General features: G+C 35.1%; 2 pseudogenes; both read right to left on the bottom strand.

The window, feature by feature from the left end:
• Positions 1 to 33,728: 33,728 nt before the first annotated feature.
• On the bottom strand, positions 33,729 to 37,374 carry LOC137763532 (cofilin-2 pseudogene; annotated as a pseudogene).
• Positions 37,375 to 72,183: 34,809 nt separating this feature from the next.
• LOC137763531 (hepatitis A virus cellular receptor 1 homolog) lies at positions 72,184 to 108,256 on the bottom strand (annotated as a pseudogene).
• Positions 108,257 to 144,179: the final 35,923 nt, after the last annotated feature.

Genomic DNA, 144,179 nt, shown 5'->3' with positions numbered 1-144,179 from the left:
CACTTTAGTCAAGGGTATTTCTGCAAATTACTACCAATGCTTAAGAATACTGACTTTAATATTACAAATATTTAGGAGTAGGAAAATTTGCAAATATAGAATATGTGAATAATGAGCATCAACTCTATATATGAATTTATTTAGAAAGATAGATGTGTTTTATTCAGTGGTTTACTAACATTGTAATTTTTGATAACTTCTATTATGAGTTGAATTGAGTTCCTCCAAAATTTAAATGTTAAAGTCCTAACCTGCAGTACCTAAGAATGTGACCTTATTTGGAAATAGGGTCACACAGATGTAATTAGTTAAGATGAGGTCATACTAGATTTTGGTAGTCCCTAATCCAATATGACTGGTGCCCTGTTAAAAAGAAAATATGGACACACACACAAACACACACACACACACACACACACACACAATGTCATGTGAAGATGAAGGCAGAGATAGAGCTGATGTGGCAGAAGCTAAGGAACACCAAAGACTGCTAGCAAACTCTTAGAAGCCAGGAGAGAGAGATGGGACACATTCTCCCTCAGAGCCTTCAGAAGGAACCAACCCTGTGAACACCTTCATGTTGGACTTCTAGCTCCAAAACTGTGACACAATACATTTCTGTTTAAGCCACCTGGTTTGTGATACTTTGTTATGGCATCTCTAGCAAAGTAATACAGCAGGGTTTGGAGAAAATAGGATTGCTAAGCATATACGGTCTGTAGTAGAAAAATGTAACTTTCTCAATATAAATTGTCAATGGCAATCGTATTCGTCTGCCCATAAAGGACTCTTGCCTCAATGAAGATGTCTGAGAATGTCCTTATAAAGATATTGGAGATTGGGTTACTTTCTTCCTTTGCAGACAACAGGCTTAATTTTATCAATTTAGTAATGAAATCACTTATTTATTATTTATCACTTCTTGTCCATTATGAAATAATGTGATATTGGCATGCTTCTTTCACTTCTGATATTGAAGAGAGTGCTTCTAAGATTTGCTATTGCACACTACTTTTGATTTAACACTAATATTCATTAAAAGCCCACAGAGTTTGTTAGGTAAATATGAGGAATATACTGTCATCTTGCATATAAACAGTTGGAAATAGACCCTATAAATTGTCCATATATAAATATGGACAATTTCTAACAAATAAAAGGATGATACAGTGGTCTTATTCAAAGAGGCAGAGAACAAAAACAAGAGACTTGGAGAAAAATGAATTAGGTTCTCAAAATCAGAAGTAAGAATACAGCCCTACTAAAGGAACATTCTTTGTGCACAGATTTGGGAAAACTGGCAACACGAGCCTGGCTGGATTTCAGAAATGCTAGCAACTAGTGACGCTATGAGCTTCCTTTTGTTTCTTCTTTAAAATGAGAGCATCCAATTTAGTTTTCATGTCCTCAGTTCATCATTGCATGTAGGGTGGATGGGAAGTGGGGAGATAATTTAGTCTTAATTCACAGGTCTCCAGCCCAAGAGTTTCTGAAGAGGTTTATCCATATATGTGTCTGATTTAGATGATGAGATCCTGCTACCATATTTAGATGATACTTTGTAGGTCTTGGAAGAAAGTGGGTAAATTTTGCCTCTGGCATACCTGTAAATTATGGTAGACAGGTAACTGTGGTAGAATTTTTCTGAAGTTGACCACCAGCAATTTATCCTATTATCATCCATGTGTGATCATATGGTCTTATTGATCCAACAGAGAGAATTCTAAGACACACTAGCTGCTGAATGAAAATTTTAGTCCCATAATTCATTAAAACTATCCATATATATATCATTTAAGAAAAGTGAGCTGCATTAAAACATGGATTGAGTCATTTCCCCCTTTCCTGTCCAAGAGCAAACTGATTCCAGTTAAAACCAAAGATATTATCTTACTTAAGTCACCATAGACAAAAATTCTAAAACTTAACCTGCCAATATATGATGATAGGTAATCTTTGTTTTCACTAGATAGTTAACAGCTTCATCCCATTGTTTTCTTTAAGTATGCTTTTATGTTTTATCAACTGACACTCTATTCCTGCTTGAGAAGGTTACTAATACCTGAGGACTACCAGATCAGCCCCATTAACTTTCTTAATCTTTTTTGGAACAGTCTTGGACTTAAAGTATAAGTTAAAAAGATGAGAATTCACATATACCCTGCATGCAGTTTCCCCTATTAACATACCATATAAATGATATATTTGTTATAATTAATGAATCAATGTTGATCACTATTTTCAACTAAAGTCCATACTGCATTCAGATTTCTGTTCCAGGATACCACCTTACATTTAGTTCTCAGGTCTCCGAAGCTTCTTATGGGTGTGACAGTTTCTCAGATTTTCCTTGCTTTTGATGACCTTAAGCATTTTGAGAAGTACTGTTCAGGTATATTGTAGGATTCCCTTCTATTAGAGTTAGTGTAATGTGTTTGTCATGATTAGATGCTATGAGCTTTGGGGAGGAAGATCATGGGGTAAAGTACCATTTTTATCTTATATCAAGAGTAATCCTGATATCAACATGATTTATTGATGTTAATGTTGACCTTTATTACCTGGTTGGACTGTGTTTGTCAGGTTTCTGTACTGTAAAGTTTCTCTTTTTCCCCCATTTCCATAGTGCATTCTTTGATAGAAGGTCTATATGCACAGCCAGCACTTAAGGACTGGGGAGTTATGAGTCCACTCTCTGAGGGTGGAGTATTTGCACATATTATTTGGAATTCTTCAGCATGAGAGATCGATCTTTTCTCCATTTAATTAAACATTTATATGAATAAAGCAAGTCCTTCTGGAAATATTAAAACATTAATTCCATTGAAATCAAAGATTTTTAGGGCTACCCTAGGTAGAACGTCATGGATCTAATCTTTGCAAAGGAAAGATAGAAAAAAAAAAAGTTTAAGGAAAACAGTTTCAGCAACATATTCCAAACACATTATGGGTCAAATCGCAAAGCTTAATCATACTTTCAACATCTCACGTGTTTCAACTTAATTGAAATCTTCAAACAATTTTAATATGTGCTTAGCAGAATTTCTTTCCCAAGACACTGATATCCAAAGAATTAAATATCATTTGAAGTTCTTATATCTGGTTGCTTTCCTTCAAGCCATGATGATTTGCACTTAAAACTTTCAAAGTACAGACTTTTGCTTGCCTTATATAAACCAAAACAAACATTAACTTTTAAAACTAATTGTCAGATAACACATATCATATTAATGAATAAAATGCCATTGGTTTCTTTTAGGAAATTTATGAGACTAATATGATCATATTTTACCGAGAACTGTGACTGGTGAGAGCTTTAAGTACATTACTAGAAAAGAATTTTAAAAGCCATATGGTAAACATGTGTCTTCAATGAACATCTGCTGAAAACTCAGAACTGAGCAGATTTAAGGGAAGAAATGAAGGGAAAGAGCCTAGAGGAATGAAAGACAACAGACATGAGAAAATCACCCTGCATAGATGTAGGTCTTTCTTTTCAAGGCACTACTTCTGCCCCAAACCATGTATCACAACACACTCTACATATACTTATTTTTTCAGGGATTTTCAATTGAGGAAGAATTGATTAATAAAAGAGAAAATTAAAATAAAAACAAAAATATGTAACATCAATAATAACCTAGAGATACACAGTATTGCATAAGATTCTCAAAATTTTACCTAAAGACATATAATTTACTAAATGTGAAAGATGTACGAATAATTTATAAACAAAATTTGTTAAGCATGATGTGTTTCATCTCTCTTTAGAGTAATTTACAGTAAGTCTCACATAAAATGTTGGCAGTAGGGTATAGTGTATACTATATATAGTATAGATTTATATTTTATAGATAGTACATTGTATATGTATATAGCTTTTTTCTTGCCATAGCACATATTACTTAGATAAACATAGAAGCTGATACATCTATTCTTAACATTTGGTATTGTTTCAAAGATTAATTGCCCTATGTTAATTGTTGAGACATATGCTAAGAAAATAAGCATTGAATACGACTTTACTTTGCATGCAAAATTAGGAATGCATTTAGAGAGTAAAACCTGAATGAATTTTTTTTTTAATGACATTAATACAGTTACATTTTTCCTTGAGGAAGGCATTAGTCACAGTGTTTCTTCCTAGTAAACTAGTATTGACATTGACCATTCTGTTTTAGGCATGTCTTCTGTAGATGGAGAGGAAGATTTAGGATGTGTTCTAGTCAAACAGCTCAGAAATTACTCTCACAGGTGAATGAGCACCAATACAGGTATCATAGTGACTAACCTTATATTTCCATTGTGGTAATTTGCCACGGAGACAGTCCCACATATTCTTTTACTTCTCTGTATCTAGAAAAACTAAGTGTCAGTTTTTATCAACAGGACTCATTCTTTTCGCAATGACTTAAATTTTTAAAAATCTGAATATCTTGGCAAAAGTCAGCCCTTGGGATTATAAACATATTGGTTCACAATGGGAAAACAGGATTTGGTTTCAGCCTGACATATTTTGATTCACATGTGTTAACCTTAGATTTGGCTTATTTCAATTGTGTGTGGGTATGTATGTAATACAATACACACAGACATTCATTTATTCATGTACTATGTTTAAGTCACTGTTCTCACTGTCAGTGTATAGACCAATCAGATAAGTGATCTCCTTGAAGGATATTTTCGTTTTATAAGAGAGATGCTATAGCTATGGCCTGTTCAGCAATCAGAAAAGTTACATTTGAGGACATGACAGTGAAGAGATTTTAGTGGAGTGACTGTGGGTAGAAATTAGAGAAGCACTGGAACATAATAGATATTATTAGAATAAAGGTGATAAATAACATGGCAGAGATGGATGGAAAGATTGAAAGTTTGAGGAAAGCCCTGAGAGCCAAGGTAAGAATGGGGAAGCATGAGATACTTCACTATGTATTATATGTTGAGAAATTATGTATGTATATTTATTTCTTACAAAATATGCATGTAGAAATTTGTTCAAATGATGTATATAAACTATCAAGACTAGTGTGATACTTATCTGGTAGTTGGGTATTTATAGTAAGATCAAAGGAACCATATTTATCAAGTAAATTATTGCAAAGTTAGTAAAATCAGTAAACATGAAAAGATTTATATAAATTCATATTAATTTATATTTGATTCCACTTAGCCTAATTTAGACATCTTGCCCCACTCTTAAGTCTTTTAAGTGGACTTGAGTACTTTCCACCTACAACACAATTTTGAGTTGAGTTATTAGTGTCCTTATTTGAAAGTTAAGAACTGAAATAAGATATTAACTGAGTTAGCAACCTACTAACAGATTTTCAAAATCCTTGTCTTAGACTTTTAGGAATACCATGTTTCAGTTTAGAGAAGCAGAGAACTGAAAAGAGTATTACTCCCATCTTTACAAAAAAGAAAAACAATCTGGATTAACTACAGATTAATGACTTCTGTGTACCCATTCCAAAACTGAGGCCACAGGGCAAATAACTATCCCCAAATCCAAAGGGAGATAGAGACCTGCAAGGTGAAAATAGAGCTGAGTGTTTACGTTAATTCAAACAATCCGTGGATATCAAATGCAAAGCTGGGGAAAATATTAAACTCTTAATGAACAGCTAAAGACTGTGTGTGGTCTGGGTAGGAGAGTGAAGCCTCTGGGACCACAGATACGAGGTCTCACACCTTCTTTTCCTCAGGAAACTCAGTAAGTATTAAGAATAAAGATTCAGGGGAATCCTGAGAAAGCTCCCTCATGGCTCTGCCTGGGAAAAGAGATTGGTGGCTACTGTCTAAATTAGACACATCTTCCTTATGTCCCCTTCAGAACAAAAGCCTCAAACTATAGGGGGAAAGAACATCAAAAGTGTAGCCTCAGTGCACAGGTGGAAATACACTGCAGCAGGGAGAGGCTTCAGAGGAGTGAAGAAAAGAAGCCCTTCTACTGGGGAAGAGCCACAATACATGCAAGGCCAAGCACTACATCACAGAAATCCTGGTGAGGGCCACAGACCAAGACCCAGTCATACTGACTGGCTGAGCTTTGGTCACAGCAGCCAGCTCTGCCTTCTCCAGTACATGCCCATGATGACAAGCTTAAGCAAAGTAACAGTGGAATACAGCTGGGAGACTATGAGGGACAGGGTTCCCGGAGAACAGCACTGAGTGAAGACCCAAAGCTAAACAGGGAGACAAGAAAAAGGTATCACTAGAGAAACTCGTAGCTTCTGAACCACTGAGGGTAACCAGACCAACAACAAACTTTAAATACACTCTTTCTAGATGAATATAAAACCCCATACCAAAGACCTAACAGAAGGAAGAGATGCCTATGTCCTATTATTAAATAATGGTTTCAAAAATGTACCACAATGTACCCTCACAGAGAATATGTCCACATATATATATATATATGTGTGTGTGTGTGTGTATGTGTGTGTGTGTGTGTATGTGTGTATTTGGCACATAAAAGGCAACACATCTGCACACACACAGTTGAAGAGAAAAAGCAAGTACTCTTCATCCAGAGGGCAACTGGGATTAGGGAAAGCATTGCCTACAGAGGAACAAGAATAAAACTCAGAACACACTTTTCAGAAACCATGTAATCAAGGAGGCAGTCTAAACATGACTCACCTTGCTCAGTCATTTATTTGCAAAATCTTTGACTTAACTCGATCTGGGGTCCCTCTGATTCTATATGTAATCTCATGTCTTTCCCAAAAGGTACATTAGCTATAGTGGAACTCAGAATCAACTTATAGTCTGAGTAGAAATGAAAATATCAGCCAACTGGTGGCTAGGAATGTGTAATGTTATGCTCCTAAGGTACTTGGGGATGATCTTCAACTATGAGGTGTTAATCAGAAGCAAATTATGCTTTCTATGGAAGAGATAAATACTTTTCAGTTACTTTTGGGCCTAATGGTAGTTCCAGTTCTCCACTTATGGAAACCAGTCAAAGCTGTAGTATCATTAAGGGTTTTATTTCACAGACAAGTGATTGTACCAGACAATTAAGCACCTGCAGTATGCTGTGTGCAGAGAACTTGACTGCCAAATGTCTTCACCATGCAAACAACGTGGTGAGAGATGAAAGCAGAAGAGTCTCCTGCAGGGGATCAGTTTCCAATCTAGTTTGTAGATGTTAAAGGCTTTTGATTTCACTTCAGATTTTTCTTGTGCATAGAGAATGACAGCTATTTCTAAAAATGTTCAGGATCTTTTTTAAAAAGAAAAGTTAAGCTTTTATGCCAGATCACAGTTTCTAAATTTTTCAATTTTTCTAGAAAGTTTGAGAAATATACAAGTGTCTCATGATTTTAATTTGACAAATATGTGGACTTTTTAATATTTTGAATGATATTTTGAAATAAAGATGTAATAGTATTTATACTTTGTGAAATACTGTATTACGGGAATCTTTGAAAGTAGAAAAATGGAAATAAAACATGAACCAAGTAGATCATTTTGTCCACATAATTACAAGCATTTCATATCATAAAAATAAACTTAGGTATACTAATTCAGTTTTGCACAGATTTCTTATAACTGACCTGGACATACATAGACAAATGTTCCTTACTATTTTGTCTCGATTGTGGGTATCGAACTTTACTGACACAGGTTATGCTTCAATTCAAAAGATGTTTTAATGGCTCATTTCCTTAATGTTTTCAAATAACCTTTTTTAGTTTTTCTTTAGAGTTCTATTTAGGATTTCTAGTTCTTTGTGTGTCTTTTTTCTATTTCTGTTATTGAAGATGCTTTTCCAGTTCATATTTAATGTAATAATTTGCTTATACAATTGATTTTGTAAAGTATATTTGCATATCCATTAGAAATTTTCTTTCATGCTTTTATTAATAATCCTGGTTATGTAGTCCATGTATGTTAAGTAACAAGAGATAACATTTGTGAGGTGCTCATTATATACTATTTGTGAAGTGTTTTAAGTGTGTGATGTTATTTCATCCTCACAGTCGTCCAGTGGGGATAGGTATTACTATTTTTTTGCATTTACAGAAGAAGAGAGACACAAGGCATAGAATAACAACTTATTTCTAAGATCACCCACTTAGCAACAGGTGGAGATATGGTTTGATATCAGATGGTGGCCAGACTTCAAAGCCCTTGTAATATTACACCACACATAAGCCAAATTCAGTCAGAAAAGGGTCTTTGGTTCATAATATATTCCTGTATAGATTTCCATAATTATAATACAGCACATTCATATAATGTCACAAGTGACATTCATATAATGAAAACCCTTTTTATCATATATACCAATAACAGTGTAAGTCTACATTTGACATATACACACATTTCCTAATGACTTAATTTTTCATTTTTCTTCCAGGTGTTTCATTTGGTTGTAACTAACACATAATTCAAGAAAATTCAAGAATAGTAATGTATTGAGGAAATAGGGTAAAATATCTCTTAATATATTCTTCTGGGGCCAAAAAAAAAAATAAAAGTACAGTTCCCCTTCCCATTCATTTGGGAGAGTTTATGTGCTGGGTTGATTTTACAATGTTTATTAAGTGGACCACAGTTTTAGTAATTATAATATTAACTTCATTTTCTTAAGAAAAATCCTGCTAAATATAGTTTAGTATATATGCTTCATTATCTTAAATTATCTTTAATGCCACACCTTTTAATTAGGGTTCTTATGAAGTTGCTGACAGTTAAAATTCTGTGCCTATTACAGGCATTTTAATGTGACTTAGATAATTTTATTTATGCTCATGTCACCATCTATTAGAGAAATTATTAATTACTTCTTCAAGTGCAGCTTTGATAATGGCATTTATAAGCAGCGACATATTTCATGCATTTATTGACTATTTACCTAAGCCATTTTCCTCATGAAATAAATATTTAATGCATGGTTCAAACAATATTTATTTGCTCTATTTTAAGTTGTATTTCCATGAAAATACTACTTAACAAAATTTTTTGAAAATAGAATCACTTAACCTTGAATTTAAAAAAACTGGCAGTAAGTATAATTAAACGCATGGAAAAATTCACAAATCATGCTTTTAGTTCAAAGTATTTTTCATAACATGACGTACTCTTGTTTCAAGCCCATATATCTGGAAATACAGCATTGCCAGTACCACGTGTAAGATTTCCTCTTTTAAGTACCTCCCTTTCCACCAAGTCAATACTTTCTTTGGAAAGTGTTTACTGGAGTTTTTTATGTTTTGTTTTTTTTTTTATTTTTATTTATTTATTTATTTATGGCTGTGTTGGGTCTTCGTTTCTGTGCGAGGGCTTTCTCTACTTGCGGCAAGTGGGGGCCACTCTTCATCGCGGTGCGCAGGCCTCTCATTATCGCGGCCTCTCTTGTTGCGGAGCACAGGCTCCAGATGCGCAGGCTCAGTAATTGTGGCTCACGGCCTAGTTGCTCCGCGGCATGTGGGATCCTCCCGGACCAGGGCTCGAACCCGTGTCCCCTGCATTGGCAGGCAGATTCTCAACCACTGCGCCACCAGGGAAGCCCCTTTACTGGAGTTTTAATATCATAGATTATTTTCTTGTTTTTTGAAATCTACTTAGATAAAATCATATATACATATATGTTTTAAAATATTTATGATTTTATGTATATTATGTGTATATAATTTTGTGTGTGCAAACACATTCTCCTATGCCTGGTTTATTTCACTTAATATTCATGAATTCATTCATGCTGTTGTGTATAGTACTAACTTAATTATGCATAACTCTATAGTGTTCCAGTGTATGAATGTATCACAATTATTGATCCATTGAACTGTTGGTGGTGATTCTATTACAAATACTCTTGGGATTTTGGGGGGTAGACACATGAACAAATAGGTAGGTTAAATATCTATGAGTGTAATGATTGAGTTATAGGGTTTGCTATGTTTAGGTTTTTTTAACTGAAGTGTAGTTGATTTACAATATTACTTTCAGGTGTACAACATAGTGATTCAGTATTTTTATAGATTATACTCCATTTAAAGTTATTACAAATTAATGGCTATATTTCTCTGTGCTGTACAATATATCCTTGTTGCTTATCAATTTTATACGTAGTAGATTCTCAATTTCATGCTCCTATTTTGCCCCTTTCCCCTACCTGCTCCCTACTGGTAATCACTAGTTCTCTATATCTGTGAATCTGTTTGTTTTGTTAATACGTTTGTTTTTTTTTGTTTTGGGTTTTTTAGGTTTATTTTGTTTTTGTTTTTTTTTTTACTTTTCAGAGTCCACTGTTATATAAGTGATAACAGTATTTGTCTTTCTCTGACTTATTGCGCTAAACATGATACTCTCTAGGTCCATCCACATTGTTGCAGATGGCAGAATTTCATTCTTTCTATGGCTGAGGAGTATTCCATTATGTATATATATCACATCTTTATCCATTCATCTGTTGATGGGCTCTTAGATTGCTACCACATCTTGGCTATTGTAAATAATGCTGCTATGAACATTGGGATGCATGTAACTTTTAAATTACTTTTTAAATTTTCTTTGCACATATACCAGCAGAAGAATTACTGGATCATGTGGTAGCTCTAGTTTTAGTTTTTTGAGGAACCTCAATACTGTTTTCCACAGTGGCTGCACCGATTTACAACCCCACCAACAGTGTGCTAGGGTTCCATTTTCTCCACATCCACTCCAACATTTGTTATTTGTAGACTTCTTTTTTATAATTAATTTTTATTGGAGTATAGTTGCTTTACAATGTTGTGTTAGTTTGTACTGTACAACAAACTGAATCAGCTATACTATACACGTATCCCCTCTTTTTTGGATTTCCTTCCCATTTAGGTCACCACAGAGCACTGAGTAGAGTTCTCTGTGCTGTATAGTAGGTTCTCATTAGTTATTTATTTTATACATAGTATCAATGGTATATGTATGTCAATCCCAATCTCCCAATTCATCCCACCCCACCCTTCCCCGCTTGGTGTTCATATGTTTTTTTCTCTACGTCTGTGTCTCTATTTGCAAATAAGATCATCTATACCATTTTTCTAGATTCCATATATATGCGTTAATATATGATATTTTTCTCTTTTGACTTACTTCACTCTGTATGACAGTCTCTAGGTCCACCCACGTCTCTACAAATGACCCAATTTCATTCTTTTTTAGGGCTGAGTAATATTCCATTGTGTATATATGTAGCACATCATCTTTATCCATTCCTCTGTTGATGGGAATTTAGGTTGCTTCCATGTCCTGGCGATTGTAAATAGTGCTGCAATGAATATTGGGGTGCATGTGTGTGTTCAGAATTCTGGTTTTCTCAGGGTATATGCCCAGTAGTGGGATTGCTGGGTCATATGGTAGTTCTATTTTTAGTTTTTTAAGGAACCTCCATACTGTTCTCCATAGTAGCTGTATCAATTTACATTCCCACCAACAGTGCAAGAGGGTTCCCTTTTCTCCACACCCTCTCCAGCATTTATTGTTTGTAGATTTTTTAATAATGGCCATTCTGACCCATGTGAGGTGGTACCTCATTGTAGTTTTGATTAGCATTTCTCTAATAATTAGTGATGTTGAGCATCTTTTCATGTGTTTGTTGGCCGTCTGCATATCTTCTTTGGAGAAATGTCTGTTTAGGTCTTCCGCCCATTTTTGGATTAAGTTGTTTGTTTGTTTGATATTGAGCTTCATGAGCTGTTTATATATTTTGGAGATTAATCCATTGTCAGTTGCTTCATTTGCAAATATTTTCTACCAATCTGAGGTTGTATTTTTGTCTTGTTTATGGTTTCCTTTGCTGTGCAAAAGCTTTTAAGTTTCATCAGGTCCCATTTGCTTATTTTTGTTTTTATTTCCATTTCTTTAGGAGGTGGGTCAAAAAGGATCTTGCTGTCATTTATGTCATAAAGTGTTCTGCCTATGTTTTCCTCTAAGAGTTTGATAGTGCCTGGCCTTACATTCAGGTCTTTAATCCATTTTGAGTTTATTTTTGTGTATGGTGTTAGGGAGTGTTCTAATTTCATTCTTTTACATGTAGCTGTCCAGTTTTCCCAGCACCACTTGTTGAAGAGGCTGCCTTTTCTCCATTGTGTATTCTTGCCTCCTTTGTCATAGACTAGGAGACCATATGTACATGGGTTCATCTCTGGGCTTTCTATCCTGTTCCATTGGACTATGTTTCTGATTTTGTGCCAGTACCATACTGATTTGATGAATGTACTTTGTAGTATAGTCTGAAATTAGGGAGCCTGACTCCACCAGCTCCATTTTTCTTTCTTAAGATTGCTTTGGCAATTCAGGGTCATTGTGTTTCCATACAAATTGTAAAATTTTCTGTTCTAGTTCTCTGAAAAATGCCATTGGTAATTTGATAGGGATTGCATTGAATATGTAGATTGCTTTAAGTAGTATAGTCATTTCCACAATATTGATTCTTCCAATCCAAGAAGATGGTATCTCTCTCCAACTGTTTGTGTCATCTTTGATTTCTTTCATCAGCATCTTATACTTTTCTGCATATAGGTCTTTTGCCTCCTTAGGTAGGTTTATTCCTAGGTATTTTATTCTTCTTGTTGCAATGGTAATCGGATTGTTTCCTTAATTTCTCTTTCTGATCTTTCATTGTTAGTGTATAGGGATGCAAGAAATTTATGTGCATTAATTTTGTATCCTGTGACTTTACTAAATTCGTTGATTAGCTCTAGTAGTTTTCTGGTGGCATCTTTAAGATTTTCTGTGTATAGTATCATGTCAACTGCAAACAGTGACAGTTTTACTTCTTCTTTTCCAATTTGGATTCCTTTTATTTCTTTTTCTTCTCTGATTGCCATGGCTAGGACTTCCAAAACGATGTTGAATAATAGTAGTGAGAGTGGACATCCTGGTCTTGTTCCTGATCTTAGAGGAAATGTTTTCAGTTTTTCACCAATGAGAATAATGTTTGCCGTGGGTTTGTCATATATGGCTTTTATTATGTTGAGGTAGGTTCGCTTTATGCCCACTTTCTGGAGAGTTTTTATCATAAATGGGTGTTGAATTTTGTCGAAAGCTTTTTCTGCCTCTATTGAGATGATCATATTTTTTTTTTAAACATCTTTATTGGAGTATAATTGTTTTACAATGGTGTGTTAGTTTCTGCTTTATAAGAAAGTGAATCAGTTTTACATATACATATGTCCCCATATCTCTTCCCTCTTGCCTCTCCCTTCCTCCTACCCTCCCTATCCTACCACTCTAGGTGGTCACAAAGCACCAAACTGATCTTCCTGTGCTATGTGGCTGCTTCCCACTAGCTATTTTACATTTGGTAGTGTATATATGTCCATGCCACTCTCTCACTTTGTCACAGCTTACCCTTCCCCCTCCCCGTATCCTCAAGTCCATTCTCTAGTATATCCGTGTCTTTATTCCCATCTTGCCCCTAGGTTCTTCATGACCTTTTATTTATTTATTTTTTACATACCATATATATGTGTTAGCATACGGTATTTGTTTTTCTCTTTCTGACTTACTTCACTCTGTATGACAGACTCTAGGTCCCTCCACCTCACTACAAATAACTGAATTTCATTTCTTTTTATGGCAGAGTAATAGTCCATTGTATGTATGTGCCACATCTTCTTTATCCATTCATCTGTTGATGGACACTTAGGTTGCTTCCATGACCTGGCTATTGTAAATAGAGCTGCAATGAACATTTTGGTACATGACTCTTTTTGAATTATGGTTTTCTCAGGGTATATGCCCAGTAGTGGGATTGCTGGGTCATATGGTAGTTCTATTTTTAGTTTTTTAAGGAACCTCCATACTGTTCTCCACAGTGGCTGTATCAATTTACATTCCCACCAACAGTGCAAGAGCGTTCCTTTTTCTCCACACCCTCTCCAGAATTTATTGTTTGTCGATTTTTTGATGATGTCCATTTGGACCGGTGTGAGGTGATATCTCAATGTAGTTTTGATTTGCATTTCTCTAATGATTAATGATGTTGAGCCTTCTTTCATGTGTCTGTTGGCAAGCTGTATATCTTCTTTGGAGAAATTTCTATTTAGGTCTTCTGCCCATTTTTGGGTTGGGTTGTTTGTTTTTTTGATATTGAGCTGCATGAGCTGCTTGTAAATTTTGGAGATTAATCCTTTGTCAGTTCCTTCATTTGCAAATATTTTCTCCCATTTTGGGTGTTGTCTTCTCATCTTGTTTATGGTTTCCTTTGCTGTGCAAAAACTTTTAAGTTCCATTAGGTCCCATTTGTTTATTTTTGTTTTTATTTCCATTTCTCTAGGAGCTGGGTCAAAAAGGATCTTGCTGTGATTTATGTCATAGAGTGTTCTGCCTATGTTTTCCTCTAAGAGTTTGATAGTGTGTGGCCTTACATTTAGGTCTTTAATCCATTTTGAGTTTATTTTTTTGTATGGTGTTAGGGAGTGTTCTAATTTCATACTTTTACATGTACCTGTCCAGTTTTCCCAGCACCACTTATTGAAGAGGCTGTCTTTTCTCCACTGTATATTCTTGCCTACTTTATCAAAGAGAAGGTGACCATATGTGTGTGGGTTTATCTCTGGGCTTTCTATCCTGTTCCACAGATCTATATTTCTGTTTTTGTGCCAGTACCATACTGTCTTGATTACTGTAGCTTTGTAGTCTAGTCTGAAGTCTGGGAGCCTGATTCCTCCAGCTCCATTTTTCGTTCTCAAGATTGCTTTGGCTATTCGGGGTCTTTTGTGTTTCCATACAAATTGTGAAATTTTTTGTTGTAGTTCTGTGAAAAATGCCAGTGGTAGTTTGATAGGGATTGCATTGAATCTGTAGATTGCTTTGGGTAGTAGAGTCATTTTCACAATGTTGATTCTTCCAATCCAAGAACATGGTATATCTCTCCATCTATTTGTATCATCTTTAATTTCTTTCATCAGTGTCTTATAATTTTCTGCATAGAGGTCTTTTTTCTCCTTAGGTAGGTTTATTCCTAGATATTTTATTCTTTTTGTTGCAATGGTAAATGGGAGTGTTTTCTTAATTTAACTTTCAGATTTTTCATCATTAGTGTATAGGTATGCAAGAGATTTCTGTGCATTAATTTTGTATCCTGCTAGTTTACCAAATTCACTGATTAGCTCTAGTAGTTTTCTGGTAGCATCTTTAGGATTCTGTATGTATAGTATCATGTCATCAGCAAACAGTGACAGCTTTACATCTTCTTTTCCGATTTGGATTCCTTTTTATTTCTTCTCTGATTGCTGTGGCTAAAACTTCCGAAACTATGTTGAATAATAGTGGTGAGAGTGGGCAACCTTGTCTTGTTCCTGATTTTAGTGGAAATGTTTTCAGTTTTTCACCATCAGGATGATGTTGGCTGTTGGTTTGTCATATATGGCCTTTATTATGTTGAGGAAACTTCGCTCTATCCCTACTTTCTGGAGGGTTTTTTATCATAAATGGGTGTTGAATTTTGTCGAAAGCTTTCTCTGCATCTATTGAGATGATCATATGGTTTTTCTCCTTCAATTTGTTAATATGGTGTATCACATTGATTGATTTGCGTATATTGAAGAAACCTTGCATTCCTGGGATAAACCCCACTTGATCATGGTGTATGATCCTTTTAATGGGCTGTTGGATTCTGTTTGCTAGTATTTTGTTGAGGATTTCTGCATCTCTGTTCATCAGTGATATTGGCCTGTAGTTGTATTTCTTTGTGACATCTTTGTCTGGTTTTGGTATCAGGGTGATGGTGGCCTCGTAGAATGAGTTTGGGAGTGTTCCTCCCTCTGCTATATTTTGGAAGAGTTTGAGAAGGATAGGTGTTTGTTTATCTCTAAATGTTTGAAAGAATTCGCCTGTGAAGCCATCTGGTCCTGGGCTTTTGTTTGTTGGAGGATTTTTAATCACAGTTTCAATTTCAGTGCTTGTGATTGGTCTGTTCATATTTTCTTCTTCCTGGTTCAGGCTCGGATGGTTGGGCATTTCTAAGGATTTGTCCATTTCTTCCAGGTTGTCTATTTTATTGGCATAGAGTTGCTTGTAGTACTCTCTCATGATCCTTTGTATTTCTGCAGTGTCAGTTGTTACTTCTCCTTTTTCATTTCTAATTCTATTGATTTGAGTCTTCTCCCTTTTTTTCTTGATGAGTCTGGCTAAATGGTTTATCAATTTTGTTTATCTTTTCAAAGAACCAGTTTTTAGTTTTGTTGATCTTTGCTATTGTTTCCTTCATTTCTTTTTCATTTATTTCTGATATGATCTTTATGATTTCTTTCCTTCTGCTAACTTTTGGGGGTTTTTTTGTTCTTCTTTCTCTAATTGCTTTAGGTGCAAGGTTAGGTTGTTTATTTGAGATGTTTCCTCGTTTCTTAAGGTAGGATTGTATTGCTATAAACGTCCCTCTTAGAACTGCTTTTGCTGCATCCCATAGGTTTTGGGTCGTCTTGTCTCCATTGTCATTTTTTGATTTCCTCTTTGATTTCTTTAGTGATCTCTTGGTTATTAAGTAGTGTATTGTTTAGCCTCCATGTGTTTGTATTTTTTACAAATTTTTTCCTGTAATTGATGTCTAGTCTCATAGCATTGTGGTCGGAAAAGATACTTGATACGATTTCAACTTTCTTAAATTTACCAAGGCTTGACTTGTGACCCAAGATATGATCTGTCCTGGAGAATGTTCCATGAGCACTTGAGAAGAATGTGTATTCTGTTGTTTTTGGATGGAGTGTCTTATAAATATCAATTAAGTCCATCTTGTTGAATGTATCATTTAAAGCTTGTGTTTCCTTATTTACTTTCATTTTGGATGATCTGTCCATTGGTGAAAGTGGGGTGTTAAAGTCCCCTACTATGATTGTGTTACTGTCGATTTCCCCTTTTATGGCTGTTAGCATTTGCCTTATGTATTGAGGTGCTCCTATGTTGGGTACATAAATATTTACAATTGTTATATCTTCTTCTTGGATTGATCCCTTGATCATTATGTAGTGTCCTTCTTTGTCTCTTGTAATAGTCTTTGTTTTAAAGTCTGTTTTGTCTGATGTGAGAATTGCTACTCCAGCTTTCTTTTGATTTCCATTTGCATGGAATATCTTTTTCCATCCCCTCACTTTCAGTCTGTATGTGTCCCTAGGTCTGAAGTGGGTGTCTTGTAGACAGCATATATATGGGTCTTGTTTTTGTATCCATTTAGCAAGTCTGTGTCTTTTGGTTGGAACATTTAATCCATTTACATTTAAGGTAATTATCGATATGTATGTTCCTATTACCATTTTCTTAATTGTTTTGGGTTTGTTATTGTAGGTCTTTTTCTTCTCTTGTGTTTCCCACTTAGAGAAGTTCCTTTAGCATTTGTTGTAAAGCTGGTTTGGTGGTGCTTAATTCTCTTAGCTTTTGCTTCTCTGTAAAGGTTTTAATTTCTCTGTCAAATCTGAATGAGATCCTTGCTGGGTAGAGTAATCTTGTTTGTAGCTTTTTCTCCTTCATCGCTTTAAGTATGTCCTGCCACTCCCTTGTGGTTTGCAGAGTTTCTGCTGAAAGATCAGCTGTTAACCTTATGGGGATTCCCTTGTGTGTTATTTGTTGTTTTTCCCTTGCTGCTTTTAATTTTTTTTTTGTATTTAATTTTTGATAGTTTAATATGTGTGTTGATGTGTTTCTCCTTCGATTTATCCTTTATGGGACTCTCTGTGCTTCCTGGACTTGATTAACTATTTCCATTCCCATATTAGGGAATTTTTCAACTATAATCTCTCGAAATATTTTCTCAGTCCCTTTCTTTTTCTCTTATTCTTCTGGGACCCCTCTAATTCGAATGTTGGTGCATTTAATGTTGTCCCAGAGGTTTCTGAGACTGTCCTCAATTCTTTTCATTCTTTTTTCTTTAGTCTGCTCTGCAGTAGTTATTTCCACTATTTTATCTTCCAGGTCACTTACCCTTTCTTCTGCCTCAGTTATTCTGCTATTGATCCCTTCTAGAGAATTTTAAATTTCATTTATTATGCTGCTCATCTTTGTTTGTTTGCTCTTTATTTCTTCTAGGTCCTTGTTAAACGTTTCTTGTATTTTCTCCATTCTATTTCCAAGATTTTGGATCATCTTTACTATCATTATTATGAATTCATTTTCAGGTAGACTGCTTATTTCCTCTTCATTTGTTAGATCTAGTGGGTTTTTGCCTTGCTCCTTCATCTGCTTTGTGTTTCTCTGTCTTCTCATTTTGCTCAACTTACTGTACTTTGGGTCTCCTTTTCACAGGCTGCTGGTTCATAGTCCCCGTTGTTTTTGGTGTCTGTCCCCAGTGGCCAAGGTTGGTTCAGTGGGTTGTGTAGGCTTCCTGGTGGAGGGGACTAGTGCCTGTGTTCTGGTGGATGAGGCTGGATCTTGTCTTTCTGGTGGGCAGGTCCATGTCTGTTGGTGTGTTTTGGGGTGTCTGTGGCCTTATTATGATTTTAGGCAGCGTCTCTGCTAATGGATGGGGTTGTGTTCCTGTCTTTGTAGTTGTTTGGCATAGGATGTCCTGCACTGTAGCTTGCTGGTCATTGAGTGAAGCTGTGTCTTGGCATTGAGATGGAGATCTCTGGGAGATTTTCTCCGTTTGATATTACGTGGAGCTGGGAGGTCTCTTGTGGACCAGTGTCCTGAACTTGGCTCTCCCACCTCAGAGGCACAGCCCTGACACCTGGCTGGAGCACCAAGAGCCTGTCATCGACATGGCTCAGAATAAAAGGGAGAAAAAAAAGAAAGAAAGAAGATAAAATAAAATGAAGTTATTAAAATAAAAACTAATTGTGAAAAAAACATTTTTTTAAGTAATAAAAAAAAGAAAGAAAGAAAGAAGAGAGCAACCAAACCAAAAAACAAATCCACCAATGATAACAAGTGCTAAAAGCTATACTACAAAAACAAAAACGGACAGACAGAACCCTAGGACAAATGGTAAAAGCAAAGCTATACAGACAAAATCACACACAGAAGCATACACATACACACTCACAAAAAGAGAAAAAGGGAAAAAAATATATATATCGTTGCTCCCAATGTCCACTGCCTCAATTTGGGATGATTCGTTGTCTATTCAGGTATTTCACAGATGCAGGGTACATCAACTTGTTTGTGGAGATTTAATCCACTGCTCCTGAGGCTTCTGGGAGAAATTTCCCTTTCTCTTCTTTGTTCGTACAGCTCCTGGGGTTCAGCTTTGGATTTGGATCCACCTCTGTGTGTAGGTCGCCTGAAGGTATCTGTTCTTTGCTCAGACAGGACGGGGTTAAAGGAGCAGCTGATTTGCGGGCTCTTGCTCACTCAGGCCGGGGGGAGGGACGGGTACGGAGTGCGGGGAAAGCCTATGGCAGCAGAGACTGGCATGACGTTGCACCAGCCTGAGGCGCCCCGTGTTTTCTCCCGGGGAAGTTGTCCCTCGATCATGGAACCCTGGCAGTGGCGGGCTGCACAGGGTCCCAGGATGGGAGGTGTGGATAGTGACCTGTGCTTGCACTCAGGCTTCTTGGTGCCGGCAGCAGCAGCCTTAGCATCTCATGCCCATCTCTGGGGTCCGCGTTGATAGCCGCAGCTTGCGCCTGTCTCTGGAGCTCCTTTAAGCAGCGCTCTTAATCCCCTCTCCTCGTGCACCAGGAAACAAAGAGGCAAGAAAAAGTCTCTTCTCTCTTCGGCAGCTCCAGACTTTTTCCTGGACTCCCTCCCAGGTAGCCATGGCGCATTAGCCCCCTTCAGGCTGTGTTCACGCAGCCAGTCCCAGTCATTTCCCTGGGGTCTGAACTCCAAAGCCCGAGCCTAAGCTCCCAGCTCCCACCCGTACCGGCGGTTGAGCAGACAAGCCTCTCGGGCTGGTGAGTGCTGGTCAGCACCGATCCTCCGTGTGGGAATCTTTCTGCTTTGCCCTCCGCACCCCTGTGGCTGCGCTCTCCTCTGTGGCTCCTAAGCTTCCCCCCTCCGCCACCCGCAGTCTCTGCCCGCAAAGGGGCTTCCTAGTGTGTGGAAACCTTTCCTCCTTCACAGCTCCCTCCCACTGGTGCAGGTCCCGTCCCTATTCTTTGTCTCTGTTTTTTCTTCTTTCTTTTGCCCTACCCAGATACGTGGGGAGTTTCTTGCCTTTTGGGAGGTCTGAGGTCTTCTGCCAGTGTTCAGTAGGTGTTCTGTAGGAGTTGTTCCACATGTAGATGTATTTCTGATGTAGTTGTGGAGAGGAAGGTGATCTCCACATCTTACTCTTCCGCCACCTTGAAGCCTCCTTCGACTTGTATGTATCTTCCTTACGTGCACTTCTTCCTAATGGGATATTCCACCTAAAACTTATAGGAAGCTGGACTGCATCATGGAGCACACCAATCTTTACTACAGATTCAACCAGAAAGTTCAGATGAAAATGACAGGTATTATCAAGTTTGACATAAATGTGTATAATCCTTGAATCTCATTCACTTTCACGTGGCTGTAGGTAGGAGGCCTCAGTTTGTTGCCACATGGATATCTCTTTAGGGCTGCTTGAGTGTCCTCATGACATGGCAGCTGGCTTACTGCAGGATGAGTGATCCAGCCCACTGTCCCCAGGACTGTCATGGCTTTGGCTGCTGGAGCCCCTCCAGAGCCGGCAGCCTCAGTGAGGCCGCCCTCCCCTCAGGCTCCGGGGCAGTTTAGCAACGGTGGAGGGAAGAGACCCCGAGCCAGGAGTTCCAGCTCTGCGGAAACGTGAGCTCCATTCTGGGCACAGGGGGTCGATCATATGGTTTTTATTCTTCAATTTGTTAATATGGTGTATCACATTCATTGATTTGTGTAAATTGAAGAATCCCTGCATCCCTGGAATAAATCCCACTTGATCATGGTGTATGATGCTTTTAATGTGTTGTTGGATTTGGTGTGCTAGTATTTTGTTGAGGCTTTTCGTGTCTGTGTTCATCAGTGATATTGGCTTGTAATTTTTTTTGTGATATCTTTGTCTGGTTTTGGTATCAGGGTGATGGTGGCTTTGTAGAATGAGTTTAGGAGTGTTCCTCTCCTTGCGGTTTTTTGGAAGAGCTTGAGAAGGATAGGTGTTATCCCTTCTCTAAATGTTTTTTAGAATTTGCCTGTGAAGCCATCTGGTCCTGAATTTTTGTTTGTTGGAACATTTTAAATCACAGTTTCAATTTCAGTGCTTGTGATTGGTCTGTTCATATTTTCTATTTCTTCCTGGTTCAGTCTTGGAATGTTGTACCTTTCTAAGAATTTGTCCATTTCTTCTAGGTGGTCCATTTTATTGACATATTGTTGCTTGTAGTAGTCTCTTATGATCATTTGTATTTCTGCGGTGTCCATTGTAAGTTCTCCTTTTTCATTTCTAATTTTATTGATTTGAGTCCTCTCCCATTTTTCTTGATTGGTCTGGCTAAAGGTTTATCATTTTTTTTAATCTTTTCAAAGAACCAACCTTTAGTTTTATTGATCTTTTCTATTTTCTTCATTTCTATTCCATTTATTTCTGCTCTGATCTTTATGATTTCTTTCCTTCTACTAGCTTTGGGTTTTGCTTGTTGTTCTTTCTCTAATTGCTTTAGGTGTAAGATTAGGTTGTTTATTTGAGATATTTCTTGTTCCTTGAGGTAGGATTGTATCGCTGTAAATTTCCCTCTTAGTACTGATTTTGCTGCAACCCATAGGTTTTGGGTAGTTGTGTTTTCGTCATTTTTTTTCTAGGTATTTTTTGATTTCCTGTTTGGTTTCTTCAGTGATCTCTTGGTTATTTAGAAGCATTTTTTTTAGCCTCCATGTGTTTGTGGTTTTATTCAGATTTTTTTTCTGTAATTGATTTCTAATCTCATAGCATTGTGGACAGAAAAGATTCTTGATACAATTTAAAGTTTCATAAATTTACCGAGGCTTGATCTGTGGCCCAAGATGTGATCTATCCTGGAGAATGCTCCATGTGCATTTGAGAAGAAAATGTATTCTACTGCTTTCTGGTGGAATGTCCTATAAATATCAATTAAGTCCACCTGGTCTAATGTATCATTTGAGGTTTGTGTTTCCTTATTAATTTTCCATCTGGATGATCTATCCATTGGTGTAAGTGGGGTGTTAAAAGTCCCCCCCTGTTATTGAGTTATGTCGATTTCCCCTTTTATGGCTGTTAGCATTTGCCTTATGTATTGTGGTGCTCCTATGCTGGGTGCATAAATATTTACAATTGTTATATCTTCTTCTTGGATTGATCCCTTGATCATTATGTAGTGTCCTTCCCTGTCTCTTGTAACAGTCTTTATTTAAATCTATTTTGTCTCATATGCGTATTGTTACTCCAGCTTTCTTTTGATTTCCATTTGCATGGAATACCTTTTTCCATCCCCTCACTTTCAGTCTGTATGTGTCTCTATGTCTGATGCGGGTCTCTTGCAGACAGCATATATATGGGTCTTGTTTTTGTATCCATTCAGCCAGTCTGTGTCTTTTGGTTGGAGCATTTAATCCACTTACATTTAAAGTAATTATAGATATGTATGTTCCTAGCACCATTTTCTTAATTGTTTTGGGTTTGTTTTTGTAGGTCTTTTTTCTTCTCTTGTGTTGCTTGCTTAGAGAAATTCCTTCAGCATTTGTTGTAAAGCTGGTTTTGTGGTGCTGAAATTCTCTTACCTTTTGCTTGTCTGTAAAGCTTTTGACTTCTCTAGAAAAATGGTGCAGATGAACCGGTTTGCAAGGCAGAAAGAGACACAGATGTAGCGAACAAACGTATGGACACCAAGGAGGGAAAGCGGGGGGTGGTGGTGGTGGGATGAATTGGGAGATTGGGATTGACATATATACACTAACATGTATAAAATAGATAACTACTAAGAACCTGCTGTATTAAAAAAAATAAATAAAAATTTTTTAAAAAACCTTTGATTTCTTTGTCAAATCTGAATGAGATCCTTGCTGGTTAAAGTAATCTTTGTTGAAGGTTTTTCCCTTTCATCACTTAAAATATATCCTGCCACTCTCTTCTGGCCTGCATAGTTTCTGCTGAAAAATCAGCTGATAACTTTATGGGGATTCCCTTGTAAGTCATTTGTTGCTTTTCTCTTGCTGCTTTTAATATTTTTTACTTGTATTTAATTTTTGTTAGTTTGATTAATATGTGTCTCGGCGTGTTTCTCCTTGGGTTGATCCTGTATGGGAGTCTTTGTGCTCCCTGGACTTGGGTGGCTATATCCTTTACCATTTTAAGGAAGTTTTCAACTATAATCTCTTCAAATATTTTCTTAGACCCTTTCTCTTCTTCTTCTGGGACCCGTATAATTTGAATGTTGGTGCATTAACTGTTGTCCCCAAGGTCTCTGAGACTGTCCTCATTTTTTTCATTTTTTTTTTCTTTATTCTGCTCTGCAGCAGTTATTTCCACCATTCTGTCTTCCAGCTCACTTATCTGTTCTTCTGCCTCAGTTATTCTGCTATTTATTCCTTTCAGTGTGTTTTTAATTTCAGTTATTGTATTGTCCATCATTGTTTGTTTTTTAGTTTTTCTCGGTTCTTGTTAAACATTTCTTGTACCTTCTCGATCTGTGCCTCCATTCTATTTCCAAGATATTGGATCATCTTTACTATCATTACTCTGAATTCTTTTTCACATAGAATGCCTAGTTCCTCTTCATTTATTTGGTCTTAATTCTTTTTCACATAGAATGCCTAGTTCCTCTTCATTTATTTGGTCTTGTGGGTTTTACCTTGCTCCTTCATCTGCAACATATTCTGTCTTCTCATTTTGTCTCACTTACTGTGTTTGAGGTCTCCTTCCCACAGGCTGCAGGGTCATTGTTCCTCTTTCATCTGGTGTCTGTCCCCGGTGGGTGAGATTGGTCCAGTGGCTTGTGTAGGCATCCTGGTGGGAGGTACTGGTGCCTGCGCTCTGGTGGGTGGAGTTGGAACTTGTCCTTCTGATGGGCAGGGCCATGTCAGGTGGTGTGTTTTAAGGTGTCTGTGAGCTTAGTATGACTTTAGGCAGCCTGTCTCTGATGGGTGCATTTGTGTTCCTGTCTTGCTTGTTGTTTGGTGTAAGGCATCCAGCACTGGAGCCTGCAGGCAGTTGGGTGGCGCTGAGTCTTGGAGTCGAGATGGAGACTTCCTGGAGAGCTCTTGCTGATTAGTATTCTCTGGGCCCAGGAATTCTCTGGCAGTCCAGCATCCTGGACTTGGCACTCCCACCCCAGAGGCTCAGGCCCGACCCCAAGCTGGGGAACCAAGACCCTGCAAGCCACACGGTGAGACAAAAAAAAAAAAAAATAAGGTGGGGGGAAGAGGACAAACAGACTAACAGAACCCAAGACAAATAGTGAAGACACAAACAGTAACAACAACAGCTTAAAACAAAAGAAGAAAATGAACAAATAAATTAAAGACAAATGGTAAAAGCAAAACTAAACAAAAACAAACTAACAAAGAAACACACACACATACAAACAAAAGAAAGAAAAACAAGGAAAACAAAAAACAAGAGAACAACCAAATAAAAGAACCCCAAAATGAAATTGAACAATTAAAAACAAAACAAAAACAAAAAAGAAACAACAAAAGCAGAATGTGAACTAAAAAAAAAAAGCAAAAAATAAAAAAGAAATAGAAGAAATGCACAAAAACGATCAAAAAAGATTAAAAACAAAACATAACAAGGAAAAACAGAAATCACTGAAAAAGTAAAGTAAAAATAGAAAAATTAAAAGAATAAATAAAAATTTTTTAAAAATTAAAAAAATAGAAAAATAACAAACAGAACAAAACAAAACATAAAAAAAAAGTAGTAATAATATTTTTCTGGGGTCTCAGTTTTGAGTGGCCTTGCCCCCATTGTGAGTCACAGCTAACCTCCGCTTCCCTAGGAGGCCCTCCAATACCTCTAGGTACGTCTCTGGACCCACTGTGGGCACTGTGGGGGCAGCTCAGACTCTGACCTGGCCCAACTCTCACATGTACTTGCCCTCACAGACCAGTTTCAGTTGTGGGAACACTCGTTGTCCATTCAGATATTCCATATATGCAGAGTTTTCCAAGCCGATCACGGGGATTTAATCTGCGGCTTGTGCAGCTGCATGGAAAGATTTTTGTTCCTCTTCCTTAGTTGCCCCACCCCTGGGGCTCAGCTGTGGTTTTAGCCCCACCTCTGCATGTGGGCCACCTACAGGGGTCTGCTCCCAAAGCTGCCCTGGAGTACTCAGGTCTGCCCCAGTAAGGACAGGGTGTGGAGGTGGCATGGCTGTGGGGTCATGGGAGCCCCAGTGGTGACAGGGGTTGGGGGGGTGGTCAGCCGCTGCGAGAGATCCAGTCCCACTGTTGAGGAGGTGCATGGGGAAGCCAGTGGCCACAGGCACGAGAGACCTGGCCCCAGTGGGAGCCTTTCCTAGTGCCCAGCAGCCATTGTGAGAGGATCAATCCTAGCAGTAGCCTTTCTTAGTGCCGGCAGCAGACGTGCGAGGGCCAGCCTTGGTGGGGACCTTACTTAGTGCCAGTGGCAGGCACGAGAAGGCCAGCCCCGGTAGGGACTTTTCTTAGTGCCTGGCAGCAGGCACGTGTGTGCCAGCCTTGGTGGGGACCTTTCTTAGTCTGTTTGTAGACTTTTTGATGATAGCCATTTTTACAGGTGTGAGGCGATTTCTCATTGCAGCTTTGATTTGCTTTTCTCTGATTGGTGATTTGAACACCTTTTCATGTACCTGTTAGCCATCTATATGTCTTCTTTAGAAAAATGTCTATTCAAACCTCTGCCCATTTTTAAATTGGGGTTTTTTGCTGTTGAATTGTATGAGCTCTTTATATAGTTTAGATGTTAATCCCTTTTGAGACACATGATTTGAAACTATTTTCTACCATTTGGTAGGTTGCCTTTTCATTTTGTTGATGGTTTCCTTTGCTGTGCAGAAGCTTTTTAGTTTTAGTTTTGTGTAGTCCCATATGTTTGTTTTTGCTTTTGTTGCATTTGGTTTTGGTGTTAGACCTGAAAAAAATCTTTGCCAAGACTGATGTCAAGGAGATTACCACCTGGGTTTCTTCTCCTAGGGATTTCATGGTTTCAGGTTTTACATTCAAGTCTTTAATCAATTTTGAGTGAATGTGGTGTAAGATAGTTTTCCAGTTTCATTCTTTCATATGTGGTTGTCCAGTTTTCCCAACAATATTGAAGAGACTGTCCTCTTCCTATTGTTTATTCTTGGTTCCTTTGATATATGCATATCATATATGCATATGATATATGCATAAGTTTATTTATGGGATTTATGGGATCTCTATACTGTTGATTTCTGTGTTTGTTTTAGGGCATTCCATACTGTTTTGATTACTATAGCTTTGTAATACTGTTTGCAATCAAGGCATGTGATACCTCCAGCTTTGTTCTTTTTCTCATAATTGCTTTGGCTATTCAGGGTTGCAATTTATTTTTTATATTGATCTTGTATGAAACAATCTTGTCAGATTCACTTATGATTAACGGCTTTTCTGAAATTCTTTTACACTTTCTATGTAAAAATTATGTTCTCTGTTAATAATGACTTTTTATACATTTAAATTCTTATAAAACTCTCTCTCCATTATACCTTGTTTCAATAACTAGGACATCCAGAGCAGGTTGACTAGAACTGATAATAATGGTCATTCTATTTTTTCATTAAGGGGAAGAATTTTAGTAATCCACAATTAGTTATCAGTAATGATAATGGTAGATGTAGGTATTTTTGAAGGTATTTTTTTGGCCACTAATTATCTTTTTTCTCTTTACTTTGCTAAGTGTTTTTATTTTATTCCATTAACAAATGATGACATTTTACCAAATGCTTTTTCTGCATCTGCTGTGAAAACCATGTTTTTTCTTTTTTCTGTTCCTTTTATTAATTATGTATTTTCACATTAACCATTCTCATAGCTCTTCTTTTTTTTTTTTTTTTTTTAACTCAGATGTGTTTGATTTCTTTATCTCATGTATTGGCTTCCTTGGAATTGATTGTTATTTTATTGGTTTTCCTTTTATGAAATTTAGTTTATATGGTTGTATTTGTTTTTTATTGCTTCCATAACAAATTACCCTAAATTTAGTACCTAGACAAATAAATTTATTATCTTATAGTTCTGCAGGTCTAGTTCAACACAAGTCTCACTGGGCTAAAATCAAGGTTTTGGCTGTGTTCTGTTTACTTTAGGAGAGATTCTGTTTCTTTACCTTTTCCAGCTTCTAGAGGCCTCTGCATTTCTTGATTCATTATTCCCTCCACTCCCATTAAAGCCAGCATCAGCTGGTAGAGTCCTTTACACATCACATATGTCTGATCAGCAGAGATGTGATTGCATCTTTTTGACTCTGACCTGACCTGGCTTACCTGGGGAAAGTCCTCCACTTTTAAGGACTCTCTGATTAGGTTGAACCTACCCAGATTATCAGGGATAATCTCCCCATCACAAAATCTTTTACCTTGACATCTTCAAAGTTTCTTTCTTAACTTAAGGTAAAATATTCACAATTTTCCAGGTATTAGGATGTGGACAACTTTGGGAGTGGAGGGAATTATTCTTCCTACTATGTGGTTAATCTACAGTTCTCTCTGAACATTATTGCCATAAAGTAGTCTAAAACCAATTATTACTTATATATTTCCCCAGGAGTGCTAGAAACTTAGAACACTTTAGATGCACTTACTCCTCCAGACTTTTAAGTTTTCAGTACTGTGAATTTTAATTCTCCCCTGGATATTACCAGCTTATTTGTTTTCATTTGTTTATAATCAATATTAATTTATATTTATTTATATATTTCCATTTCATTCATACCTTCCTATATTTCCTGCTTCCCTCTGAAATCATTCATATTCTTTTTGAAATTTCCTTTTATATTTTATATAATGCAGTTTTGCTGGCCCCAACTTATTTCAGCTTTCATTTTTATGAAAACAGCTTTGCTTCTGTGTGTTTTGTTGTATTTGTGATGTATTTTTTATTTGGGGTTACTTATTATGCAGCAGCAGTAACTGGAACACACTCTGGTGTTTCATTTATTCCTTTAATAAAGAAGCTGTTTTCTACATCCAGAGATAGCAAACTATTGCTGCTGGTCAAATCTAGCCTGCCATCTGTATGTTGTTTTTTAAATATACTTTAGAGAAGTTTTAGGTTAACAGCAAAACTGAGCGGAGGCAGAAACATTTCCCATATCATATACTCCCTCTCCACACATATGCCAAGCCTCCCACACTATCGAAATGTCTTACATTTATTAAAATAAATGAACACACATAGATAACATCATTATCACCCAACATCCATAGTTTACATTAGGGTTCACTCTTGGTGTTGTACATTCTGTGGTTTTTGACACATGTATGACATGCATCTATCACTAAAGCATCATACAGAGTAGTTTCAGTGCCCTAAAAATCCTCTGTATGCCACCTATTTATCCTTTCTTCCCCCCTCCCCCTGGCAAACACTGATCCTTTTACTATCTCCATAGTTTTGCTTTTCCCAGAATGTCATGTAATTGGAATCATACAGCTTGTAGCCTTTCGGATTGGTTTATTTCACTTAGTAATATGCATTTAAGATTTCTCCATGTCTTTTCATGGCTTGATAGCTCCTTGCTTATTAGTGCTGAATGCTGTCCCATTGTCTGGATGTACCACAGTTTATTTGTCCACTCACTTACTGAAGGGCATCTTGCTCCCAAGATTTATCAATTATGAATAAAGCTGCTATAAACATCCATGTGCAAGTTTTGTGTGAATATAACTTTCCAACTCATTTGAATAAATACCAAGTGAAATTGCCACATCCTATAGTTAGTTTTGTTAAGAAATTGTCAAATTGTCTTCCAAAGTAGCTGCACCATTTTGCATTCCCACCAACAGTAAATGAGTGTTTCTGTTGTTTCACATCCTCACCAGCATTTGGTGTTGTCATTGCTCTGGATTTTGACCATTCTAATAAGTGAGTATATCAACATCGTGTTAACTTCTATTTCCCCAATGATATATGATGTTGAGCATGTGCTTATTTTCATATGCTTATTTTCTATCTATACATCATCTTTGGTGAGATGTCTGTTCAGGTCTTTTGCTTATTTTTAATCAACTGTTTTCTTATTGAGTTTTAAGTGTTCTTTGTATATTTTGGATAACAGTCCTGTATCAAGTATGTATTTTGCAAATATTTCTACTCTAGTCTATGGTTTGTATTTTATAGAGAAGTTATTAATTTTAATGAATTCCAGCTCATCAGTTCTCTAATGGATTATGTCTTCCATGCTGTATCTAAAGAGTCATCATATGCAAAGTCATCTAGGGTTTCTCCTATGTTATCTTCTGGGAGGTTTATAATTTTGTGTTTTACATTTAGGTCTGTGATCCATGCTGAGTTAAAATTTTAAAGGGTTACAAGTTCTACATCTAGATTTTTTTTTTGTTTTTGGCATGTGGATGTCTAGTTATTTCAGCACCATTTGTCGAATATTACTAGGGATGTAATGTACAACATGGTAAATATAGACACCTTATCTCTGTTCTTCAGGCAGTAGAGGCTGCAGAGTAATCAGCAAGTACAGAGGCACACAGTTTCTCCTAATTTTTACGGCTAATCCTTTTGTGATAATAGCCTGAATAATTTCCTTCATTTATGCTGCTCTGAGTGCTTAGGAGCCTAATGCTTCTCAGCTGAATACTATACAGAGAAAACAATGCCTGAAACTTCAGAAAAAATAAAACTGCCACCTCAAATTTGCTTTTATGTCCCTTAAACTCATTTTCCCTATAGTATTTGAACTATGTAATATAGGTGATAAAGTAGTCAAAGAGTTAGTTTATACAGTAAATGGAAAATTCTTAAAAAGGTCAATATTTTTAAAAATTATGTATAAGGGTAGAATGAGGACATGAATAGCTTTGTGCCTGAGGGGGAGATGAGCTTGACCATAGACGTCTACAGGCTAGACCAGGAGTTCGAGTTAAGGCATGGACTTTCTGCAGACCATTTTATTTTTTTATACAACATTATCAAAACTCCCCCTAAAACACAACAACAACAAAAGTCCTGAAATATCAGTATTCACATACTTCAAAATCAGAGGATTTCCTTTTGTACAAAGCATAAAATACCTATGGAATAACAGTTTCAAAAAGAAGCTCAGATTTTAATCACAAAACCTAAACTGAAAACAAAACGTTACTTTGCTGGTTAGTCATAATGAAATTAGTATGTCTAGTATGAAAATTCTGTAGCAGGGCATTATTTTCACTAAAAATTCATAGCTTAGTAGAGGTTTAGTTATATAACATTAGGTTGTTTATCCAGAAAAATAATTTTTACATAATAACAATGAGAAATAGTAGTTTGGGTTTTTTGGGGTTGCTTTGTTTTCGTCCCCTGAAAGCTTTGTTTTACTTTTTTATTCCCATTTTATATCCTCAGTGTGAATGGGTTTTTAACCTACTGTAAAGAATTATCTTCTGTTTAGTAAATCAAGCTGAATTTTGGTTGTCCAGTGTAGCAGGCAAAATATCAAGAATGTAAAAGATTACCTAATTTATTTATTTGTTTATTCAGATGTTTAAAACATTATGTGCTGGCACTGTATTAAATAGTATGGCTATTACATAATAAATAATATGGTCTGCATACCTGCTCTCACAAAACATACTGTATCTCATATCTAGATATTTTAGCCATCCATCTACCTAGGAAATAAGTTTTTTTTAAATTTATATACACATATTTTTGATGCTATTGTTGTGACCTCAAAGATTAACATGCTTATTCTACACAGTAATGATTTCTGAGTACATTATATTTCCTTCAAACTCTGCTTTTTTTCCTGTAAGGATTAAGGTTATATTTCAAAAGCATGCTTCTAAAAGACAATGCAATCATACATATATACAAAATAAATCACTGATTTTTATAAAATTTTATTTATCCAGCATGTTAGGGTATCTCTGCCAGCTTTTATAGCCAACAGTCCCGCATCTCACAGCGCACACAACGCAGGGTTATTTCTTGCTCACATAACAATCTGACGTACATCAGATTTCTCTTGAGGACTTTCTTCTACATAATTTGGTCATCCAAGATCATTCCAGTTTGTGACTCTCCATCCTTCAGGCCTTCCTCAGGGTCCTCCCCAGGGCCTTCCTCAGGGTCCTGCACAGGGTCCTCTGTATTGAGGGCGCTGAAACAACAGTCTGTGCAGGGATTTTAAGGCATGTGTAGACTCGGCCACATAGCCCCCACTGAACTGTAAGGAAACCGGACGCTGACATTTATTGTGTGTCCAGGAATGATGAATCAGTCTCTGTCATACCTGAGACACTCTGTGGCAAGAATTAAGTATGGACATCTTTATAAATCAACCCCTTTGTGAAAAAAAATTGTTAGGAATTTGAAATTCAATGTATAAATCAAATATTTTGTGACAAGATTTTATTTTGAAATACTTGTAACTGTCTCATAGAATTTTTGTAATATTTTCATGTATTTTATTTTTTAAAACACTTATAATTTTGCAAGCTAGCAGTAAAATATTGTCAATATTTTACTGATTAGCACTGTATGCCTTTAAAGCTAACTGGAACATTGTTTCATTGTAAATGATTGTAAAGTAAAATGATCATTTCAAATGCCAAATTAGTCTCAAGTAACATATGAACCATTAATTATTATCTTTGGCTTTATGCACAAAGATGTATTTCAAAGATGACCTTAATATTAGTATGTTTTGTCAATCTAACACATCAAAGTACCACATTTTAAAGCAATTTTTACTCTCTGAAATTATTATATAATTTAAAGAGGCATATCAGAAAGTTGAGAAATCAGCTATAAAAACAAAAGATACTGCATAACTTAGAGTCTCTTATTTTTTAGAAGAATGAGGAAAATAATGAAAAATTTCATGGTGCAAGTATCAGTACACATATGGTTTAGTGTATGCCAGTATTCTCATGCTTTACTTATGAGTTTGACCTTACCAAAAAGCCATCAAAATGTCCAGGATAATTCACAGGGACAGCTAGAAGCCTGAAATAAAATTTCTCAGTGCAAAAGATTCCAAGCCATTCATATAATTTTAAATGGAAACCTAGACATTTAACTCCTATTTTTGTTTTCATCTGAAAAACCTTTTGAAAATATGGAAAAATATGTAAACCCAATTTTCCCCATACATTAAAAAAAAAGGGGGATTTTTCATTTCCTGTTTTCAAATAAGAGCATTCTTCAGAGCTATGGGGTAAGTTCTAAGCTACAATCCACCGCTTATTAGCATGCCTGTTTTGTATACCAGTAGAATCAAGTCCAGTTTTGCCATTTGTAGCTAACTATGACAAGAAACAAGAGCATGTGTTTGCCATAAACAGCTCTGCTAACAGCAAACTGCTCATATTGAACAGATCAAATTCTCTATAAGGACCACAGCCAAATCCCACTACTAATGTTTGACTGCTATATCATTTTTTTCCAATTTGTGAAATATATTAAAAAATAGTAGCCGAAATGAAAGTTCCTAAACATGAGAAATATTATTACACTTTTTAAGGACAACATTTTACAAATTATTTTCATTATGACCAAATACACAATAAGAGGTTCCTACTTCTTCTACTACTCAACTACTTAGAAATGTAACATGAATTAAAAAATAACTACCCTAATTTATCCAGAGAACAAATCAGATATTGAAGAGGATTTATGTCAAAGTGCAAAAAAATAATTCCTGATCATCATAGTAACATAAGGAAATAAAGTAAAGCTTGTAAAAGTACCCTCTATAACAATAATGTTTTATATTAGTTGGCTTCAGTATAGAATATTTTTTAAACCAAATTAACCCAACAAACTGGAAAATATCATGCATGAATGTTGTACAAAAAAATTCTTAAATGACCAGTGCAGAGACTAATATTAGCTGTTCACTCTAGGAGTTGCTTCACATGGTATTTTGCAAAATATCCAAGGAAAACAAGGCAACGTTCGTTCTATAATATGCCACAATTTTTATTGCAACGTGTCCATTTTTGCGAGGGTGGGGAGTTTGTTTTCGAGATCAGTGTTCCATTCAAGGCTCTTTTATACAGAAATTGCCATCATGACATATTCAAAATATCTTCAGTGTTGCAAGACTTACATGGTAAACATAAAACTCCTACACTTATTCAGCGGTGTACACTCAATGGAAAACGAAAAGGCCTCGACAACAGGTATTTTAAGAAGATACAAAGGTAACAGGAATGAACACAGGGGCACTAGGATAAATTGATGACACAGTTAACACAACTGGAATTCCTTTTGGGTTGGGGGATTAAACTCATTACAAAAAAAGTGCTTTCCATGCATAGTGTTATATCCGTGCTGCCATGTCACCAAAAGTAGGCTTGCCAAGGCAAGTGAGGTGTACGAATGCTCCAGTCTCACAAAACTGCAATGAAGTGCAACTATAAATAATATTGAATAAAGTTTACCATCTCACCAGTGAATAATACTTTCAAGGCATTCAATTAGCCTAACCCTTTGCAGTATTCTAAGCTATTCACATTGACAATCACCTTCATTGTAGTGCTTGCTACAAGGGAGACATATAACTAGTTGTTTGGGCTAAAATATAACGGGAAGGCATTCCTTGGGTTCTACATAAAAGTAACAGTTTAATGGCAATCTCTGATAGGCTGCTTATATGAATGATATTTCCTTCATTCATTGTGTTGTTAGGACCCAGTGGGAAGAGAAAGGAAAAAAAAAAAGCCCAAAACCTAATACTATTCCAGTTGACTGAGCTGGAGAAACGGAAGCTCCTCAAGATCCAGATGGCACTTGACTTTGATTTTACAGGGTTTTCCTTCAAGTGAAACTACTACGTTGCCTCTCAATTTCTCTCCAAGTGTCAAACGGTCCTTTATTATCATCTAAGCCATTTACTTGCCTCTCATGTTATTACCTCTAATTTCTTTTTAGTGGCATCTATAGAGCTAGCGTAAATCATCTTTTTAAAGGTGCACTTTCAGAAGCCCAGAATGTAAATACTAGGTCTTCTTTCTTAGACTCTTTTGTCTTCTATGTGGCATCTTATTATCAGCAATCATTCATAGGTAGCAACTTCACAAAAGGTGCACAGGGGTCCTCTACAATATCACCAGTGTCACCCACCAAGATCTGATTTGCCTCCTCTACAATTGTCTTCTGTCATCGCTTAAACAGAAGACAACAGCTTTCTTTCTTTTTTTGCTGTCTTGTGTAGACATTACCTTACTTTCCTATCATTAAAAACTTCGATGACTTCATCATTCACTAACTCCAGAAGCCAGTTTCAGAGCGCGCACGTGGAGTAAAATCAGGAAGCAGAGGGCAAAGGCGGCGTTCCGGCCAGGGGGGGAGCTCCGAGGTCCCTTTCGCGCCCCTGGCCACGCCCCGACACCAGACCCCCAGCCAGTGCCCGAGCCCTCCCTGCGCCGCGGGAGGGCCGGCGGGCAGGTGGGGGGAGAGCAGAGGGGCCGCAGCGCCCACCTTGGAGGCCACATTCCGGTTAAAATGGCCGTCTCCGGGGCTTCCCTGGTGGCGCAGTGGTTGAGAGTCTGCCCGCTAATGCGGGGGACACGGGTTCGAGCCCTGGTCTGGGAAGATCCCACATGCCACGGAGCAGCTGGGCCCGTGAGCCACAACTACTGAGCATGCGCATCTGGAGCCTGTGCCCCGCAACGGGAGGGGCCGCGATAGTGAAAGGCCCGCGCACCGCGATGAAGAGCGGTCCCCACTTGCCGCAACTAGAGAAAGCCCTCGCACGAACCGAAGACCCAACACAGCCAAAAATAAATAAATAAAGTAGCTATAAAATTAAAAAAAAAAAAAAGTGACTAATACAAAAATGTCTGATATTCCATTTATTAAAAAAAAAAAAAAAAAAAAAATCGCCGTCTCCGGCCCGGGGCCGTCTTCCCACCTCGGGAGCCCGCAGGCTGCGCGCCTGCCTTACCGCAGGGCTGTCGGCTGAGGCTGCAGCGGCGACCCGGGCTCCCCCTCGGTGGCGCCGCGGGGAGAAGGAGGGGCGGGCGGGCTGCAGCGAGCGCGGGGCACGCCCTCGAAGAATGTTTACAGCGTCATGGACCTCTGGACACTTAAGATAAAGCGCACGTTTTTAATAAACTCCGGTGTTTATTTATTGATTTGACTGAAAAAACAACTCCAAGAAGGCATTTATGTCTGTGGCACCCCGGGCTCTTAAATGTATATTGAAAGAACAAATTTTGCTTTTTAAAATATCTTAGAAGCAGTAACAGCAATACCAAGCATAAAACAATTTAATGCTTAAAATATACAAGGGTCCAACTCAAACACTTTATTCCTTAAAAATTAGAATGAATATAATCTCTTTTAATAACAACCAAAGAGCTGTTTGTTATTCAAACCAGAATAAATAGATATATTTTCCATGTTTTTATCCATATTCTAACAAAAAAGAAAAGCTATTTTTTATTCGTATTCTTTGTAATATTTAGTTTGTTAAAATCATCAATGAAGCAGGAAAATATTGTAGTTAGATAGGAGATACCACAACACAAAGTATGGGTTAACATTTCTTCATTTCTAATAGTCCTCAATATTTCAGAAGATGTAGAAAATTAACATTTTCATGCTGTGGTTGATGGTCATATGTATGCAGTACACTATTTCAGAAGAACAATTTTTAATTCTTTCTGTTTATGAAGAATTAGAAAGTTAAACTTGAAAATGTATGTAATAGGCTCGTTGGGTCTTATAAATGTTTATATGGTTAATGGCACTATTCTTGCACAATATGGAAATGCATCTTATTGTCATGCATTCAGATAAATATGGGATTCTCTGAACATGAACTATAAAACTATATAGAATATTCAACTGTAAGCGGTGAAAAATAAGTAAACTAAAGTCAATTTATTTTTTAAATATAATCTTGTTAAACTCTTGTATACCTAGTTTTTCTTTTGATGTTTTATTGATTGTAAGCTTCAATAATTAGAATGTATCTTCTATCAAATTTTTAAATTTATATGAAACATGGAGAAAATGAGATAACTAACCACTGAGTAACTTATTGATCCCTAGACATTCTTGTTTCAACTATATCTCTCATTCCCCTGCCTCCAGAAGTCTTAGAAAGTGAATTTGCTTTTTGGATGACAAGATGTTCCAGGTGTTTCTTGTGTTTTCCTACCCCGTCCTGAATTTAACCATTTCTCCAAGAATCCCTAAGACATTTTAATGTTTAAATACATTCAGATACCATCATCTAGGTGCTGGTGAACATCTTCATTGCTACTAGGTCATTGTTCCTAGGCCCTTTAGGTGGACCGATGAAAGTTTTAAGGTGAAAAAAACATGAATTCTAACTGGTATTTCCAAAATAAATTTAGAAACACGGAATTTTTATTTATTCCTTTTCATTTAAAAATTTCTGCTACTTCTAATGTTGAAAATATTGGTTCCCAATAACATCAGCAAAATGTTTTTATACTTTACATATAATTTTTGAATACCAATATCGTTAATAAGAATAGACCTACTGAATCAGTATTTTACAATTTAGATTATATATTAGAATATTCTAATATAGTACATATATGAGTATATTTATGTATATATGTATAAATATTTTATCTTTATATACATCTAATTATGATTGTAGAGTCAAATTACTGTAACTTCAAATCACTTGAAATGTGCATTGCTGATTAGTATTTTTGCATTAAAAAATTGCTAATTTTTACACTTAATTTTATTATCATGTTAAACTACTTATAAGTTCTATAGTAAAAACTTACAAGAGTTGCCTCATGGAAGTTTTATTACTCTTATGTCCTCTCTATTCTGCTTCTTCCCTCATTGCATAGAGTGATATTCTATTGTTTTTACTATTTCGTTTCATTTTTATAAACTGTAAATCATTGCGTTTCTACATTGTATTCCTTCTTCATTAGGTACACTGAAATATACATACATGCTGATTTACACATTAATCTTAGCTAAATACATCCTAGAACTAACTTTATAGAAATAAAGAGAAATATTTTCTATTGCTCTATACAGCTATTATGTAATAATAATGCAACCTCTGAAAAGGGTCTTCTTTAAAACTGTAGTGTAATTGACTTAAACTGTTATATTAGTTTCATGTGTAGGACATAATAATTTGATACTTGTATACATTGTGAAGTGATCAACACAATAACTCTGGTTAATATATCTGTCACCATACATGGTTCAAAAAGAATTGTTTCTTCTTGTCATGAGAAATTTTAAGATTGATTCTCTTAGCAATTTTCATATATGCGAGTGTTATTAATTATAGTCCCCATGCTGTACATTACATCTCCATAACTTATTTATTTTATAACTGGAAGTCTGTACCTTTTGATCCCATTCAACCATTTTGCCCATCTCCCACCCCCCACCCTCCACCACTGGCAACCACCAACCTGTTCTCTGTATCTGAGTGTAGTTATTTAGGTTTTTTTTAACTCTTTTTTTTGTTTGTTTCTCATTTAAGTGAGATCATACATAAAGTATTTCCTTTCTCTGTCTGATTTATTTCATTTAACATCATGCCCTCAAAGTCCATCTGTGATATCAATATAGTTATATTTCCTTCTTTTTTATGGCTGAATAATATTCCCTTGTATATGTGTGTGTATGTAAACACACACACCACATCTTAGTCCATTCATCCATCTATGGACACTTAGATTGTTTCCACATCTTGACTATTGTAACTAATGATGCAATGAACTTGGGGTTCATATACCTTTTTGCATTAGTGTTTTTGTTTTCTTTGAATAAATACCCAGGGGATTGCTGTATCACATAGTAGTTCTATTTTTAATTTTTTAAGGAACCACCATGGTTTTTTTTCATAGTGGCTGCGCCAGTTTACATTGCCATCAACCATGCACAAGGGTTCCCTTTTCTCCATATCCTCACTAACACTCGTTACTTCTAGTCTTTTTGATAATAGCCATTTTAACATGTGTGAGGTGATATATCATTCTGGTTTTGATTTGTATTTCCCTGATGTTTAGCAAAGTTGAGCATGTTTTCTTTGAAAAAAAAAAATGTTCAGATCCTCTGCCCATTTTCAATTGGATTTTTTTAATTGGGTTTTTTGCTGTTGAGTTGTATGAGTTCTTTATATAGTTTGGATGTTAACCCCTTATCACATATGATTTCCAACTAGTTTTTCCCATTCAGTAGATTACCTTTTCATTTTGTTGATGATTCCTTTGCTGTGCAGAAGGTTTTTAGTTTGATGTAGTCCCACTCCTTTATTTTTGCTTTTGGTGTGAGATTCAAAAAATCATTGCCAAGACCAATGTCAAGAATAATACCACCTAGTTTTCTTGTAGGAGTTTTATGATTTCAGGTATTACATTCAAGTCTTTATTCCATTTTGAGTTAATTTTTGTGTTTAATGTAAAATGGTCCAGTTTCCTTTTTTTTTTTGGATTTGCTGTCCAGTTTCTCAAAACCATGTGTTGAAGAGTCTGTCTTTTTCCATCATATTTATTTCCCCCCCTTGTGCCTTTGTCATAAATTAACTGACCATAGATGTGGGGGTTTATTTCTGGACTCTATTCTGTCCATTATCTAAGTGTCTGTTTTTATGCCAATACTGTAGCTTTGTAGTGAAGTCTGAAGTCAGGGAGTATGATACTTCCAGCTTTGTTCTTTCTCAAGATTGTTTTACCTATTCACAGTCTTTGTGAATTCATACAAATTTCAGAATTGTTTTTTCTATTTCTATAATAAAATTCCACTGAAATTTTATTATGGATTGCATTAAATCTGTAGATTGCTTGGGTGATATGAATGTTTTAACAATATTAATTATTCCAATCCTTGAGCATAGGGTGTCTTTCCATTTATTTGTGTCTTCAGTTTCTTTCATGAATGTCTTACAATAATCTGTGTACAAGTCTTTCACCTCCTTGGTTAAATTTATTCCTAGGTATTTTATTCTTTTTTGATGTAGTTATAAATGGGATTGTTTTCTTAATTTCTCTTTCTGATAGTTCATTTATTAGTGTGTAGAAATGCAACAGATTTCTATACATTGATTTTGTATCCTGCAACTTGACTGACTTTATTATTTCTGACAGTTTGTGGTGGAGTCTCCAGGGTTTTCTATATATGATATCATGTCATCGGAAAATACTCTTCCTTTGCAACTGGGATGCCTTTTATTTCTTATTGTTGCCTATTTGCTCTGTCTAGGACTTCAATAATATTTTGAATAAAAGTGGTGAGAGTGGGTGTCCTTGTCTTGTTCCTAATTTTGAGGAAAAGTTTTTAGCTTTTCTCCATTTAGTGTGATGATAGCTGTGGGCTTGTCATATATGGCCTTTATTATGTAGAGGTATGTAAGCTGGCTATCCACTTTGTTGAGTGTTATTTTATCATAAATAGATACTGAATTTGTCTGTTTTTTTGGCATCTATTGAGATAATTTTTATTCTTCATTTTCTTAACGTGGGATATCACATTGATAGATTTGCAGATGTTGAACCAACCTTGCACCCTTGGAATAAATCTCACTTGATGATGATGTATGATACTTTTACTATATTGTTGAATTCAGTTTGCAAATATTTTGTTGAGGATTTTTGCATGTATGTTCTTCAGGGATACTGGCTTTTAATTATCACCAACCTGATAAGCTTAGTTTCTTGTTGTGATTGGTTTATTGGGAAAGTGGAATAGAAGTTGGGGAGCTAAAAAAAAAAAAAAAGAAGTTGGGGAGCTAACAAGTAGACTGCTAGGAATAGAAATCAGTGATTCTGAGGTAATAGTCTTCCTTTTTAAATTAATTATTGTGGAACAGTTTAATGCCTTCTGGATATAATGATGTGATTTTTATAGCTCCCCTTAACTATGAATAAAGTGTATTATCATTGATTAAAAACAACTCTCATTGCCATTAATTCCAAGTATGTTTGATTGGTTATAATTCATTGAATTTCTATGTGTGTCTATTTGAGTTTTAGTTTTGGAAATAAATAGAGAATAACCCTTGATGTCTTTACTTTGGGCACATGGGTGAAAATAACTCATTTTTTTCAATTCAGGTGAGAAGTCCAACACTATTATTACTTATTATTGTACTACAAGTAACAGCGTTCTTACTTACATAAGTATACTTATTTATTTCTTAGTGAATGGTGTGGCAGTCACTGCATGTACACTCTGATCTTTATCACAATCACACTGAGACAAAATTGAAATCAACAGCAGTGCTTCCCTCTTTCAAGAAATCTTAGTTGTCTCTGAAAGGACGATTAAGAACCATGAAAAGAATGTAGAAGACAGAATCAAAATGTAGATACAGATTCAGTAAACATATTACAATAAAAAGATAAGTATCTTGAAATTATAAACCAAGCAGTAACAACTAAGAATAGAAAAAAATGAAGAGGCAAGGAAAAAAACTATATAATAACATTAAAATTAACTATTTTTCAATGATATTGAAGTATACTGTGAGCAAACATAAAAGGAAATTTAATTCATGTTCAAGATTTGCTTTTTATCACAAACTGATTGCTTTAAAAAAAATAAAACATCACCAAGCCATTAATGTATTGCTTCATTTGATTTCAGATATTTCAATGAAAAAGTAATCCTATGACTGTATTTTAAGATCTTAGTTTTGCTAAGGCTTTCAGTTCTTTACTATATCTTGTTGCTGATCAAGAGAATTAAATTACACCTTCATGTCATAGCACTCTAAGTCTACATTCAAAAAGGTCTAACTGATTCTGACTATAACATTCAAGTTAATTAGAGTTTGTTTAGTAGTTGCAAAATGTTGGGCAGTTAACCAAACTAGAAAAGACAAGGGTACTTCAAGCTGAGCAGAAATGTAATTTATCCTGACTGATTCTATTACCTATTTAGGATATGTTATTCAAACTAGCACCCGAAGTAATCAAATGCAAGGTTATAAACTAATGAAGTATATACTCTGATTTGAGAAAGGGACAAATAATTTTATGTCTAGAAATTATGCTGGACAGCAGGACAACAAATGTATAATGTTCAAAGAGAGAAGGGGCAACGGTGAGAAAGAGGCTGTGTCTGACTGTTACAGCAGTGAAAAAGACTCCAGGACTGTTTTTACTATGGCAATAATTTATATTATTGGTTAGTTTCTGGCTACCTGGTCATCTAATAAAATAAATACATGTAGGTATTATTCCTTGTTTCTACCATCATGTCAAATAATTTTTATCATTTTTATATTATTGTTATATGGAACATGGATATGAATATATTGTTGATACTTTTGTAATGTTTATTTCATATAACATGTTCAAATACATAACAGAAAAATAAGCTAGTTTGTTGAAAAAGTTTTATGTCACATATGGGTCACTTTTCAAAAGTCCAGTGCAATCAAAATAGGTAATTACTTTCAAGAAACAAAATTAAATCAAGGGTCAAAACCTCCAAAATCTAGCCTCACTGTAATTTAAATGCACAGGATTCTGCTTTTATTTTATTTTTTTCCTTTCACTTATACCTATGCTCAAAAGAATGTGGCCAATATTTTTAACATGCTTAAGTTAATATTTATACTTATATTGTATTTATTTAGTAATAATCTTTATGAAGGAGTAAAAGGTTTTTTTAATTGGGTCAAACAAAGATTTGAAATAAAACTACACATGAATGGAGAATGGAAGGAAAATGTTTTCACAAAAATGCAATCCTGAAAGTCTGTAAGACCTCTGTGCAATGTTGGATAATATGTGTATTTTACGTAAGACCTAGTGTTCTTATATGTAAAAGGGAAACATTACAAATATTACAGAACATTAAAAACAGGGCTGCATTAGTAGTCCTTGCCTTATATAGTTATTTCAAGGAGCAAATGAAATCACATAAATCCTTAAGCATTGTATCTGACAAATAGTAAATATGTAAAAGGTAATCGGTGCTGCAGTATTACAGAAGAGTGAGGTACTTCTTGAGATGAGATGATTACATTCAGTAGGACTGTGCCAAGTGAAAAGTGGTAGCATATTCAATTCCTTCTCTTTAATCTTTGTAGAAAATTATTGTCCTTTTAAATTTCATGTATATCCTCTTTTTTCTTAGGGTTTCAAAGAATTGATAGTGGTCACAAAAGAAGCATTAGAGATTGAGTTATGTTTTTCCTATATTATAATCATAAAACTAATTTCTGGAAGTTAACTTTAGGTAATAACTTTATCAGAAATTCTTAGTCGGATACAGCTTAGATAAAACTCAGAGAGTCAGTTGGGGGAAATTTGCTTCTAGAGAATATAGCAAGCATAGTTATCTCTTGTTCCCCTTCCTTTTTCTTCTTTAATTTTTTTTTTAAATTTTTGTTGGAGTACACTTGATTTACAATGTTGTGTTAGTTTCAGGTGTATAGCAGAGTGAATCAGTTATACATATACATATATCCACTCTTTTTTTTTTTTAGATTCTTTTCCCATATAGGCCATTACAGAGTATTGAGTAGAGTTCCCTGTGCTATACAGCAGGTTCATATTAGTTATCTATTTTATTTATAGAGATGTGTATATGTCAGTCCCAATCTCCTAATTTATCCCTACCCCCTCCCCTTATCTCCTGGTAACAGTAAGCTTGTTTTCTACATCCATGACTCTACTTGTGTTTTGTAAGTTAAGTTCATTTGTACCCTTTTTTTTTTCAGATTCCACATATAAGCGATATCATATGGTATTTGTCTTTTCTTCTTCTTTTTTTTTTTTTTTTTTTAATGTTCCCTTGTTGTGGAGGGAAGGGATAGTTAGGGAGTTTGGGATTGACATGTACACACTGCTTTATTTATTTATTTGGCTGCGATGGGTCCTAGTTGCTGTGCACGGGCTTTCTCTAGTTGTGGCGAGCAGGGGCTACTCTTCATTGTGGTGCACAGCCTTCTCATTGCTGTGGCTTCTCTTATTGCGGAGCACGGGCTCTAAGTGTGTGGACTTCAATAGTCGCAGCATGCAGGCTCAGTAGTTGCAGTGCATGGGCTCAGTAGTTGTGACTTGCAGGCTCTAGAGCTCAGGCTAAGTAGTTGTGGCACACAGGCTAAGTTGCTCTGTGGCATGTGGGATCTTCCCAGACCAGGGATCAAACCCGTGTCCCCTGCATTGGCAGGCGGATTCTTAACCACTGTGCCACCAGGGAAGTCCCTAATATTTGTCTTTATGTGTCTGACTTACTTCACTCAGTGTGACAATCTCTAGGTCCATCCATGTCACTGCAAACGGCATCATTTTGGTTTTTTTAACGGCTGAGTAATCTATTGTTTATATATACCACATCTTCTTTATCCACTCCTCTGCTGATGGACATTTAGGTTGTTTCCTTGTCCTGGCTATTGTAAATAGTGCTGCAATGAACATCGGGGTAAATGTGTCTTTTTGAATTATGGTTTTCTCTGGGTGTATGCTCAGGAGTGGTATTGCTGGATCATATGATAATTCTATTTTTAGTTTGTTAAGGAACCTCCATACCGTCCTCCATAGTGGCTGTACCAGTTTATATTCCCACCAACAGTGTAAGAGGGTTCCCTTTTCTCCACACCCTCTCCAGCATTTGTTGTTTGTAGATTTTTTGATGATGGCCATTCTGACTGGTGTGAGGCAATACCTCATTGTAGTTTTGATTTGCATTTCTCTAATGATTAGTGATGTTGAGCATTCTTTCATGTGTTTGTTGGCAATCTGTATATCTTCTTTGGAGAAATGTCTATTTAGGTCTTCCGCCCATTTTTGGATTAGGTTGTTTGTTTTTTTGATATTGAGCTGCGTGAGCTGCTTGTATATTTTGGATATTAATCCCTTGTTGGTTGCTTCATTTGCAAATATTTTTGCCCTTTCTGAGGCTGTCTTTTCATCTTGTTTATGGTTTCCTTTGCTGTGCAAAAGCTTTTACATTTCATTAGATCACATTTGTTTATTTTTGTTTTTATTTTCATTACTCTAGGAGGTGGATCAAAAAAGATCTTGCTGAGATTTATGTCAAACAGTGTTCTGCTGATGTTTTCCTCCAAGAGTTTTATAGCGTCCAACCTTACATTTAGGTCTTTAGTCCATTTTGAGTTTATTTTTGTGTATGGTGTTAGGGAGTGTTGTAATTTCATTCTTTTACATGTATCTGTCCAGTTTTCTCAGCACCACCTATTGAAGAGGCTGTATTTTCTCCATTGTATATTCTTGCCTCCTTTGTCATAGATTAGGTGGCAATAGGTGTATGGGTTTATCTCTGGGCTTTCTATCCTGTTCCATTGATCTATAGTTCTGCTTTTGTGACAGTACCAAACTGTTTTGATGACTGTAGCTTTGTAGTATAGTCTGAAGTCAGGGAGCCTAATCCTCCAGCTCCATTTTTCTTTTGCAAGATTCCTTTGGCTATTTGGGGTGTTTTGTGTTTCCACATAAACTGTAAATTTTTTTTGTTCTTATTCTGTGAAAAATGCCACTGGTAATTTGATAGGGATTGCATTGTATCTGTAGATTGCTTTGGGTAGTATAGTCATTTTGACAACATTGATTCTTCCAATCCAAGAACGTGGTGTATCTCTCCATCTGTTTGTGTCATCTTTGATTTCTTTCATCATTATCTTATAGTCTTCTGCATACAGGTCTTTTGCCTCCTTAGGTAGGTTTATTCCTAGAGTTTATTTACTCTTTTTGTTGCAATGGTAAATAGGATTGTTTCCTTAATCTCTCTTTCTGATCTTTCATTGTTAGTGTATAGAAATGCAAGTGATTTCCGTGTATTAATTTTGTATCCCACCACTTTACCAAATTCATTGATGAGCTCTAGTAGTTTTCCAGTAGTATCTTTTGGACTTTCTATGTATAGTATCATCTCATCTACAAACAGTGACATTTTTACTTCTTCTTTTCCAATTTGGATCCCTTTTATTTCTTTTTCTTCTCTGATTTCCGTGGCTAGGACTTCCAAAACTATGTTGAATAGTAGTGGCGAGAATAAACATCATTGTCTTGTTCCTGATCTTAGAGGAAATGCTTTCAGGTTTTCACCATTGACAGTGATGTGTGTGCTGTGGGTTTGTTGTATATGGCCTTTATTATGTTGAGGTAGGTTCCCTCTCTTCCCGCTTTCTGGAGAGTTTTTATCATAAATGGGTGTTGAAATTTGTCAAAAGCTTTTTCTGCATCTACTGAGATGATCGTATGGTTTTTATTCTTCAATTTGTTAATATGGTGTATCACATTGCTTGATTTACATATATTGAAGAATCCTTGCATCCCTGGGGTAAATTCCACTTGATCATGCTGGATAATCCTTTTAATGTGTTGATGGATTCTGTTTCCTAGTATTTTGTTGAGGATTTTTGTAACTATGTTCATCAGTGTTATTGGCCTGTAAGTTTTGTTTTTGTGTGTGTGTGTGTGTGTGTGTGTGTGTGATATCTTTGGTTTAGGTAATCAGGGTGACTGGGGCCTCGTAGAATGAGCTTTGGAGTGTTCCTTCCTCTGCAATGTTTTGGAAGAGTTTGTGAAGGATAGGTGTTAGCCCTTCTCTAAATGTTTTTTAGAATTTGCCTGTGAAGCCATCTGGTCCTGGATTTTTGTTTGTTGGAAGATTTTTAATCCCTGTTTCCATTTCATTACTTGTGATTGGTCTGTTCATATTTTCTGTTTCTTTCTGGTTCAGTCTTGGAGGCTTGTATCTTTCTAAGAATTTGTCCATTTCTTCCAGGTGGTCCATTTTATTGGCATACAATTACCTGTAGTGGTCTCTTATGGTCCTTTGTATTTCTGCAGTGTCAGTTGTTACTTCTCCTTTTTCATTTCTAATTCTGTTGATTTGAATCCTCTCTCCTTCTTGATGAGTCTGGCTAAAGGTTTATTAATTTTGCTTATCTTCTCAAAGAACCAGCTTTTAGTTTCATTGATCTTTGCTATTATTTTATTAATCTTTATTTATTTCTGCTCTGATCTTTATGATTTCTTTCCTTCTACTAACTTTGGGTTTTGTTTGTTCTTCTTTCTCTAGTTGCATTAGGTGTAAGGTTAGGTTATTTATTTGAGATTTTACTTGTTTCTTGAGGTAAGATTGCATTGCTATAAATTTCCCTCTTAGAACTGCCTTTGCTGCATCCCATAAATTTCCCTCTTAGAACTGCTTTTGCTGCATCCCATCCCTTTTGTTTTGGGTCATTGTGTTTTCATTGTCATTTACTTGGAGATATTTTTTGATTTCCTCTTTGATTTCTTCAGTGATCCATTGTTTATTTAGTAACATATTGTTTTGTAACATATTGTTTACCTTTTTTTCCTGTAACTGATTTCTAATCTCATAACGTGTGGTCAGAAAAGATGCTTGATATGATTTCAAAATTCTTAAATTTACCAAGGCGTGATTTGTGATCCAAGATATGATCTATCCTGGAGAATTTTCCATGTGCACTTGAGAAGAAAGTGTATTCTGCTGCTTTTTGATGGAATGTCCTTTGAATATTGATTAAGTCTATCTATCTAGTGTGTCATTTAAGGCTTGTGTTTCCTTATTAATATTCTGTCTTGATGATCTGTCCATTGGTGTAAGTGGGATGTTAAATTCCCCCACTATCATTGGATTACTGTCGATTTCCCCTTTTATGGCTGTTAGCATTTGCCTTATATCTTGAGGTGCTCCTATGTTTTGGGTGCATAAATATTTACAACTGTTATTTCTTCTTCTTGGATTGATCCCTTGATCATTATGTAGTGTCCTTCCTTGTCTCTTGTAACAGTATTTTAAAGTCTATTTTGTCTGATATGAGTATTGGAACTCCAGCTTTCTTTTCATTTTTATTTGCATGGAATACCTTTTTCCACCCCCTCACTTTCAGTCTGTGTGTGTCCCTAGGTCTGAAATGGGTCTCTCTCAGACAGCATATATATGGGTCTTGTTTTTGTGTCCACTCAGCCAGTCTGTGTCTTTTGGTTGGAGCGTTTAATCCATTTCCATTTAAGGTAATTATTGATATGTATCTTCCTATTGCCATTTTCTTAATTGTTTTCAGTTTGTGTTTGTAGGGTTTTATTTTTTTTCCCCTTCCTCTTTTATTCTTTTCCCTTGTGTTTCTTGCCTAGAGAAGTTCCTTTAGCATTTGTTGTAAAGCTGGTTTGGTGGTGCTGAATTCTCTTAGTTTTTGCTTGTCTGTAAAGCTATTGATTTCTCTGTCATATCTGAATGAGATCCTTGCTGGGTAGAGTAATCTTGGTTTTAGGATTTTCCCTTTCATATCCTGCCACTTCCTTCTGGCCTGCAGAGTTTCTTCTGAAATATCAGCTGATAGCCTTACAGGGATTCCCTTGTATATTATTTGTTGCTTTTCTCTTTCTGTTTTTTATGTTTTTTCTTTGTATTTAATTTTTGTTAGTTTGATTAATATGTGTCTTGACCTGTTCCTCCTTAGCTTGATCCTGTATGGGACTCTGTGCTTCCTGGACTTGGGTGACTCTTTCCTTTCCCATGTTAGGGAAGTTTTTGACTGTAACCTCTTCAAATATTTTCTCAAGCCTTTTTCTTTTTCTCCTTTCTCAGAGACCCCTATAATTTGAATGTTGGTCCATTTACTGTTGTCCCACAGGTCTCTGAGTCTGGCCTCATTTCTTTTCATTCTTTTTTTTTTTTTTTTTTTTTTTTATTCTGTTCATGGAAGAGATTTCCACCATTCTGTCTTCCAGGTCACTTAGCTGTTCTTCTGCCTCAGTTATTCTACTATTGCTTCCTTCTAGTATATTTTTCATTTCAGTTCCTGTCTTGTTCATCTCTGTTTGTTCTATAGTTCTTCTAGGTCTTTGTTAAACTTTTCTTGTATCTTCTTGATCCGTGCCTCCATTCTTTTTCCAAGATCTTGGATCATCTTTACTATCACTACTCTGAATTCTTTTTCAGATAGATTGCTTATCTCCTCTTCATTTAGCTGTTTTTATAGGTTTTTATCTTGTTCCTTCCTCTGCAACATATTTCTTTGTCATCTCATTTTGTCAAACTGTGTTTGTGCTCTCCTTTCTGCAGGCTGTAGCATCATAGTTCTTTCTTCTGGTGTCTATCCTGTGGTGCGTGAGGTTTGTCCAGAGGCTTTTACCATTAGCCCTTTGATAGGGGGTTTGATTGGTGCTGTTGTGACCAGTGCCTGCCCTAGATATTGAGAGGAGTCTCCCCTTTGCTCTATGGTTGTCACTGTCCTGTTAGGGGTGGGGTCTGCTCCCTTGTTGTTGGAGCAGAGTCCCTCAGATCTGTTTCTTAGCTGTGCTTATGATCTGCAGTGTGAGGTAGGTGGGATTGGAGACCTCCCACTGGGAGAGAAGCCACTGAGTATTACTCCTCTGGAGCTGTTCACCTGTGAATGTACTCTGTTGTGTCCCCTTTTGCCCATTGTGTGGGCTGACAAAGTATACTGTTGTTGGCACTGCTCTCAGTCCTGCCTTAACTGTGGGTATGCCAGCAATTGGCCCTGGTGACTCTCAGGCATCATTTTCACCCAGCCACCAGCACAGATCTACTGAGATCAGGTTCCAGGACTGCAGTAGTCATGCTCCTGGACCTGCTGTGGGAGCTATGGAGGCAACTCGGGCTCTGGTCTGTCCCAACCCCCACATTGGCACCTGCTGACAGATTTCCTAGAGGGGGGAGATATCTGCACCCTCTCGGGACAGCAGGGCAGGTTCCGGCATCCACTGATGGATTTCCTAGTAGCAAGAGGTTTCTGCATGCTCCCAGGACAGCATGGGCAGGTCCTGGGAACTGCTGGTGTAATTCCTAGCGGCAGAAGCTGTCTGTGCCCTTCCAGGTCAGTGGGAGTGGGTCCTGGGGCCCACTGGAGGAATTCCTAGTGGGAAAGCTGTCTGTGCCCTTCTGGGTCAGCAGGGGTGGGGCCTGGTGTCTGCCCACGGGTCTGGAAGAGGCAGCCAGTGCCAGCCTCTGGAGCCCAAGATGGCGGCAGTGACTCGCACCCACCCCTGGAGCTCCTGCAGGTGATGTTTTGTTGTCTGGGAGCACTCACAGGGAAAGAAGTTTCTATGGTGGTCCTGCCCCTGTCCTCATGCGCCTTCAAACAATGGTAATTTGCCTCTCTGGTTGGCCCAGGCTTCTTCCTAGTACACACTCAGTTGCCATGGCCCAACCTCTTCAGGCTATTTCTGTACCTAACCCTGGTCCTCTCCCTGGAACTCAGCTTCAGGGTCTGAGCTTCAGCACCTGACCACCACCCTCAGTGACAGAGGAGTATCTCAAGTTGGGGAATGCAGGGTGGTAGTGCTGACCCTCTGAGCAGGTGTCTTTTCAGTTTGCTTTCCACCAACTGGTTACTCCTCTCCCCTTTTAGGCTCTGAAACTCCCCCTCCATGCAGTCTAATCTCTCCCATGGTGGGGAGCCTTCCCAAGGTGCGGGAACCTTTCCTCCTTCACAGCTCCCTCTCTGGGGTGCAGGCCCCATCCTGATTCCTTCTTTTTCTTTTTCCTTTTGTCCTACCCAGTTACGTGGAGGCTTCCTTGTCTTTTTGGATGTCTGAGGTCTTCTGTTGGCACTCAGTAGCTGTTCTGTGTGAATCGTTCCACTTGTAGATGTATTTTCAGTGTTTCTGTGGAGGGAGGTGAACTCTGCTCCCTACTCCTCTGCCATCTTGATCCTGACCCTTCCCCTTCCCTTTTCTAGTTCCTCTCCTCATTTCCCCTTCTCCGTTTCCATAATTTGTCACTGAGGTACTCTAGGGGCATTTTGTTTATACCTCATTTGTATCTCAGTTTCATCCACCAGGAGATGTGGCTTCAAACCAAGTAAGCTATCCTTTCAAGATTCTTGGGAACTTCACTATCTTGCCACATATGTTTGCACCAAATTTCTTCCTGAACATAGTATGTGACTACTAGTACTGATTCCTCTTTTGCTGTTTTTACCTTTTCTAGATTTGCATGGGTTACTCAAAGTATGTATGCCTCCCTTCAGGCTAGAATATGGCAAAATCCATATCTGTAATTTATAGATATATAGCAGCTTAATGGAAAAATAAACAGACTCCTTCCACATGTTTACAGAAAAATAACTAGCTACCTTGTCAGGCAGATGTATACCCAACAGAGGAAAGTGAACATACATACATATCAAGAGAAAATCTGAAAATTAGAAATATGAAAACAATGGGTGACACAGGCAGGTTACCAACATTACTTGGTGGTCAAAATGTATCTCACATTCAGAGAAAAAAAGAACATGGATTTGGGGCAACACATCAAACTAACTATTCTTGCTTATTGAGAGATTGGGTACTACATATAGAAACATATCCAACTTTTATAAGCCCCTATATAGAACTTTTAAGTAAAGCAATTAATGTTTCTTTCTCTTATGTTTAATTATGCTTAGAAGCTTGGAAAACCTGGAGCAATTTCAACAAGGAAACTTGCTTACTAGTTGGCTTTTCTCAACTTCTCACAAATTATAGTTACACCAAATCATCAGTACTGATAATTCAATTCAAAAGGAAAATAAGAAAACCATAGCAATATATAAGGTACTTTAACATTTCAATAAAATATTTACTATGGAGTAAGAGAAGAATGAAATTGATTTCATATTCTCCTATTTTAAAAAAAGTTTTAATTGAAGTATAGTTGGTATATAATATTGTATAAGTTACAGGTGTACAATATACTGAATAACAATTTTAAAGGTTATATTCCATTTATAGTTATTATAAAATACTGGCTATATTCCCCATGTTGTACAATATATTGTTGTAGCTTATTTTATACATAATATTTTGAGCTCTTAATTGCCTTGTCCTATATTGCCGCCCCACCTCCACTGGCAACCACTAGTTTGTTCTCTACATCTGTGAGTCTGCTTCATTCTTCTTCACTAGTTTGTTGTATTTTTTTTAATTCCACATGTAAGTGATATCATACATATTAGTCTCTGTCTGACTTACTTCGCTTAGCATAATTCCCTCCAAGTCCATCCATGTTGTTGCAAATGGCAAAATTACATTCTTTTTCATTGCTGAGTAGTATTCCGTTGCATATGTATACCACATCTCCTTTATCCATTCATCTGTTGATGGACACTTAGGTTGCTTTCATATCTTGGCAGTTATAAATAATGCTGCTATGAACACTGGGGTGCATGTGTCTTTTTGAATTAGTGTTTTTGTTTTTTCTCAGATATATACCCAGGAGTGGAATTGCTGGGTCATTGGGCAGTTCTATTTTTACTTTTGTGAGAAACCTCCATACTGTTTTCTACAGTGGCTTCACCAATTTACCTTCCCACCAACAGTGTACAAGGGTTCCTTTTTCTCCACATCCTCACCAATATTTGTTATTTGTGTTATTTTTGATGATAGCCTTTCTGACAGGTGTGAGATGATAGCTCATTGTGGTTTTGTTTTTTTTTTTAATTTTATTTATTTATTTATTTATTTATGGCTGTGTTGGGTCTTCGTTTCTGTGCGAGGGCTTTCTCTAGTTGCAGCAAGCGGGGGCCACTCTTCATCGCGATGCACGGGCCTCTCACTATCACGGCCTCTCCTGCTGAGGAGCACAGGCTCCAGACGCGCAGGCTCAGCAACTGTGGCTCACGGGCCTAGTTGCTCCACGGCATGCGGGATCTTCCCAGACCAGGGCTCGAACCCGTGTCCCCTGCATTGGCAGGCAGACTCTCAACCACTGCGCCACCAGGGAAGCCCTCATTGTGGTTTTGATTTGCATTTCCCTGATGATTTGTGATGTTGAGCATCTTTTCATGTGCCTTTCAGCCATCTGCATGTCTTTGGAAAAATGTCTATTCAGGTCTTCTGCCCATTTTTTAATTGGGTTGTTTCTTTTCTTTTTTTTCTTTTTTTGATGTTTAGTTATATGAGTTGCTTATATATGTTAGATATTAACCCCTTATAGGTCATATCATTTGCAGATATTTTCTCCCATTCAGTAGGGTGTGCTTTTGTTCTGTGGGTGGTTTCCTTTGCTGTGCAAAAGATTTTATGTTTAATTAGGTCCCATTTCTTTATTTTTACTTTTATATCCTTTCCTTTTGGAGACAGATCCAGAAACATATTGGTACAGATTATGTCAGAGTGTTCTGCCTATGTTTTCCTCTAGGAGTTTTTTGCTTTCCAGTCTTACTTTTAGGTCTTTAATACATTTTGAGTTTATTTTTGTGCATGGTGCTAGAGAATGTTCTAATTTCATTATTTTACATGGAGTGGTCCAGTTTTCCCAACACCACTTATTGAACATACAATGGAGGAAAAACAGTATATTCTTGCCTTTTTTGTCATAGATTAATGGACCATAAGTTCGTGGGTTTATTTCTAGACTCTTTATTCTGTTCCATTGGTCTATATTTCTGTTTTTGTGCCAGTACCATACTGTCTTGATTACTGTAACTTTGTAGTATAGTCTGAAGTCAGGGAGCATGATTCCTCCAGCTCCATTCTTCTCTCTTAAGATTGTTTTGGCTATTCAGGGCCTTCTGTGTTTCCATACTGATTTTGAAATTATTTGTACTAGTTCTGTGGAAAATTCCATTGACGTTTTGATAGGGCTTGCATTGAATCTATATATTGCCATGGGTGTTATAGTCATTTTAACAATAATAATTACTCCAGAAAGTGATCATAGAGAGAACATAACTCAACATAAAAAAAAAGGACATATATGACACACAGCTAACAACATACTCAACACAGCTAACAACATACTCAACAGTGACAAACTGAAGGCATTTCCTCTAAGATCAGGAACAGGAAAAAGATGCCCACTCTTGCCACTTTTATTCAACATAGTATTGGAAGTCCTAGCCACAGCAATTAGACAAGAAAAAGATATAAAAGGAATATATAAAAGGAATCCAAATTGGAAAGGAAGAAGTAAAATTATCACTGTTTGTAGATGACATGATACTATATGTAGAAAATCCTAAAGATGCCACCAGAAAACTGCTAGACCTCATGAGTGAATTCTGTAAAGTTGCAGGATATAGAATTAATATACAGAAATCTGTTGCATTTTGACACACTAACAATGAACTATCAGAAAGAGAATTTAAGGCAATAATTCCATTTACCATTGCATGAAAAAGAATGAAATACCTAGGAATAAACTCACCTAAGGAGGTAAAATACCTATTCTTGGAAAACTATAAGCCACTGATGAAAGAAATTGAAGACAACACAAACAGATGGAAAGATATACTGTGTTCTCCTACTATTTTTAATATAGAATTATTTGCAATAATGGAGGGTCAGTAGAAGGATTTTTATCAAAAATCAGTACCTTGAGAAAATATTAAAATGACAGCATAGTTATTTAAGATAGTGGTAACAAAACTGCCACTTTAAAAAATGTAATTTTAAGTACTAGAAAATAAATTTCTTTTGTGAAACATTTTATTTTCTGGGAGAAGTAGATTTTGATTATTACACTTATATATTGTGGATGCACTTATATAAATTTTCTTTGCCTTTTTTTTCTAATGAATTTCAGTGAGACCAACAAATAATTGCAAAACAGTATAGAAATTCTATCTTCTTAATTAGCATCTTATTTCTTATTCTAGAAAGCATGTCTCTTTTTGCATACATGTTATGAATAAGCATATATTGTCTGATACTTAAATAATCTGGAAACTAATTAAGGGATAGCATATATGAAGTTTCTATTCTACCAATTGAGGTTTTTCTATTTAGCTAGCTGCACTCTATATTGATTGCAGTGTTTAAAGTACTTATGGGGGTATTTAGCTAGCTAAATAAGAAAACTTCTGTCATATGATAGAAAACAAAATATATTTTCTTATTTTATATATGTAATTTTTAGAGCATGTAGCAGATGTGAATAGAAGAATATACTTAAAAATATATTAAATGAAATTACATTTAATAGTATATGAAAAAGACTTCTTGCATTTAAAAAAGCCTTTTTAAAATCTAATTTCTTTCACAAATGTTTTTCTTTTTTATAGAGCATGTTTTATTAATATTTCTGATGTCCTATACAAAGTTTTCTTTTGTCTTTGTTAGAAAAAAATTGGTGTTAAGATAGTATCATTAATATTTACAAGTTGTACCTAAGTAATGATTGCAGCATTATTTTTCAGTCAATAAACTTATTTTTAGGAAAATTTTAGGCTTACAGAAATTTTGAGCATATTGTACAGAATTCATGCACACACACAGTTTCCCCATTATTAATAATATCTTGCTTTTGTGTGGTACACTTATTACAATTAATCAACCAATACTGATGCATTTTCATTAACTAAAGTCTGTAGTTTACATTAAGATTCACTCTGCATTGTATGGCTCAATAGGTTTTGACAATTCATTAGTATGGCATATACCTCTGTATGAATGGTATATGAGTAAATACCACTGTAGTGTCATATGGAATACAGGGATTCCATAAAGTGCCCAGGATTGCTAAAATATATGAGCTAAATTAAGAATAGGAATCTGGATTATATTATTTCCTTCCTTTTACTAATTTTGGGCTTAATTTGTTTTTCTTTTTCTAGTTTCTTGAGGTGTTTGAGATCTTTCTAATTCTTAATATATTAATTTATTGCTATAAACTTTTGTCAGAACTGCTTCTTTTGCATTTCATAAGTTTTTAGTATGTTGTATTTCTATTTTAATTTGTTTTGAGATTTTTTACTTTCCCTTTTGCTTTCTTCTTTGACTCATTGATTGTTCAAAAGTGTGTGTTTAGTTGCCACATATTTGTAGATTTTCCACCTTGCCTTTTGTCATTGATTTATAGTTTCATACCGTTGTGGTCAGAAAAGAAAGTTGGTAAGATTTCAGTCTTGTTAAGTTTGCTAAGACGTGTTTTTTGTCCCATTGTATGTTCTATCCTAGAGAATGGTCTGTGTGCACTTGGGAAGGATGTGTATTCTGCTGCTGTTGAGTAAAATGTTCAACATAGGTTAAGTCTATTTATTCTAAAGTGTGGGTCAGTTCCATTGTTTCCTTGTTGATTTTCTGTCTGGATGATCTACCCATTGCTGATAGGAGAGTATTGAACCTCCCTACTACTATTGTATTGCTGTCTATTTCTCCCCTTATATCTGTTCGTATTTGCTTAATATAATTTGGCATTTTGATGTTGGGTGTATACATATATATATTTATAGTTGTATCTTCTTGATGTCTTGCCCCCTTTATCATAATATAATAACCTTCTTTGTTTCTTGTTACTGTTTTTGGCTTGAAGTCTATTTTTTCTGATATAAGCATGGCTATCTCTGCTTTGTTCTGGCTTCTGCTTGCATGGAATATCTTTTTCCATCACTTCAATTTGAGCCTGTATGTGTCTTTAGAGCTAAAATTAGTCTCCTATAGGCAGCATATAGTTGAGTCGTATTTTTTACTTGTCCGTTCTGTGTCTTTAAATTGGTGAATTCAATTCATTTACATTTAAAGTCATTCTTGATATGTAAGGTCTTATGAATGCCATCTTATTATTTGCCTTCTGTTTGTTTTGTATCTTCATTGAATGATTCATGATGCCATGGTGCTGATGTCATTCTCCACATTTGCTATCTTGACCTTCAGCATGGTGGTTGGGATCCAAGAGTGAGCATCCAAAGCTTTTTGTTTGTTTTGGTTGTTTGCTTGCTTTAGACCTCATATGCAGAGTGTCAAGTTTAATGTGCTTCTCAGTTTATGATACACATTTTAAAATCACTGGTCCACGTGAGGCTATTCATTTATTATAATATTGTGGTTTTAGATCAAATTGTGACTTTATTTGCCTTTCTCTTATTACTAATGAGTTTGGGTATATTTTAATATAGTTGCTATCTCTTGGATGTAAAATTCCTAGTCATAACCATTGCCCATTTTTAAATTGTCTTTGGATCACGTTTTTTGTTTCTTCACATTTCTTGCATTTTTAAAACATTATGTACTGAACGTTGTGGTGATATGTTGTAGGTATTCTTAATTCTGTTAACTTCCTCTAGGCAGATATAATTTTAGTTCAAGCAGTCATTTATAGTGTTTGCTGTTCTACTTGAACTTATGCAGTAATGATTTTAGACATTTATTAGGAGGTATTTGTATTATTCTTGTTATATGCATATATTAAATCCACTCATGATGAATATGATAATAAACAACATATGAGAGTATATTGAAGGTAAAAAAAAGATTATCATTTGAGGAATTAAGGAATGCTTAACAGTGGATGCTACTTTTCAGATATTTATCTTCTCTTCAGTTATAATTTTCTTAAAATCATTAGCTCATAACCTTGTATCATTAAACTATATATAATGATTATTGTCACTTTCTTATTACCTTCAATTCTACCATGTTTGGATATCCTCCCATCAAAATATAAACATAATTAAGTATTTCCAATATGAAAATAATCTAACACGTACGCCAAAATAAAGTTACAAGAATGACTAATATTTTAACTATTGATGGCCCTCTACTTACCATGGTTTTTTTTCCACTGCTAAATATCTTGAGACTTGTCTAAATTCTATCTACCTGTCTATCCTCCATTCTCACACTTCTCAACCCATTAGACTTGGTTCTTTATGCTCTGGACAATATCACTAAAGAAGATCATATTCTGATTTCCATATATAGGTTAATATTACTGGGACTATGTAGTACATTTGATACCTATTTTACTATGAACATAAACTGCTCTATAAAATTAATGGGTTTTTTTCCCAGTTTTATTGAGATATAATGGACATACAGCATGTATAAGTTTAAGATGTACAGCATAATGATTTGACATATATATTGTGAAATGAATACTGCAATAAGTTTATTTAACATCCCTCATCTCATATAGATACACTAAAGAAAAAAAAATTTTTTTTCTCCCTGGGATGAATACTCTTATGATTTACTCTCTTAAGTTTTATATATATATCATACAGAAGTGTTAACCGTAGTTATGTTGTACATTACATCTCTAGTACTTATTTATTACTGGAAGTTTGTAACTGTTGACCACCTTCATCCAATTCCTTCTCTGCCCCCCCAACCTCTGGTAACCAGAAATCTGATCTCTTTTGCCATTAGTTGTTTTTTTCTTTTTAAGATTCCACATATAATTGAGATTATACAGTATTTGTCTTTGTCTGACTTATTTCACTTAGCATAATGCCCTCAAGGAAGGTCCATCCATGCTGTTGTAAATGGCCAGATTTCCTTCTTTTTATGACTGAATAATATTTCTGTGTGTGTGTGTGTGTGTGTAACACCTGCTTTATCCATTCATCCATCCATGGACATTTAGGTTGCCTCCATTTCTTTGCTATTGTAAATAATGCTGCAATGAACATGGGAATGCATATATCTTTTTAAGTTAGTGTTTTCATTTTCTCAGATAAATACCCAGAAGTGGAATTGCTGGATCATATGGTAGTTCTATTTTTAATTTTCTGAGGACCCTTCATACTGGCTGTACCAATTTACATTCCCACCAACAGTGTACAGGTGTCCCCTTTGCTCCACAGTCTCACCAACATTTATGTTCTCTTGACTTTTTGATGATAGACATTCTAACAGGTGTGAGATGATATCTCATTGTGGTTTTGATTTGCATTTCCCTTATGATTAGTGAAGCTGAACACCTTTTTCAGGTATCTGTTGGCCATTCATATATCTTCCTTGAAAAAAATGTGTATTCGGGTACTTTGCACATTTTTAATTGGTTTTTTTTTTTTTCTTTTTGTCTACTGAGTTGTAGTGTTCTTTCTGTGTTTTCAAAATTAGCCTCTTACCACGTTTATGATTTGCAAATATTTTCTGCTGTTCAGTAGTTTGTTTCTTCATTTTGTTGGTGGTTTCTTTTGCTTTGCAGAAGCTTTTTACTTCCAGACATGCCCACTTGTTTTTGTTGCCTTTGTTTTTGGTGTTAAATCCAAAAAATTATTACCAAGATTGATGTCAAGGAACTTAATGCCTATATTTTCTTCTAGAAGTTTTATTGTTTTAGGTCTTACATTGACCCATTTTGAGTTAATTTTTGTGTATGGAGTAAGATAGTGGTCCAGTTTTATTCTTTTGCATGTGACTATTCAGTTTTCTGAACTCCATTTATTGAAGAGACTGTCTCCCCATTGTATATTCTTGTCTCCTTTGTTAAAAATTAATTGTGGACTTATTTCTAGGCTCTCTATTCTGTTCCATTTACATATGTGTCTGTTTTTATGCCAGTACCACACTATACTATAGCTATAGTAAAATGCTACACTCACTTTGATTACTACAGCTTTATAAAATAGCTTGAAATCAATAAGTGCGATGCCTCCCACTTTGCTCTTCCTCAGGACTGCTTTGACTATCCAGGGTCTTTTGTGATTCTATATAAATTTTAGAATTTTTTTCTACTTCTGTAAAAAATAAAGTGCCATTGGAAGCTTGATAGGGATTGCACTGAATCTGTAGATGGCTTTGGATATTATGTGAATTTTAGCAATACTAACTCTTTTAATCCATGAACAGAAGTACCTTTCCATTTTTGTGTCTTCTTCAATTTCTTTCATTGATGTCTTACAATTTTCAGTGTAGAGATTGTTTACCTCCTTGGTTAAATTTATTCCTGAGTATTTTGTTGTTTTTAATGCCATTGTAAATGAAACATTTTAAATGTGTTTTTCAGATAATTTGTTTTGGGAAGATAGAAATGCTATAGATTTCTGTTTCTTGATTTTATATCTTGCAACTTTACAGAATTCATTGATTAGATCTAACAGTTTTTATGTGGATAGACTCTTTAGGATTATCTCTATATAACATCATGTCATCTACAAATATTTATTATTTGTATAGGAAAACAAGAAAAAGAAGATTAAATGATTTGGCAATTATAAAAACAGTTTTCTTAAAAAGTCTTAGTTATAAGAATTCTGACTTTAGCATAATTTCTTTGATAAAATTTAGTACTGAGAGATGTAAGTATTCTATCAATTAATCATTCTTGTTAAATTCTAGTTTTATATATAGTGTAGTCTAGGGATGGAATGTTGTAATTATTAAGAGCAGAGATGACGGAGTCTGACTTAAAATTCTGGCTTTGACATTTTCTATTTATACAACTGTATTTGTGATCCCCAAGATTACTCTTAAGCTTGAATATTCACTTGATTATGACTCACACTACTCATAAAACTTGTTCTGTTCTTGGATATGGTTTATTATAGTGGCAGTAAACAAAGAGGAATAGTGCATGAGGTGAAGTGTTGGAAAAACCAGGTAGAAGATTCCAGGTGTCCTCTCCTAGTGAATTTGCATGGAGACATGCTTAATATTCCCATCAGTGGTGTATGACAACACATGTAATTATTCTCAACCAAAGAAGCTTGTCTGTGCCTTGGTGTCCAGGGTTTTTATTGGGAGTCAGTCACATAGGCATGTGGTGCCCACATGACTGACCTCAGCTACTTAGAATAGTCACTATCACTTACATTCTTAGAATAAACTTAACCTGTCAATTGGGACAACATGGTCCAAGGTCTCAGACACACCAAAAAAAAACTATTAGGCAGAATACTCCAGTGTCTCAGAGGTTATCTCCTAGGAATCAACCAAGACATGCCATACTTGGGGATGTGCAGGATTTGAGCAACCAGGGCCTGCTGAGTCAATCCTTTCCTGCCAGCAACACTGGCACATTATATTATTTCAATACACCACTGTTTCTCATATGTAAAAATGGGATCATTAACTGTAGTGTATGTATTATGTATGTTGTATACTGTAGTATATGCATAAATTATTTAAATGCATTATTTAAATAATAAGTTGGCTCATGTAAAACAGTTTGAATAATAATCTGACACACTGAAAACATTAGTAGCTATTAGATACTATTATTAGTATTGTTATAGCTATTGTTATTACTGCTACTATCTCTATAAAATGTGCAATAGACTCATTTCAAGGCCCTAATGGATCCTCCTGTATTCAAAATTCTTTGTGGGAAAATAGAACAATAAGTAACTATGGGTATTTAGGAGAAAATTGTCCTTGTATATCTGAAAAACTTTGGTATATAAATTGCTGTGAATATGCTCAACCCAAGTGAGTGCTGTTAAATCCAAAATAGTTACATATATATACTAGTGCATATATTTAGGCATTAAATACCTAAGCTCTATCATGTTTAATGAAAATAATCTTAAAATGTGTTTGCTTCTAAAGATGTCAATTTTGTATAGTAAATTTCGTATGTTAATAATAATGAGGCATCTTTAGCACAAAAGTGTCATGTTTAAAAAAATTACTTAACTAAATTAAACAATGAAACCTAATTCTATGAGGGAAAAAAAGAAGAAAAAAAAAAAGATTACCTCCAGCGTTTTTGTGGTATTTGGCACAGACACAGATGTAAATAAATATGAGGTAACAATCATTTTAAAATGTATCCTTGAATATATCAAGATTCACTTTTTATTGTAATCAAATCAACTGACAAGAGCTCACAAGGTGCCTCCCTTTTCTTTTCTCCGATAGTGTAAAAGATAATCTGTGATAAGAATTGTGTTCTGAGAGCCTAGCTAATTTGTAAGGCACTTGAATTATGATTTCTCAATTGGTGAGTTGACATTACACACCAAATGCATTGTCTGAATCTGAATTTAGGATGTTGGCAAGTATATCAAGTATATATGTTAGTCTTTATTTATTTATTTATTTATTTATTTATTTATTTATTTATTTATTTATTTATTTATTTATTTTCAGGAGGGAAGGAATAAAATTTATTTTATGGAAGTTTCACAGAAAAGTAGAACTAGTGCTGGGTATTCCTCCTATCCTTCAAGACGTAATTATCTGTACAGGAGCATCCAATGATGCTTACAGTTAACATGTAAACTACATTTGAATGATATACTTCTTAAGATAGTTTATCTTCAAATAACTGGGGCACTGAGTCTTTTGATTTTGAAATTTTGTTTCTATTTGTTGCTTTTCAAATTAAATGTATTCATATTGTGCCATCTTTCTTTTTGCAACTATTCAATATATTACAAAGTATTTTACTTTAAGAAGCATCAAGATTCAAAATTTCTGTTTTCAAGAAATTAACTTCACATCTCTTAACAAAATGCCATAAGTGACAGCAACAGCAAAATAGACTGGGGGAAGATAAGTACAGTTACTTGAACCAAACTGTTTCCAAATGAACAACTTTTTAAAGTTTTCTAGAAAAGAATATAGCTCTTTAAAAAAAAATATCATGTAGATATGGCTGACAGCAGAACCATTATTCCATGAACGATATATTTCTTTAATATAGATTTGTTAAATATTTGGGGGAGGGAGTTAATTTGGAAAATATTTCCATGTAAGAGCTACTAGTTTATAGAGTTGCTATTATAATTTTAAAAGGCAGCATGATATAAACTACCAATACAGCAAATAAACTGGTATGTTTATTTTGAAGCCAGGCCCACACCCTATCAAAGCCAATAAAAGTGGGCAATGGTCATAAATTCAGTTCCAAAGCTGAGACACTGAGTGCCTGGGTTGTGGCAGTTATTATTTCCTGAATAAGACTTTATGCCGTATCCAGAATTCACTCTGACTCTCAGCCAAGAAAGGAAGTAGCGTGGGTGACCAAGTTTAACACTTGCTCTGGGGATTTCAGTCTTTATTTTTTTTAAATGGTACTTTGATGTTACCAAAGTTAACTGTATAATATCCATCTGTACTTAAGGGTGTCAAAAGCTATGAGATACTATTATTAGTATTATTATAGCTATTGTTATTACTGCTACTATCTCTATAAAATGTGCAATAGACTCATTTCAAGGCCCTAATGGATCCTCCTGTATTCAAAATTCTTTGTGGGAAAACAGAACAGTAAGTAACTATGGGTATTTAGGAGAAAATTGTCCTTGTATATCTGAAAAACCAAAATGTCATATGCTTGGCTGTCTTTTGAGATATATGTAGTCAGCATAGAATTGTATTAAAAAAATGAAGCAATTGTGCAATTGATGCAAATTCATTCATATTCACATTGCAAAGCAGCATGCTCCCCAATGTTCCTTTTATACTAAGTCCTATTTCATTATCGTTATAACTGACAGATAGTGTTAAACAAGGCAGTACTACCTTTTTGGAAGACATTTTACATTACTAATTCATTATTTACAACCCCAGAGAGAGCAAAATGACTCTCTCTAAAAGCATACAGAGTTTATCAAAGCTTTAGCTGTTGAGGTTGCTAAAAGAAGTCAAGCAGAAGACAAGTTTAATGCTATTATAAACCTAAATTATTATAAACTTGCCTTTCTGAATTGGAAGAATCTTGACTTTTTAGAGAACATGTTTTTAAAAGTAAACTAAATGTTACTTTAAAATTTAATTAATTGAGGGAGCAATGGTATGTAATGAAAATTAAGAATCCGTATTTACATCTAGCTCTAAAGTATTTTCAGTCTTTAGGTTTTTTAGCCAAACCAATAGTCTAAGAATATAATTGAATTTTTCATGTATAATATATATAACAACTTATAATATTATATATAACATACAATATATTCAGAGAGAATGCTGTTTTCCAAATCTAACTTACATGTTAATGATGACTTCTCTAAACTAGCATTTATAAAGTGAACATAATGTTAATTAACTGAAATAAGTTTACATAAATGAAGTTTGTAAAATTCTACAAATCCTATAATTATTTTCTGTCCAGAAAAACAGATAATGGAAAGATCAGATTTTAAAAACTTGCCAATGACTGTAGAACCCTCTCTCATAGCTGGCAATATTGACTGGATTATTTATTACAGTAACCAATAACAGAAAGGGTAATATTCTCTATTGGAATACGGTGCATAACCATTTGATAAGAGATTGATCAGTGTTTTTCTTGAGGGTAAAACATTATGGACATCAAGGACACCGGAAAATTTTCAGGGTTTTTTCATAAAATGAGCAATTTCAGAAAAATTTATGTTACATTAATATTTTATCTATCATGTTGGAAATTAAGAAATAGTTACCAATTATTTCTACATCTCTATTTTTATAAATGAAATATAAAATCTCTGTAACTTTTCCAGTGCCCTCTGGGAAATTTTAAGACATCTTAAGTATGATAAATGTCCTGAGATTTTTATTTCGTTTTTTAAAAATTTAGGACTTGATTATGGGAAGGCAGAATCAAGACTCATCAAAGGAAAGCTGGACATTTGATTAAGATTGTGGGTGCCTGAGAAACAATACTTGGCAACCTATTTTGAGAAACAAAACCCATTCTGTTACCTTGTGCACACAGTTTGCATTTTCCATCAGTCTTGCTCCAACCATATTAGTTTTAACTTTTTAACTAAAGTGGCTAATTTTATTTCATAGAAAGGACAAGAAAATAAATAATTCAACTTTCATACATTGGCATTTAGCAGATGAACAAAGCTCATAAAATCATATAACACAATTTTCAGCAACAGCACACATCCTCCTTATACCTTAAATGTATAAAGTAGTAAAAGTAGATACATGCATAAGGTGACCAAAAGATACTGCCACACCACAGCATTTAAAAATAAGAAGGAATAGTATGTATATTTAAAATCATGCTTAATTATAAATACTTCAGTATTCATTTTTACATAGCTTGTCTTTCCTGAATCAAAACTATTAAACTAATCTTATTTGTTCAAAGATTTACTTGAAATATATAAACTTAGATTCTTAAAATATTTCTAAGTTACAAGTCCCTAGAAGAAATTTTTAGTAATTTTAAAGTATCAAAAGTTTGGTTTTCTTATGTTCTTTAAATTTGTGAGATGTTACATTATACAAGCACTGAGTCATCAGTATATCCCACTTAGAACTGAGTTCCCTTAATTTAAGAGACTTTATATTCTAATTTGTTAATATCTTACAGGGGCAGGAAAGCATTTCACTCTAGCAACATGAGAGGTCAAGGATTTTCTGAGTTATAGACACACAGACACTTGGAGCACTTGGAGCTTCACTTCTACAATTCTAGCCATAATCAAAAACAAATTCTATAGGGTCAGATATTAAAGAGCTGTTCTTCCAGTGTGGATGGAAATTTTTTCCTTTTTTGTTTAATTGAAATATAGTTTATGTACAATTTTATGTAAGTTACAAGTACACAAATAGTGATTCATAAGAAAGGTTATATTCCATTTATAGTTACTATAAAATATTGGCTGTATTCCCTGTGTTGTACAGTATATACTTGTAGCTTATTTAATTTTTTAATTTTTTAATTTTTTAATTTTTTAATTAATTTATTAATCTTTGGCTGTGTTGGGTCTTCGTTGCTGCACGCATGCTTTCTCTAGTTGTGGCGAGTGGGGGCTTCTCTCGTTGCAGAGCACAGGCTCTAGGTGCACGGGCTTCAGTAGTTGTAGCATGCAGGCTCTAGAGTGCAGGCTCAGTAGTTGTGGCACATGGGCCCAGTTGCTCCACAGCATGTGGGATCTTCCCGGACCAGGGCTCGAACCTGTGTCCCCTGCACTGGCAGGCAGATTCTCAACCACTGCACCACCAGGGAAGCCCCTTGTAGCTTATTTTATACATAATAGTTTGTATCTCATAATCCCCTACTCCTATCATGCCCCTCCCTCCTTCCTTCTCCCCATTGGTAACCACTAGTTCATTCTCTGTATCTGTGAATCTGCTTTATTTTTGTTATATTCACGAGTTTGATTTTTTAGATTCCACATATATGTGATATCATACAGTAATTGTCTTTTTCTGTCTGACTTATTTCATTTAGCATAATACCCACCAAGTCCATCCATGTTGTTGCAAATGGCAAAATTTCATACACTTTTATGGCTGAGTAATATTCCATTGTATACGTATACCCCATCTTCTTTATCCATTGTTCTGTTGATGGACACTTAGGTTGCTTCCATATCTTGGCAATTGTAAATAATGCTGCTATGAATACTGGGGATGTGTGTATCTTTTCAAAATAGTGTTTTTTTCTTTTTTCAGATATGTACCCAAAAGTAAAATTTGCTGGGTCATATGGTAGTTCTAATTTTAGTTTTGTGAGAAACCTCCATACTGTTTTCCACAGTGGCTACACCAATTTACATTCCCACCAACAGTGTATGAGGGTTCCCTTTTCTCTACATCCTTGCCAACATTTCTTGTTTGTGTTATTTTTGATGATAGCCATTTTGACAGATATGAGGTGATATCTCATTGTGGTTTGACTTGCACTTCCCTGATGATTAGTGATGTTGAGCATCTTTTCATGTGCCTGTTGGCCATCTGCATGTCCTCTTTGGAAAAATGTCTATTCAGGTCTTCTGCCCAATTTTTTATTGGGTTGTTTGTTTTTTGATGTTGAGTTGTATGAGCTGTTTATATATTTTGGATATTAACCCCTTATCTGTCCTATCATTTGCAGGCATTTTCTCCCATTCAGTAGGTTGTCTTTTCATTTTGTGGATGGTTTCCTTTGCTGTGCAATAGCTTTTAAGTTTAATTAGGTTCCATTCATTTATTTTTGCTTTTATTTTCTTTGCTTTATTAGACAGATCCAAAAAAATATTGGTACAATTTATGTCAAAGAGTGTTCTGCCTATGTTTTCCTCTAGGAGTTTTACGGTTTCTGGTATTACATTTAGGTCTTTAATCCATTTTGAGTTTATTTTTGTATACGATGTTAGGGAATGTTCTAATTTAATTCTTTTACATGTAGCTGTCCAGTTTTCACAACCCCACTTATTTAAGAGATTGTCTTTTCCCCATTGTAAACTCTTGCTCCCTTGTTGAAGATTTATTTCTGGGTTATCTATTCTATTGCTCTATGTGTCTGTTTTTGTGCCAGTACTGTACTGTTTTGATTACTGTCACTTTGTAATATAATTGACACTAAAAGATAAGCAAAAAAAAAAAAAAAAAACACCCTCTAGTAAATCCATTTCTCTGTCGTTTCTCACTCAATAGAGAATAGAACCATCTTACAAAAATCAGGCCACAAAAGCAGTTTCTCAATCATTGTTGCCATCAATGAAGAATAACCTTTCTGCTGTATGCAAACCAGAAATAAAACAACACAAAATCAGTAGAAAAAATAAACTGCAGAGGCAGCAAATTTAAAGTTCTATTAATGCTTATTTCACTCTGGTTGCCAAGTAAGGGCAGGTCTTAAACAGCCTATCAGGTATACTTCCCTAACAACATAGTTTACTTGGCTCCACCAGGTGCTCCCACAAGGACATCATACTGGAACCTCCAATAGTATAATATTTAGAAAGTAAAATAATGATTTTAAGGAAAATATATTACCACATCAGATATTTTATTTTACTGGTTAATTAATGACTGAAAAAATAAGATGTTAACTTTGTTCCAAATGGCATTGGAGAAGTTATGCATATATAGGCAATTTTTAAAAAGAAATATTAAGTTAACATTTCTAGATTAGATACAAAATTGGTTAATGTCTAAAAAAGTCCATAGGTGTCAGTCTTTGAGGTTACTTATTCTGCTGGACAGAATTTATCTATCTCTCTAGCGATCTAAAATCTCCAAGTTAACCTCTGTTTTTACATGGTTCAGACAATAAAAAGTTAAGCTCAGCATGTCATGAAGAAACCCTCAATAATCTTTTTCTTTATTTCCAAGATTTGAATAATTATTTTTTACATCAAACTGAGCTTGCCTTGAATTTTTAAGGATCTCACTTGAACACCGCTTCAGCTCAGAAATATCCAAGCCTTAAACCCAATTTGATACATCTTTAAAATCTAGTATATCACTATGGGCCAACTATATTAACTATAAAAATGATCTTTTCCTTATTTCCATTACATCTAAATTTATACACTATAAAGAGAGTCAGACCTCTGATCTTATTATTTTCAACTAATTATCAACAAGGACCTAACTTTGTACTTTCTCCATACCCAACCTAGAACCATGGTTCAACACTTCAATCTCCATTGTATGTTTATCTTCAACTCCTTCAAATACTTAACTTTTGCATATCCTGGAACATTTTTTGGTCTTACCTGCTTTTATTTCTTTGTTGTATAAAAACCTGATAGTGTAAAACTCACCCATTAAACTCAGTGTCATAACTATTAACCTTTGACCAGTTCAAATCCTTCACTGTACTTATTTTGTTGCCCTATCAGCAAGACTGTCCAATGTTGTTCAAATAAAAATCATGTTTGCTTGGCACAAGACGACAGACTCATTGTTCTACATTCCTAAGGTCTCCCATTAGTCAAAGTACACATGCTTTTCCTTCATGGGACTGTAGTGAAAGGATTAGATTCTGACCATCTTTTATTCATTTTCCAATGGAATGTTTAGTAACTCCATCACTGAAATCATTCAGCTCCTATAAACTTAGATGAATCTAATCCTAATATTTTTTAGACTCTAATTTTTAAATGTCTCCATGAGTCAAATGGTCATAAAAATACTGTTGAATAAATTTCAAAGTGATAAACAGATGCCAATATGACCACTACTTTAGACTATAATCTAAGCACTAATATCTAATAATATGTATTTTAAAATTCCCAAGTAAAATCAGAGACAGAAAGTAAATTAGTACTTTTCAGGAGCTGGGGCAAGAATGTTTCTTGGAGGCAAAAATGGAGAGTAACTACTAATGGGTACAGGATTTTTGGGGGGTGATAAAATTTTTTCTAGATTAGTAGTGATGTTTGTACAACTTTTTGAGTACACTAAAGCCTTTAGAAGAGTGACTTTTATTGTACATGAAATATATCTCCTTAAACAGGAGAAAAAAAAGAAACACAGTAGTCTCAGAATTTAAAATCTGTACTAATCTTGATCTATATTGCAATTGCCAGCCAGATAAAATCTAACCTTAGTGTGCTACCTAGCAGAAAGTACTAAGTAAAGAAAAACAAATAAAGGAAAATGAAGGTTTCTTGCTTTCAGTTTGTTAGGAAACCAGAAAAATCTGTTTCAGTTGTCTGCAATGTAGAATCTATGAATGAATAATTAGGAGAATGCTTTTGTTAAGTTTTGCTGTTAAGTTCTTCTCACTAATCACTTGATAAGGCCTACATTTTCTTAGTTTTGTCCTGTATTTACCAAATTTTTGCCTTCAGGGAACCAGAAATGATAAATAATATATTGGCTGTTGTTCTAATATTTGCTCTTCCTCATTAATATTTTCCAAGTCATTGAAGAACAATGACAAATTCCCTTGTTCCCTTTTCCCCTGCTGAAGTAGTATCTATTCTCATAAGAAAAAAAAAAAAAAAAAAGTGACTCAGGCCTTGATGAAACAGAATAAAGATTTTATTTAAAAAGGCCAGTGGAGCCCAAGCTTTGTCCAGGAATAGTAGGAAATATTAAGGTATGCACCATTAGAATAAGTTGCTTTATCAATGTTACTAAAGTCTATGATGACAGTAGAATTATGGCCATACCTTAGGAAAATCTGCAACAAACACTATGAATAAATCTAGATCCCAAATCATAGCTTCCTTAAAATACCTCCATTTTACTATTTGTAGGCATTTTAACACTATATTTATTGGGTTTTTGGTAAGTATGATTATAATTCAGTTTTCATCGAAATAAAAACTCTCCAAAAGTATGATGTTGGCCTAAATTCAAAAACCACCAAGCGTCCTACCCTTTTGCAGAAGATGCAGATATAATTGCACCATCTCTAATCACTGAGACACACTGAAAGAATTCGACACTTCAAGGATTCTTGCAGGCACTGAGTATCATTACCATGAGGAGAGGTTGGGAAGTTGAAAGGTGAGTCAGGAAATAAGAGCAAAAGTACAAGAAGTAGTAAGGAAGGGACCAAATCATGGTTTAAAATATGCAAAAGGCCTTTCCCTTTTCTTTCTAGTTAAGCATTTTTTTCATTTGAAAAAACAGAAGGCATCCCCAAGTCTGATTAAGTGTGAGTTATGTGTCCTGTAAAAACAAAACAAAACAAAAAGTGTCTAAACCACTTTCAATTTGAAGAGTCAACCCTCCTAGACACTTACATCATATTCCACATTCCATTTCATTTTAAAACTTAAAATCTATAAATTTAACAGTTAATTTTAAACAAGTTTTAAAGATAATTGAAGCATGTATATTACTTATTATTAGATAAGATGGTCTTAGTATTGTGAAGTTACCTAATTTATATCACAGTGCCATTAGAAGTTACTTGTATGTATCTTCATATATAGGGATAATGATACCATATGGCACACATATGACGAGATAAGTTTGTTACTATGAATATATATAAAAAAAGAAAAATCTGTTACATTCTTAATACTATGACTTTTTATATTTTGGAGATCCTGCACTATATTTTAGGAATATAAAAGAATAGAAAGGTAAAGAGATTGTACTCAGTAGCATTGCTGCACCAATCAAAATAATAACTATAACACTAAAAGTGTCTTTTCAACCATGTCAGATAATTCAAGGTTTTCTATATAATCTTTAGGAAGGCAAAACACTGAAAGTTCAGTGTGTTTTATATCTCGTCACTACATATTGGTGAACTGACCACATCTCTGACAGGCAGTGCACTAAGCAGGGACACAGATTATCTGCTATAGTCAGGGCTGGGTATTTTTCAATTTTCTCATCTTTGAAAAAAGAGCAACATATCCAGGTTCAGGTTTTTCGATATGACACATGCAGTGACATCATATCATCCTGTGGGTATGGTTATTCATTGACATTTCTTAAAGATACCAAGATCTGTATCTGTGCCTAAGATCCCTCCCAGGATGGGCAAAATCAACTCTATCTATCTATCTTTTTTTTTTTTTTTTAAAGAATTCCTTTATTTTTATTTATTTATTTATTTATTTATTTATTTATTTATGTATTTATTTATTTATTTATTTATTTATTTATTTATTTTTGGCTGTGTTGGGTCTTCGTTTCTGTGCAAGGGCTTTCTCTAGTTGTGGCAAGCAGGGACCACTCTTCATCGCGGTGCGCGGGCCTCTCACTATCGCGGCCTCTCTTGTTGTGGAGCACAGGCTCCAGAAGCGCAGGCTCAGTAATTGTGGCTCATGGGCCTAGTTGCTCCGCGGCATGTGGGATCTTCCCAGACCAGGGCTCGAACCCATGTCCCCTGCATTGGCAGGCAGATTCTCAACCACTGCGCCACCAGGGAAGCCCTATCTTTTTAAAATTTAATTAACTGTAAATTTCGTTTTACTTGACATAGTAGGACAATAATACGTGTACTTATGAAAAATTTTGAAAGGACTTGAGATGGCATTTTAAAAATATTCTCAAAAATATATGCATAATTGACTAGGTGAGCATTATTATGTTGTTAGTACTTTATAACTGAAACACCAAAGTAAGTTTCATAGGGACAATAGGACAATTTTCAAATTCTCCCTTAATTTATTTTAAATATATTTTATTGTAGAAGGCTTGCTTTTGGAAATGTCAGCAGAAATGTAAAAAGGCTAGAGGTCAGCTACAAACTAGAGGTCTTTATTTGGTGTTATTAGCATATTTAAACTAAATTGAAACTCTTGCGTGATTTCTGAGGATTTTCATGTTTTTCGGAAGAACACTATAATATTTTAGAGGGAGAATCTTCCTCAAGCATCCGTGTATTCTAAGTAAGGGAATAATTCAAAAGCAGGGTTTAGTCTACCGTGATGAATGAAAACACACGATATGTGCATTAGCTTTAGTAACATGTAAATCATCAAGGATGCTTTTAGGAGCCATTTCTACAGAACAGATCTCAGACTTTAGCTTACGCTCTATTTCCCATGCTGTCATCAGCTTTTGTCTTCTGGGCATTTGAAACTTTAATGCCGAAGTTTAAAAGCACTCCTTAGATACCAGTTAGGGTGAACTGTGAATGTTCATTTTTTTAAAGTAAAGCAAATGCATTTTTTGGATTACAAACATTATCTACTTTTAGGAAAAGTGTTAATAAAATAATCCTTTTTACTATAGATTTGATAATTTAGCTCTCAGGTTGGGCGTGTGTGCATCACAGGCTCGTGTGTGCATAAAAATCAATCAATATAAAACAATCAAGTAGAATCAGAGATTTGAAGTAATTAATATTGTCACCTGATCAAAACAGTTATTCAAAATTTGGTCAGACATAAGTCAGTCAAGCTTTTGTTGTGAATAATTTAGAGTCAAATAAAATATTTTCAAAATATTTTTACTACGCATTTCAATGTTATGTTGCTCAGAGAGGAAAGGATTTCTATCGTCCTCGGTGATGGCCAGACTGCAATCCATCCATTTCACTGAATAAACATAATTTTTCACAGTGCTTAACATCTGGTGTTTTCTGTTTGTTTTTTTAATGCCAGTTATTTCCCATATATAATTCAGGCAAAAGACTTCTTTGATGGGTTAGAAACACTGAAGGAAACAGACTAAAGATAAATATTTATAACTGTGGGTATGAAAAATATAACAAGTAAAAAACATCAATTAAAATTTTTTAGAAGCATTAATTATGAGTCTACATATAAATGAAACTAGACAGTTACTAAAAGTCCTTCACATTTTCATTTACTCAGAAAATTAGTCCAATCATCTTTACAGCCATCAGTGAAAGACTGTTTCTGATACTTCTCCAAGATGTGCAAGGTTTTTTTGTTTAAATATACAGTCTGAATTTCATCACTGTCCTAATGTCTCAAGACAGACTGTAGTAGATAATGGAATCTCAATTGTGTCTTGAAAGATCAAAAACAAAACAAAATTCAGTCTATCCTATAAGAATGGTATATTTACAGAAGAGTTTTATTAACTACATACTTCCCTCTTATCCATTCTACCTCTCAGCTATTTATAAGTTTTATCTACAGTGTAAGATGATAGCCAAATTATCCAACATCAAATCTTTTTTCAAAAAAGAAATGTTATCTAAAGAAAAAAATGAGAGGTACCATATAGCAAGAGACTTACAAATGCAAAATCATTGAAATTTCCTGAACACTGGTACTAGATATTACTGAAAACTAAAATTTAAAAGACCCTTGGATTTCTGTAGTGATTTTTACTTTTCAAAGACTTCTCACCAGTACCATCTCATTGCAATTACCACTATACACCAAGGTAGGTATGGAAATGATTATCTCTAATAGATGAAAACCAAGAAATATAACATTTGCAGTTACAATAGAAAAATAAAAACAAGTAAAGAAATAATCATGAAATAATTCCAAGAGAAGCCTTTTAGGTCTTAAATCAGATTTGTTGATTTTACTATTTCTCGCTTCTTGACAGCTTTGGTGACCAGGATAGAAAGTTCATTTCCTGTTTCCCCACTGAGTATTCTCTAGAAGGATATAAGAGTCATGGGGTCTAAAGACAATATACACTTCTAAATCGTTCATGTTTGGTAGAGAGCTCTGCAACAACCAGAAATAGTCAGTTTTAGGATAAAAAATAGGACTATATTACGAACATCATTAACACCAGACAGATTTTAACTAGAGGGTCACTCTAACCAATGTCACTGACATGTCGGAATGTTGGGTGAAACTGACACACGAAAATAATCCCGAAGCTTAAAAGGAGTCTCACACAGTGATATCTGATTACTGTCTTTCACAGTCATGGGAACAAAGTCCTAGAGAGCCACTGGGTCTTAATCCATGACATAAAAATCATCCTAAATAATGTGATATCATCAAGTACTTGGACACACATATCTAGTTGCTGCAGTTTGTTTCTTATGTATAAATACATAAGAACCAAAAATGTTAGCAGCACCACAGCAGAAATACTGATTCCAACACAGAGTCCCTTCGTGGAGCTCATGCCTGGATTTTGTGCCAGAGACGCTTGAGTTTGTTAGGCTTAAGGCCATTTGAAGACTGTCACCCTGCCATTCCCATCTGTTGCACAAGGGTGCAATGGTGCTGGTAGGTTAGGTCCTTGATTCCTGCAGTGTTTTAGCCTGGGTTTCTGTTGGCTGTGTTGGAGAATGTGATGTAGTTACTGGTTCGTGGTTTTGTGTGGGTGTTGGCATTGGAGGAGCAGAGACTAGATGACATTTGGAACAATGGTGTTTCCAGCTGGTTTAATCTCCAGTGATATGGTGTGTTATCATAAACTATCCCTTGTGCTTAATATGGCAAAAATACAGGCCACTGTTGGCCTCGACTGCATACTCTGTGGCCAAAGACATTCCCTTTTAGGGCTTCCCTGGTGGCGCAGTGATTAAGAATCTGCCTGCCAATGCAAGGGATGCGGGTTCGAGCCTGATACAGGAAGATCCCACATGCCGCGGAGCAACTAAGCCCATGCACCACAACTACTGAGCCTGTGCTCTAGAGCCTGCAAGCTGCAACTACTGAGCCCACGCACCTAGAGCCCATGCTCCGCAACAAGAGAAGCCACTGCAATGAGAAGCCCACACACTGCAATGAAGAGTAGCCCCTGCTCGCCACAACTAGAGAAAGCCAGTATGCAGCAATGAAGACCCAACACAGCCAAAAAATAAATAAATAAACAAATAAATAAATTTATATATTAAAAAAAAACACATTCCCTTTTAAAAGGTAGTCCTTTGCCTTATAATGCCTATGCTTCTGAAAAGTCACATGAGATCCATCAGTCCAAAATAACTGTATCTGAGCATCAAGACATAGGACATGTCCCTCAGCTCCAGTGCACGGATATGACCACTGCACTAACCACTGAGTAGGCACAGGGTAGCACAACAGGCTGATCCACCACCCCTCTCCCTTGTGAATAAGAAACCAGAACATCTGTCAGGAGGAGTATGAGGCTTGAGATAACTACCTGAGTCACCGTATCCCTGTGTTAGGAGGGAGTGTCTCAGCTTCTTGTTTATAGCCTTTCCTTCCTTCTCATGGACTGTTTGTAAAAGAATCAATTTTTTGGGCTTCCCTGGTGGCGCAGTGGTTGAGAATCTGCCTGCCAATGCAGGGGACACGGGTACGAGCCCTGGTCTGGGAAAATCCCACATGCCGTGGAACAACTAGGCCCATGAGCCACAACTACTGAGCCTGCACGTCTGGAGCCTGTGCTCTGCAACAAGAGAGGCTGCGATAGGGAGAGGCCCGCGCACCGCGATGAAGAGTGGCCCCCGCTCGCCGCAACTAGAGAAAGCCCTTGCACAGAAACGAAGACCCAACACAGCCAAAAATAAATAAATAAATAAATAATAAAAATAAAGGAATTCCTTTAAAAAATAAATCAATTTTTAAAAATTTATTATACATGATTCTTTATATTTCACAATTAAAATGTTAGTCTCTGGTCTGCTGACTGTCAAGTTGTGTTCAAGTCCTGGCCTCATTCTATATCAGTTATGTGGTTTTGTTTTTCCTTCTCTTTGGAGTGGATAATGCATTTTTCTTGACAGGGATGTGAGAACATGTTATATACAGTATACAGAAGTACAAAATGTTTGGAGCACATAATATCAGTGTAAATTATAATATAACATTGACAACAAAAGCAACAACAATATTATCATTGTTAGTAATTGTATCATTGTCTGCTTGACTTGCAAGTTTATCCTATATCTTCTGTTATGTAACATGCCATGCTGTTTCTTACATAACAAAATGTGTCGTTACTTTATTATCGTTATACATTCTTGCAATGCTGTTAGTTCGAGTTCTATTTAATTTTCATGAAACTTCTGCTGTTTATACCTAGGAGCATTTTGAAAAGTAATAAACTCCTTTATACATATGCTTAAATGACTCATTAAATAATGTTGCTGTTGTTACAATTTCATAGGCAAAATAGTGATTTTTTTTCTACAAAACTTTACCAAAATTCAATATAGAATTCTTTAGGTAAACACTAATATTTGACCGGGAAGTCATGAGTTATATATTTAGGATTAAAGTTATTTTATATCATATTTTCTGATTCAAGAATAAATAAAAATATATACATACATGTTAAATTGCCATCATTACACTTGAAAATGATAGATGAAATAACCTATTTGAAGAAGTTAAATTTGCACGTATGGTAACATAATAATTTTCCAGCATTTATATTCTGTTCTATATAGGATATTGTCATTTTCATATGTCTTTTATTTATAGGTAATTTATTTTGATACATTTGAATCATAAAAATATTTTAATTAAGATTTCCATTTTCTTATGTAAAAATTATTTCAGCTACTGAAAATATGGGAGAATAAATGACATAGTTCCAGAGCTCTAAGAGAGAACATTTAAAATTTTTCAGTGTCATATATTTGGAAATCATATTAAATTCTTATATAAAATCAAGCTTCCTATGTGTTATTGAAAATTGATATTATGTTAAAATTAATTTAAAAACAGCAAGAAAAGATTGAAACAAAACCGATGGAGGAGTTGTTTACCTATCAGCAGAACATTAGCAATTTCCTCTTACGTTTTAAAATAAAATTTGCTGTATAGAAGTGATTGCATTTGAAATTACTGGTATATTTGAATGCAACTACCAAACCATGAAAAATGAGGCTTCCATTTGCTGGAAAAATAAATTAGGAGGCAATGCTTTGCTAGCAAAGTCATTTAAGCACCTCAGTTCATGTCTCTTCATGGTACCATTAACAGATGTCTTTGTTAACACTGTGAGCTGCCTTATGATGTTGTTGTATTCAGCATTACTTTACAGCTAAAGTGAATGTAGGCAACTTGTTCCAGGATATAATTAAATGAACCCTGATATAGAAATCCTGTGGGAAATTATCCAATAGTTTTACCAACATAACTAATCTTCTTATGAAATCATAATTCCCACTACACTTTTAGAGCTATTGAAAGTATTAACATCATCATTTCTCTGTTCCTATCTCAGAAAATCACAAAAAATATAAAACAGTATAGCAAGTGAGACATTCTGTTGGAAAACTGTTTTTACTTCTAAAATGAAAGTAATATAAAGTGAATATGAACCAGGTTGTAGGTTGCTTGTTGACACTAAAAATACCTTTCTTAAAAAAAATAAATTTCTCTAAGTTAATGACATGATGCTAGTGACCAGAACACTATAAGAAAGGCAAATTATTCAAGGAAAAAAAATCAAAAGTGACGTGGCCTTTACTAATCATCTCTTGGTATCAAATTCCTAAGAAATATTTAAGAACTCATATGTAGTACATATTCAGTGAAGCAGTCCTGTATATGAGTACCTGCCCACACTGGTGTACCATGCCTGTCGGAAACAGTGTATATAGTAGAAAAAATTCAACAACTGTTAGAGTTTACTCAATTCATTTAATTTCAAAACACTGAGTCTTCACTGTGAAATGAGAATAATAATAGCTACCTTGCACTGTAGTGAGGATTTAACTAGATAAGAACTAAAACATGTCTAGTTTTAGTATTTCTAACGTAGCATTTCTAAAAGTTGGTGAGTATATTCTATTCATTGTTTTGACATTGGTCTTCAGAGGGGGGAGAAAAAGGCCTATAAATCAGTAATACTAGGAACATCTAAAAATATATGGGCTTGTGAAAATGAAAACTAAAAATGATCAATTAAATATCCCTTCATGTACTTGACTCAATATTACATTAAAAGCAATAGTTGATAATTATTTATTACTGAGAGTTCCTAGGCCATGTTATTCACAGAGAGATTACAAGGAAACAAACAAAACTCCAAAAGATTAGGTAAACTTTAGGCATAGGGAATACAGTTCTTGCCTCTTGCCTATTTTTTTTGCCCAAGATATGAATTTTCTTTGTGTAAATTCAGACCACGTTTACTCTACACTATCAGTAGTCTGTCATTATTTACTAAACACAACTGGAATCTTTCTCTCGTAAATATGCCACATAATTCTATTCTTCAACTTGGAATTTGACATTCCTAGGTGTATACTAATAAAGTTTTAAGAAGTGCATTCATGTATATTCAGTCTCCATGCATACACTGAGTCCCTTCTTATGTGCTTATACAGAAGTATCACAACTGGTCCATGTTGTTAAGGACAGATAAAAATATAGTATACCATGAGACAGAATCTACTACCTGTAGGAGACAGGTCCTGAATACTGAAGTATTAATGAGTCACAAAGCTACATGAATAAAATATAAAATAATTTCAAAGAAGATGAGGGGAAATATAACGTTAGGCAAAATAATGTCCCAAAGTACTTCTAAAATTAAATAAAGCTGAACCTAAAATTTTGCTATCATTAAAGTTAAGATGCTTTTCTCTTTTTAACATAGCATCCCTTGGTATAAAAAATGTGATTAAATAATTTATAGAAAAGAAGTTTCTGAATTTTTGTCAACAAGTCTGTAGTGATTTTAATAATAGAGTTTGTCTTTTTTCTCAGTACATTGACTATTATATCTAAAAGGTTAAGCAGAAACATATGGAAAACTTGTATGTCCAATTATATTTATTTTTGTATCATATATAAAGCTTGCAACTTTAGAATCATCTCAAAATTACTTATAATTAATTTTTGAGAAGGTAATTGATTCTCAGAGCGGGAAAGAAACTTACATGGTATGTAATTCAAGTCTCAAATTATACAGTTGAGAAAACTCAAGTGGAGAAAGCAAATATTTACCCTGTTCTTTCTGATGTAGTTAGTGGTGGAATTGGACTTAAAACCCCCACTGTCTAGCTGGAAGTCTAGAATATTTACACTCTAATCTTCAATCAAGAAAGACTTTAATTTTTAATAATAAAATCTTATAATGCACTGATGATAAAATTGGGATATAATTAAATGTAGTTTCTTGCACTGTATTAAATGTCTAAGACACTAGTATAACTCACTTTACTTGATTTTAAAATATTAACACACTTCTTAATGTTTCTTAATGATATATTGATTTTATCAAATACCAAAAAATTCTGACTGTGAGTTGAAGAATAGTGTGGAATCTGGGACATCAATTAAAAAACTATTGCAGAAAATCCATACAGCTTAGACTAAGATATTACAGTTAAGGTGACTTAATTGTGAACCACGAAAGCAATTCAGATATATGTGTTGGGAGAGAGGTGTCCAGAATGATTCTAAACTTTACACTGAGCAATTGGAAGGGTGAAGTTATTGCTAGTTATGAAGAGGAGAACTACAGATGGGAGTGAGTTTGAAGTCAGAATGGTATAAGAAATGCATCTTTAGACATGTTAATTTTGAGATTAATTGTACCTCCAAGTTCCTATGCTGAGAATGTTTTGTGACATAAAACTTCAAAAGTTGGCAGATCAGCTAGGGCTTGGAGATATAAGTTTGGGGAAATCAGCACATAAATGATATTTAAATCCAAGAGATAGGATGAAATCCCCAAGGGAGAGGATAAAGCAAAAGATGAAGGAATAAGGAGGGAAACCTGGAATTTTCTAATCATAACAGGTTGGAGTAAAACAAAAGGTGAGACAGAACAGTGTGGTGTGCTGGAGGTAAAGTGTATAAAAAATGTGCAGTTATTCCTGTGACCTATAGTAGTCTTCGATGAGCTTGATGGAAACAGTTTTGGTGAAACCATGTGGATAAAGCTGAATCAAACAAAGGGTTAAGAGAGGATGGAAAAAGAAGCATTGAAGACATCAATTCTTTCAAGGACTTTTTGCTCCAAGGAGAGGGGAGCAGAGAAAAGAGGGGTGGTATCTAGAAGAAGAAATATTATTAAAATAGTAGAGCCAACAGGTATTTATATATGCTTGGAAATTATTTAGTAAAGAAATAAATAAATGATGTAGATAAGTAACAGGAGAATTGTGAGACTGATGACTTTAAGTAAAATAAAAAGAATGGACCTCAGTATATATTTCAAAGGACCTGAGACAGGAGCAACAACAGTTAACCTATTGCAACCGTTAAGGAAGCAGAAAATAAAGGTATGGATACTACTAGGTGAGTCACTGAATACTGAGAATATGTGGAGCTCCTTCTAATTGCTAAATTTTTTTCAGTTAAACATGGAACAAGGTTATAAATTAAGAAGATGTACAGAGAAAGCGTGGAAATTTCAGGAAATAAGTGTGAAATAGTTGTCAAGGAGAAGGTGAGAGTAAAAATCAAAAGAACCAGTTAAATTGCTCAATAGCAGTATGAAGTTAATAGTAACAAATTCAAAGAATAACTTATATGCCTGATTATCTTTCTTTGGGGTTGTTCCCTCAAAAGTGTTCATCAACTCAACATTTGACGATTACCAAACTAAATTATCTAGCATTTATTTTCTCTTATGTTAAGCGCCTATCAGCATTTTAGTTGATTTTCAACATACAGTAAAGATCTTCATTCCTTTAGAGGAAAACCTGAATCTAAACTAATGATTTTCTGTCAATGAAATTTAAGACACAATTATAGGATAACAGAAATCTTGCCTAAGTGCTACATCTTAACTGATTGACACATTTTAATCAGTACCTACAGGCATTAATTTTATATTTTGTAAAAATAAAATGATTTTTAGATTTGAAAAGATTAAAAATACCTCAGTCAAATCATTTTAGAGGTAACTATTGTATTTTCCATATACAATTTTGAAATAGCTTAAATTTATGTTGGTGCTTAGCTTAAAATAATAACAACAACAACAGAAGTTAATTATTCTTGGGTAAAGTCCCATCATCCAAGCTATCAAAAGTATTTATTAGGATTGTTCCTGCCATGATCTTGTCCTTCCTCCATGTAGCCCCACCTCAACCTACACATACATATTTTCTTTGCTAGTTAAATACCATCAAGTTCATCATAGAAAAATATTTCTTATCATTTAAGTACAAAAATTCCAATTTTGAGATCTTGCTAGTGCTAACAAAAGCTCTATTTGAAGAATATTGTCATTTACTCTTTTTACCAAGTGATATATTTGACAATCTTTGTTTTAGTCACTATAGTAATTAAAGAAAAAGAGGCTATCCGATTACTGACTTTTAGAACCAAGAGTTTTCTATGTTATCATTTGAAAAATTGAATAATGATGTGATATCAATTACCACTGGGCAAAAAAATTCCAGTGCCTTTCTAATAACATGGGTTTTAGTCGATAAAATAAAATATTTACCCTATAAGATACTTTTCCTTATAAAGTGAATTTAATAATAAGATACCAAAAGTTGCTAAGTACTTAATAATAGCATTAATTTCTGAACTATATTTTAAAATATTATTTGAACATATTTAACATATTAAACAGGAAAATACTAAATGTAATACAAGTTATTTTTCTTTCATGCTATGGCTGTTAATGGCATATTATGGATATTATGCTCTTTTAAAATTTAAACAGAACATATGAACTCTACAGCATATACACACACACACACACACACACACACACACACACACATACATATATATACACATACAACTAAGAGAATTAAGTATCTGGTCATGTAATAAAATCTGAATTACTAATACAGTACCAAGGAAATTGAGGTTCTTATTCCTACCAAATTAAGTCAACTTTCAATTTGCTCTGAAATATCCATTTATAAGTATCTAATTTTTCTTGTAGATAGTCTAAGAAAATATTCTTAATATTTACAGCTTAAATAAATTTAGCAAGTTTTAAGTTTTCTGGAGAAAGAAATGACACCACCTAAATTACATTTTGTATTGTCTTTAAGTTCAATTTTGCAGTTATTAACTCCTTTAAAAATCATATTAGTTTAACATACTTTCATGATAAAAACACTCAACAAACCAGGAACAGAAGGAATACCACAATATACTTGAGGCCACCATAGAATAAAAACCCACTGCTAAAATCATACTCAATGGTAAAAGACTGAATGCTTTTCCTCTAAGATCAGGAACAAGATAAGTATGCCCAGTTTTACCACTTCTTTTCAAGATAATTTTGGAAGTTATGGCCAGAGCAATTAAGGAAGAAAAAGAAATAAAAGTCCCCCAAATAGGAAAGGAAAAAATAAATTTACCTCTGTTCACAGATGACATGATCTTATTTGTATAAAATCTTGAGTCTACCAAAAAAAATAACCAAATGGTTGGAACAAATAAATGAATTCAGCAAAGTTGAAAGATACAAAACATACAAAAATTCAATTTCTATACACTAACAGTGAACAATCCAAAAAGGAAACTAAGAAAACAATTCCATTTACGGTAACATCAAAAAGAATAAAATCCTTAGGAATAAACTTAACCAAGGAGTTGAAAGACTTGTGCACTGAAAACTTCATAATATTGCTGAAAGAAATTAAAGATGGCACAAATATATGGAAAGACGTCTCGTTTCCATGGATTAGAAGACTTAGTGTTATTAAGATGTCAACACTGTGTAAAGCAATCTGCAGATTCAATGCAATCCCTATCAAAATTCTGTTGAGAATTTAGCTAAACTACTCCATAATATTGCTGCCTCAGCATCTATTTTGCCCTTAAACTGACACCAGCCCCTCCTGTGAGAGCACGCCCTGGGCAACAGTCTGCAAAGTCACAAGAAAGTGTAAATTCCTGACAGGACTCCCCCAAAGCCCCTGGTGAATAGTGTCTCTTCTGCCTCCCAGTTCCTTCCCCTTGTGTACCCTTTAGATAACCCCACTGCTGAGCTGACTGAAACCTCACCACCACCATGTTCTCAGTATCTATGACTCTGTTTCTATTTTCTTATATTTGTTCATTTATTTTGATTTTTAGATTCCACATATAAGTGAAATCATACAGTACTTGTCTTTTCTCTGTCTGACTTATTTCATTAAGTATTATACCCTCTAGGTCCATCCATGTTGTCACAAATGGCAAGATTTCATTCCTTTTTATGGCTGAGTAATATTCTATTGTGTGTATATGTGTGTGTGTGTGCCACGTCTTCTTTTTTAAATTTTTTTGAAGTATAGCTTATTTATAATAATTCATTAGCTTTAGGTATACAGCATATGATTCAGATATTTTTTCAAATTATACTTCATTCTCAGTTATTATATTTAATATAATTCCCTGTATTATACAGTAAATCCTTTTTGCTTATCTATTTTATGTATAGTTGTTTGTATCTGTTAATCTTATAATGGTAATTTGTCTCTGCTTCCCCACTTCTGCCCTTGGGTAACTATAAATTTGTTTTCTATGTCTGTGAGGCTATTTCTGTATTGTATCTAGATTCACTTGTATTATTTTTTAGATTCCATATATAAGTGGTATCCTATAGTATTTGTCTTCGTCTGACTTATTCTCCTAAGCATAATATTCTCTAGGTCCATCCATGTTGCTGTAAATGGCAAAGTCATTCTTTTTTATGGCTGAGTAATATTCCATTGTGTGTGTGTGTGTGTGTGTGTGTGTTTGTGTATATATATATATATATATATATATATATATATATATATATATATACCACATCTTCTTAAGCCAGTCATCTGTTGATGGACACTTGAATTGTTTCCAAGTCTTGGATATTATAGCTAATGCTGCTATGAACACTGGGCTGCATGTATCTTTTCTATAGAGTTTCTGTCTTTTCCAGATATGTGCCCAGGAGTGGGATTGCTGGATCATATGGTAGCTCTTCTTTTAGTTTTTTAAGGAACCTCCATACTCTTTTCCATAGTGGCTGCACCAATTTACATTCCCACAAACAGTGTAGAAGGGTTCCCTTTTCTCCACAGCCTGTTCAGCATTTATTATTTGTAGACTATTTTATGATAGACATTCTGACAGGTGTGAGTTGATACTTCATTGTAGTTTTGATTTTCATTTCCTAATAATTAGTGATGTTGAGCATTTATATATAGAGTATCATGTCATCTGCAAACAGTGACTGTTTTACCTCTTTCCTTCCAATTTGTATAATATTTATTTCTTTTTCTTGTCCTATTGCTGTGGCTAGTACTTCCAATACTATGTTGAAGTGAACAGGTGAGAGAGTGGGCTTCCTTGTCTTGTTCCTGAATTTAGCAGCGAGGATTTTGGCTTTCCACCTTTGAGTATAATGTTGACTATGGATTTGTCATAAATGGCCTTTATTATGTTGAAATATATATCCTGTATAAACACTCTGGTGAGATTTTTTATCATAAATGGATGTTAAATTTTATCAAATGTTTTTCTATATCTGTTGAGATGATCATGTGACTTTTTTCTTTCCTTTTGTTAATGTGGTGTATCACATTGATTGATTTGCATATGTTGAACCATTCTTGTGCTCCTGGAATGAACCCAACTTGATCATGGTGTATGATCCTTTTTATGTTTTGTTATATTTGGTTTGTAAATATTTTGTTGAGGATTTTTGCATCTATATTCATCAAAGATATTGGTCTGTAATTTGCTTTTTTTGTACTTTGTCTGGTTTTGGTATCAGGGTGATGTGGCTTCATAGAATGATTTTGGGAGTTTTCCTTCCTCTTCAATCTTTTGGAAAAGTTTAAGAATAGGTATAAGTTCTTCTTTGTATGTTTGGTAGATTGCCTTAGTGAAGACATCTGGTCCTGGACTTTTGTTTGGAGGAAGTTTCTTTATTACAGATTCTAAATATTTCACTTCTAGTGATTGGTCTCTTCAAGTTATCTGCTTTTTCTTGACTCAGTCTTGGCAGGCTGTATGATTCTAGAAATTTGTCCATTTCTTCCAGGTTGTCCAATTTGTTGGCATATCACTGTTCATATTATTTTCTTATGATTTTTTGTATTTCTGCAGTATCAGTTGTTATTTACCCTCTTTCATTTCTTATTTTGTTTATTTGGGTCCTCTCTCTTTTCTCCTCGGTGAACCTAGCTAGAGTTTTGCCAATTTTTTTTTATCTTTTCAAAAAACCAGCTCTTGGTTTTATTGATCTTTTGTATTTTTTTTTTTTTTTTTTGGTCTGTGTTTTAATTATTTCCACTCTGATCTTTATTATTTCCTTCCTTCTGCTGACTTTGGATTTTGTTTGTTCTTCTTTTCTAATTCTTTTAGGTGTCAGGTTAGGTTGTTTATTTGAGATTTTTCTTGTGTTTTGAGGAAGGCCTGTATTGCTATGAACTTCCCTCTTAAAATTGCTTTTGCTGCATCTCATAGATTTTGTAAGTTTGTCTTTGTCATTTTTCTCAAGGTATTTTTGTATTTCTTCTTTGATTTCAAGTTGACCCGTTGGTTTTTTATTAGCATGTGGTTTAGTCTCCATGTGTTCATTCTGTTCCTGTTTTTCTTTCTGTGGTTGATTGCTAGTTTCATACCATTGCGGACAGAAAAGATGCTTGAAAAAGTTACTATCCTCTTAAAATTGTTGAGTCTTATTGTGACCTTGTATGTGGTCTATCCTGGAAAAAGTTCTATGCATGCTTGAAAAGAATGTGCATTCTGATTTTTTCTTTCTTTCTCCCTTTCCCTCTCCCTCTTCCCTCCCTCCCTCCCTTCCTTCCTTCTCTCTTTCTTCCTTTTCCTTCCTTCCTTCCTTCTTTTCTTTTCTTTTCTTTTTCTTGTCCTGTAGTATCAATTAAGTGCAACTGCTTTATTGTATCATTTAGGGCTTCCATTGCCTTTCTGATTTCTGTCTGGATGATCTGTCCATTGATGTTAGTGAGGTGTTAAAGTCCCCTACTATTATTTTACTATTGTCAATTTCTCCCTTTATGTCTGTTAGTATTTGTTCTCTATATTTAGGTGCTCCTATATTGGGTGTGTGTATGTTAATGAGTATAATATCCTCTTTTTGTATTGATCCCTTTATCATTATCTAATGTTCTTCTTTGATTTTCTTTATGGCCTTTTTTTTTTTTTTTTAATAAAGAACATGAAAGCATTTTTTAAAAAATTAATTTATTTATTTATGGCTGTTTTGGGTCTTCGTTTCTGTGTGAGGGCTTTCTCCAGTTGTGGCAAGTGGGGGCCACTCTTCATCACGGTGCGCAGGCCTCTCATTATCGCAGCCTCTCTTGTTGTGGAGCACAGGCTCCAGACGCGCAGGCTCAGTAATTGTGGCTCACGGGCCTAGTTGCTCTGCGGCATGTGGGATCTTCCAGACTAGGGCTCGAACCTGTGTCCCCCCACGGTGGCAGGCAGATTCTCAACCACTGCGCCACCAGGGAAGCCCCCATGGCCTTTTTTTAAAAAGTCTATTTTGTCTGGTATGAGTATTTCTATCCCCACTTTCTTATTGTTTCCATTTGCATGGAATATATTTTTCCATCCCCTCACTTTGAGTCTTGGTGTGTTTTTTGCCCTGAGGTGAGTCTCTTGTAGGTGGCACATTGAAAGTTCTTGTTTTTATATCCAATCTGCCACTCTCTCTTTTGATCAGAACATTTAGTTCATTGACATTTAAAGTTATCATTGATAGGTTTGTACTTATTGCCATTTTACTCCTTGTTTTCCTGTTGTTTCTGTAGCCTTTCTTTGTTCATTTCTTCTTTTTCTTTTTCCTTTTGTGTTTTGATGATTTTCTTTTGTAGTATGCTTGATTTCCTTTATTTTTGTGAATCTATTGTATGTTTTGATTTGTATTTACCATGGAGTACAAGTATGTTGACCCATAACTATATCTACTTAATTTAAACTGATAGTCATTCAAGTTGAAACACATTCTAAAAGATTTACATTTTAATACTCCCCTCCCCCATATTTTGACTTTAATGTTACATTTTACATATTCATGCTTATCCTTTCACTGTTTATTGTAGTTATAATCACTTCTGCAGTAATTTTATTGTTTTTAATCTACATACTTGCTTATTTAAGTCATCCTCAATCCTCATATATTTGCCTTTCCTTTTGTGATTTTCCCTTTCCTGTATATCCTTGCTTCTCTTCTATTCAGAGAAGACTGTTCAATAATTTTTTTTAGGGTAGGCTTAATATTGTTCAGGACTTTGAATATATCATGCCACTACCTTTGGCTTGCAAATTTTCTGCAGAGAAATCAGCTGATAGCCTTATGGGTGTTCCCTTGTAACTGACTCTTTGTTTTTCTCTTGCTGACTTTAGAATTCTCTTTTTATCTTTCATTTTTGCCATTTTAATTATGGTAAGTCTTGGTTTGGATCTGTTTGGGTTCATCTTATTTGGGACCCTCTGTGCTTTCTATACCCTGATACCTGTTTCCTTCTTTAGGTTTGGGAAGTTTTTAGCCATAATTTCTTCAAATACATTTTCGATCCCCTTCTTTCTCTCTTCTCCTTCTGGAATTCGTATTACGTGCAGGTTGTCAAGTTTTATATCATCCCATAGATCTTGTATATTGCTTTCATTTCTTTTTCATTTGTCTTTCTGCTGTTCTGATTGGATGATTTCCACTATTCTGTCTTCCAGATTACTTATTCATCCTTGGCTATTCATTGCTTCTAGATTAGATTTTATCTTGACAAGTGAATTGTCTATTTTTGATTGGTTCATCTTTATAGTTTCTAGTTACTTGTTAACAGTGAGCTGCATTTCTATCTATAATCTCTCTAATTTGTTAGCATTTTATTACCACCTTTTGAAATTCGGGGATAGCAGATGGGTGAACTATGTTTTATTATTCTTTCAGGAGATTTCTCCTGTTTTTATTGGGAGTAGTTCCTTTGCCTTTTCATTTTAATTAACACTCTCTATCTCTATGAATTGAGGAGAAATAGTTACCTACTGTGGTCTTAAAGGGGTGTTTTTATGTGGGAGCACCCCTGTTTAGACTGTGTGTGTCCAGTGTTTTTGGTGTGAGGGCTGGTTTTGATATGGACACCAGCCATGTTTTTCCTCAAGGTGTGCTGGCTGTTATACCCTTGCTAGGGAATATGGTTGGTGCTGGAATATCCATAGCCTGTGCAGGGTGTGAGGCAGAGCTTCCTCTGTGCTTTGTGCCTGTTGCTGTCTGGTCAGGTGCAGGGTCTTCTCCCTCTGTTGGAATAGAAGTGCTGAGGGTTGGGTTGCCCTTGAGTTCATGTCTTGCCCCAAAGGAGAAGATTGCTGAAGCAAGTGAGGCCTGTGTACTCACAGAGGACCTATGCCCCACCTGTGTAGGCATCTGCAGTTCATCTTAGAAGCAGCCCAAGGTCGTGTCCCTTTCTCTGTTGTATTCATCCCAGGTCCCAGATCTATTGCAAGGCTGTGGTGTGGAGTAGGCTGGGGCTGGAGGTCAGGGTGTTTGGCAACAGGAATTTAGGTGGCCGAGCTGCTGCCAGAGATCTGAGGCTGCCTCTGTGGCCTTCTTTTCCAGGTACTTTCTGGTCCAGATATAGTGCTAAGCCACAGTGTGGAGTGGGTGGAGCTGGGACACTCTTGCTGAGAGACAAACCTCTTTGTACTATTGAGCCTCCCAGGTTTTCTCTGCATAGCTAGATTGAGCTCTCTCCTGGGCCCTGTCTGCCAGAGTTTCAGTGCTTAGGGGTGGTACTGCCGTGTGTGTGTGCTGACAATGGCCGGCACTGGTGCCCCACCTGCTGCCCCACCTGCTGCCCCATGTATGAGCTGTCCCTGGCTGCCTTGGCTCCAGCCAGATCACATCCCAGGCCCCTGGTCTGTCTTTGCATAGCTCTACCAACTCTTTTCCCAGGGCTCAGTTGGCCTGCATCTCACACCAGGCTGTGGTGTGGAGTTAGTGGGGCTGGGGTGTTCACCCTTCATACTGGGAAGTATGGTGAGGCAACAGCCACCAGTGCGAGGCTCTCTCTACCCTGTTAGCATGTGTGCATTCCTAGAGAGGAAGTCTGGGCTTCTCCAGCCCCTCTGTCTGTCCTAGTGGTTTTCCCAGCAGGTAAGGGTGCTTGTCTCCTCCGTGCAGCACCCCAGGACTGGGATGCCAGATTGTGATTCCACCTGCTCACTCCCTAGGGTGAGGGCCACCCATGCAGACCCTCTCTTCCGTACAGATCCTTCTCAGAGGCATAGGTCCCAAACCAATGCCTTTTTTTCTTCTGTCCTTTCAGGTTACATAGAGATTTTTCATGTAGCTTTGGTTGTAGAGGTGTTCATCTGCCAGTTTCCAGTTAGTTTTCCATGATAATTTTAATATAGATTTATTGTTGATGTGTTTGTGGGGAGAGTGCAACTCTACCATCTTGATCCCCCTCTCTATACCACTTCTTCTTTATTGTGATTTAAAAACATTGTTTGAATTGAAAATAACAACAGCACTAACTATAGCTAACATTTAATGAGGTTTTTACCTTATGGATCTACTCATTTAACCTTCACAATAACCACATGGTGTAGGTATTATTATTATTCTTATTTGTTGATAAGAAAATTGAATTTCACATAAATTGTCCACTGTTACCTAGAAACAAGTGGAGCTAAAATTTGAATTCAATCAGTGTGCTTCTTCAACTATACTTATTGTATTACCTTTATTGTGGGTATATCCTCTGAAATGTCCTCTTTTAGTTATATGCAAGAGTTTGTCCAGTTGAGAGGTTTTATTAGAAGTTTTATGGAGAATATATACCTTATAAATTGTCATTATTTTTGATATACTGTAACTATTTTTGCACTGGTGAAAAAAAGCAATATGTTTACACACATTAAATGTTCACCAGTATTAACTTGCATTCATAAGTTGACCTTGCTATTATATTATACCACATTTTCAAAAATAATTCTTCAATGATTAAAATGTTTTATAAAGAACTGATGATTCACTATATTGTAAACCTGGAATCACAATTGTCTGTTGGCATTTTATTTGTATATATATCAATTTTAACCAGATTATTTGTCTTATTATTTTAATAAGGATTGAGTTTTTGTGATGAATGTGGGACTCTTTAAACCCAGACAAAATTAAGGCATTCTGGTGTATTGTACAGGTTGTCTAAAATTACAAAATAATAGCTCTAAGAACAACTGTTAAGAGACTCTCTTGTCTATTATTTTGATAGTAACTAATATATACTTAAAGTAACTAATCTCTCAGACATTTTCTCTTAGAAATAGTGTATATACCATTTTTCATTTCCCAATTACATTTGGGAAAAATAATTTTTAATTTTCTCTAGTTTATAGGTATCTTCCTCTAGGAGTTGGAAATTCTGATGCAAAACAAAGCAAAATACAAGAAAGAAACATAAACTGTAAGATCTTTTATCCTTGCATTCATTCATTCATTCACCATGGTGATTGGATAAAAATCCATGGGATACAACATATTTTAAAAATTAAAATTGAGATTCAATTTTGGCTTTAGTATTTTTGGCGATTAAAGACAAAGAAACATGATTGGGAACATAATTTGTACCATCATTAAGTAAGAGAACACTCTGCTTTATATATCAGACTTTGTACTTGGGTCTTGTATAGTACATGAAGTGATATAATGATTAATAATATAAGCCATCAGACTTCTGAGGTATGCACATCTCTAGGGATAACACAAGGCTTTCAAAAAGGTGACTGAGCAAAGAATTTTGAGGAAAGCAATTTTCAGGTATTCAAGTTTCATATACATTGCATACTGCTTCAACACGTTTGTAAAATACCGATTAACTTATCAGAGATTAGATAATGAGAAAATTATGTACAATAAAATAGACATATGTTGGAGTATGAACCATTTTCTGCAGTAAAGAGAGCCAGAATATCATAAATAGAACTGTAATCTTCAGCAAGAAAGGAGAAAGCTGGGCTACTGCCCAGGGAGGAGTCCTACTGGCTTTACTTTATTTTAATGATAAAATGGATGTCTGCAGAATGTCCTTTCATAAAGATGTACATCCTGAGCTTACATAATTCTAGGTTCGTGGCATGTTACAACTCCCCCCGGAGTGCTCAGAGGTCCAGTTACATCTATATTATCTCAGGAGTCTACAAGCCAGTGTTTTCACTTAGTTTTCGTTTTGGTGGGTACAATTATTATCCGTGTTAGGAGGTCTACAGCCATCATAAGCTGCCTGCCTTTGGTAATGGAGTTATTTCTCAAGGTCCAAAGGTTTTTGTTTGTTTGTTTGTTTGTTGTTACTATACATGTGTATCCCTGTTATAGAATCACACTAGTTTCAAGTAGACTGGCTCAAACACCTTTTCCCAGAAGTCCTGAGTATTTTAAGATTTTGCAGAATGCAAGGTTTGTATGGAATGCATATATTCTGTTACAGCAGAAATCCCTGTATACATTTGTCCTCAAATTGATCTGCACCTGAGTATCAAGGTGGTCTAGAAACTTTGATGCTTCCCCTTTTCTGCAAACATTTCCTGATCCCTGATCTCATTACTTTCCAAGGGAAATGTATACCTCTCATCCATCTTGAATTCTATCTTGTTTTTCACTGACATACACATTTGAAAGAGACTTGCGGTCAATCTGAAATGCTGGTGTCAGTGACTGTACCAGATAATACTTAGTACATGACATGGCAAAAAGGCATTGCTGAGCAGATTGTGGCAATGATAAAAGATATGCCTTATAGATAGATGAACCCACAGCCCACAGGTTCTTCTTAAAACTCAGTTAATAATTCTCTCTCTTACAGCCAACAAATGACCTTACTGATGAAATTATGTCATTTAAACACTTGCCTAGGAACTCAAGTAGGGAAGAAAGGTTTGCTTTTGAATAACTATTCTACTTTGTATTAGTGTCCAGGAAGGACACAGAAAACACAGTAACAATGTGAAAAACGACAAAAACTTAAGGAAGGATTAATTAACTAGTAAAAGGAGATTGACTGCACATGAAGTAAAGAAAACCTAAGGAATAAAATAATAAGTGTAGGGGACAGCTACTAGCTCTAGGGATGATGGGGTGTAAAAAAGAAAGGATTACACTTGGAAGAAGCCCCACCAAGCTTAAAGTTGAGACTTCAGATGGAGAGTGAGAGGCTGGAGTCACTGGATGACAGATAAGTTTTGCAGTGGGGTGTGGGCAGAACTCTCTGGAGTGTGGGCAGCCCTGGCTCACCTGCATGCTGTTGACTAGGCATCTGGGCACAGGGATGCCAGCTGACCTTCCTGAGAAACTGCCTGTTTGGTTGCTGACAAATGTACTTGAGTTGAGCAAGAGCAGCTTAGAAAAATCTAGGGGGAAGAGTGTAGAGGACTATGCTGAAAAGTGCCCTAAAAAACTAGCAGAATAAGTCCAACCTGAATGTGAAAATACTTAACAAAATGCCTTGGTACATCGGAGCACCAACTACAGGAAAGGGGCTAAGAAAAGCACACATGACTCTTATAGGAAATGTATTTAGTAGAGTTTTTTTTTTTTTTTCTGTATAATATGAAAGGATTTTGATTAACTTAGTGCTTTAATTATATTAGAATGCATTTTGAAATTTTTATCTCTGAAAGGCCATAACAGATACAACTTTATGGAATTCATGTATAATTTTTAATATTCATGATAACACTATATATTCTGGTTGCAGCTAGTAGCACTATTCCTTAACAATGTTTCTTAAACTATGTTGACATATATATTTATATGTGTGTGTGCTCACATATTTCAAAGGCTCTGAAATATCCTTCAGAAAAGAAAAAAATTTAATGTATTAAACAACTCATTATGAACATAACTAATTATTTATAAAAGATTATTGTTGCTGCTGTATATTTAGAAAATATCCAAATGTATAGTATGTACAAGGTACCTGACAGAATATTAGGTAAAATAATGTGGTTATTTGACAATTTTAGCTCTTCCTTAGTCTTTGTCAAAAGTGCAATTTTCAAATTAAAAATTTTACAGAAAATTTTTTCTCTGCTGTATTAAATAATTCTTTGTTTGAAAATTACATGGAAACCAAAACTCTAGTAGAGATAAAGTTGAATTGTACAGAATATTGTGCTAAGACCAAGTACCTGGGCTAAAGTCTTAGGACTTCATAATACACATTTTTGTAATAATTTATATATTTAAATTTTTTCATTGTCATTTAAAGATTGTCTTCTCTGATGTTAGAAGCATCACTACTGTCATTTATATTATTCACAATTTTTCGTAGTGTAGTGATGCAGCCTGAATTTTCAAAGAATATCCTTAAATTGGCATCATTAACCACAAAATGTATACATTACTTTTGTGATCTGCATTTCTACTTGATAAAAGCTCATCATGTTTTCTTTAAGAAGTGATGGGTAAAGACAGGCCCTGGAGTTGAGCAACGTATGTTATGAACCTACTCCTCTAGTTAATAACTGCAAATTTAGGGAACTGATGTAATCTATTTCTGCAAATTTTCCTCATTTATAAATTGGGGGACCATTTTTGATAGGGTGAGAGTTAAATGACAATGATTGTAAAGTCTGGACTCAATAAATGTTAGCTATTATCTTGCATGCTAATAAACATTTTTTATATTACATCATATGAATACAAAACACGTAATTCATAAATTTAGCAAATATTTGATAAATGCCTATTACCCCAGGCACTGTGCAGAGTACCTTCCTGCACTTCCTTCACAGTCAAGTGAGTCCCTGGTCACATGCTATGTTGTGTGGGATTCCATGCTTATAGATTAGGTATTTCGTAAGCCCATAGATAATGGTTGTGGGTGAGTCTTTGTGGGATTAAAATGCAAACCTACATTCAGAATTTTGTTCTCTATCCTTAAGAGAACAAAATGCTGGACCTTCCAAAATGGAAAATGCCCAATGTATTCAACTTGTTGTTAAGTGGATTTTTTGTCTACCCAAGTAGTAGTGTCATGTCATTTTCTCAGCATTGGTTTTTGCTGCAAACTGGTTTGATATGCAGAAGTATCAGTGGCTAGATTGGACTTCATAAGTGGGAGTCCATGCTCATGGGCCCATATGTAGCCTCCATCTCTGCTACTATGGCCACTCTGTTAATATGCTCACTGTGCTAGTTCTGGGGTTGACCAATGGTAAAAGCCAAGAAGGTTTATACAGGCAAAAGATTAATATAGGGACATAACAGTGAAGGGTGTAAATGAAGGAAGCAGCAGTGGGCAGAAAGAATCTTCAGATGGCAATGCATGTCTGCCAACTGTGAAATTAGGAAATAAAGACAACTGGACAGGAAGTGGTTTATACTGAGGTGCAGCTTTTCAAAAACTTTGGCCATGCTAAAAGTGAGACTTTGTGGTATGCTGAAAAATGTCCCCCTAAAATATCAGGCCCTAGTTCCCAAAACATGTAAATATTTCATTCTATGGTGAAAGATGTGGCAAAATTAAGGTTCTTGAGCTGAAGAGATTATCTGGAAAAATGCAATCAGATGTGTTCTCATAAGAGAGGGGCAGAGGGAAATTTCACACAGACAAAAAAGAAGAAACAGAAGAGGAGAAGGCAATGTAACTACAAAGAGTGAGATTAGAGTGATGCAGCCACTAGTGTCAAGGTCACCAACAGTCATCAGAAGCTGGAAGAAGCAAGCAATGGATTGTTTCCTAGAGCCTTCGGAGGAAATAGGACTCTGTTAACTCCTTAATTTCAGTCCAGTGTTACTGATTTCAGAATTCTGGCATCTAGAACTGAATGAGAAAGAATTTCAGTTATTTAAAGCCACCAAGTTTCTGGCAATTCTTATAGCCCTAGGAAACGAATACAGTTCTCAAGCCAAAGTTGCGTAGTAGAAGAGGTCCACGTAATACAGGAAGGGATCTGCAGTAGTATGCCACTATGCTCAGTCATTGCCTGGAAGCACCCTTGGCAGAAAAATGGCCTTGGAAGAAATGTAGATGTGGGGCTGTCAGTTATCTGCCCTCCCCAGAGTGTAAAAAAAAAAAGAGAGCGCAAGAGAGAGAGAAAGGCATATTTCCATGGCAATCAAGAAAAGGTAGACAATTTATTTTAAAGTTTGGTATCATATATTCTTTCATTCAAAAATGGAAAAATGCCCATTCTTTTCCAGAAAAATGTCACATTTATGAAATTTGGCCATGTGTGAAATAAAGCAACAAGATCCAATCACAGTGAAAAGTATTGGTATATGTAACACCTTCTCTGAGCAAAAATAATATAGAATAGTAATAAACACTTTAAATAACCACTTATGTTGAAAAAAGTGAAATCCTATAACTAACAAGGAAGAAAGCATAATTTATGATGCTTGATGAGAATACTTCATATCAAAATTTATAGATTGTAGCTAAAGTGAGTGGAAACTAGAGAATAACATATATATTTAAAGTATGGCCAATAGACAATGATATAAACATCCAATTTAAAAAGTTAAATTCATAGAAATTTGAAGGAAGAAATGAAGATAAAAATAACGAATGAGAAAATAAACTAGAGTTTTTAAAGAGTTGTTTCTCTTAAAGGGAACCCTTTTACACTGTTGGTGGGAATGTAAACTGGTGCAACCACTATAAAAAAAGTATGGTGGTTCCTTAAAAAAACTAAAAATAGGACTACCATATGATCCAGCAATCCCACTCCTGGGCATATATCCAGAAAAGATGAAAAGTAATTCCAAAAGATAAATGCACCCTTATGTTCATACCAGCACTATTTACAATAACCAAGACATGGAAACTACCCAAGTGCTCATCAACAGACAACTGGTTTAAGAAGATGTGGTGTGTGTGTGTGTATATATGTATGTGTGTGTGTGTACATATATTTATATATATATATATATATAAAATGGATATATATAAAATATAAAATGGAATATTATCCATAAAAAAAAGAATGAAATACTGCCATTTGTAGCAACATAGATGGATATAGAGATTATCATATTAAGTGAAGTAAGTCAGAGAGACACAGACAAATATTATATGATATCACTTACATGTGGAATCTAAAAAAAAATAATACAACGAATCTATATACAAAACAAAAAGAGACTAACAGACATAGAAAACAAAGTTATGGTTACCAAATGGGGGAGGGGTGAATTGGTAGTATGTGATTAACAGATATAAACTGCTATACACAAAGTATATAAGCAACAAGGATTTAATGTATAACACAGGGAACTATATTCAATATCTTGAATGACCTATAATGGAAAATGATCTGAAAAAAATATATATAGATAGATAAAGTTGTTTCTCTTTAGCTAAAAGCAAGCATCTGGAAATATGAATTAATACTAAGAACAGACAATATTAGAAACTAAAAAAGAACACAGCCATAGATGCTGGGAAGTTTAAACAAGTGATTGAAAAATCGTATGGGTAACATTATGCTAATATATTTGAAAGTTTAATTGAAATGAATAGTTTCTTACAGAAAATACCATTTACCTAACTTGACTCTAGAAGAAATAGAATAAAAGGATAATATATTGTAACCAGATTGAGTTTATATAATGAAGAGAATTTGTTTTATTAATATAAAAATCAATATAATGTAATAATATGTAAAAGATAAAAGAAAGAAGATGAAGACTTCTTTGTCAGAAAGATAAAAGTGCCCACTATCTGCTCTCCCTTTTCATTACTAGCGTGGAGATATTAACTAGTACAATAAAAAAAGAAAAAAGAAATAAAAGGTGTTAGCATTGCAAAGAAAAAAACAACTTTGGCATTACTTTTAGATGACACAGAAGACCAAATGGAAACTAGTTTAACTTCCATATATAAAAATGATCTCAAAGAAAATGTATGGTAACTAAAATTTCCATCAAATTTTATCAATATCTTTGATAGAGTAATAAATTCAAAGCACCTATGTTATACTATTATATTAAATTTTAATTGTTTAATATGTAAAACAATAATAGTACTTTAGAGAGTGAGAATTATGTAAATCCAAATTGTTTTTCCTGATTTTCATTGAGATTAGGAAGTATAAACATTAAATTTTTTGCTAAATTCCATTTATTTATTTCTAGGTAGAAATTCTTAACCTAGTATTCTTTTGATACCACAAAATTTCTTATGCCTCTGTCACTGTCTTAAGTTTTGTCTTATATTATGTGAATAATTTGCAATCTTATTGAATATGAAATATTCATATTGATTTTAATTGTCATGAGATTATGTTTATATGTTTGTCTTTACAGAGGCAGAAGTTTAAAAATGTGGATTTCATGTTTAAAAGAAGAAAACATTTAACTTAGAATGAGAACAACTAGAAGTAAAAATCAGCAATATAGGTGTAGTATATTATTCAGGAAAAAAAATGTTCACAGTGAGGGATGGAGTTTTGAAGTTACAATTGTATGTGTAACTTGCAAGTAGCAGATTATAAAGCTAACCATGTCAAATTACCTGTCATGGTCAATTTATAAATAAACGATCATGCTCTATTTATTGTATAAATCTGGAAATGTGCTTGACACATCTCCTTTAGGACTTTTGGCTCCAATATAGGTATGCATTTTTGCATTCTATATAGAATCTAGTTTTTATCAGGTCTTGCTTACCTAAAGCTAGAAAAATATAGCATTTGCAAGTGTAGATGAATTTGGCTGCTAAAGGCCAAATGCTAATTTTTCCCAAGTAATTACGAATTAGTGTCAGAGACTTTTCATGAGGAGCAGGTGAACAGGTGACAGGACAATTGTGACAAGCTTGTCAAACTGAACAATTGGGAAGGAATGTTAATAAGCTCTACTAAACATAGTTTTACAATGTATAAAACTATGACATGCCCTTCTTATAACAACACTGACAGAATACTGTTTTTGTTATAAATGTATTTATATATTTTGAAGGTTAATGAGGGCATTTTTATTAACTAAACTGAGCTCTTCAAATTAGATAAAATTGTTTTCACTTTTTATATTCTTAGATAGAGATATATTTTAAGGATGGTTACAAAATGAATTTTAATCACATAATTTAAATGTAATTATATATGCTATTTTGTATAAGATAATGCTTGAGTATCTCTTTTTTATATGACTAGTCTATTTAGACTCCTATGTAATAAAGGAATATTCAAATTGGTCAAGCTATTTATTATGAAAAAAATTTGCTTTAACAGCTTTGAATAAATAGAACATATTTATTACATGATTAATCCTTTTTAGAAAATGATTATATGTAAGTGGAAGTTCATAAACAACATTCTCTTTTAAGTAATTTCTTCAGCCAACCCAGAGTTCGAATATGACAAGGGATATAATAAGCAAAAGTAATGAATGATAAAGATATGTTTACTGTAGTATACGTATATGGATAAATATCTAACATGTGGCTAGATAACAGATGAATTCCCATAAACTTTGCCCAAATATTTCTTTTGATGGCTACAAAATCATTGAGTTATCTAACCAGTCTATGAAAATATGAATACAGACATTAAGCTTTCTATTCTAGAGAAATTATAAACTTCCAAGTCATTTCTAACATTCTGTTTCATTTCTTATTTTTTAAGATCTGCTAAATGTGTGTGTGTGTGCACATGTGTTACATAAAAATATTCTATATAATGTACTTTTGGAGGCATGTAACATAAAACTTCATCCTTATTATATGGTACAATATTTGAAAACACCAAATCAGTAACAGTCTTCCTTCAATGAAGTCTGAATACATTTTTTATAACCAAGTTATGGCTTCTCAAAGAGCACTGACATGTTACATCCACTTATAGTATATATACACCTAAATAATATCATATGGACACCTCTACATGTAGTGATATCTGAATCTAAGAAGGTGATTAGGATATGATGGGAAAAAAATGGACAAAGAAATATTCAGTCCTACCTGTCCTTCTCAGGGAAGGAAGATGAGGTGAAAATGTGTCCTTATGCCAGAGAGAAATCAGCTAAGTTTTTTTAAAAGCTGGAGAGAACTGTCATAGTAACCAGTTAGACAAGTCAAGGTATTTACTGGTTGTATTTGTGTATGTTTATGTAGCCAATACAGAAAAAAATTTCTATCTTGAGGGCCAATGGTGGCACAATAATGATCGATTTGCCATTAATATTGCTCTAATTTTTAAAAATCAAAATCAATTTCTCTAAAGTCATAAAGGATTTATATTTATTCACAATAGATTAACTTTTAAAATTATTCCTATTACATCTCTTTCTCTGTACTATGAAAACCAAAATAAGTAGTTTCTAATTAAAGAAAATATGTAGTTAGACCGAGCTATCTATGCTCCAGATTTGAACCTTTCATGCATTACACATATTTCAAAAATAATATGAAAACTGGCTTAATCTGTTTTTAATATCTTCCTTTGTTGATATTAAGGCATCTCATTGAAGCCACCAGGATTTATATGCCAATGTGGTGTGTAATCCTTTCCCCAAATTTCCTTAGGAAATGCAAACCCCAACTACTGCAGCAAGGACCATCTTGTTTAAAGAATAGTTTCTAGATATTATTTTCTGGTTTCATTAAACCCTTTCTCTTCTTTCTTTGGTTTTCATTTTTGGGGTCAATCTTATATTAAGCAATATATTCTAATATTTCTGAACTTAGTTTCAGAAGATTTTTTTCTCAGGCACAAGCTACCAATAAAAGTCAGCAAACCTTTGTGTTTTCTAGTTGCTTTATATTTTCTTTGCATGCTGACATATTTTGATAACAGAATTATGATAGTTTTACAAAATAGTGGAGGTTTTTGTCTTTTCAGTCTGTGAAATATAGTTATGGAAAATTTATAATTCACCTGTAATGAAGTCCAGATCTGGCAACTTTGTTTAGGCAAGATTTACTAACGTTCTTTTTTTTTTTTTTTTTTTTATGTCTGAAACATTTATATTAACATATTTCCATACATATTTCCATACAAATACAAATATAAGATTTTTAGAAATTTCATGTAATGTCTGAAACATTTACATTAACATATTTCCATACAAATAACCCAATGAAAGTTTAGTATTAGTTGTTTTGTTTGTTTGTTGTTTTATACTGCAGGTTCTTATTAGGCATCAATTTTATACACATCAGTGTATACATGTCAATCCCAATCGCCCAATTCAGCACACCACCATCCCCACCCCACCGCAGTTTTCCCCCCTTGGTGTCCATATGTCCATTCTCTACATCTGTGTCTCAACTTCTGCCCTGCAAACCGGCTCATCTGTACCATTTTTCTAGGTTCCACATACATGCATTAATATACGATATTTGTTTTTCTCTTTCTGACTTACTTCACTCTGTATGACAGCCTCTAGATCCATCCACTTCTCAACAAATGACTCAATTTCGTTCCTTTTTATGGCTGAGTAATATTCCATTGTATATATGTACCACTTCTTCTTTATCCATTCGTCTGTTGATGGGCATTTAGGTTGCTTCCATGACATGGCTATTGTAAATAGTGCTGCAATGAACATTAGGGTGCATGTGTCTTTTTGAATTACGGTTTTCTCTGGGTATATGCCCAGTAGTGGGATTGCTGGGTCATATGGTAATTCTATTTTTAGTTTTTTAAGGAACCTCCATATTGTTCTCCATAGTGGCTGTATCAATTTACATTCCCACCAATAGTGCAAGAGGGTTCCCTTTTCTCCACACCCTCTCCAGCATTTGTTGTTTGTTGATTTTCTGATGATACACATTCTAACAGGAGTGAGGTGATATCTCATTGTAGTTTTGATTTGCATTTCTCTAATAATTAGTGATGTTGAGCATCTTTTCATGTGCTTCGTGGCCGTCTGTATGTCTTCCTTGGAGAAATGTCTATTTAGGTCTTCTGCCCATTTTTGGATTGGGGTGTTTGTTTCTTTAATATTGAGCTGAATGAGCTGTTTATATATTTTGGAGATTAATCCTTTGTCCGTTGATTCGTTTGCAAATATTTTCTCCCATTCTGAGGGTTGTCTTTTCGTCTTGTTTATGGTTTCCTTTGCTGTGCAAAAGCTTTGAAGTTTCATTAGGTCCCACTTGTTTATTTTTGCTTTTATTTCCATTACTCTAGGAGGTGGATCAAAAAAGATCTTGCTGTGATTTACGTCAAAGAGTGTTCTTCCTATGTTTTCCTCTAAGAGTTTTATAGTGTCCAGTCTTATATTTAGGTCTCTAATCCATTTTGAGTTTATTTTTGTGTATGGTGTTAGGGAGTATTCTAATTTCATTCTTTTACATGTAGCTGTCCAGTTCTCCCAGCACCACTTATTGAAGAGACTGTCTTTTCTCCATTGTATATCTTTGCCTCCTTTGTCATAGATTAGTTGACCATAGGTGTGTGGGTTAATCTCTGGGCTTTCTATCTTGTTCCATTGATCTATGTTTCTGTTTTTGTGCCAGTACCATATTGTCTTGATTACTGTAGCTTTGTAGTATAGTCTGATCAGGGAGTCTGATTCCTCCAGCTCCATTTTTTTCCCTCAAGACTGCTTTGGCTATTCGGGGTCTTTTGTGTCTCCATACAAATTTTAAGATGATTTGTTCTAGCTCCGTAAAAAATGCCATTGGTAATTTGATAGGGATTGCATTGAATCTGTAGATTGCTTTGGGTAGTATACTCATTTTCACAATGTTGATTCTTCCAATCCAAGAACATGGTATATCTCTCCATCTGTTGGTATCATCTTTAATTTCTTTCATCAGTGTCTTATAGTTTTCTGCATACAAGTCTTTTGTCTCCCTAGGTAGGTTTATTCCTAGGTATTTTATTCTTTTTGTTGCAATGGTAAATGGGAGTGTTTCCATAATTTCTCTTTCAGATTTTTCATCATTAGTATATAGGAATGCAAGAGATTTCTGTGCATTCATTTTGTATCCTGCAACTTTACCCTATTCATTCATTAGCTCTAGCAGTTTTCTGGTGGCAGTTTTAGGATTCTCTATGTATAGTATCATGTCATCCGCAAACAGTGACAGTTTTACTTCTTCTTTTCCAATTTGTATTCCTTTTCTTTCTTTTTCTTCTCTGATTGCCGTGGCTAGGACTTCCAGAACTATGTTGAATAATAGTGGTGAGAGTGGACATCCTTGTCTTGTTCCTGATCTTAGAGGAAATGCTTTCAGTTTTTCACCATTGAGAATGATGTTTGCTGTGGGTTTGTCATATATGGCCTTTATTATGTTGAGGTAGGTTCCCTCTATGCCCACTTTCTGGAGAGTTTTTATCATAAATGGGTGTTGAATTTTGTCGAAAGCTTTTTCTGCATCTATTGAGATGATCATATGGTTTTTATTCTTCAATTTGTTAATATGGTGTATCACATTGATTGATTTGCGTATATTGAAGAATCCTTGCATCCCTGGGATAAATCCCACTCGATCGTGGTGTATGATCCTTTTAATGTGTTGTTGGATTCTGTTTGCTAGTATTTTGTTGAGGATTTTTGCATCCATATTCATCAGTGATATTGGTCTGTAATTTTCTTTTTTTTGTAGTGTCTTTGTCTGGTTTTGGTATCAGGGTGATGGTGGCCTCATAGAATGAGTTTGGGAGTGTTCCTTCCTCTGCAATTTTTTGGAAGAGTTTGAGAAGGATAGGTGTTAGCTCTTCTCTAAATGTTTGATAGAATTCACCTGTGAAGCCATCTGGTCCTGGACTTTTGTTTGTTGGAAGATTTTTAATCACAGTTTCAATTTCATTACTTGTGATTGGTCTCTTCATATTTTCTGTTTCTTCCTGGTTCAGTCTTGGAAGGTTATACCTTTCTGAGAATTTGTCCATTTCTTCCAGGTTGTCCATTTTATTGGCATAGAGTTGCTTGTAGTAGTCTCTTAGGATGCTTTGTATTTCTGCAGTGTCTGTTGTGAGTTCTCATTTTTCATTTCTGATTTTATTGATTTGAGTCCTCTCCCTCTTTTTCTTGATGAGTCTGGCTAATGGCTTATCAATTTTATCTTCTCAAAGAACCAGCTTTTAGTTTTATTGATCTTTGCTATTGTTTTCTTTGTTTCTATTTCATTTATTTCTGCTCTGATCTTTATGATTTCTTTCCTTCTGCTAACTTTGGGTTTTGTTTGTTCTTCTTTCTCTAGTTTCTTTAGGTGTAAGGTTAGATTGTTTACTTGAGATTTTTCTTGTTTCTTTAGGTAGGCTTGTATAGCTATAAACTTCCCTCTTAGAACTGCTTTTGCTGCATCCCATAGGTTTTGGGTCTTCGTGTTTTCATTGTCATTTGTCTCTAGGTATTTTTTTGATTTCCTCTTTGATTTCTTCAGTGATCTCTTGGTTATTTAGTAACGTATTGTTTAGCCTCCATGTGTTTGTCCTTTTTACGTTTTTTTCCCTGTAATTCATTTCTAATCTCATAGCGTTGTGGTCAGAAAAGATGCTTGATATGATTTCAATTTTCTTAAATTTACTGAGGCTTGATTTGTGACCCAAGATGTGATCTATCCTGGAGAATGTTCCGTGCGCACTTGAGAAGAACGTGTAATCTGCTGTTTTTGGATGGAATGTCCTATATATATCAATTAAATCTATCTGGTCTATTGTGTCATTTAAAGCTTCTGTTTCCTTATTTATTTTCATTTTGGATGATCTGTCCATTGGTGTAAGTGAGGTGTTAAAGTCCCCCACTATGATTGTGTTACTGTCGATTTCCTCTTTTATAGCTGTTAGCAGTTGCCTTATGTATTGAGGTGCTCCTATGTTGGGTGCATATATATTTATAATTGTTATATCTTCTTCTTGGATTGATCCCTTGATCATTATGTAGTGTCCTTCCTTGTCTCTTGTAACATTTTTTATTTTAAAGTCTATTTTATCGGATATGAGTATAGCTACTCCAGCTTTCTTTTGATTTCCATTTGCATGGAATATCTTTTTCCACCCCCTCACTTTCAGTCTGTATGTGTCCCTAGGTCTAAAGTGGGTCTCTTGTAGACAGCATATATATGGGTCTTGTTTTTGTATCCATTCAGCCAGTCTATGTCTTTTGGTTGGGGCATTTAATCCATTCACGTTCAAGGTAATTATCGATATGTATGTTCCTATGACCATTTTCTTAATTGTTTTGGGTTTGTTTTTGTAGGTCCTTTTCTTCTCTTGTGTTTCCCACTTAGAGAAGTTCCTTTAGCATTTGTTGTAGAGCTGGTTTCGTGGTGCTGAATTCTCTTAGCTTTTGCTTGTCTGCAAAGCATTTGATTTCTCCATCAAATCTAAATGAGATCCTTGCTGGGTAGAGTAATATTGGTTGTAGGTTCTTCCCTTTCATCACTTTAAGTATATCATGCCACTCCCTTCTGGCCTCCAGAGTTTGTGCTAAGAAATCAGCTGTTAACCTTATGGGAGTTCCCTTGTATGTTATTTGTCATTTTTCCCTTGCTGCTTTCAATAATTTTTCTTTGTCTTTAATTTTTGCCACTTTGATTACTATGTGTCTCGGCGTGTTTCTCCTTGGGTTTATCCTGTATGGGACTCTCTGCGCTTCCTGGACTTGGGTGGCTATTTCCTTTTCCATGTTAGGGAAGTTTTCGACTATAATCTCTTCAAATATTTTCTCTGGTCCTTTCTCTCTCTTTTCAACTTCTGGGACCCCTATAAGGCGAATGTTGTTGCGTTTAATGTTGTTCCAGAGGTCTCTTAAGCTGTCTTCATTTCTTTTCATTCTTTTTTCTTTAGTCTGTTCCGCAGCAGTGAATTCCACCATTCTGTCTTCCAGGTCACTTCTCCGTTCTTCTGCCTCAGTTATTCTGCTATTGATTCCTTCTAGTGTAGTTTTCATTTCAGTTATTGTATTGTTCATCTCTGTTTGTTTGTTCTTTAATTCTTCTAGGTCTTTGTTAATCATTTCTTGCATCTTCTCAATCTTTGCCTCCATTCTTATTCCTAGGTCCTGGATCATCTTCACTATCATTATTCTGAATTCTTTCTCTGGAAGGTTGCCTATCTCCACTTCATTTAGTTGTTTTTCTGGGGTTTTTTCTTGTTCCTTCATCTGGTACATAGCCCTCTGCCTTTTCATCTTGTCTATCTTTCTGTAACTGTGGTTTTTGGTCCACAGGCTGCAGGATTGTAGTTTTTCTTGCTTCTGCTGTCTGCCCTCTGGTGGTTGAGGCTATCTAAGAGGCTTGATGGGAGGCTCTGGTCACTAACATTCTTGATAAGAATATTCACCAGGGTGCTTGTTGAAAATACTGATTCCAAGGTCCCATCTTCCTTACTAGGTCAGAATCTCCAGGAGAAGATTTATAACAGGTATGCCAGAAGAATCATACGATCAGGATACTCTGGGTATTTCTTAGTCAAAAATTTACATTTTTTCGTGTTTATATAAACATTTATGTTTTCTTAGAGAAGTATTACTTTTAGATTTTCAAATATTTGACATATTTTATATTTTTCTAGGTATTTTTGATTTCCTCTTTGATTTCTTCAGTGATCTCTTGGTTTTTTAGCAGCATATTGTTTAGCATCCATGTGTTTCTGGTTTTTACAGGGTTTTTTTCCCTGTAATTGATTTCTAATCTCATAGCATTGTGGTTGGAAAAGATGCTTGATATGATTTCAATTTTCTTAAACTTACCAAGGCTTGATTTGTGACCCAAGATATGATCTATCCTGGAGAATGTTCAATGAACACTTGAGAAGAATGTGTATTCTGTTGTTTTTGGATGGAATGTCCTAGAAATATCAATTAAGTCCAAGTTGTTTAATGTATCATTTAAAGCTTGTATTTCCTTATTTATTTTCATTTTGGATGATCTGTCCATTGGTGAAAGTGGGGTGTTAAAGTCCCCTACTATTATTGTGTTACTGTCAATTTCTCTTTTATGGCTGTTAGCATTTGCCTTATGTATTGAGGTGCTCCTATGTTGGATGCATAAATATTTACAATTGTTATATCTTCTTCTTGGATTGATCCCTTGATCATTATGTAGTGTCCTTCTTTGTCTCTTGTAATAGACTTTATTTTAAAGTCTGTTTTGTCTGATATGAGAATTGCTACTCCAGCTTTCTTTTGATTTCCATTTGCATGGAATATCTTTTTCCATCCCCTCACTTTCAGCCTATATGTGTCCCTAGGTCTGAAGTGGGTCTCTTGTAGACAGCATATATATGGGTCTTGTTTTTGTATCCATTCAGCCAGTCTATGTCTTTTGGTTGGAGCATTTAATCTATTTACATTTACATTTAATCCATTTAATTATTGATATGTATGTTCCTATTCCCATTTTCTTAATTGTTTTGGGTTTGTTTTTGTATGTCTTTTTCTCCTCTTGTGTTTCCCACCTAGAGAAGTTCCTTTACCATTTGTTGTAAAGCTGGTTTGGTGGTGCTGAATTCTCTTAGCTTTTGATTGTCTGTAAAGCTTTTGATTTCTCCGTCAAATCTGAATGAGATCCTTGCTGGGTAGAGTAATCTTGGTTGTAGGTTTTTCCTTTTCATCACTTTAAATATGTCCTGCCACCCTCTTCTGGCCTGCAGAGTTTCTGCTGAAAAATCAGCTGATAACCTTATGGGGATTACCTTGTATGTTACCTGTTGCTTTTCCTTTGCTGCTTTTATAGATTTTTTTTTAATTAATTAATTAATTAATTTATTTTTGGCTGTGTTGGGTCGTCGTCTCTGTGCGAGGGCTTTCTCTAGTTGCGGCGAGCGGGGGCCACTCTTCATCACGGTGCGTGGGCCTCTCACTATTGCGGCCTCTCTTGTTGCGGAGCACAGGCTCCAGACGCGCAGGCTCAGTAGTTGTGGCTCACGGGCCTAGTTGCTCCGCAGCATGTGGGATCTTCCCAGACCAGGGCTCGAACCCATGTCCCCAGATTCTCAACCACTGCGCCACCAGGGAAGCCCTCCTTTGCTGCTTTTAATAATTTTTCTTTTTATTTGTTAGTTTGATTAATATGTGTCTCAGTGTGTTTCTCCTTGGGTTTATCCTGTATGGGACTCTCTGCCCTTCCTGGACTTGACTATTTCCTTTCACATGTCAGGGAAGTTTTCAACTATAATCTCTTCAAATATTTTCTCAGGCCCTTTCTCTTTCTCTTCTTCTTCTGGGACCCCTATAATTCAAATGTTTGTGCACTTAATGTTATCCCAGAGATCTCTGAGACTGTCCTCATTTCTTTTCATTTGTTTTTCTTTATTCTGCTCTGTGGCGGTTATTTCCACCATTCTATCTTCCAGCTCACTTATCTGTTCTTCTGCCTCAGTTATTCTGCTATTGATTCCTTTTAGTGTATTTTTCATTTCATTTATTGTATTATTCATCACTGTTTGTTTGTTCTTTAGTTTTTCTAGGTTCTTGTTAAAGATTTCTTTGATCTTCTTGATCCATGCCTCCATTCTATTTCCAAGGTCTTGGATCATCTTTACTATCATTACACGGAATTCTTTTTCAGGTAGATTGCCTATTTCCTCTTCATTTATTTGGTCTTGTGGGTTTTTACCTTGCTCCTTTGTCTGCAAAATATTTCTCTGTGATCTCATTTTGTCTAACTTACCATGTTTGTGGTCTCCTTTCCGCAGGCTGCTGGGTTGTAGTTCCTCTTGCTTCTGTTATCTGCCCCCTTGTGGGTGAGGTTGGTCCAGAGGCTTGTGTAGGCTTCCTGGTGGGAGGCACTGGTGCCTATGCTCTGGTGGGTGGAGCTGAGTCTTTTCCCTCTGATGGGCAGCGGCTCATCAGGTGGTGTGTTTTGGGGTGTCTGTGAGCTTAGTACAACTTTAGGAAGCCTGTCTGCTGATGGGTGGTGCTGTGCTCCTTTCTTGCTGGTTGTTTGGCATGAGGTGTCCAGCACTGAAGCATGCAGGCAGTTGGGAGGAAACAAGTCTTGGTGTCAAGATGGTACCTCCGGGAGAGCACATGGCAATAAATGTTCTCTAGGCTCAGGAATTCTCTGGCAGTCCAGCATCCTGGACTCAGTGCTCCCATCCCGGAGGCCGAGGCCTCACCCTAGGCTGGGGAACTAAGAGCCTGCAAGCTGTGCTGCATGGGCAGAGAAAAAAGAAAGAAAAGGAAAAGAAAGAAAGGAAAAGAAAATAAACAAACAAAACCCAAGACAAATATCAAAAAGAAAAACAAACAGCAACAATGACACAGCACACACACAAAAAAAGAAAACAGACACACCAAATCCAAGACAAATGATAACGAAACCAAACTAACAGAAACAATGAAGCAAACAGAAAAAAAAGGGCACAGACAAAAGAATTTTAAAATGAGAACGATCAATATGAACTAAACTAACAAAAACAAAAAAATGAAAAATAAAACAAAAACAGAAAGCAAAAAAGCAAGAAAATGTAAACACATAGAAACAATCAAAAAAAAGAACAAAAACAAGAAAAAAACCACAAAACAAAAATGTAAAATAGAAAAATAAAAATATAAAAAATAAAAATAAAAAAATAATAAAAACAATAACACCATCAACTGAAGAAAACTAAACAAACAAAAGAATAATGGAAATAAAAATATTTTCCTGGGGCCTCTTCTGTTAGTGTCCTTGATCTCACAGTGAGTCACAGCCACTCCCCACCTCCCAAGGAGGCCCTTCAATACCTCCAGGCAGGTCTCTGCTATGGGCACTGCGGGGCCAGCTCAGACTCTGACCTGGCCCAACTCCTGTGTATACTTGCTCCCAAAGTCCACTGCTGCTAAGGCTAGACTGGTAACGGTTGTGGGAACACTCCTTGTTTATTCAGGTATTCCACAGACACAGGATTTACCAAGCCAATCACAGGGATTTAATCTGTGGCTTGTGCAGCTGCACAGAAAGATATCCATTCCTCTTCCTTAGTCGCACCACCCCTGGGGCTCAGCTTTGGTTTTGGCCCCACCTCTGTGTGCGCCACCCTCAGGCAACTGCTCCCTGCCCAGGTGAGAGGGAGTGAAAGCAGCTGATGGGGGCACACTTACTCCCTCAGGCTGGGGAGTGTTACAGCAGCCACAACTGGGGTGTGCGTGAATTGCCCGTGGCGGTGGGGACCAGCAGGCAGTTGCAACAGACCATGGCACGCTCACTCTGATGGGAGTCCCTCCCAGTGCCTGCAGAGGCCAAAGAAGCCGGCGGATGGGGAAAGGGGTTGTAATGGCAGCCCTGCCCCTTATGCACCACTCAACAATGATGCCTTACTTCTATTCCCGGGCTTTTTCCGCAAACTTTCCCCGTTGTGGAGCTCCTTACTCCTTCAGGCTGTAAGCTGAAAAGAGTAAGCTGTAAGCTGAAAAGACACCTCTTTCAGGCTGTCTTTTCACAGCCAACAGCTATCCCCTCCCTGGGTCTGCACTCCAAACCCCACTTTCCAGCACCCAGCCCCCCTCTACAACAGGAGATTCATGACTCAGGCTGGAATGCGCAGAGCTGCAGCACAGACCATGCACACGGTTCTTTCTTTGTCCTGCCTTCCACAGGCCATCCACTGTGTTCTCCTTTGATCTTCTGCATTCTCCTTTGATCCCCCGAAGGTCCCTTTCTATCCCAGTGCATTTCCCCACCATGAGGGAGTTTTCCTGAGTGTGGGGACCTCCCCTCACCTTCAGATTCCTGCCAGGGTTGCTGATCCCTGTTTTTGATTCCTCTTTTCTTTTTTTCTTTCTTTTATCCTACCTGGTTGCGAGGGGATTGTTCTTGTCCTTTTAGATGTCTGAAGTCTTCCACTAATGTTCAGCAGGTGCTCTGAAAGAACTGTTCCATTTGTAGATGTATTCTTGATGTACTTGTGAGGAGCGACAAATTTTCCATCCTCCTGTTCTGCCATCTTGACTCCTCATTTTATATTTTTCATGGTTTGTTTACCCTTCTTAGATTTGTGATTGTCTCTTCTTTCATTTGATACATTTATAAACTGTAGTACGTTTAAACTACTTGAGATTATAATTCTCCATAATGTTCTTTTTATAATTCAGTTTTGTTTACTAGCATATATTAGGTCCATCTTACAGTTTTCAAAAAAATTTATTCTCTTTCCAATTTGCATGCATTATATGCATGTGTTATTTGTTTTATTTAAAAAACTGGAAATAGTTAATATTCTTTATAAGCCTCATAAATGTCAATAAGTTGATTTCTCACTATCATTTTTTAAATATTACAGCAGTGCTATTTTGAGTTGATATGGACTTAGTTATTCATAAACATCTCACTGATTTCAAATGGTTAACGTTTTTAGTTTATGTATTGTTCATTTTTAGTTTTATTATAACATAGATTGAAATATTTTCTTAAGGGAATTCCCTGGTGGTCCAGTGGTTAGGACTCCATAGGACTCCACAGTCTCACTGCTGACAGCACGGGTTCAATCCCTGGTTAGGGAACTAAGATCCCACAAGCCGTGTGGCCAAAAAAAAAAAAAAACTCCTCAAAATTTTTTATTTTGGGGATTCATTCATGCATCAATTGTAGCCTCATATGTTCACCATGTACATACATATGTATTAGCATACATATATATATGTGCATATACATCACATTATATGTATAGTATATATCATATATATGTATATGTGAATAAAATAATAGTGATGGTGGGTCTAGAAATTAAATTGTATATGTAATAGAGTAGTATCTGATACAAAGTATTGGTATTAATATTTTATTTGGATTCTGATTATATACCATATTTTCTCATTGCACATATAATCTGTGACTGTGTTCTCATTTTGTTACTGCTGTAAATTAATACATTATGAACAATTTTTAGTTTATATATTTAACATTTTATTATTTGGTATATAGTTTTTCACAGGATAGTCTATGCTGAAGCAGTAAAATGAGCTCCTCTCTTGTTATATTGTACCTATTTTTTAAATTCAGAATTCAATTTTTTCCCCTGTGGTTGTTCCCCAGCAATTGATTATCTACTCTAATTTTCTTGAAATTATTTAGTGTGCTTCAAAAATAGAGTTGATTTGTCTGGAAAAATCTCTCATCACCATTCTGACTTTAGGTATAGATCTCTTTCCTGGTGGCACAAAATCTCCCTGTGTGTTAATAATATGCCTTTACTTATCATTAACTAATCAAGTAACTATACTTTAACCAATCAAGTTACTATACAGTAACTATGCTGTAATGCTGACTGTCTTCTATGCTTTTTTCTTTACCAGTCATACCCAAAGCAAAGAAAATGAGTGTACATATGACTTGCAAAGAAATGAGTATACATGGGACTTGCAGAGAAAATGAGCATGCGTATGGCTTCACTGAGCACCATATCCACTGCCACTTGGCCGTGTGTATGTACATATATCTTCCCTTATCACCATACTCACTGTCATTTTGCAGTGGCAAATAGTTTCAGGGAAACTTCTGTAGCCAGCTCAAACATTCTGTTTGTATTATACCAAACAAGGAATCTTTGGTTTTATCCCTGGATATGCAATCTATTCTGTAAAATTAATGCCTCTGCTACCTTGCCCAAGATCAACAGTAATCAGCACTCACTCCCTTTCCTTAACTTAGCCAAATTGCAATGCAGTTAGCAGCCTTTCCTTATATATGTTGTAGTTTACATAGTACATGTTATTAGTTTTATTAAGTATGGAATTTTATTTTCTCATTATTTGCAATAGGTTTCAGAATGTTCAAAAGACTGAGACTTCTTTATTGTATTACTTTGGAAGTGGAGTCTAGCACCCTTATTTACAGAATAGGAATTCTGACATGCTAATTTAAAGAGAAGGAGGAGAAAAAGCTACTCAGTTTAAGATCGTGGACAAGAATTCAGATTTATTAGCTCCACATTCAAATCCAATTATTTCCTAATGTGGCACTCTGTTGCCTTGAAGATAATACCTGTGATCCTTTCCAAGGTTAAAATAATCTATTTTTTCTGCTTATCTTCATTAAATGGTTATGCATTTAGTTTCTTATATTAATAGCCATTGAGATATTGTAACCCATCACTAAATCTCTGGGGGATAACTCAAAGTCAAAAGTTTATCTTTCAAAAAATATTCTGATATCTCTGATCAATGATTTTAATTTTTGCAGTTACAATAGACATTTTGGTTGCCTCCAAAAAATCCATTTCCCACTTTAATAATGGCTCCCCAATTGTCGTTCTGTTAAGTAATCTCTGGCCCAGAACCCACATCCTTCAAAAGAAAAGTGGGTTTCTCCCCCATATCCAGAGAGAGACCTGATTTTTGAGGATAAGCCCATCCCTTTGCTAGTGATTCATTCATTATTAAGAGAATTGGAGCATAGCATCATACTGAACAAGGAACTATTTCTAGATAATTATGTGCCCAGTTCAGGTCAATGAGATATGAGAAGTATTCTAGGGAGAGCTTGGATTCTTCATCTATTTTCTATTAAGAGATTGTTGCTGCAAGAGATAGGTTTTTCTATCAATAATGACATATATTTATGTGAAAAGCTGCAACCATTTTACTGCCAGACTAAGACTGAAACTGTAAGGGAAGGTTGGGGGACAGAGCTAAGAGATTGGCGGAAAAAGGAGCTGAAGCCCTGACTGAACATTGGCAGCCATCTATTTAAAATGTAAAGTTTTTCAGTTAAATATGCCAGTTTACCCTCTTTATTGTATGAGCCAGAGTAGTTTTCTGCTATATGCAACCCAAAACATACTAGATTAAATGTAAATGCATGTTCATTAAAAGATAAAATAAATTGAAAATATTTTAAAGTCTACATTTTCTTGAAAATTATTCTCCATATATATTGTCAGAGGCCCAGTCTTTAAAGGACAAAAATATTTCAAAATACATAAATGTTCTGACTCTCTTTGTTGGACTGTAAGAAACATTAAAATTAAGCATATTATTTAAAACCTGTTTTAAATCTTTCCGGGGGAAAAGGAAATGTCTAAATTATTCACTTGAGATTTTTTTCTAGTTCTAGGGTAACTATAGCCAACATGTAGTTTAATTGTCTCTTAATTGTAACAAGAAATTGCTGGACATTTTTTAAATCAGTCTAATTTCATCTAGTTTAATCTTTTTCACTAACTTTCTATAATTTTTAGGTATTATATATTTAAGATATTTTTATGAAAGTAAGATATTGTTTTTTTACTGATTATAAATGTTGCCTCGAAGCAATTCTAACACTATGGTGTATCTAAATCTCACAGCATAATATTTTCTCTTACTTCATTTTAACATTAATGCCCATCTCCTGCTTATGTGCCCATAAGCAAAGGTGAAAGGAACAGCAGTATGAAATTGACTTTACTAGCTATATGACTGAAGAGGTGGACCTAAAGGCAGAAAGACAATTTTAAATCAAAATTAAATAGCAGAACTTATAAGTTGAGAGAAAAAGTATATTTAGATGATGTCCATGGACAAACTCAGAATTATGTTTAAGATATTTTCTTTTTTAAAATAAATCCCTAAAACCTCCTTAGTTTTTCACTATGAACTTTCAAAATATAATCAACTAAGGAAGAAAACTACTCAGCCTAGATTCAAACTAAGTTAACTGGGTGTACGTAGCAATTTGAAAAATTTATATTTTTAAAATCTGAAAATGATTGAGACTGCTTTTTTTCTTTTAACTAACTTATCACTTATTTTTAGAGATACTGCTATGTTCCTCATTTCTATTTTAATTTTCTTTAAGAATTCCTAATATTTCTAAAAATACTTGAAGTATTTAGACTTATCTTTGTTTTTAGTTGAAGAAAGTATTTCATTTTACTATTTAATCAGTTGGTTTGGATATCCCACTTGATGTCTCTGAAACTTAGAGTTTTCACATTTTTACATGAAATCAGTGTTTGGTTTAACTTACACACATGAATTTTAAAACTACATAAAATAATTAATGTATGAGAGCAGTATAAATCTTTAATTCTTTATTCATGTAAATATTATATATTTTCCCCATTGCTTACAAAATTTAGCTTTCTTAATACTTTGTTATTAGTATTTTGATTAAATGTTTTGGAAAATGTGTTAACTGTCCAATTGTTTAATTGATTAATGGATTGAAAAGCATATGCCTGATAAAGCAAAAGTTGAGAAAATGAGGTTAATAGAAAATTCCTGTGAAAGTTGTAGAGTCATATGTTCTAGATTAAAATGAAGAGAATTTATAGTTTTAAGAATTTTCACTTAAGTAATATGACAACACTTCAGTTAACTGGAATCTTCCATTGACTAAAATATAGGTTAAATAAGGTTTTTATTATAATGTAGATATATACCTATTCAACAGTACAACTCTTTCCTTCCAATAGAATTTAAGATGATAGAAACATTCTACACTGTTCTTTATGGTAGCTACTAGTAGCCACATGTGAGCACTTGAAATGTAGATACTGTGACTGAAGAAGTGAACTTTGAGTTTTAATTAAATTCTTTTGAAATAATTATATATCCATATGAAGTAAGAAATAATACTGAGATCACACTTACCTTTTATCCAGTTTCTCCCAATGGTCACAGATTGCAAAACTACAGTACAATATTACAGAATATTGACTGTAATAGATATAGTCATGATACAGAACATTCCATCACCACAAGGATCCCTCCTGTTGTCCTTTTATAGACACATCCACTTCCTTCCTACTCCAACCCCTGCTAAACTCCTGGAAGCCACTAGTCTGTTCGTTATTGAAATTTTGTTGTTTCAAGAGTGACATTAAAAATGGAATCATATAGTGTGTGAACTTTTGAGATAGGTTTTTTAATCATCACACTTCCCTGGATATTCATGCATGTTGTTGTGTGTTCGCTCTTTTTATAGTTCATTCTTTCTATTGCAGGGTAGTGTTACAAAATATGTATGCACCACAGTTTGCTTAACCATTCATATAATAAGTAGCATCTGGGTTGTTTCAAGATTATGGATATCACTAATGAAGCTACTAAAAACATTTGTGTATAGGTATTTGTGTGAATATATTCCATTTTCATTTCTCTGGACTAAATTCCCAGGAGAGCAATTGCTGGGTCTTATAGTAGTTTATTTAGTCTATAAGTCTATGCTGGGTTTTATTTAGTTTTTTAAATTTTTATTATTTTTGCTTTTGTTTTGTTTTTTTTTTTAATTGCCAAGCTGTTTTTCAGAGTGGCTGTCCCATTTTCCACTCCCACCAGCAATATGAGTGATCTAGTTTCTTCAGTCTAGCCAACTTTGGATGCTGTCACTATTCTTTATTTTAACCATTATGATAGGTATGTAGTGATATCTCATTGTGGTTTTCACTTGTATTTTTCTGAGGCTACTGATGTGGAACATCTTCTCATAGGTTTATTTGCCATCTGTATGTTTTCTTCCCTGAAAAGCCTGTTCATGTCTTTAGCCCATTTTCTAATTGGATTGTTTGTTGGTTTTTTCCCCTATTAGGTTTTGAGAGTTCTTCATATATTCTTGACACTAGCCCTTTATAGATAGGTCACTTGGAAATATATTTTCTCCAGTCTGAAGGTTGTCTCTTTAGCCTTTACATATGGACTTCCACAGAGGAAAATATTTTCATTTCAATGAAGTCAAATTTATCAGTTTTTCTTGCTATGGACTATGCTTTTAATGTCAACTTTAAGAGCACTGTGTATAGGCTGGGATTGAAAAGATTTTCTATTTTTGTATCATTTTATAGTTTTTTATTTACATGTAAGTATATTCGTTTTCAGTTAACTTTTCAAAGATTGAGATTTAGATAAAAGTTAATTTTTTGCCTATGAATGTCTTATTGTTCCAGTTAAAAAGGCTATCCTTCTTCTGCTGAATTGCCTGTGCAGCTTTATCAAAAATCAGTTGAGCATAGTGTGTGGTTCAACTTTTATTGTTTCATTGATCCTTGTCCAATACCACACATTCCTGATTACTTTAGCTATATAGAGAGTCTTAATATTAAATTTTTTTTCCATTCTATTATTGTCAAGATGGATTTAGTTATTTAGGCCCTGTGCCCATGCAAAAATTCTTAGTGATAGTTTGACAGGAATTTCATTAAATCTGCACAGTAATATGCTGTAATGAACATAGGGCGCATATATCTTTGGAATTAGTGTTTTTGTTTTCTTTGGAAAAATAACCAGAAATGGAGTTGCTGAATCATATGGTAGTTCTTTTTAATTTTTTGAGGAACCTCCATACACCAACAATGCACTTGGGTACCCTTTTCTCCACATCCTCACCAACACTTGTCATTTGTTGTCTTCTTGATAATATCCATTCTGACAGGCGGGAAGTAAAATCTCATGTGGTTTTTGATTTGCATTTAGCTGATAATTAGTGACGTTGGACCTCCTTTTATGTGTGTGTCTGTTGGCCATCTGTATGTCTTCTTTGGAAAAATGTGTATTGGGTCCTCTGCTCAATTTTTAATTGGGTTTTTTTTGGATGTTGTGTTGTATGAATTCTTTATATATTTTGGATGTTAACCCCTTATCAGATAGATCATTCGCACATATCCTCTCTCTTTCAGTAGGCAGCTTTTTCATTTCATTGATGGTTTCCTTTACTTTTCAAAAGCTGTTTAGTATGATGTAGTCTAATTTGTTTATTTTTGCGTTTTGTTTCCCTTGCCTGAGGAGACTTATCCAAAAAAATATTAAGACTGATGTCAAAAGGCATACTGCCTATATTTATTTCTAGGAGTTTTATGGTTTCAGGTCTTAGATTTAACTCTCTTTAACCCACTTTGAGTTTATTTTTATAGATGGTGTGAGAAAGTAGTCTAGTTTGATTATTTTACATGTAGCTGCCCAGTTTTCCCAACATTTATTGTATATCTTGCCTCCTTATCTACATTGACCTTACAAGTGTGTATTCATTCCATGCTCTTTATTTTCTTCCATTAATCTATGTGTCTGTTTTTGTGCCAGTACCATAGCATTTTGATTACTGTAGCTTTGTAGTATAATTTGAAATCAGGAATCATGATACTCCAGTTAGTTCTTTGTCTATATTGTTTTGGCTCTTTGAGGTCTTATGTGTCTCTATACAAATTTTATAATTATTTGTTTTAGTTTTGTGAAAAATGTCAATGGTATTTTGATATGGATTGCATTGAATCTGTAGATTCCCTTGGGTAGTACGGTCATTTTAATTAATTCTTCCAATACGTGAGCACAGTATATCTTTCCATTTTTTGTGTCATCTTCAATTTCTTACATCATTGTCATAGCTTTTGGAGTACAGATCTTTTGCCTCCTTGGTTAGATTTATTCCTAGGTATTTTACTCTTTTTGATGCTATTGTAAATGGGACTGTTTAGCTTTCTAATCTTTTGTAGTTAGATCATTATGATTCCTTTCCTTATATTAACTTTGGGTTTTGTTTGTTCTTTTTTCTACTTCCTTTGGTTGTAAGGTTAGGTTGTTGGAGATTTTTCGTTTCCTTAGATAGACCAGTATCATTATAAATTTCCCTCTTAGAACTGCTTTTGCTGTGTTCCATTGACTTTGGATCATTGTGTTTTTATTTTCATTTGTTTCCAGGTATTTTTTTATTTCCTCTTTGAGTTCTTTCATGACCCTTTGGTTGTTTAGTATCGTATTATTTAGCCTCCACATGTTTGTGGTTTTTGCAGTTTTTTGCTTATGGCTGATTTCTACTCATAAAATTACAGTCAGAAAGGCTGCTTGGTATTTCAGTCTTCTTAATTTGATGAAAGTTGCTTTGTGGCCAAGCATATGGTCTATCATGGAGAATGTTCCATGTGTACTTGAAAAGAATGTGTATTCTGCTGCTTTTAGATGGATAGGTTTGTATTGTACTTATTGCCATTTTGTTAATAATTTCGGGGTTGTTTTTGTAGTTCTCTTTTGGTTTTTTCCTCTTCTATTGCTCTCTTCCCTGTGACTTGATGACTATTTTTAGTGTTATGTTTGGATTTCTTTCTCTTTTGTGTGTGTATTATAGATTTTTGGTTTGTTGTTACCATGTGGTTTATATATAGCAATATATATGATTTTATACATATGATTTTTATGTTGATGATCTCTTAAGTTTGAATGCCTTCTAACAACCCTCCATTTTCAGCCCCCCCCCCCATTGTTTAATGTTTTTGACATCATATTTTACATCAGTTTGTTTTGTGTATCCCTATAGTGGATATAGATGATTTTATTACTTTTGCCTTTTAATCTTCTTACTAGCTTTATACATGTGATTTACTACTTTTACCACATACTTGCCTTGCCAATAAGATTTTTCCTTTAGTCATTTTCATGTTTTTAGTTGTGGCTTTTTCTTTTATGCTTAGAGAATTCCCTTTATCATTTCTTGTAAAGCTGGTTTTGTTGTGCTGAACTTTTAGCTTTTTCTTGTCTATAAAATTTTGATCTCATTCAAATTTGAATGAAAGCTTTGCTGGGTAGAGTATTCTTGGTTGTAGTTTTTTTCTTCCTTTCTTTACTTTAAATATGTCATGCCACTTCTTTATGGCCTGCAGAGTTTCTCCTGCAAAGTCAGCTGATAGTCTATGAGAGTTCCCTTGTATGTAACTAGTTGCTTTTCCCCTTACTGCTTTTAATATTCTCTTTAAATTTGCCATTTTAATTATAGTGTGTCTTGTTGTAAACCTGTTTGTGCTGATCTTGTTTGCAACTTTCTGTGCTTCCTGGACCTACATGTCTGTTTCCCTTCCAAGTTTAGGAAAGTTTTCAGCTATTACTGCTTCAAATAAGTTTTGAGACCCATAGCATGGGAATGATAGTACACTTCATGTTGTCTCAGAGTGGGTTTTGGAGTGTGTGAGATTTAACATGTGCCCTTGAAGAGCGGAGTCCCTATTTCCTACTGCCCTCCAATTCTACCACACATAAGCACAGCTGCCCTTCAAAGCCAGATGTTCTAGGGGTTTATCCTTTGGTCCAGGACCCTTGGGCTTGGGAACCTGATGTGGGGATTGGCTCATTTGCTTCTTCTGTAGAACCTCTGCAATTGTGAATATCCTACCATTTGTGGGTCACCTACCTGGGGGTGTGGGTCTTGACTATACCATGTCTCTGCCCCTCCTGTCTCATTGTGGTTCCTTCTTTAGTTCTGGAAAATATTCTCTACTAGTCATCAGGTTGTTCTCATAGATAGTTGCTCTGTAAATCATGGTAATTTTGGTGTGCCCATGGGAGGAGTTGAGTTTAGGGTCTTCCTATTCTGCCATCTTGGCCACTTCTAATCTGAAGTAATTTGATATAAATTATCTTTGGCCATCGAATATGTCAAAGAACATTGCACTCCTTAGCGGTGATACATTAAAAATACTGTGTCATTTAATATATTCTTTAATATCTGTTAAACTTGATTCAAAATAAGATCTTCAAATCATAAAAATTGTCTTTAAGACTGTTTCAAGCTAAGGTAAGGCTTATATTTTATATAAGATATTTCATAGGGAAAATGTTGGAATTTGGGCTCCACATCTTTGTGTTCAAATATAGGCTATATCACTACTATGCCAAATTTGACTTTGGCAATTTACTTAATTCTTCTGTTGAACACATTTTTATTTACTTATTTTTATTGAGATATAGATGATCTACAGTGTTGTGTTAGTTTCTGGTGTACAGCAAAGTGACTCAGTTTATATATATAGATAGATTTCTTTTTCATATTATTTTTCATTATGGTTTATTACAGGATATTGAATAGAGTTCCCTGTGCTATACAGTAGGCCCTTGTTGTTTATTTTATATACACTAGTTTGTATCTGCTAATCCCAAACCTGATTTATCCCTTCCCCACCCCCTTTTCCCCTTTGATAACCATAAGTTTGTTTTCTCTGTTTGTGAATCTGTTTCATAAGTAAGTTCACTTGTGTCATATTTTAGATGCCACATATAAGTGATATCATATGGTATTTGACTTTGTCTGACTTACTTCACTTAGTGTAATCATCTCTAGGTCCATCCATGTTGTTTCAAATGGCATTATTTCATTCTTTTTTATGGCTGAGAAATATTCCATTGTATATAGGTACCACATCTTCTTTATCTATTCATCTGTTGACGGACACTTAGGTTGCTTCCATGTCTTGGCTATTGTAAACAGTGCTGCTGTGAACTTTGGAGTGCATCTATATTTTCAAATTAGAGTTTTCTCCAAACGTATGTCCAGGAGTAGGACTGCTGGATCATATGTAACTCTATTTTTAGCTTTTTTAAGGAGTCTCCACACTGGTTTTCATAGTGGCTGCACCAATTTACATTCCCACCAACAGTGTAGGAGGATTCCCTTTTCTATACACTCTTTCCAGCATTTGTTATTTGTAGACATTTTAATGATGGCCATTCTGACTGGTGTGAGGTGGTACCTCATTGTAGTTTTGATTCGCATTTCTCTAATAATTAGCAATGTTGAGCATCTTTTCATATGCCTGTTGGCCATCTTCTTCATAGAAACGTCTATTTAGTTCTTCTGCCCATTTTTGATTGGACTGTTTGTATATTTTGGAAATAATCCCTTGTCAGTTGCATCATTTGCAAATATTTTCCCCCAGTCTGTAGGTTGTCTTTTTGATTTGCTTATGGTTTCCTTTGTTGTGCAACACCTTTTAAGTTTAATTAGGTCCCATTTCTTTTTTTTTTTTTTTTTTTTTTTTTGCTTTTATTGATATTTCAATTGCCTTGGGAGACTGACCTAAGTAAACATTGGTAAGATTTATGTCAGAGAATGTTTTCTATGTCCTCTTCTAGGAGTTTTATGGTGTCATGTCTCATATTTAAGTCTTTAAGCCATTTTGAGTTTATTTTTGTGTATGGTGTAAGGAAGTGTTCTAACTTCATTGATTTACATGTGGCTGTCCAGTTTTCCCAATACCACTTGCTGAAGAGACTATCTTTTAAGAACACATTTTTAAACTGCAACTTGATTGACCTTACAAGTTTTAGGTGATGACTTAGCTGTAATTGTTTTAAAGTATCCTGTAATGCCCAACATATTCATTTAACATTTTGGTATGTATTGGAAGTCCTCTTACCCTTCACCTATGTACTCATTTCGTTAACTGTTGCCCTCCATTCTTTCTGTGAAACAAAGTGACAATCACAACTCATGGGGCACTTAGTATTACTAGGCTATACTTTAATATCTACTATCCTTACATATCTGCTTCCACCAAGTACCAAGTTATGTTTATTTTCAAACTTATTTGTGCCAGTTATACTTACGACTATAGTACCCAATTAAGTATTACATAAAGTGTTAAAATATGACTGTAAAGAAGAAAAGTTTTTGCCTTGAGACAAATGGTTTGGAAAAGCTACTTGAAACTATACATTCTAGCATTACGTGTGGACACAACAACTGTAAATGTCAGAAAGGCTCCTTAAAAAATCATGAATCATTCTTCACTTACATTTTACTTCTATTAATGAACTAAATAGAAATAAAGGTTCTTATCTACCTCATCAAACAGTGGTCCAATAGATAAATATTTAAATTTAAAGTATGTTCATATCAATTTTTAGAATCCCCTTTTTTGGGTAATCGCCTACATAAATACAGTTGATCACTCCTTGAAACCCTTTTGCACTTGGCTTTCCAGACATGACCCTCTCCTGTTTCTTGCTGTACCTCATTGGCTCCTCCACACAAAGGCTCAGGGCTTGTACTATCCACCCTTTGTTGGAGCCTGTCTCCAGCTCTCTCTCATTCTCCCTCAAAGCCCAGACTTGTTATATCAAATTCTGATCTGACATCTTTATTTGCATATATAATACACATCTTAAATTTAAAATGATCTCTTCTCCTTGCTTAACTTGCTTCAGGCACCCTGCTCTTTTTGCACTTCCTTAATTTTTTTTTTCTTCATTTCACCAACTTTGTGGTAGCAATAGGACATAAATTTACCAGTGACAGTAAGTATTATTGTGTAACAGTTTTTATAGTCTCAGAATATTATGACTAACTTTGAAAACTAACTGGTTTATATTGTTTGCAATTTCTTACCATTTTAAATAAGATGCATATCAAGTACATACAGATTAACTTAGACCTTATACCTGCCCACCCAGTGAAAAGGGATGTAAATGAGCTTTCTTTATTAACAGATACAATTTGAGGAGTAGTAATGGTTAAATATAAAGCCAATTGTGATATAGTCAAGATTATGATGAATGAACAGTGGATGTACAAAGTGACATGGTGGCTCAGAGGAGGGAAATTCCACTTTCTGAAGAGAATGGGATAGAGGTCTTTTTAAAGGAGGGAGCTTTTAGGGCAGTCATGACAGATGAGTGATATTTGAAAAGGAAGAAACACGTAGGTTGAGCATTACAGGTATGGTAACGAGAGACAACTAGAAATGCAGACTGAGTAATAGTAACACTTTTAATTTGAGATTTATTCCAGAAAAGAAGAAAAGGTACCTGGGCATAAGCAGCTCATGAGATGCACTTCTCAGGCAACATGCCATGATTTAATTGACTTTGGAAGGTGGTCCACTGAGGTACGTTGGTAAAACCTCCCAAACTGCCAAAAATAATTTCAAAATTAAAAAAAAATGACTGTCATACAATATTAAGATATGCATATATTGAAAATTTAGTTAAATCTTTACTGAAAGAACCAGCAGAATGATAACGTTGGTTACCCACGAAGTCTTATTCTTATTTCTGCATTCTTCTGAGTGTTCTGAGCCAGTTTTTCAAAGCCTCATAGCTTTAGAAAATGAAAGAGAAGAGTAGTAAGATTGGTTGCTTTAGATAAGAATTATAAATACAATGTAACAAATGATCTGAAGGTAATGTGCACTGCAAATATTAGATAATCCAAATTTTCTTTTACAAATATTTCTGTGTATGTGTGTGTATATATATATATGTATATGTATATAATTTGCTATTAGCCAACCAGTGGTTTCTGTGGGAAATTATAGAGGTACCAGCATGTGACTTATAACTGGAAGTTTAGAACACAACCATCTGTCAGTTAACAACTCCTTTTGTTTGTAGAACTAAACAGTTATCAGTCAAGACTGGTGCCATACAGCCATAAGGTTTTACATGTAAAACTATTATCTAAGTTTCAAGGACTTTTTTCTTCTTACATAACCTACACCAGCTTTCAGTTTTTATATTCAAATGGCAGTTACTGTTTTCATGGACTTTGTCATATGAAATATATTCTCGTATTTCTGCTTTACTAATTTTTTATCACCTTAAACATGCAATGTCCATATATTTTTTTTTCTTTATGTGTTATTTAAACATTTTCATTATCTTCTTCTAATGTGAAGGTATATAATCCAGTCTTTGAAAGTGGTTTTTGAAGTAGCACCAATTCTTTACAAGATAGGAAGAATTCATCTGTAGAAGTAATAATAATCATAAGACTAATTATGCTTATACATATAGATTGCAAAATATTTTAATTAAAATCATTAATTTACATTTCTAATGCCTTTTGTGTTGTTTCTCCTTCCAGGTTTGAACACATACAAATATGAAAGAATTAAACTGATTTAAATGCTCATTACTACTATGCAGAACTGAGGAAATGTAACCTCCAGGTAGTCTTAGAGCATTACACTGTGAATGCAGGTACAATCTGTTAAGAAGAATCATGCATTTCAAAAAGTAATTGGGCCTGTATTGCATTTTCTCCAGGAGAGAATTCTCCATGAGTATTAATTAAGGCATTGTCTCTGAAAAGATATGGGATTCCTGGGCAATCACGAGTTGGAAAAAAACAAATGAGTAAAATAGGAATAAATGATTCAGAGGCTTAATAGGGATGTATTTTCAGTGTCACATACAATTCAGGGATTTGTACAGCCCATTTTAGCAACTACTGTCTCAAAATGTACTAAAGGATGCTGTTTAGCATGACTTATTTCTGTGAAGTGTGAGACTGATTGATACTTTATAATTTAAAGATCTTTCTATAACAGGCATAATTAACCCAGAAACTGAGTTTCTTTAACAAATACAAAAAATGCTGCTTGAAAGGAATACATTGAGCATTTAAAATGCCATTTATTTTAGCATAAGAAAAACTATGATCAGTAGGTAAGCTTTGTAACTAAATGTCTCAACTACACTTATTTACAATAATTCTATGGGGAAAGTATTGAAGAAAATATTGACAATACTGTGGACTATTCATGAATATGGTACATACATTTTTGTTATTTTAGCATCAAAAATGAACTGAAGTGACTATGGACTAAAAGATTCCCCCACCTTTCTCTCTGATCTCCATAATTAATGACTGAGATTAGTCACCATTTATCATCTGAAATAGCAGCACAAAATATTGTCCTCAGAAGATGTTTGAATTTCAGGAATATTTAGAGCTAGAAATAGATATGTTATAAGGAAGGGACCAGCAGTTCAATTATTGCACAGCACAATACTTAGAAAGCAGTTTAGGATGAATAGCCCTCTCAGTATCTACAGCAATTACAAGTTGTCAAAATATTTTTAAAATTTGTAATGGATATACTCAGTGGATATATCCAAATGGACATGGATATATCAATAATTTTCAAATTTCATATAGTAATTTTATCACTAGTATCATGAATTCTATTATTCCAAATTCAGAATTTCCATTCTAAATCTTTAAGTTTTAAAATGTAATGCATTCTCAAATCTACTCCTAATTTTTCTCTAGGAAATGTTTAGGCATCTGGCCTCAAATACAGGACATTCTCCTGTATAAATTAAATACATCAATGGCAGAAAATTATGGAAAAATTATTTTCTTCAATGGCAGAACACAAAGGAAGTAAAGGTATTCTCACAATTCTTCTAATTTATTGTACTACTCAGAAAAAATAAAATTTAAAGATCCATAGAGACCATTAGACTTTTATCAATGTGAAAATCATAGCTGAGAGAGGTTTGCTGATTTCTTTCCAGAAACACACTGCTAACAGAATAGTTGAGTTTTCCAAAGAAACACTCTTTTCCCTGTATTATATTTCCCTCCTTATCCCTGAGGTATAACAGGAGTAGCATGGGAGACCCTGGACTTAGATCTCAAATGCATATTCTAAAACAGAACTCTATTCCCAGTAACAATAAGCAATGTTGTGCATCGTCTAAGATGCAGTAACTATAGCACCTGTAATAAGCTGCATACATGATCAGAAATTTAATAAGATCCTGAAGAACCATCTTAGACTAATGATAAAAAGAATAGTTGATAATATAAAATGTTAGCACATTGGCCATGAACCTGAATTGGCCCAAAAACCCTCCTAAAAAATGCTACATTAACTAGAATGAAGATCCCTATGCAGTTTAAAAATGAAGTGATATCTATTTTTCCCTTAAATATCAAATATGTGCTGTAAAATTGGAAATGAAAAAATATGGAATCAGACTGTACTGTTTCTTCAATTAAATGTTTTATGATTTATTTTTACAGTAATTTAACATTTTAATTAAATCTGCAACTATTTTCATTTCTAAAAGATGTCCTTCATTTTGTAATATTATATAAATCACTAATGAAGTGACTTTCCATCCCAATTAATAGTATCTGGTAATAATTTTAATACCATTTCTAAATGACTTAATTCTATGATTGCACTTAAACTTTGGGGAGATAAAATTGAATACAACAACCCAAATCCCTGCCTTTGTATAGTTATGTGCGAGAGTCAAAATAAACAGTTAAATATATTTTATACTTTCTATTAGTTTTAGCATCAGCAGGGAGAAGGGGATAGATTGTTGTGTTCATCCCAGCTTGTTTTATAGTCACAGAATGGTGATATCTAGAAATTTGGGTTATAATGTAAGAAAGAAGATACAGTAAAATAGAGCAGATGGAAACCATCAGTGTACCAACATTTCATTTCACATAGATAGACTGCATATTTTTCAGACTGGATAAATCTCTTAAAATATGTATGATAGAATAGTCCCTTTAATGCATGCAATACATACCAGGTTAGTGGTATTACTAATGCTAATACACTTATTAATGATAGTAACTACTGTATATTGACTGCATATTTGATCTTACTTTTCAAAGCTTCAAATATATTAATCCATTTATTGTTGCCTTAATAACTAACTGCATTGTACAAATGAGGAAACTGAAGCTCCAAGGAATTGATAACTCGCCCGAAGTCATACAACTAATCAGATTCTACAGGAGTCAAACTCTGGCAGTCCGACCCCAGATCCTGAGGTCTGTTATACCATTTACATGTATTAAACTAAATCTTAATATTAAATATGCACAGATATGTATAAACTTTAACTTTCTTATATACTTAATCAATCATTATTAATCATGGTATTTATTCATTCCTTCAGGAAATGCACATTGTTTTTCTACATGCCAGGCAGTATTATAGATGCTGAGTATAAAGTGATGGACAGGATTGCTAATGAAAAAAATTATTCTGACAGTTACTATAAAGCGGTAAGAAAGACCTTATTTAAGAGATCAGGCTCAACTCCAAATATAGCAAAAAAGGTAGTTGGGGATTTATAGCCAGCTCTAGTGAGAAAGTCACTGAATGAAAAATTACTAAGAGGAGATATCAAGGGTAGGGGGACTGGCTAACCGACTTTGAATTCTTGCTACGACTGGAGGTGAAGACAAAGTCCAAAGATGAGGCCGAGTCAGAAAGAGGGCTCAGGAAAGCTTCACTCAAGTTTCATTAAGGAGAGAGTCTTTATCAAGATAAACAAAGACGCTATGATTTGTAGCTTAAAATCTAGTAGGCAGAAACAGTTAACAAAGGGCTAAACACGGAAATTTCTGCTCCTGTTAAGGACTATAAAGAAACTAAATTAAGGTAATGCCTTGGAGAGTTACTGAGGAGGAGTTAAAGTGAGGTAGTGTTTTAAGTAACTCATGGTTTGAGGAAGGCCATTTTGAGGACATGACATTTGAACTGAATTTATTACTAGATACCAAGCCCAAAGTTGTACCTTAAAATAATAGTGAGGGCTTCATAAATATTTTTTTCCACACAGTGAAAGAGGAAAAACTAATTTCCCACCTCTATTTTATGTTTATCTTAATAATGTTCCTTTTAAAAGCAATACAAATATTATATTCACTATATATATAATTTTAATATATAAAATTTTAATACAGCCTTAGTGATAAACCTCTTCTCTTTCTCTAATACATCAAGAGAAGGTTTAGCTTATGGTAAGAAAAATACAGTGAACTCAGAACATTTTCCTCGTGAAAGCCTTAAAGAATCCATCAGAACTTCCATTTTGTCAGGTAATTTTTAGTCTCACATCTCTTTTATTTTACATTACCTCAGAAAAATAATTTAAAGAGAGCACTTTGTCTTGACAAATTAAACCACACTAGTGGATAACTGTTTTTTCTGGGTATTTTTTCTAGGCAGTGTTTCCTATTGATCTTTATAAATGAGGGGAGGGGTATTTTGAAATGTATAAAGAAAGCAACGCAACCTAACAGTCTTATATATAAAAGAAAATTCAATTATAATAGGGAATTGACTTTGAAATTGGATCAATAAACAACTCTGAAGAGGATAAGAGCTGAAAGAGAGAAAGTAATGCTAAATCTTACTTATACCTTATATTCACTTACCTAAGAAATAACTTATACAAGGTGAGTTGAAAGAAATATCAACTAGTCACAAATACATCACTTGGGCAAACAAATATGAGGGGAAAGATATTTTAAGGAAAATGTAGAGATTGAAAGCTTTCTAGTATGTTTGTGATAGGCTGACCTCACAGAGAAGAGCTGCATAGTAAAGTAGAAAAGGTAAACCTTCCCTTGTGTCATTATTCAAAGATTTTTTTTTCCTTCTAGATTGACTGCAATATAGTTGACATACAGTACTGAATAAGTTTAATTTCAAAGCTTTCTTTTAAAATAAAGTTACTTCTATAACAAAATTTCTTTAAGGCATTGATTATGCCAGATTTTGGATTTTTAAAAACAATTTTTAGATTCATTTTCAGGTATAAATATTGTGAATATTTCAAATTATTTTCTCGTATAGGCTTCTTTCAATGTACTTCCAAAGACCAAAAATAAAAGATGCGTACATTCAACTCGGAATGTAACACGGTTGTTCGGTAAGAAATAAAGTGGAAGGAACACTGTTACTCAAACAATGAAAATGAGAAGGATACCTGCCCTATTTACTTTAAGGGATTTCTGACTGTTGAAAACATATTCAAAATAATATATTAAATTCAAATAAAATTGACATGAAAATATATAAGCTATGGAATGGATTAAATGCAAATGACAAGCATGTATGTACAAAGGTGCATATATATATATGCCATCAAGTAAGAATACATAAATTGTAAAGAGTAGAAGATTTTAAACTTTTTGTTTCTCAAATGATATTGGATTATATTCATGAAACCTGCAATAGTTGAAATTTATATTTGACTTAGAAATTATATAATTAAGCATTGATTTACTGTGCACTAAACTTCGTAGCCTTCACTTTTTTACATTGGTCAGCATGAATTACAAAAGTGTCAAATGATGGCAGTTTATAAATGTTGTAACTATACTTTATAAACTAATCAGCCAAGAGATAATTGATTTTATTTTTCTCAGCATTATAAATCATACATCAGTTTAGGTGTTTCTATTAGATATGATACCAGTTTGGTCCCAGCTTTTTAAAAGAGTAATAACGTGGGCAGCTGTAGTGTAGTAGAAATCATGTTTTTTTCAATGGTAGACAATTTTTGCAGGAAAAAAAATAAAGCCTGGAAGAAATATTATATAACATGTTCTGTAATTTAGCAACAATTATCAATGTGATAGATTGAAAATCATGACATTGCTTACCTACAGAATTTATCGTGACAACTTATAGATGTGAATAAAATTTAATTTCTATCTATCGGAAGATGATTCTTGCATTAAAAATTGTGGAATTTGGAATCTATTTTATTGAATTGTTATTTACTTTTAGCTATACCTTTAGAAAATAAATCTTTAGAAGTAGCAAGTAATGAATGATTGCAGATGATTGTTGAAAATATGGCATCGTTTTATTTTGGATAATAATTGTAAAATAAATATCCTGATCAACTTTCTTTAAAATCTTCTTCATGTCAGTGTGCCTCTTTGAAAATGGTTTCTCAAAGGTGTTATTAAAATCAAACAGAGAAGTAATTTATATATTAGTTGCTAGGACTTTTGTAACAAAATTCCATTGGTTAGAATACACCAACTGAAGTTCTAGAGTCTGGAAGTCCGAGAGCAATATTCTGGCCAATTACCTTTCTGGTGAGAATGCTTCCTGACTTGTAGCCACCTTCTTGCTGTGCCCTCGTATGTCCTTTTCTTGGTTCATGTGCACACAGAGAGACACTGAGAGTGTGCAAGCTCTGGTATCTCTTCTTATAAGGACATTAATCCTATCAGATAAGGCCTCCACCCTAATAATCTCATTTAACCTTAATTATTTCCTTAGAGGCCCCATCTCCAAATACAGACACGCTGGTGGTTTGGGCTTCAATATATGGAAGTATGAATTTTGGAGGGACACAAACAAACATTCAATCTCTAACAGATCTATATTATCCTCTCTGAGTCATGTTGCCATCAACCAAGCCTAGATTGGATAATCTAACAAGTAAGAAGAAAGCTCATTTGTTACATTAAAATCTTTAAATACTGACAGACATACGTGGTACTGTAAATAATTTCTAGAGGTTAATGGTAGCTGCTTAAATCAAACTCTATACATCCACCCCTCAAAAATATCTAAATTTGAGAGTAAGATAAATTTGTTCATACATGACTTATGACTTCAACATTACTAGGAGACAGAATACCAAAAACTTCAAATTAACAGTATGTGGAGAAATAAATCCAAATTCCATCTGTGATCCTACTCTCACTGTAAGACAAATGGGGAAGGGGAGCCGTGGGAGGCTCAGTTTTTTAAAAAGGGAGGGTTTGGAGTAAAGAATAATTTCAAAAGGACAGGAAAACCTACCACCAGAAAGACACCATCCAGGACTAAATGTCAAATGAAGATATTATGACTTGGTAGTACAGGAAATGAGCTTGAAAGTGCACTGGAATGAAACATTGATTCTGGGGTACAATCAATCACATAAATAGAAAAGGAATGACAATGAAGGATGAAGGGAATGTAAGCGTCCTGCAGAAATAAAAAGGAAACAGGAACAACACAGGCTAAGCCATTCTCTCACCACCTACCACTAACTCTGTTCAATAGAGAAATTGTACTTCACTATAGAGACCAAAAAAGGCACTCCTGAACATGAAAGACTGTTTCCAAAAGGCACAGGAACAGTAAAAAGCAAACTACAGACTAATCTCCTTAAGAAGAAAACAGAAATGCAAATCATTTCAGTTGATGAAAATGTCTAGAACAATAAATTTTAAACCTAAGTGCAAAAAGGAACAAACTAGAAGTGGATCTAGTTTTGATCAAACTCGGGAAAAAAATTGAAGGGAACAAAAAACCCATATCAGTATTTTTAAAAATTACAAGAATTTAACTTATTATAGATATGGAAGAAAACAAATAGGAAAGTGACATATATACATGGTACCCAAAGTATCTATGTAGGTATATAATATGGGGAGTTAATATTCAGTCATAATTTCACTTTCAATAAACAGCATGCATGATCTTAAGTCTCTCTTCCTTGTGCTAAGACCATTTGCCTTAATGGATTTACTAAAATGTATTTTCATGTCTATTATATCTAATAATAAAAGGCTGGCATTTTTATGTCTTCCTTAATTTTTCTATTTATTATTTTTTATCTTGCAAAATATCAGTCTACATTACATTGGGGGAAATAGTCATTACAGGAGATTGAGAAGCTATATAGTTTACATTACTTAAAATGTATATACAAAACATCCCTACATGTTTCATAAGGCTATTCAAAGCTACATATCAAATATATTAGATTGGTATATGTATAATGTATATGATATACAGAGAGAGATTATAAGACCATATTCTACCTTGTGGCCATGTAGTATCCATACAAATGCACACTTACATAATACAATCTGTTCCTTCTTTTAAGCACATATATGATAAAATGGAAGGATTTCCAGCACTGTGAATAAAACAAATAATTAAAATAAATAGTAAATAAATAAAACTTGAACGGGGTCCCATACTGACCACTGATGATAGTTTCATTAGTTAAGTATGAAATGAGCTAATCTTTCTACATCCAAAACCAAGAAAATTTAAAATATAATATGTGACAATCCAAAATTATGCTAAAATACTATAATCCTTTACTTGTATTTTGAGAACCCCTTGAAAGTGATCCAAATCCTTAGTCAATAACATTTTTAAAAAAATTTTACCTTTCATCTATTTAAACACACTTGGTGGTTCTGCCTGTGCTTATTTTTTCATCCGTATCTCTCTCTCAAACAAAATATAGGAACATTTTCTTTTCATCCTGCAATTTTAGGACTGTATCTTCTCTTTTCTATTGGCATGATAATGTATAATTGCTTGTGCACTGGGGCTAAGCCCTCTTCCTTTCCTCTCAATTCTGAAATTCTGTTCCTTTATCTCCTTCACCCTGGTCTTACCTGTTTAAGGCGTTTAACTCCGCAAATCCTTATCTAACACAAAGTAGACACTTTGTGAGAGTTGGAAAAGGGGCCGAGGTATGGAGGGGTGATAAGGTGGGTGAAGTTGTAGAGAAACTGGGCCCACAAAAAGAATTTCTTTGGCAAGATGGAAAAAAAGTTGTTAGCTATTCAGAGATGAGGTGTTTATTCTCTCACATATATAAGACAATTCAGTCTCATCAGTGCTGCAATATTTAACAACTATTTTTCTTATATCAAATTAGCTGACATTAAGAAAGTCTAATAGTACTTAAATCTTACATGTTATTTAGGAGAGAAGGGGCCATACTTTTTTCTTTTTTTCCAGAGGCTTTCAGAGATATAATTAACTGATAAATTACATATTTTTTTGGAAAGCCACAAGCACTGTAGGAAAAAAATAATAAGAGCTTGCCTAGAGTGTTCAAAAAGAGCAAGGGTAAGAGTGAGGCTGGAACTCAGTGAGTGAGTGAAGGAGAGAAACCAGAGCAGGTCAGAGAGTTTGGGGTTAAAAGGACAATATGAAACCTGCAGGCCAAGGTATGGACGTTGGCTTTTAGTCTTAGTGAAAAGGAGAATCATGGCAGAGTTTAAGCAGAGGAGTGACAAACTCAAACTGGTATTTTAAAAGAATCACCCTACCATTTTGAGGAAAAAACTGTAAGAGGTCACATGTAGTAGCAGAAGTATCTGTTAGGAAGCTGTAACAGAAACCTTGATCAGAGTACATTTGGGGTGATAACAGAAGAGGTAGTATGCAGGTATTAGGTAATTCATACATTTTGAGGTTAGGGGAAACAGGAATTTCTGATGTATTGGGTGAGTGGTATGAAAAGGAGCAGTCATGGATGGCTTGAGGTGCCTGTGCAACTGGAAAATTATGAATCCTGACTGAGTAAGGTGAAATGTGGAATATGTTGCGGGGAGAGACCACAGGTCTAATTTTGGATATGATAAATTTGAAAGTGTTTCACATTCTAGAAGAGATTTCAAGTACTCAGCTTGATATATGGGTATGTAGTTCCAGACACAACAACATAGCAGATCTTTTCATCTTTACTAAATCAACTGAATGAAAGTCCTATCTTGGTTTCAATTTTCATCAGAATATCTTTTCATATGTACTCCAGCCATTTAGATTTCTATGTGAGAGGATTATCCATTCCTAACCTTTTTTCTGTCAGTTTTTCTATGGAGTTGTCTTAAATTCTATGAATTTTAAATGCTCAAATCCTGTATGTTAAGGACAAGACTTCTAGTTTGAGATTCTGAATAGACCGCATCAAGGGATGCAGGGAGGAGGAGAAGTGGGTGCTTTGGGTGGAGTTACACATTTCTAACATCTGTTAAAATATAAAGTACATACCAGACTCAGAAATATTGTTCAGCTAAACAGACGGGTTAGGTTTACATGATGAACATGAATTCTGGAGACAGACTGCTCAGATTCACACCCCAGCTCTGCTAATTGCACGGTGTTAGGTAAATTTCCTTTTTCTTTCTTTCTTTCTTTCTTTTTGACTCAGTTTTTTCATTTGTTTGGGTTGCCTTTTTAAAAATTTATTTGTTTGATATGCAGGCTGGGGTAAGTGGAATGAGATTGCATATAGGATCACTGGATATTACAGTTGACCCTTGAACAGCTCTGGGGCTAGGGACACCAACTTTCCACACAGTCAAAAATCTGTGCGTAACTTTGCAGTCGACCCCCAGTATTCACATTTGCGGATTCAACCAACCATGGATCATGTAGTACGGTAGTACATATTTATTGAAAAACATCCACATATAAGTGGATCCACACAGTTCAATCCCAAGTTGTTTAAGTTCAAGGGTACTACACATCTTCTTCATCCACCTTTGTATTTCATTTTGCTTTGTAGTGATCATATCATTCTTTTAGAATTAGAATTTAAGAAATTTTAACACTTCTAGTTTTGGCATCTTACAAGTAATTTATATTGCTATATTTTATTTTTGTTTTTATTGTATTTATAAAATACATATTTATTCAAACAATTAAAAAATTTGATGTATATCTAAATTATTCCCTTGTTTATTGAAGTATTCCATTGAAAATATTTATTGTTATGACCTATTCAGTGTTTGTTAGATAAACTTTTTGGATTATTCACTCAAAATTCCTTCTGGGAATACAGAGTATAATCAGTGCCTTCTGGTGGTCTACATGGATAGGTAAAACTGCCAAGATGTGGATTCCTAATTCCACCAGCAAAAGGTATGTGCTGGCTTAATGCCTTGGTCAAATGTGGGTATGAGCATGCCAAAGTTGTCTGCCAGCAATCTTTACTGACCTGAGCCTCAATCTCTGGCAGTGAGGGCTTTTAATGTGGGATTTTAATGCCTGAATTTGATTTTTTAAAATTAAAATGTTTACTTTTCAACTATTACATTTTTCCTATACAAAAATAAGCCTTTGGGAACATCATTCAGGCTAGCCTAAATGAGCTTATGTATGTTTCCAACAAATAATTCCATCATTTGTCTTTCCATATCTGCTTCAGTTTAACACTTAAATTTAGCAACTTTGCCTAAAGCCAGTTGAAGATTGTCTTTCCCTTTGCATGACACAGACTAAACTTTTATCTATGGAAATTCATATTTTACTGAAGTATTCTTTCTTATTTACTCTTGTGGAGAAATGCTTCAGTCTTTCATTACCTTATTTGACTTCTAGTCATTTCAGTTAGATTTATTTCAAGCAACATTTAAAAAGTACTGTATGCCAAAAATATACTGTCACCATTTTGCAAAGATGAAAACTTTGAACCCTGTTATCCTCAGGTAATGTAGTTCACAAGTATGCATTGTTTCCTTAGCTTTTGGCATCCATAGAGCACTCAACTGGAATTCATGTCCCCATAGACTAATAATTTCATGAAATTTTATAAAGATTCAAATCAATTTTAAATAAAACCTGTTATATCAGTAGGAGGAATAAATTTGTTTGCAATCTTCCAGTAGACAAGTAAATCTGGTTTATGATATTAAAAAAAAAAAAAAAACCCAAGAGTCATAGGGAAGGCTCTACAACCATTAACTTTTTTCTCAATAATTATTTCTGTTAAATTAGAATATGCTAACTTACAATTGTATGCCATAAGAATGCTAGCAAATACTTGAAAACTCATAAATTGTATGTATGTAAATTGAATGCAAATCCAGAAATTATGGAGAAATTTCTCATTGACGATTATTTTCAGTATCTTAGAAGCTAAATTAACAAGCCTATTACTCTCGAGTTGAAATATTGCATTTTTCATCCTCAGAGTCAGTGGCAGATGGATTCTCTTTATAATCTTTTCTTAAATGGAGGTCTTTATTTCTTCATGCCCACTGGAACATGTGAAAGTGTTTGTTAAAACAACCCCAATCGTCATTTTATCTTCCTGATGGATTAAAACAAATCATAAACAAATATCCAAAAATATATGGATATTAAACACCACAAACTGCACAACCATTGGGTCAAATAAGAAATCAAAAGGGGAATTAGAAAATATCTTGAGACACATGAAAATAAAAACATAGCATACCAAAATTTATGGCATGTACTAAAAGCAGTAATAAGAGGGAAATTTATAGTGGTAAATGTCTGCATTTGAAAAAGAAAATATCTCAAATCAACAGCCAAAATTTACACCTCAAAAAGCTAAGAAAAGAACAAACAAAATCCGAATTTAGCAGAAGGAAGGAAATAATACAGATTAGAGCAGGTATAAATAAAATAGAGAATAGAAAAACAGAGGAGAAAGTATCAATGAAACTACGACTTGATTCTTTGAGGAAAAAATAAAACAGAATTAACCAGACTTTAGCTAGATAACTAATAAAAATAAAGACTCAACTGACACCAGAAAAGAGGAGGCATTACAATGGATGCCACAGAAATAAAATTATGAGACTACTATGAACAATTATATACCATCAAATTGGATAACACAGAAGAAATGGATAAATTCCCAGAAACATGCAACCTACCAAGATTGAATGATAAAGAAAGAGAAAATCTGAACAGACTCACAACAAATAGGGAGATTTGTAATCGATAATCAAAAACCTCCCAATAAAGGAAAGCCCAGAACTGAAGACATGACATCAGGAAGAATTCTATGAAACATAAAGAAAAAATAAACCCAATCCTTCTCAAACTCTTCCAAAAAATTGTAAATGAGGGAACACTTCTCAAATTCTTTTTATGAGTCCAATATTACCCTGATACCAAAACCAGACAAAGACACCACAAGAAAAGATTACAGACCAATATCCTTAATAAGTATTAATGCAAAAACCCTCCATAAAACACTAGCAAGCCAAATTCAACAGCACATTAAAAGGATTATACACCATGAACAAGAAGAATTTATCCCTGGGATGCAAGGTGATTCAACATGTGAAAATCAATAAATGTAATACAACACATTAACAAAACAAAAGATCACAAGAGAATCTCAAGTGATGCAGAAAACGTATTTGACAGAGTCCAACACTCTTTCAGAATAAAAACATCACAAAATATGATTGAAGAAAATTACCTCAACATAATAAATATCTCACATATGAATATCTCACAGCTAACACGATACTTATTAGTGAGAAACTGAAAGGTTTTTCTCTATGATCAGGAACAAGGCAAGGATGCCCACTCTTATTCAATATATTATGAGAAGTCCCAGCTAGAGAAATTAGGCAATAAGAAGAAATAAAATAATCTTCTATGTAGAAAACCCTTAAGATTCCACACACAAAAAATATTAGACCTAATAAATGAATTTAGCACAGTTGCAAGGTATTAAAGAAACACCAAAAAAGATCTGTTGTATTTCTATACAATGAACAATCTGAAAGGGAATTAAGGATACAATGCTATTTACGATAACATCAAATATAACAAAATATTGGGAAAAAATGTATCAAGGACGCAAAAAACATGCATACTCAAAACTATAAAACATTGCTGATACAGATTTTAAAAGGCACAAATAAATGGAAAGACATCTAATGTTCGTGGGTAGGAAGACTTCATAATGTTAAAGTGTCTATTCTATGCAAAGTGATCTACAAAATAAAAGAAATCCCCACCAAATGCCAAAGGCATTGTTTATTTTTTGGAGCAATAGAAAAATCCATTCTAAAATTCATAGGGAATCTTAGAAAACCCCGAGTAGCCAAAATAATTTTGAGAAAGAACAAAGTTAAAGGCCTCAAACTTCCTAATTCTAAAACATATTATATAGCTACAGTAATCAAAACAGTATGTTATTTGCTTAAAAACATATATAGACCAAAGGGACAGAAAAGAGCTCAGAAATAAACCCATGTGTACATGGTCAAATGATCTCATGTTAAGCATTTTTACCGCAATTAAAAAAAAAAAAAAAAAGTCAGATCAAACTTGTCCTCTGGATGGTAGTAAATTTAAAGATTGGTAAAGTACAAACTAATAATGTATTTAACTCCCCAAAATTATTTTTAAAGTATTCATTCATTTACCACAAGCATTCATAGTACCATATGTGTACAAAACCATATTTTTTTCAAAATGAAACACAACTAACTCTTGAAGAAAATGTTGATAATGAGAAACATTCTATTGGAACTAATAATCAGACTCCAGACTACTTGCATTACATATCATGCAATGCCCATGTGATGTTTTTCATCAACTATTTTTATAAATTTCTGAATCATCAAAATTTCAGTTTTATCTTTTAAAAATGCTAGAAGAGATTTTATATCTGAATTATAATTATTTCTATTATCTCAGTCAACAGAAATATATGCCATATCCTCACTATAGAGCATATATAGTTGCCTACAGAGTTGCAGGAAAAGGTATTTTAATTTTGACTTAGGCAGTTCATAAACCAGCACATTGACAATATATGATAGCCACTTATTTGAACTCATTAATGTTCCTATATTTTAAAATTAAGTAAGAATGTATGTTAACCAACACCTGCATGAAACATCATTCAATCCTGTATTTCCTTTTAAGTTTTGATATTTCTCATTTTATTTTCAGGTCTTTCCTGTACTCATCTCTTCAGTGCTATTGTGCTCTGATGTGGCATTTTACCCTCATCTGCCATTTTTTCTGTATTTTACCCATGAGCAATTAAAATCTCATCCTTCTAAGGGATAATGACTCCCATAAACACAAATACACACCAATACACACAATCTATGTCTGTCTCTTGAGTTGTTGCTCCAAATAACCATATCCTCCACTTAAAGACATGGGAAGTAGGGCTTCCCTGGTGGCGCAGTGGTTGAGAATCTGCCTGCTAATGCAGGGGACACGGGTTCGAGCCCTGGTCTGGGAAGATCCCATATGCCGCGGAGCAACTAGGCCCGTGAGCCACAACTACTGAGCCTGCGCGTCTGGAGCCTGTGCTCCGCAACAAGAGAGGCCGCGATAGTGAGAGGCCCGCGCACCGCGATGAAGAGTGGCCCCGGCTCGCCGCAACTGGAGAAAGCCCTCGCACAGAAACGAAGACCCAACACGGCCAAAAATAAATAAATAAATTAATTAATAATTTAAAAAAAAAAAAAAAGACTTGGGAAGCACCTCAAAAACTCTCATATTTAATACTTTAAGGAATAGAGTCCATCATGTCCCTCTTTTGTTAAAAAGAAAATGTCTATAGACATATATAAACACCTGAACTACATTTAGTAACCTCAAAATAAAGCTGTAAATAATCATTTTAATGTTCTACCCAAATCTGTATATAACATGGACTTTTATATATAATATAATCATTAAATGCCTTTTTATTCCAATTGGAGATTCTAAATATATGAAGGGGAGCAAAATTTGCCACCCCAAAATATGTCTCTTTGGTATAAGAAGTATTTTGAGCTGGTTATTTTTAAGAAAGAGTAGACACAAGAAAAGCTCTGAAAAGAGAGTAGATGTTACTCTGTGTAAGGACCATCTACATTTATAAAGGAAATCACCATTTGTAGATTTCTCTTATGAATATAGAGGTATCTCCCTCTCTGTATCAGAAAGAGAAGAAGGACTAAAAACTCTAGACATTCTTATCTGTGGAGAAGGCATGGACGTAAATCATCATGACAACCATACACTGTTTACTGTGCTTTTCCTGGTACCTCTCATAACTGGCCTTCCCCCAACAAACTCAAATTTTTTCTAAATTGAGGTATAATTGACATACAACATTATTAGTTTCAGGTGTACAACATGATTCAGTATTTGTATGTATTGTAAAATTACCACCACAAGAAGTCTAGTTAACATCTATTACCATACATAGTTACAGAATTTTGTTTTTTTCAACATCTTTCTCTTGTCTTTAGCTTGAGGTGGTATTTAGGTAATGGCTTGGACCATTTCAGGGGGTTATTCACTTTCCCTGTGTATCTCCCATGTATACAGGAGGTATAGAACTTATTAAACTTTTATTTTTCTCCTGTTAATCTATCTTTTTATTACAGGGGGTCTCACAAGAACCTAGAAGGGTAGTAAAAATTATTTTTCTTCTCCAACAATTTAGCAACCCACAATGGGACCATTGGGGGCACCACACTAATTTGGAGCCTGCAGAAGGGATCCTGGAAAACTGGCGGAAGCCAGCAAAGGGTAAGACTTCTTATCAAAGTTAGCTCTCCTAGATCTCTCTCTGTAGTGCCCAGTCAAGAGAGGAAGGTAAAAATTTCTTGTCTCTTCCTTTCTAAATTGAAGTTCCTTGGAGAAAACATTTCTGCAAACGAATTTCTTGGGTATAGCAACTCTGATAAAGATTTTCTCAGGATAACTCTTGTTTTCTATTGATCCCTTTCCTCCCAGAGATGGTCATTGTTTTTATTTCTGTCTTTCTCTATGGAGAAAACCACAGGCTAAATGAGGTTTTCCTTTCATCGTGTTCTGGGTCTTGAGAGCATGGCTTTGTGACCACTGAGAATATTCTCTCTAGCTTCTCCCAGCCAACAGATGTGCAAGGGTTTGCTCACATCTGGCAGCCAGCTGAACAGGCTGGGGACCCAAGATCATGAAGTGACAATCAACATTCTCTTTGTCCAACTGTGCCAGCTCTCAGGGGAGTTTGTATCAAGGGGTCACAGTCCATAAAGGGCCTTTTTCCTCTCAAACTTCATTGCCCCATTACTGCTGAAAAGTCCCATTCCAAAAGTGCCTGCCTGGTGTCACAGATGACTAGGTCTTTAGCTGGAGGCGTATCACATTCTTGTTATGAAACTGAAGACAATGTTTTTACTAACACCACAGTTACAGCCTGTGACAAAGGGCTTTGCTTTCTTAGGCTAGCTCTGGGAGTGAACTTTCTGGATCTCATAGGGCTGTATCTTTTACATCCTCTTTGGGGATGCCTCTTGCATCCATGTTTAAGCCATAAAAAGGCTTAATTCTTTGAATCACCACTGAGAAAAAATATACCATTGAAGATCCTATTTGCCAATAGCCAGATGAATTCTTTGAATTGGAAAAAATTCTACGTTTGAAAAAATTTTAGAGAGTTCTCATCCTAAATAACTGTCTTACTGGTACCCATGGAAAGACCAAATTGAACAGAGAACACAAAGGAGTATAGTGGCTATTCTTAGGGACTCCCTTAAGATAAATTACACAGCCCTTGGCCTCTACTTGCAGAAGATCCTACCAAATTTAGAGAGGAGTTAGAAAGATCAATGGACATTAATAACCCTACTCACAGGGACCTTGATGAGCTGCTAAGAGATGTTCTTCTCACCCACGATTATACTGTATTCACCAGAGAAGCCAGGTCCCCTGGAGAAAACCTCCCTCAAAGAGGAAACAGATGACTGGGATTTTCCCCAGGCCCTCTTATAAATGATCAGGCAATGGATCAGCTGGAGGACTGTGTTCAGGAGCTGACAGAAGCAATAGCAGAGGTTCTTCCCTCTAAAGTGAATTTGTCAAAGTTTGAATTGTCCACTCAGAAAACAACAAGAGTGAGCATTTATAGCACTTATACAGACTTTACAAAGGCACGCTGTTGTCAACTACAAATTGGCATTGCCATCTACCTCTACAAGGATTAAATCAGGTGCCACTGCAGCTGCTGACCTTCAACACCCCCTGAAAGGAATTCAGGGTAGAGATCAGGAATGAGGCACTGGGTGCTCTGAGAAAAACTGGCAGAACAGGTCTTCAGATAGTTAGATATTTTCAGAAGCTGATTTTATGAGCCCAATTCTTGCATCTCCTCATATCAAAAAAAACACTAAATTCCTTCATGGTGACATCTACTCCTTGTGACTAGCAGTAACCCTCACGAGACCTTCTGTAAAAATATGTGCTTGATTGCATGTATTCCCCGCTTCACCAAGATCACATATACATTGATCTTCCTCCCCTGCCTCTCTGGAGCAGTTTTTCAGAGCTATCTGAAATGCTGTCTCCCGGGCTGCAGTCCTCATTTTGCCCCAAATAAAACTTAACTCGCAACTCTCACGTTGGGCTTTTTTTTTTTTTTTTAAGTCGACACTGCATTAAACCCTGAAGCTCCAGAGCATAGGAATCTTTTGAATCCCGTCTTAATTTATTTCCTGACATAAAGAAGCAAATTGAAGAAAATATAGTTGGATGGGCAGGTAAGCTCCTTGGTATCATTCAGGCTGCAATCCAATTCTTTGAGAAATTAAAAGCAACTGTCTTTGTCTTACAAATCAAGTTTTTACAACAACAGAAATTTAGCTCTGGAAGCTATTCAAAGCCCACATATCCATTCTGCCAAGGCCAAAACCTCCCCTATTCATCTCAAAATATTTGCAGATATTGTTAAAGATCAGGATATTGAAAACAGAACTGTCCTCACTTAAGAAAAATGCAAATTTAGATAGTAATTAATCTAGACTTCTGATAATAGGCAAATTTGCTGCAGGACTCCTTGGAGAAAACTTGAACACTTTCTCTGTGCCTCTGAGATGAAAATTTGCCATGCTGTTTTCTCTAGAACCTGAGAACTCTTTCTTTGAAATGCAAGCTTTAAGGAAATGCATCTCACCAGGAGGGGAAAAAAAGCTATTTGGAAACTAGGCAAAGGAAAAAATCTTAAAAGTCTTCCCCACAAGTATTAGTAAAAAACCTTTAGCCATCTGAGCAGAGAAACTTAACCTATTTCAACCACCAGAAACAAAATTTGGATTCACCTGTTATTTATAAACTAGTGAGTTTTGTATTACACTGCCTGTCTCATTACTAAATATTTTAAAGGTAAGCTATAACATCTCTGTGTCTGTATCTTTTTGTGTGTCCATATACATATATTGTAGATGTGTGATATTTTTTCTACCTCGGGATATCATCACCAAAATTAATTTATAAGAGAATTCTATTTAATTGGCCTAAAATAAGTGCTAGTATGAAATAAATATTTCAAAGCTTTCAGAAATATTGTTTCCAAACAAAGTTTGTGTGCCCAATGCACAGTGAGGCCAAACAAACTGAAACATGAGTTTGGAGCAGAGAAAGGTTTATTGCAGGAACAAGCAAGGAGAACAGGTGCCTCATGCTCAAAAACCCTGAACTCCCAAATGATTTTCGAGGAGAAGTTTTTATAGAAAAATTTGGAGTGAGGGCTGCAGGGTGTGTGACTTTCTTCTGATTGGTTGGTAGTAAGGTAACAAGGTGGTGTTTCAGGAATCTTGTGCTCAGCCTGAAGTTACCATCCTCCACCTGGGTGGGGGCCTTAGTTACCTCAAAATAACTCACAGATACTGTTATGTATATTCTTTGATGAGGAACCAGGACCCTGCTCCAAGGCTGCACTATTGTTGACTGCTCCTCCCTTATTTCTACATTCCCTCCCTTCCCTGATTAGCAACTGTTTGAATTTGCCCTTTGTGAACTCAAGGAAGGTCAAGGAGGCTGAATGCAGCCTATTTCCCACAAACAAGAAACTGGAGACACAGAAAGGACTTATATCCTGGAAGGCCCCACAGGGTCCTGCTTCATTTCACTATAATAGAAACTAACACAAATATTTTTCAAGTTCATGTGATTTGGGATAATCTTCGGTAAATAAAAGACAGTTGAAGTTTGTTGGTTCAATGAAAGTAAGACTGTTTTCAGAGTTATCAGCATTAAATATAATGCAGACATGCAACTTTGATTCTATCTGGGTTTGCTAGTCACAAGTTTATTACCTCTGTTGCAAACTTTGTCAGCAAGAAAAGTAATTTAGGATGATGGTTAAGCTTGTCTAATGTCTCATGAATTTTTCATGACTAATATAAACAATGTAAGCAGATAGGTTAGGGGGTCTCTGGAAAAAGAGAACCAGGAATGGCTTTCTTGACATAAGAAAACCCATCTTGGAAAGATTAACCAAGATGGCGGAGTAGAAGGACGTGCTCTCACTCCCTCTTGCGAGAGCACCAGAATCACAACTAGCTGCTGGACAGTCATCGACAGGAAGACACTGGAACTCACCAAGGAGGATACCCCACGCCCAAGGACAGAGGAGAAGCCACAATGAGACGGTAGGAGGGGCGCAATCAGAGTAAAATCAAATCCCATAACTGCTGGGTGGGTGACTCACAGACTGGCGAACACTTATACCACAGAAGTCCACCCACTGGAGTGAAGGTTCTGAGCCCACGTCAGGCTTCCCAACCTGGGGGTCCGGCAACAGGAGGAGGAATTCCTAGAGAATCAGACTTTGAAGCCTAGTGGGAATTGACTGCAGGCCTTTGACAGGACTGGGGGAAACAGAGACCCCACCCTTGGAGGGCGCACACGGAAAAGTGTGCGCATCGGGACCTGGGGAAAGGAGCAGTGACCCTGGGGGAGAATGAACCAGACCTACCTGCTAGTGTTGGAGGGTCTTCTGCAAAGGCGGGGGCTGGCTCTGTTTCACCACGGGGACAAGGACACTGGCAGCGGAGGTTCTGGGAAGTACTCTTCGGCATGAGTCCTCCCAGAGTCTGCCATTAGCCCCACCAAAGAGACAAGGTAGGCTCCAGTGTTGGGTTGCTTCAGGCCAAACAACCAACAGGGAGGGAACCCAACCCCACCCATCAACAGTCAAGTGGATTAAAGTTTTACAGAGCTCTGACCGCCACGGCAACAGTCAGCTCTACCCACCACCAGAGCCTCCCATCAAGCCTCTTGGATAGCCTCAACCACCAGAGGGCAGACAGCAGAAGCAAGAAAAACTACAATCCTGCAGCCTGTGGAACAAAAACCACATTTACAGAAAGATAGACAAGATGAAAAGGCAGAGGGCTATACACCAGATGAAGGAACAAGAAAAAAACCCAGAAAAACAACTAAATGAAGTGGAGATAGGCAACCTTCCAGAAAAAGAATTCAGAATAATGATAGTGAAGATGATCCAGGACCTCGGAATAAGAATGGAGGCAAAGATCGAGAAGATGCAAGAAATGATTAACAAAGACCTAGAAGAATTAAAGAACAAACAAACAGAGATGACCAATACAATAACTGAAATGAAAACTACACTAGAAGGAATCAATAGCAGAATTACTGAGGCAGAAGAACGGATAAGTGACCTGGAAGACAGAATGGTGGAATTCACTGCTGCGGAACAGACTAAAGAAAAAAGAATGCAAAGAAATGAAGACAGCCTAAGAGCCCTCTGGGACAACATTAAATGCAACAACATTCGCATTATAGGGGTCCCAGAAGGAGAAGAGAGAAAGGACCCGAGAAAATATTTGAAGAGATTATAGTCGAAAACTTCCCTAACATGGGAAAGGAAATAGCCACCCACGTCCAGGAAGTGCAGAGAGTCCCATACAGGATAAACCCAAGGAGAAACACGCCGAGACACATAGTAATCAAAGAGGCAAAAATTAAAGACAAAGAAAAATTATTGAAAGCAGCAAGGGAAAAACAACAAATAACATACAAGGGAACTCCCATAAGGTTAACAGCTGATTTCTCAGCAGAAACTCCACAAGCCAGAAGGGAGTGGCATGATATACTTAAAGTGATGAAAGGGAAGAACCTACAACCAAGATTACTCTGCCCGGCAAGGATCTCATTTAGATTTGATGGAGAAATCAAAAGCTTTAGAGACAAGCAAAAGCTAAGAGAATTCAGCACCACCAAACCAGCTCTACAACAAATGCTAAAGGAACTTCTCTAAGTGGGAAACACAAGAGAAGAAAAGGACCTACAAAAACAAACCCAAAACAATTAAGAAAATGGTCATAGGAACATACATATTGATAATTACCTTAAACGTGAATGGATTAAATGTTCCAACCAAAAGACACAGGCTTGCTGAATGGATACAAAAACAAGACCCATATATATGCTGTCTACAAGAGACCCACTTTAGACCTAGGGACACAAATAGACTGAAAGTGAGGGGATGGAAAAAGATATTCCATGCAAATGGAAATCAAAAGAAAGCTGGAGTAGCTATACTCATATCAGATAAAATAGACTTTAAAATAAAGAATGTTACAAGAGACAAGGAAGGACACTACATAATGATCAAGGGATCAATCCAAGAAGAAGATATAACAATTATAAATATATATGCACCCAACACAGGAGCACCTCAATACATAAGGCAACTGCTAACAGCTATAAAAGAGGAAATCAACAGCAACACAATAATAGTGTGGGACTTTAACACCTCACTTACACCAATGGACAGATCATCCAAAATGAAAATAAATAAGGAAACAGAAGCTTTAAATGACACAATAGACCAGATAGATTTAATTGATATATATAGGACATTCCATCCAAAAACAGCAGATTACACGTTCTTCTCAAGTGCGCACGGAACATTATCCAGTATAGATCACATCTTGGGTCACAAATCAAGCCTCAGTAAATTTAAGAAAATTGAAATCATATCAAGCATCTTTTCTGACCACAACGCTATGAGATTAGAAATGCATTACAGGGAAAAAAACATAAAAAACACAAACACATGGAGGCTAAACAATACGTTACTAAATAACCAAGAGATCACTGAAGAAATCAATGAGGAAATCAAAAAATACCTAGAGACAAATGACAATGAACACACGACGACCCAAAACCTATGGGATGCAGCAAAAGCAGTTCTAAGAGGGAAGTTTATAGCTATACAAGCCTACCTAAAGAAACAAGAAAAATCTCAAGTAAACAACCTAACCTTACACCTAAAGAAACTAGAGAAAGAAGAACAAACAAAACCCAAAGTTAG

This window comes from Eschrichtius robustus, chromosome 4, assembly GCF_028021215.1.
Source record: "Eschrichtius robustus isolate mEscRob2 chromosome 4, mEscRob2.pri, whole genome shotgun sequence".
NCBI classification, from domain to species: Eukaryota; Metazoa; Chordata; class Mammalia; order Artiodactyla; family Eschrichtiidae; genus Eschrichtius; species Eschrichtius robustus.
This window is presented reverse-complemented; position numbering and strand designations above follow the sequence as displayed.